General features: G+C 40.3%; 1 long non-coding RNA gene across 2 annotated transcripts; it reads right to left on the minus strand.

Annotated features, from left to right (window-relative positions):
* Positions 1 to 260: 260 nt before the first annotated feature.
* Positions 261 to 95,821, minus strand: LOC140905889 (uncharacterized). 2 transcript variants are annotated; one of them, XR_012156973.1, is made up of 4 exons: positions 95,739 to 95,821; positions 76,961 to 77,012; positions 1,051 to 1,138; positions 261 to 514 (listed from the first exon to the last, which is right to left on the minus strand). It is a non-coding gene; the product is annotated as an uncharacterized lncRNA (long non-coding RNA). The 2 variants fall into 2 exon arrangements; XR_012156974.1 differs by lacking the exons at positions 261 to 514; positions 1,051 to 1,138 and adding an exon at positions 9,031 to 9,552.
* Positions 95,822 to 144,179: the final 48,358 nt, after the last annotated feature.

Here is a 144,179-nt window from a genome sequence, read left to right on the forward strand (position 1 = left end):
ACTCAATGAGCTAAAGCTCCTCAGATGTTTCTACTACCTTTTGAATAGTCCTCTGGATTCCACATCCTGCTACAGCTGCTGGGTTTGTCTGGGTTTTCATTTAATTTCATTTAACTTCATTCATCCCTATGTTAGAAACACTCCCCCTCAAACTTTGAGTTCATAAACATTCTGATACCATAACTAACAAATGTGGCAGATGTAGGTCAGGTAGGAGCACAAAGTGGGTCCATAGCAATGGCAGACAACATCATATTTTATTAAAAGACAGCAAGTTAGTGAACTCATTGGCAAAATGTCCTATAGGGACACATGTAATGCTGGCTAAACCTCAATAAGTTTAGAGGTTCAAATTCTGACAAGCACCCACAACTTCTCTGAGGCTCTTGGGGTCATCAAATGTTTTAAAAACATGCTCTCTTGTGAAATTTCTGCTCTTTTTGCTTCGAGTCAGTCCAGAAATGCCACAAGAGGTGCTGTCTCTCTCATCAGAACATCTGCTTCTGTCTGTAACCTGGAAGTGGAGAGGGGAATAGAAACACAATAATGAAAATAATAACGGGGGGATTTAACTATACATTTTTGAATCTGCAGAAAAGATCTGTTTCATGTTTCAGGTGAGGATGTAGACTGACTCTTACTATATTTAAACACATTTGCACCTACCTAATTAAAATCTTAGTATTCCAAAACATTAATAAGTATTGTAGCTAATCTGGGCCCAGTTCCTACTCCCACTAAAGTCAACGACAAAACTCTTATTGGTTGTATGGGGGGCAGGATAAATTCTTTTTTTCTGTGTGGAGGAACCTGAACTTGTCACATTGAATGCACTTACAAATTGTTTGCAGGCATATATTTCAACACATCAGCTATTGGTTTTTATAACCCAATCCTGAGGAATAAATCAAGGCGATTTGGGGCCTAATAAATCAAGGCGATTTGGGGCCTAATAAAAAATATTGGAGAATATGAGAATGTAGGATGTGATTTTTAATGTAGCCAAAGGGGGTTAGGCACCCAACTCCCATTGCAATTCAATGTACTCACCTAACTTCCTTAAATCTCTGCTGTAAGGTATCAATATCCATATTTCAAAAGCCTTCGGAGACCATAATGGTGAGTGTGGTCTGAAAGTCTAGACAGAGAGAGACGCAGTTAATAGGAATAGAAATAACTGAAGCTATTAAATAAACCTGTTTTCTAGGAATTTCAGTGTTACAGTCAGGATGGTAGAAATATAAGGCACCATTAAAATATGTTCACAGTCACAGAAAAGCTATGAAAACACTATCAAATGGTAAATAATGTTAGTGAAAAGAAATTGCTGAGCTGTATTTCTCACAATAAGCACTAGATGGCCATATGGGCTTTTTCTTGCCTTTGTCATCTTTTAGAAGATAATGATTAGCAAGTCTTCAGGACGACCATAAATAATATTGTATTAGGAAATTCCTCTCAGGACATGTAATCCCTGTTGTGCTGATTGGTGATATAGCAGGAATTATACAATTGTATACTGGAGCTGAGTATTACATACTGTGTCCCACATGAAATCGAGCAGAAATCATTCTTACGAATATCCTAATATGGAGGGAAAAAAAAAGTTTAAAGAAATATCTATAATTAACCTTCCAAGGTACATCTTGTGCTGAGACATGACTGAGAGATAGTTTTATGGCATGAACAAATGTCCATAGCATATTGGTAATCTCTCTCCTGAAAGGCATCTTAGAACATTAACTCCATATCAGGAGCATGGATGCACTATGGTCATTGTAGTTCAAAATTAAGGGCATTCTTAACTGGTTTCATTATGCTTTATCACATTAAGCAGCCTGTATAATAAAACCAGCTTGCCCAACAACTGACAATACAAATTGGTTTTATTTTGAACGTCTCTTTTTTTTTTGTTTTTTCACAAAGACTGAATTCAATTATTTTAAATATTTCAAATGTCTCGCGTGATTATGTACTATGATCTTAAATATAGTTTTTAAAGTTAATTATTTTAAGATTAATTTAACATAACAAGCTGAAATCAAACAATGTCCTACTACTGTATCTAGAATTTCTCATAATGTTCAGTAAAAAGAAAACTGTTCCCTTGAGCACAAGGAAAAAGGTATCTAATCTGACATTTGACCTACTGTTATTTAACTCATAAAAACCAAATGCAAATAAACACCAAATAAAAACTGATTTAAAAATAAGGATGTATATCTATGAGAAGAGGAAATTAATGAAACGTGTTTTTTAAAATTTCTAACACACTGAGGGATAACAGGGAGAAAACCACCATGAGCTAACCTCCTGCTCCACAGAGTTTAAACAAGTCCTCAAGACATTAAGAAAGCACACTCGGTGTTACAGTTGATGGTTTATTTTTTCATGGGGTAACTGAGCTGTAGGGAATACTCAGGGGATGAAATTGGTTCTGCTGCACTTTTTTGTTTCTTTTATAATCAGGAAAAGAAGCATCATAAAATGCCATAACTTTGACCTTAGACTGGTCAGAAGCCTGGCTGCTCTAATTAAAAAGTGAATGTTCCCAATGTTTTACCGAATAAAGCCCTTTTATAACAAATAACCTTTTGATGGGGAAACCACACTGTTTGTACACCAAAAAGTAATTTCAAGGCTTATGTTGAGTCAGGGCCATGGTAAACACATGCTGGAGCTTCTTGCCCTTCCCCTCTCTTTACCAAAGAATCAAAACAGATGTATTTCAACAGCTTGTACAAATATTCTACTGTACATTTAACTATCGTTTGGAGAGACAACATCTCTTCTAATGATACATTTTTAGAAGTACTACACATGCTTACATTCTGGTGCAGTAGTTAAGAACTCCATAAGTAAGGTTGTGACACATTTACCACTATTAACCCAATTTTTTCACCCCTTTGTGTTTAAATTTCACAGAAAATCTCCCTTAGGCCTAAAATGTCTCATACTTATTCTTAAATCAGAGAGAAGCAATTTTTTAAAAGTTTGAGGTTCCTCAGTGGAGTTATTTTTGAGTTAAGAAACTCAAAAAATACATGGCTATAATCTTTTTTGAAGAAACAAACACACAAACAACTAATGCTAGTAATGGCTCTGGTCCTGCTCCAAAAGAAGCTAATGGAAATATCCAAACAGTATCAGTTCCTAGGTGCTGCTGTATTTATCCCAGTAACCAGGACAGTGCCAGTGCATTGTAACAAAGATTTCAATCCTCTGTACCATAGAAACTGCAGCATAGCAACTTGCAAGCCTTAGTAATGTAATATATATTATATTGCATATATTAATATAATGAACAAGCAAACCTATTTGAAATGGCTAGCCATGACTCTAGGTATTTTATACCATTAAAACATATTAATTTTTTTTAAATATATAAAGTTCTGTCTATAGTTTATTGTAATGGATATGTAACCCACACCCCTTCTGGGTGTGGTGTTCTGTCCCATCTAGTGGCACCAAGACCACTTAGAGATTAATGAGTGTGCTCTATACTACAGCCTTAGCTAAAGGCAATATAGCATTTAGCTCATGCAGTAGACAATAGAGGCACATGTATTTAACTGAAAAGTTCCCAGGGTTGATGCCGACAACTGGGGGTCTGTTGGTGTTACAAGTGCGGGCTGGTCCTTGTTATATTCAGCCCTGGGTTACACCAGAAAGAGCAAATACACCTCTCCATACCAGCACAGCTCCATCAGCTGATTTGGAAGAGCTCTATTTCTTTGTACCACATTTGAGGAGATGCTGGGATCTCCTGGAACTTGTGCTCTGGGAGGGCAATAACCAAGGACTGGGATTATAGTTAACCTCTGTGCAGAGGTGCCAGGGAACTAAAGGGTAATGCTGCATGTGTTCTTTCTCTACTCGTGCTCCTTTGCAGTGCATGGCAAAGTATGACATTTCAAGCCCCGTTCCACAGACATTCACCCATTTGAATTGAATGAGACTACACTTGTGTGTAAAGTTATGGACAACTTATAGGTAAGCATTTGCAGAACAGAACTTACAGGCAAGGAACTATCACTATACATGGAATGTTATCTGTGCTCCTAAACTCCACTCAGTGGTGGGACGTCAGCCTTTCAGCTTGTAGTCCTCATTCATTGTAAATGTTGATATAATACATTGGGGATGCATGCAGACTTGTACTTTCACTGGGATCAGAAAGACCCAGAAAAAAATGATCCAGAAAATAACTAAAGAACAAGAAGGATTGTCACTGAAATTATTTTTTTTTCTTTTACGATAAAGTTCTCATCCCCTAGCAAAGGAAATTGAACACAAACTAAATTGTTAAAATAACAGTAAGGACCTTACTTAAACATACACACATATGCATAAAAATCAGAGTTAAGAAATTTGAGACCCTGTTGTTTGACCTTACATGCTATGTTATATGTAATCTTATTTTAATACTTGGAACAATAGTGTTAATTAGGGGCAGCTTGGGAAAATGTAACTACATTTCCTGGCTTATGGGAGACTTAAAATCAAATTCAATATACTTTCAGCTTTGTTTGCCTCTGCATATACTTGAGCTTAATTGATAGAAATGGTACTTTATGAGTTTTGTATATGAAAAGTTTGTACAAAGTAATGTAGTGGATCGCTGAAATACAAATATTTTAGTTACAGGCATTTACTAATGAGTATAGACATACTGTATAAACAGACACACAGATTGCAACTACAGAGACTTAACATAAGTAATTATTCACTAAATAGACTTTTATTATAATTTTAGGGCTCAATTCTGCTCACTTTATGTACACTGAATAGTCTCATTGACCAGATTTCTAAAGGTATTTAGGCACCTAAATATGGAGATAAGAGCCTAGTGGGGTTTTCAGGTGTTAGAGACTAACTCCCACTGAAATTAATGTTGCACCAATGCCCTTCTAGGCGGTTTTCAAAAGCCTAATAGGCACCTATCTACACCAGGTGCCTAAGTACCTTTCAAAATCTGGCCCTTAAACTTCAATAATTTCAATGAAACTTGTGCTCATAAGTATTTTGGGCCAATTTTTTAGACGTATTTAGGTGGATAGGAACCTAGTGGAATTTTCAAAAGTGCATCGGCACCTAACTCCCATCAAAATTGATAGAACTTATATGCTTAGGTGTTTTGTTTTTTTTTTAATCTATTTAGGTCTAGCCGCATCATTAGGTACCTAAACACTTTTAAAAATCTAGCCCTTCGGAACTTATGATAATTTCACCTGTAGACACCTAAATATGGATTTAGGAGCCTAAATTTATGCTCCTATTTTTGAAAAATTTGGCCAGTATCAGGAAATACCTCCTGAGAGTGAGATCAATAAGACAGTGGAATAGTTTCCCAGCTGAAGTTATGCAATATTTAAAATTATATTGGGCAAAGCACTGTTTTGTAAGGAACAAACCTTTATCGTTAGGGGAATGGACTAACTCTAGAATTTAGAGATGGAAAAGACTGATGAGAGTGGGATAGGAAGATGTCATGGCCAACATTTCTCTTGAATGTTTACATTTGATATCTTCAATATTCTATGTCTCAGTTAGCTGGATATTATATTCTTTGTCCTTACAAGTTAGCAAAAGTGTAAGGGTCCAGTCAAGGTACTGACAGCCTCCTTGAGGTCCATGGAAGTCATCATCTTTTAAGAGGCACTCCGCACCTTGCAAGACTGAACTCTAGGTTAATTAAGGAGAGCAATGGTCATACCACTAAAACAGACTATTGCTAAGGTCAAGTGTACATCATTTCTAATTTGGTATGTTGGGGATACACTGCGAAGGTTTGGGTAGACCCAGACTTAGAGGTAGCCCACAACTCATAATATTTATATACTTCTCACCTTTCTGAAGAAGAGGTCCATTTCTCTTACAGAGCTGTAATGTAATTCCCAGAAACAAAAATGCAGTAGGCAATAGCGCCAGTGATGTTGATTTGGCAGCCTGGTGAGTACATGGGTATAAGGGAAGAGGTTGCAGCAGCAAGTATTTTAATATCCACACATCTTTATATGCTATTGGATTTCACAGGCTATACTGCACATTAAACTTCTGATGTCTTATTATCATGACAAGACAAAAATTGAAAATAGCACAGAACTGCAGGTAATCCATTTTCATGACAAGTTTGCAATGTGAATGAGGAATAGCAAACATGAGCCATTCTCATTACTGTCCCAAGTCTGTAATCTCGTTGTCCTCCATAGATGTCATACCTGGGGCAATCAGCTTAGTTATTTTTTTAAAAGGATCATATTTCATATTTCTAGATGTTCTTGAGCAGTCCAGTTATCAGTTCCAGCTACTTCAAAAGTGAATGTAAACTATTCTTGCCCAGACTGTTCAAGAAATGCTTGTCAACAGTGAATAACAGTTATGAATATTTATGATACATCTAAATACACCAGAAAAATTAAAGCTATTCTGTAAAAGTTAGATTATTCAGATCACATTTTGATGTACATGCAAATAAGTATATATCGATGCTATTGTAAAGGTTTTTTTAATGAATTGCAGAATATACATATAAGCCATAATTAGAACTCTTGGGAGCTTCAATACCTAAATCTAATTTGCTGACATGCCAACCATAAGGTCAAATGAGTCTTTAAAAAAAATCCTCAAGTAACTTGAGGTCAGAGACTTGAATATTTTTTTTCAATTTTATACAATTACATATTCAATGAGACTTTGAGAAAGAAACTTATCACTTTTTTAAAATGACAAAGGTGGCTGCAAACACAAGTAAAACCACTGGCTGATGAGGGGTTTCTCATAAATTAATAGATATTTTAAATGTGGTCTTGGAGTTATTTTTGTCAAAACCCTAAAGAAAAATCAATTTCAGGATAAGAGAGAGAAACCTATAAATTGCTAGCTAGGCCCTGCTTCCGATCACTCTTCTGCACTGACAGTTATGAAGTAAATAATTCTCAAGGACATTTCTCATGCAGCTCTATTCAGTTCATAAAAAATTACTCATTTCCTTCTTGTGGTTGCTGTTTATACAGGTTTGTGTTGATAGTGATAACAACTATGGCTATTGAGTATGTAGATGCCTATGGCTATACTGTACAGTGACCACTTTTTGGCAGAGTTGCTTTTTCTTCTGATTGTGGGATCTCTTACTTCAGAAAACAAAACTTTGCAATGTAATTTTCCTTGATTTCCTGTGTGTTTTGCCTAACAAGTCTCTAGGTAAAGTCTGGAAAATTCTCTTTAGGAAAACATTAAGGAATCTAGGTCAAAAGTCTTTAAAAAAATGGTATTTTCCACAAACAATACCACAGAGGGTTGTAGTTCAATTTAGCAGCTGAAAAGGGAGCTCTGAGGTAAAGCATAGAATGCAATTACACAGAAATACTGCATGTTAACATTCCAATTGCACAACCAATAATTATGCTGAGAAATGCTGAGCTGGCTAAAGTCTAAAAAGATGTCAATAATACAAGTTTAAGATTTGGGATTAACAATAGTTCCAGATAGTGGTAGTGAATAAAAATAATGGACCCTTATGTTGTGTTGTTGAGGTATTCACAGCAGAAGATGTTCTTGATAACACATGGAATCAATTGGGTTTACCATTAATTTATTTATCTGGAATATACCGTGTAAATATCTGACATTCAGAATTCATTCACAGCCCTTTTGAATTTGGCAATTGTCACCAGTTTAGAACTTTAGTTTAATAGTTTTCTTTTTAGCATTTTATTTGTTTTACAAGAGTGCCTGTAGGGTCCAGCCAAGATCAAGTTCCCATTATGTAGGGACTGTACAAACACATAGTAAGAGAGAATCCCTGTCTCAAAGAGCTTACAATTTAAATTGGCAAGACAGACAATAGGTGGACGGAAGGAAGATAGTACTACCCCATTTTACAGGTGGGTAACTGAAGCCAAGAGAGATTAGGTGACTTACCTAAGACCACATAAGAAACTTGTGGCAGAGGGGGAGGCTGAAATGTGGAGACTAGCTCAGAGGTTCGAGCAGCCAGCAAAGCACCCCACAGAGAACACAAACAGTCTGGTAAGTTCTGTAAGGGATGTCTATTGTTTGTATTTTAAGTTTCATGGCTGAACATGTTAGCCAGTTGGGATAAAGACATTGCGAGCACTGTGATCTTCCCCATGTGGTCTTGCAAAATCCATGTATTATTTCATCTTTATTTAAAGGATTTTCTGTACTGTGAATGGTTTTTATTATGAATAAACCCCAATAAAAAGCCAATGATAAAGTTTTAATGAAACCAATTAAAAATAATTATCTTTATATTTGGAAATACATTTAACTAACCAATTGTGGTGGATAATCCTGCCCCACACTAGGCTGGAAAGGGTTAATCCCATACTAAGGACTGAGCAGGTCACACCCTTCTCCCCTGTGGGCATACTCCAAATGGAATCCAGTATAAAAGGGAGCAGCTCAGCTCAGTCCGCCGACTAGAGAGGAGAGAGAATGTATGTTGCAGGCTCCTGTCCAGGAGCTGTCAGAGCCCTAGACCACAGAGACCAGACACGCTGAGACCCAGGTGAATACCCAACTGTCCATGGAAACCCACGAAGGGAAGGAGTCGTCAGGAACTTTGCCTTGCGACTACCCCAGAGAACTAGAGGACCTGCAGACTACAGAGCAGGAAAGTAGGGTAGGAAGTTGCCCAGGGGAACCAGACATTGATCCAGTTGCGGTTCTGCGTACAGAGTCAGTGCGTTTCGGAGGGATCCCCACTGACCCAGTGGCAGCCCACCCCCTTTTTGGCCACTAGGCCATACTGCCCAGTGCTGAAGGGCTGGCCTACTGAATCTGGCCAGTAGGCCATACTGCCCGATGCTAAAGGGCCACCATACAGATGTAGGCCATTAAGCCTTGTTGCCCTGACTCTAAGGACAGACCCTCTGTCTCTGACCATTAGGTCATACCACGTTGAGGAGAAGAGCAGTTATTTGGAGTTGGCCGCAGAGCAATAATGACCCACAGGGGTGTTGGGGTATACCTAGGGCACAACACCAATCTATAAAATAACCAACTATATACAAACTTTTAATGAACACAGCAGTGCAAACAGAACTCCAAGTACAACAGTAAGAACATTTCAAATACACCATTTTGGGTGGGGGGAGAGTGGGGCATAAAGTTACAGGTGAGTTTACACCCTGCCTTTTCTTGTCCACATGGGTTCTGGGATAGAGTGCCATGGCTCAAAATTGTCAGGCGCACTGCAGAGCTCAAAGGAGCTGGACTCCCACATGCAAGTGTCCTCAGTGCCCAGAGGTTGGATCTGAGAGGTGAATGGGAGCCACTGATAGCACTGCTGGGTGTATGTGGCAGTTAGGGGTTGTTGCTGGTTCCAGTAGCTAGCATTGTCCAGGGGCTGAAAGACAAGTCTGGGCCCCAAATTACAGGGCCTGCTGGCCTTGCAGGAGCATGTTTTGCAGGACGGCATTCTGACTGAGGGTGGCATCCATGAGCTGCCTCAGCATCTCTCTCCTTTTCCATGCGCTCCTTCACCATGATGATGTTCTTAGTCACTGCCATGCTTTCCCTGTCCATCTAAAATTTTGGATACAGACCAATAAAGGATCACTGTAATAAACAGAGCATGCTGAAGAATTCTCTACCCTCCCTAAAATTAATCACATTACAATATCACTCAATCATTTCACATTTTGCAAGCTTGGCTGACTTTTACTTTGCTACCCCTGTAGCTATAGATCTAAGGGCAAAGTATTTCAATGGTTAAGGCCCTGACCCAAAGCAGACTGGAATGAATGGGAGACTTTCCATTGCCATCAGTGAGCTTCAGGAAGGCCCATGTTATAACTGTCCTGCCTACTATTTCAGTGTTTCATTTAACACGCTCACAACTTCTTGAGTGAAGCGCAGTTCCTTACTCTAATGTGTAGAAATATCTTTTCAAATCATGGAAATATATATAAGATGAGACACAACTTAGCAGTCTAAAAAGTTTTGACGATCAAGAAGAAATTGTTTTTAGATGGAAATGCTATCCCAAAAACAGTGTGGCTGCCTAATGAGTTCCTTAAGAGTAATTTTGACGGATTCAATTTGATTAAAACCAGCATTGTGAAACTAGCCGCATTGCTGAGATAATCACAGTGGTTGAAAGCTGCAGGCTTCCTGTTAAATTACTGTTCATTATTGTTACATAAAATATTTAGAAAAGGAATGCTGCTGAGCCACAGCATGGACCTGGGAATTCTCTGCAAAGCAAAGGTAAAATTCACCTCACCAACCCACAAATCTCCACCACGGTACTCCTCATTTCTTTATTCCAAAAGTATTTACATTAGCTGCACTGTATTTACTGGACTTGGGTACAATTAGGTATTTTTAAAATGGGTAGGCTGATGTGCTGTTTCGTTGAGCTGGTGTGTGCTGTCAGTATGTGGCTCCAAATAGTACCGAGGCTATTCAGCTAAAGGAAAAACTGACAAAACTCCCAGCAAGACAATTGGGACACTTTTCCATTTCTCTCCTCCTCCCACTGCCATCAGCATAACTGCTTTTTACACATGGTTTCAGGAGCACTGGAAAATTCTCCTCGCATAACTCCTGGCAATTGGATTCTCTGGTTGGTAGCATGGATAATTCTATTTGGATTGTGAACTCTGAGGCACTCAAGAAGATTCTTGTGAGGTGCTGTCAGAAGAATCTAAGGGAGATCTTGTTCTCAAAGAGAAAGTGGGGCAAATGCGACGTAGTACCTGTGATAGGACTAATATGGAAATCTATGTCTCTCAACAAAATATGGTGGGAGGAATAGTTCTCTGGGTGTATTTCAGAGAGTCCTTGTAGCATTGCTATAAATTTGGTTTATGCTTTACAGCAAGGGTGGTGGAGGTGGGAAATAAACTTTCTGGAGTTCTTTTTTTGTAAAAACTTACTGAAAAGAGAATTAGTGGGGGGCAAGTAGAACTTTGAAACGTTACTATGGACCATAAAATAAAGCACCATTCTAGGCCCCAATCCTGTGAATACTTACATATGTACTTGCCTACTGCGAACAGTCCCTTTACCCATGTAATCTGTGGGAGTAGAGAGTGTGCATTAAGAGGGAAGAATCTGACCTTTAGTAAGTATTATTTTAATGACATAATTGAAAAATGGCTATATCTTTAACACCGACATCTCTGACTTTTGTTTATGTCATTTTTTTTTATGGCCCAATCCCATCTCAAGGTTGCAGCAGCAACCCATGCATGACTTTCCTGGAAAACAGAACAAAAGTCCCAGATTTGCAGTCCTGTAGGCCAGCTATCTGAGGTGACAGTCAGGTTAAGTGTATTGTTTTAACAGCTTTAGTCGGAGAGAGAATTGTTTTATTAATAAACACAAAAATAGAAGTTTTTAGCAATTTAAAATGAGAATATTTCTGAAAAACAATCCTTATTCAGGGGGAAAAAGTACACTATCTGTTATACATGGCATATAACCTTAGAAAGGATGCTGTCAGATCAGGCCTGATAAAATATAGTTTATTATTCTTATTTGTTAGATGCCAACACTGTGCTTTTGATAGAACAAACGAAAAGGACACATAAAGATCTTACAGTTTAAACATGCAGACAAGATCAATCAATCCCAAAATGCACTCGGATATCCACAACAAAGATCTATCAAAGTATGCTAGTTATTATTTGAGTGGATGACAGGATTTTTACTGACATGGATTAGCATTAATGGACTTCCTGACGTGAGTTTTAAGAAGGTCACTGAATGAAGAGAAGCAAAATGGCACACAGGGCTAGTTCTAACGGCAGATGGCTGCATGGAGGGTGCAAAGAAGATTATACAAGCCACTGCCTTGCACAGAGATATTAAGTCAAGTCTTCAATTGTACCCTTGCATGCAAAATGGCACCCTCTGTACAGTGTGACTTTGTGTGCACCATATATGCGAGAACATGCTGTGTGGAGAACACCATTTTATTTGTGCAGTTAGGGACCAAACAGCATCATTGCATGTGCACAGCTAGTCCTGGGGCATGAATGCATGCCTTGCATATGATGACGGCATGCCACTGATGCAAGGGTGGTGAGGATTCACAGGTGAAACAAAGGAGCTGATATGAGTTACAAGGGAACAACAATGGAGAATAGGGTTGATGTTGAGGCTGAGAAGGTTGAGCTTGATGTGAAAGGCAAGAGGAAGCCAGTGAAGGGAATCCAAGGGGAGAGTGACAAGGGCCTAGATTCACAAAGGTACTTAGGATTGTGACACTCAGGAACATACTGCGATTCACAAAGCCTGAGTTGGGCACCTAAAATGAATGTGGAGAGACAGACATCTTAAATTGTGATTCATAAATACCAACATGCTTAGGGAGCCACCTAAGCTAGCTAGTGGGAAGAGTATTACCTAAGCCCCACTCCTGTCAGAGCTAGGTGTCTAAATCTGGGCTGCAGAGAGGCACCTATCTCTGCTAGCAATTCTCAACTGCAAACCCTCTTTGGAATGGGCACTGAAAGTATATTTTGCAAGAAGTCAGTGGGGAGGAGGAACTCCATCATCACTTTTATCCCAGTGGCCAAGGTACTCACCTGGGAGGTGGGAGCCCCTCCGGTTCAAGTCACCCCTCCACCTGATGAGAAGGGTGCTCTGCCACCTCTCAGATAAGAGCCCTCGCCATCAGGCTATGGGATATTCTGATGTGGGATTTCCTCAGTCTCTCCTGCTGAAACTGTTCCACTGTGGATAAATCATTGTAATGTTATTGGGGCAGGGAGACTGGATCCTGGTCCCAGGTGAGTGCTCAAACCATCAGGCTACAGAGTCATTCTCATACTTGTTCTCTCTCTGACCCAAAGGGCCAGTGTTTGTCCACAGAGGAACAGCTTCAACACGAGAGAGTGATGGGAGCCCCACATCAAAATATCCCATAGCTCAGTAGCTAGTGCACTCAATAGCGAGGTGGCAGAACTCTGTTCAAATCCCTTCTATCCCCTCAAGAGGAGGGGGGAGTTGAGCCAGAGGCCTCGCACATCCCCAGTGAGTACCCAAATGTTTGGGATAAAAGTTCTGATGGAGGGCCTTCCCACTCCCCTCAGCTGTTTCGTGTGACCCGAGGGGCCTGATACAGTGGATGGTCTCTGAGCACACCTTCTGGATTTCTCCCCTCTCCCGCCACCAGTTAGATATCCAAACACCTATCCTTCTCTGGTTCCTCTGGTTTGTGTTAGGCAGGTGTTAGGTGTTTAGATACCTGGAGTGAGGCAGCAGTGCACATGTCCAGAGGCAGAAACATAAGCACCTACAAAAATTTAGGCGCAAGTTTAGGCACCTACAGTGTTCAGCAGAGAGGAGCAGTGGCTCTGTTTGGGGTTCTTGCTCTGTGTTCCCTGATTTTCAACCTTTGACCTCACTCTCATTCCTATTTTTCTCCTCTGTTGTGCCCACTAATCAATAGTAGCCTGGGATTAGTGGTTCCTTTCTTTTAACTGAGGGGGCAGGTCTTTAGTCTTGGGTAGGCCTCGATCCACCTGACCCAGTGCTTCAAATAGTAGAGAGTGCAGCAGGAGTTCTGTGAATCACAAGGTAACCTAAAACTGGGGCTTAGCCACCCAAGTCTGGGGTTTATGTGAATCCAGGCCATAGTCTTTGTGCTGGATGAGAGATCTGATTTTAGTCACTGGATTCTGGATAGACTCGAGGGGAAGTTTATGGGGGAAAGAGAAGAAAGAAAGAGTAATCCTTGTAGATATTACCAAAATTCTCTGTAGATTTTGATAGTCTCTGGTAACGATCAAGTTATTTGAAGAATCGTGACAGTATAATATAGTTATAGGATGGTTAGCAGATGGTTTCTGTGTCAACAAGGAAGTAAAGTATTTGTTTTGTGTACCCTGTAAAATAAAATAATGCCAAGACATCTAACCTACGGCCACAACATTACTTAGGTAATGTTAGAAAAATGGCAGGGGGTTGTTTTTATTGGCTGCCATCATGGAGTGGTTCATGAAGTTATAATAAATTCTATCCCCAAATGCCTTGAAAAACTGAACTGTGGCTTAATCTAGTTTAAGGCCATTTTTCACTCCTGGTACATGAATTAAAACATTCTTCCAATTAGATAAATCTATTCCTTTTACTTTTCTTATGGAACCATAAGTTATAAACCTCCACTGGTTTTAATAATTAATATTATCTTTGAAAAGCTGCAGGTGAGCAGTCAAATAAAGCCAGTTTTATTAAGAAGAGAATTAATGATCAGTGATTACCACTGTTATAAACTATATGCCTGGGTCTATGCCATAACAACTATCATGTATTAAGTTTCTGTGGTATGACTAAGGCACCTAGTTTAGAAAACAGATTGTTCCCTAGCTATTAATAAACCTGGGGCCACTCTAATTGTTTTTGACTGTCATTACTGTAGTACTGAATGCCTGCTGTGTTACAGTCAATTTCATTTTAAGAACAAAACTACAATTGCTTAACTGAAACCCCAAAAGAAAACAGCAGTTTCAGGCTGAATCTTTGTTCTTAAAAAGTGGATTAAAAGGAAATAGCATGACATTGTACCACAATGGTGTAACAACATAGTGGGTTTACATCTATGTTGTCATGACAGATGAAGAGGATTTTCCCTGTCCAAATTAATGGGGCCAAACGAACTAACCCTTGCTCAGCTGAGTAGTCTAACTGAAGTCAATAAAGCTCCTTGTGTAAAGATTAAATCATGTGAGTAACTGTTGGATTAGGTTCTAAATTTGGGATTTAACAGTTTGCAAGCTTCAGTCTAGGAGAGTGAAGACAGACCAAAGTGTTGTAGCAGGCACTTAGTAGTGCCTGTTATATTTCAGGTTTCAGAGTAACAGCCGTGTTAGTCTGTATTCGCAAAAAGAAAAGGAGTACTTGTGGCACCTTAGAGACGAACCAATTTATTTGAGCATAAGCTTTCATGAGCTACAGCTCACTTCATCGGATGCATACTGTGGAAAGTTTAGAAGATCTTATTATATTATCATACACAATGTAAGGAGAGTGGTCACTTTGGATAACCTATTACCAGCAGGCGAGTGAGTTTGTGTGTGGGGGGGGGGGGGTGAGAAAACCTGGATTTGTGCTGGAAATGGCCCAACTTGATTATCATACACATTGTAAGGAGAGTGGTCACTTTAGATAAGCTATTACCAGCAGGAGAGTGGGGTGGGAGGAGGTATTTTTTCATGCTTTGTGTGTATATAATAAGATCTTCTAAACTTTCCACAGTATGCATCCGATGAAGTGAGCTGTAGCTCACGAAAGCTTATGCTCAAATAAATTGGTTAGTCTCTAAGGTGCCACAAGTACTCCTTTTCTTTTTGTTATATTTCAGATTACAGAACAGTTTTTCATTGTAGTTCCCTATATGAAACTTTCATATTAGGGGCCAGATTCTGATTTCACTTACACGGGTGTAAATCTGGGATGACTCAAATCAACACAGCTGCTTCAGATTTGTGGTCATGTAACTGAGATCACAATCTAGCTTTGCTCTCTGGTGGAAGGGAACATCTGTAGAGATGTTTAAGTTTCAGGAGGCCAGGCTGAACTATTTTTGAATGCATATTTGTATAGTGTTTATCATTGATTTCATTGCTGTCTTCTCTAGATTGTCAAATAAGATTTGGTTTATTAAGGTGCTTTTGGACCATTCCCCCTCCCTGGAGTGGAAGACACACTTTTGAGGACGCCACCAGCAGCCTACTTCTCCACTTCCTGTGGTGTGGGATGTCAGTGGCAAACATCTTTCCTGCTGGAAACCAGGTTTCTTCCTGCAAGATGCTCCCTGTAAATATTCCAATTAGAATGCTGCATTTGATTTCATTTTGTAACAGGACATTTTTAGTGTGATTTAATATTTATTAATTTTATCATCCTACATTGCAACTGCTGGTATTGGTTTAATTAGTTCTCTGAATGTCTGTATGTGAAATATACTTAAGCAAATCATCAAGTCCTGTGTATATTCTGGATTCAAAGGGGAGGATACTAAATGTATGAGTTTTTTGATAGAATGTAAGTCCTGAACTTATATCAAAGTATAAAATAATAAATTATAGAGTCAAAAAAGACTACTCGGATCAACTGTGTTCATCACTTGCATTTAGAAGGATTAAGTCCCTTTATAATTCCTTCTAATGTCTTCTAGATCATGTATACTAAGGCAAAATATCTCTTATGTCTTTGAAGTCCAGGGAGGACTTTTATGCTAGTTTGACTATCAAACTTCATTTTGTATTTGTTGCTATAGCTATATTTTCAACTAACGCTAAAAGCTTGCTTTGTCCACCTGATGCTTAAGGGTTGTGTTACCCTTAAGTGTGTGACCATTGCCCTACATAGTTTCTTTAAAAGGGTTTTTACATATGGTGCACATCTGAATCATCTGTTTACAGAGGTTTCACAGTTTAACCTGCTTAAACCCAAGAGAAACAGAGAGGCATTGTGGTGATGTGTGGCACAGTGTTATCAACTGAAATTTTAATCAAATCAAAGGTCATAGAGTTTCATTCCCTTATACGTATTAATTTATTTGGAAAGGGTGATGTCAGTGCTACGGAGCATGACTGCAGTGTTGAAAAGAAATGTAGATTGAGTGAAATATAATAAACCAACTATGTAACTTAAATATTTACAAATTAAGGGTGAATTTTCAAAGGCATATGATGTTGACTTAACTCTGGTCTCATTGATGGCAATGGTCAAACTCTGCTTGATTTCGATGAGAGCACAGTTAGGATCAATGCTGAGTACTTTTGAAATCCCTATGCTTAGGAATAATTACTACAGTTACTTTATAAATTCAAGCTTTCTGCTTTCCTAATTATTACATTTTTAGTTATTTAGTGCCTCATTGCCCACAATGTAGTTGGTTACTCATTTTCCATCTTCACTCTCATTTAACTAAGGGATAAGTCTGCAAATAGCAATCCATTATTTTCAGTTTTTTAATCTGGGGCTGAAATTTCCCATGCTTGAACTCAACCCAAAAGTGATATTTTGTCAAAAAAATGGTAGTATATTTTGAGGAAATATTAAATCATGCTGTTAAAGATCACACTGTAATGCACACATGCAGGGGGCAAGTGTAAAGACTGAACAAATGTTCATCCTGAAATCTGTGTTTGACTTTTGTACGTTCAACTGTACAACCTTAATTTTATGTTGTCATTGGGTTCTGATCTTGCTGCTGTTAAAGCCAATGGAAACCTTATAATTGATTTCCATGAGAGTCGGTGGATTTAACTGAAGGCAAGATTTGGCCTAATGGGTTAGGAGTGGAATAAGTGTTGGCAACAGTAATCAAATGAATTAGTACTATGCAAAGTGCAAGTAGATAGAATCATCATGCCTAGCATTTTCAGTGCTGTGTATAGACGGTATTAGACAGCAAAAGTGTGTTTATATTTCAACACCCAAATATTAAACATACATAAAAAGATTGCTGCTTTTCTTAGAAGATGACATGTCATTTATTTTCAAAGTTGGTGCATACACACTTTTATGAGGCACTATTTGGGACAATTCACATTTTATTTTTTAGCTATACTCATTTAGTAGAACCATTCTTGGTGTCCAATAGAACACAGAATTATAGGGTTTCCAAACTAATATTTACTTTTCTCCAACATAGATTTAAAAAAAAAATCCTCACAATATTATTGTACAACCTATGATTTAATTGGGGATTGGTCCTGCTTTGAGCAGGGGGTTGGACTAGATGACCTCCTGAGGTCCCTTCCAACCCTGATATTCTACGATTCTATGATTCTATCTCATGTAAAATAAATATTAGGTAATGAGCTACACTGTGGGGTACACCTAACCAAGTTTTATACTAAGAATATATATCTTGGGTCAAGAACTTCATTATAAGGACACCATATGTCAGTAGAGGATTTATTATCGCTTTCATGTTAGGAAAGGTTACAAATCAAGGTCCATCCCCAAAATTTGTTCTCACTTGCTCATAATTTTCTTCAAAATTTTCCTTTTAGAAAAAAGTTTCCATGGTTGATGTAAGCCCAAAGATGAACATTATTTGAAAGTTTGAGCAAAACTGAGTTAGTTTTAGTTAGCTGGAAGAGTACATTTTTCCAAATACATTTTTTCCTCCCACAAGACTTAAAATTAGTCCACATAAATAACACTAAAACAGCTGAATTTAACATCTCAAACTTTGTATGTGGCCTGCCATCAGTGAAGAATAATCATATGAAAACTTTGAAAAAAATCCATCCATCGATTCCCATAGGGCCTGATCCTGCATCACCCAGTGGAAGATGATGAGATTTTTGCCATTGTTTTCAGGTGAAGCAGTCACTCTGTTGTATGTCATTACTCCCAGATAAGGCCTGATCCTGATCCTGCTAAGTTTTAAACAAGCGCTTAACTTTAAGCATGTGTATTCTCACTGAAGTCAACTTTAAGTATTCTAAAAGTCCTATTGACTTCAGTGGGACAACTCATGTGCTTAAAGTTAAGTACCTATGTAAGTGCTCACAGTATTGGAGCCTACATTTGCACATAAGAGCTCTCTTTGTTGTCAAAAAGGAGGCTATGACACACAATAAAGTGGAATGAATGTTTTGAAATGCTTCAATGCCAGAGTCTCTAAATACCACAGACCTTGTAAGTGCAGGTATATCTGGGGGATGTGGTTCAAGTACTTTGTTCCCAACATTGTGCTGCCAGCAGATATCAACTTTTTTTGTCCTTTAGCTTATATAAAAATTCATGTACCATCTTCACATTAACAGAAAAGTGGAGTACTAGACTAGTCAGTCAATCTATCAATTTGCTTTCCTGTTAAACGAGAAGCACTCTCATAACTCTGATCCGGGAAGAAGGTTCCTTAAAAATATAGAGTTTATTGATAGGACAGCACAAGGGTCAGCTTGTATAATTTGAAATGGGGAGTGGAAGTGTAGATCTTTTAGGGGATCAGACTGTACTCTCCCCCAAGTTATTTTTGATAATATCATTCAGTACAATCTGGTGCATTCCAAAGGCAAAAAAAAAAAATTTTTTTTAGAAGAGTTTTTATGAGTATCAGGGACCAACTGCTGGTAAGAATAGTTTTTACTATCAAGGGAGTATAAATTCTACTGAAGCCAGTAAAATTGTCCCTATTTTTCTCTTCAATTTAGTGGCAGCATTTTAACAAGTTGCTTCCAGGAACCCCTGCGAGCTCCCTTCAGTCCACCATTCTGTTAAAGCCTTGGATGTATCCAAGCATGGACCACTGAATTTAAAAGAAAGTTATAAGCAATTTAAAATTATCCTTGGTGCATCCTCAGTGTACAATTTCTATTAGTTTTTGAGTTATGTAATTGCCCTATAGCACCATGGAGTTGCTTAATAATAAATTTGCCATTCTACAGTGCTCAGGGAGGGGATAAGGCTGAGAATAGTAATATATGATAAAACTATATTCAATTGCTTGTTACTTTCTTAGAAAGTTTCCTTTTTGGCCTGTGTTGTTTTTCACATTAAGAGCAAACAGTGCTTGTATTCAATAGTCTTTTTAGTCAAACATCATATAACTTTAACCCCATGGAAACCAGAGCTACCTGGGAGTTGCAGCTCTCTACTCTGCCTCTGCTGCATGCAGCTCCCTCTTCTAATATGGAGGGTGACCTTTCTGTCTTCATGTTCAAGGCCCTTCATGGCTATCCCCATGCTACCTGTTATCTCTCACTGTGGAGATGCTGACATGTGCCTCTGATTTGTCAATTATGCCAGCTTTCGTTCTCCACTTATTACATTTTCCCACAAGCACCTTTGTGCTTTCTCTCATGCATGGTAGAAGTTCCAGTAAATTTACAAAGGGCCACCTCACTGTCCTCGTATAAATCCCTCCTTAAAACTTTCCACTGCTGTGATGCCTATAAAAGGGTTTGACAATGGTTAGGCAATTGATATCCTGAGACCACTGCAGATCATTCTGACCAACATTGTCTCATTGTGCTCTGCTACCTGTCTGTATCCTCCTGGTGTCTTGTCCCAAACTTAGATTGTAAACTGAGCTGTGCAGAAAAAGGGAACGTTGTTTCAGATTTTGATATTTTTGAAATTTGGTTTTGTTCAGCATCTGAATGAAAACCAAAAATTTCAAGTTTTCCAGGAAACAGAATGGAGCCCTGGCTCCAGAATGGTCCACTTAGTGAGCTACCCACAGTCACAGCCTTTGGAAGCTCTGGAATTCCTAACTCTGGGGCAATCCAAATACTGGACTGTGTAAGAGCTATGGATCCTGGAAGCCCTGGGGTCTCTGAATCCAAGGCAGTATGAGGGCTTCCGTGAGCTGGCAGGAAATGAGTCAGGTTTCCAATGATAATCTGGGTTCCAGAGGAACTTTGTTGAAAATGAATCACCTCGGCAAAAACCTTAGATTTTAAACAGATCAGCACATTTTGACAATGTTTAGTCAGAATTTCTCAGACCAGCTCTTGTAGTAGGAACTGTGTTTTATGTTTGTGCAGTGTGTTGCAAAGTAGAGTGGTTCTTTGTTCATGACTGAGGCTTACAGCGATTACCTGTCATATCTCAAATAAATAATTTTAACCTCTGCAGCCATGCCCCACATCCTTACATAATAATAGCTGCTCCCAACACAACCTAAAAGTGACATTTCCTGGGAAGGTTGAGAAGAATTTGTTGTATACTTTTTGCATGTTGCAGTGATACATCATGTTTGCGCATGCACAAGTAAGAGAAAACACAAGGGAGTAACTGGCAGGTATTGAATGGGAGCTGACGTTATGCTGCCCAATTCTGAGGCACTTTAAATTATGAATCTTAATGTCTGCCTTATTTATAAGCAGCGGATAAGAGGTATCTCATAGGCATGTTGAGGAACTTGACTTATTAATGTCTAAGATGCTTTGAAGCCTTTGGAGGAAAGTTGCTAGAGAGGACAGATGACTATCATCATGCCTAGCTATGTAGATAAAATGTTCTCTTTGCTAAGATAAGAAGGATTACTTATAAAGGGAAATACCTCTTACCTACCAAGTAAAATATAAAAGAAAACGTTGGGAGCAGATTGGCAGTTGGGAAGGAGGCATATACTGACTCTGTAACGGGATTCCTCTAGGCTGGGGAACCCCCAGCAGGGGCTTGTGGATGGCTTTCATTTCAAGTGGAGAGAAATGAGGCAGAGAATCTTCCTCATCAGCTATTCCCACTGGACAGTCATGAAGACATTATGAATAGCCAGGGTATATAGCCCTTCAGATGTATTGTAGTGGTCTAACGTTCTCGAGTTGTGGACGTCTTACTGTTTCTTAATCTTTCACTGGTCTGAGTAATAGTAAGAGCACACATAACTTTTTAGTTTAAGAGTTGAATTAGTGTCAGGATCAGAACTGCATTCCTTGTGCAGTTAAAACTTACATTTAATTTGTGGTACTTTGGTGCTGAAGGAATACCATATTAGCTCCAATGATGATAAAATTTGGACAGCTGGCAGATAAGGTTGAGGGCATAGAATTACATACTGATAGGTTAGAGAAATGAACTGAGGGAGGGGCAAGGAGAGGAATTACAGGCCAAGGAGGCAAAAATTGAGAAGGCCTTTACAAATGTTAAATGCATACTAAAAGAAAAGAAAAATCCTCAAGTCAGACTGGAATTCCTGGAAAAAAATCAGATTCAGGCTTATGTGTTGGTAGAGTGGTCCTTCTGCAGGGTGAAGAAGTTGCAAATCCATACAATTGGTGAGGTCAAGGCAAGAAAGAATGGCTTCCAAAGCTGGTGCATTCCAGTGTTATTATAGATACACAATTTGTAGAGTAGATAAAGAATTGGTTATTTGAAAGGATCTAAAAGGAGCTAGCAGAGCTATTATGTTTTGACTGTCAGATCTGAAGGGTACAGACAGTTCTTTCTAAAGCTCAGAAGAAAAAAGGAAGTCAAGTGTAAGAGGAAATCAGATATTTTTTTCCTGCAGTCTGGCCAAACATCCAGTTGAAGGGGCAGAACTTTATTCCAGTAAAGATTTTTTTCCTGCCAAAACTGGAGGTGGCTACCTAGCTCCCAGCCAAACTGAGGATGAATTATGAAAATAAAAAGACAGTATATCTACTGGGACTCTATGAGTCATTTGAAGATCTGTTGCAACATGTTGAAAGCAACTGAATTCAGGAAGATCTGGTTTCTAGCTCATGCTTAGAAGGAACCTGAGGACTTTATGGTTTCCTTTTCCCTGACTCCCAATCAAGTTTTATAGCCCCTATTCCTAGTAAAACAATGTTTTTTTAAGTTTGTATGTTTCATGGGAGTGTTGCCTTTAAGAAGCTATTTTAGTTAAATGGCAGCAGACAGAGTGTTCAGTTTGTGACAGGACTCCATTGTTTAGTTTGAAATTATGTTCTTCATTTGATGGCTTCATGGTATCAACAACTATTCAGCAGGCATATCTTCTTGTGCTCCCCCTCAAAAAAAAAAAAAAAAAAGAAAAAGAAAAAAAGCAGGCAAAATGCATCTTGAATTGATTTTACAATTTACTAATATTAGATATCAACAGGAAGAGTTTCTTCAACCTGATGTTTATTATTATAGACAAGAGTATGACTTTGGCCCCTAACTGTGAAAACATTGGCTGGCTGGGTCCTTTTGACTATGTCACAGCCATGCACAAACTTCAAAGATGCAGGGGTAGAACCTCATCACAAAAAAAGGCTACATTTTATGAAATACTTAGTGTAACAGTTTGGGACACCTTTTAGTTTATGAATTCTTTTGTGTTTTATGAAATATAATTTATGATTATAACCTTTGTTTTTATTAATATTTCCATTATGTAGCAGAAACAGACTATGGCTGAAGATGACATGGGGCCATCTTCATTGAATAGTTCTACCTTGGAGAGACAGCCAGGGTTCTATCAGCAGAACTATTGACTTAACAACTCTCTGCTCAACAGCTGATGGGGGGTTGGAGCATGGAAAATCTGTTATGGAAGAAGAGAAACAGAAAAAGGTGTTAGACTGCTTTTAAAAGTAATATGCTCTAAACGGAAGAGGCAGTCAATCATCAGAAGTATAAGACACAGCTGAAGGAGTTTGTTTTGTATATTTTTGTAACTTGCTTGTGCTCTCGAAAAATAAAGTATGTGTTTAAGAAGTTCCTTTGCAAAGTCGTGTGACATAAGGGTGACCATACTGGGTCAGACCAATGGTCCATTTAGTCCAGGATCTTGCTTTGACAGTGGCCAATGCCAGACGCTTTAGAGGGAATGAACAGAATAGGACAATTATCTAATAATCTACTCCTTGTCAACCAGTCCCAGCAACTGGCAGAGAGAGGCTTAGGGATGCCCAGAGCATGGGGCTACCTTCCTTACCATTTTGGCTAATAGTCATTGATGGGCCTAACCTCCATGAACATATCAAGTTCTTTTTTGAACACAGTTATCATTTTGGGTTTCACAACATCCCCTGACAATTTGTTCCACAGGTTGACTTTATCACATGAAGAAGTACTTCCTTGTTTGTTTAATTTCATTAGGTGACCCGTGGTTCTTGTGGTATATAAAGGGGTAAATTACACTTCCTTATTCACTTTCTCCACACTATTCATTATTTTATAGACTTCTATCATATTTCCTTTAGTCTTCTCTTTTCTAAGATGAACATTATCGATTTAATCTCTTCTCATATGGAGGATGTCCCAGATCCCTAATCATTTTTGTTGCCCTTCAATATACCCTTTTGAAGTCTGATATATCTTTTTTGAGGTGAGGCAACCAGAACTGCACGCAGTATTCCAAGTGTGGGAATACCATGGATTTATATAGTGGCATTATAATATTTTCTCTTATTTTCTACCCATCTCCTCATGGTTCCTAGTATTCAGATATTAATTTTGATTGCAGCTGCACACGGAGCAGACGTTTTCAGAGAACTATCCACGATGACTCTAAGATCTTTCTTGAGTGGTAACGGGTAGTTTAGGCCCCACCATTTTGTATGTATAGTTGGAATTATGCTTTCCAATGTGCACTAATCAACATTGAATGTTATCTGCCATTTTGTTGCCCAGTCACCCATTTTTGTAATTTTTCACAGTCTGCTTTAGAAAGACAGCTAAAGCAAGGCACATAGGTCCCTGAGGCGCTAAACTGATTAATTAGAGAAGCTATCATCAGGTGTGACTTGGGGAGGGTGCACAAAAGCAGCTGGAGAGGCTTGGGAGGTCTCAGCAGTAGCTTTGGGGCCTACAGCAGATAGAATGGCAAATCTTTCATTCCAGAAGGAGTGCTAGACAAGACCCTAGGACAGTGCCTTAGGAGTCCCACAACTGGAAGCAGTATCTGGACTCTGTCAAGACCGAGCTGGCTGGGATACATGTGGGAACACAGAGGTTGGGTCTGTTCAACACAGTTTGATGACTGTCCACTAGGGGGACTCAGGCAGGGCTTTGACACCTTTACTTCAGACTAGAGCCCTGCAGCAGGACTGAGATCCCATGGCTCCTGCAGGAGTCCGTCCCTGCCATAATAACGGGAGCGGGTAAAATATACTTTGTTGTGGGCAGGATTGGGTGGGCAAAAAAACCAGACTGGTAATTTGTGGGAAAACACTAAATCTTTTTTTTTTAAATAAAGGTATTCATACTTAAATTTAAGTGAGAGATAGAAAGATCTGATGTCTATTATAATAGGAGTTAAAGTATTTTTACGTGGTTTAAGCAAGATTTATTTTATTATTTTAGTGGTAAAAATTGTGTCTGATTTCCGTTACTATATATAATATATTAACCGACTGGTTTTTTTTTGTTTGTTTGTTTTTGTAGCATGGGGGAATCTGTCTCTCTTGTGGGATTTGTGGGATCTAAGGTTTTTGCAAGTGGGAGCAGGATACAAATGCAAGCAAAAATGGAGGACTGGTGGGAGCGGGTATTGCAGGGTGGGATGGGAGCAGAGGGCTCTATGTCAGAATGCTTTTCCAATATAAAGCAATCCTCACAAATCCCACTCTGCTGTACAGAACTATTATTAACCCTATTTTACAAACAGAGAAGATGAAGAATAATGGTTAAGTTATTTACATGTCCAAAGTCACAGAGACAGGATTGGAATTTAGGAGACCTTGTCTTCCAGTTCCAGAAGTGCTTCACTTAAACAAATGAGGTTGAAAAGCTAATAGATTCTCCCCCACCCACCCTCATTGATTTCAGTAGGAGTTAGACACTTAAATATCCTTGATGATCTGGGTCTTTTACCTTGCAATGTTGAGCAGAGCAATGCCTAAATGCCTTTAAAAAATCTGGGCCTAAGCCCTTTACGTCAATTTGAAAGTTCTACCTCGAAGCATTTGGGGCTTTTTTGAACAAAAACTAAAATTTTGTTTTGCAAGCAGAAACAAATTTGGCACAAGAAGCACTCTGAACCAAGTAAGCCACTGCATTCTGCAATAGTTTAGCTCAAGTTTCCAAGTCGTTTTCAAATGTGGCCCAATGTAGAGAGCAGTATTTATATGAATGTGTGACCGAGTTGCAGAAGTAGTTAACTTGTTTCTCTTCAGCTGTCTCCTTCTTGTCTCCAGGACCCTGTTTACATGTAAATTGAGGTAAACACACATTCCTTTGTTAGAGAGACCTGCCTAATCAGGGCTAAGTGGGTTTGAGCATGTGCTAGCAACATGATAAGGGGGAATTCATAACTTTACATATAATGTTGCTACATACATCTTACTATGATATTATTGGCCAAGTTATTAGTTGTCAAATGATACTTCATAAGGCATGTTTTGCTCAAAGATAGTTACAATAGTGTGTAGGGTGTAAATACACAAGTTCATTGGGTCACAATATCCTGTCTTTTTACAGGTATCCCTTAGCAAACCTACAAGAATCCTTACTGCAATGAAACATCATGGGAAGGATCTCCATGGGAAAACTGCACAGTCTGCATAATATTCTAGACCAGTAATTCTCAAAAGTTCTCTGGGTGGAGCACATTTTTATTGTGAGATTGTGCAGTCATGAATGGGAGAGGGAGGCTTGCCCTGTCATTCACTCTCACGTAGTATCCCTGTGATAACTACAGCAACTGCTCACAGGAGCATTGGAAAGTAGGTTTCGGAAAGTATTTCGAATATTTTAAACTATGGTTAAATGCAATATAATGGCTGGAAACAAAGAAGGAGCCACTACCATGTGACAACCTGCTGTGACCACAAGGAAGTGCTCCATGAATCACCAGTGGTCCAGAGACCACAGTTTGAAAACCATTGTATTAAATCAAGTCAAAGTTTTTCCAGCTACCTTTGAGGTAGCCCTTTCTGTTCAGATAGGAACATCAACTTATTAATGATTTATTTTTCAAGTTTAGGAATTTTTTAACCAATCTTTATTACTCCTGTTTGCTTTATTCTCGGCCATTCACCCGCATTGCATTCTGTCGTCTTCTGGTCCTGGAACTATGCACTGATCCTGTACTGCTTTCAACATTTTCTGGGTTAGGTCCTGACAGCCTTCCTTGGCTATCAGATTCTGGGAGTGTCTTTTCACCATGAGGTGGTACTGAGCCTTTCTAAGATGTTCTTTAAAGTCAGGCCCATTATAGTATTACATCAGCATCTACATGATAGCCATATACTGTACTATATAGGTAAATGAAAACAGTGGAACTAGAACAAATAGCACTGCTTATTTTATGTATTTATTGTTTACCATTCCCTCTTTTAATATCTCAGCTGTTTTTCCTCTTTCTTGCAACATAAGTAATCACCTTTCCCCATCTGAAACAAATTAACTCCTGGGGAGGAGATGTTCTGAGAGCTTTCTTATGGTCCCTGTTACCAGGGAAACTACTTCTTTTGTCAGTATGTGTTCTGTAGCTCACAGACAATGTAGATTGCTTTGTAACATCAGATGACAAGAGACAGCAAGGGCCAAATAGTTTGCATGTGGTTTTTGAGTGAAAAAAATAATTAAAGGATCCCACAACACAGGACATTACATATCCCAGATAGCTCTTCAAAACAAAGAGGTGTACAAAACAGTGTGATTTGTCTATGTATTCTGCTTACTGTAGGTTGGGGAAATAAATGTTTTCCTAATAGTATGCTGTGCAAAACATTGCCCAGTGCTGTGGGACCTCAGCTGGAGGATCATGTGTCATGAAAGTCCTGGGCACAACAGGGTGGAACTAAGGGTAATTTGGCAGCCCTCCTTTCCGCCCCAACAGGAGTAGTATGAAAGCAGCATGCCCAGATCCTGGGGGAAGATGGAGTGCCTCATCTCATTCATTTGAGCATAAGCTTTCGTGAGCTACAGCTCACTTCATCGGATGCATACTGTGGAAAGTGTAGAAGATCTTATTATATACACACAAAAAGCATGAAAAAATACCTCCTCCCACCCCACTCTCCTGCTGGTAATAGCTTATCTAAAGTGATCACTCTCCTTACAATGTGTATGATAATCAAGTTGGGCCTTTCCAGCACAAATGGCCCACCTTGATTATCATGCACATTGTAAGGAGAGTGGTCACTTTAGATAAGCTATTACCAGCAGGAGAGTGAGTTTGTGTGTGTGGGGGGGGGGGGGTGAGAAAACCTGGATTTGTGCTGGAAATGGCCCAACTTGATTATCATACACATTGTAAGGAGAGTGATCACTTTAGATAAGCTATTACCAGCAGGAGAGTGGGGTGGGAGGAGGTATTTTTTCATGCTTTGTGTGTATATAATAAGATCTTCTACACTTTCCACAGTATGCATCCGATGAAGTGAGCTGTAGCTCACGAAAGCTTATGCTCAAATAAATTGGTTAGTCTCTAAGGTGCCACAAGTACTCCTTTATTTTTGCGAATACAGACTAACACGGCTGTTACTCTGAAACCTGTCATCTCATTCAGTAGCAGCTTCCCTTGTCAGTTAAGGGATATCATTTACTGCTAGATAGGAGAGTTCTGTCAAGCCCTGGCAGTAAGGTGTCTTAAGGGTGGTGCAGATTAAAAAGATTGGGCAGTGGGGGAGGTGTGTGAAGAAAAAAAGACAGATGTTAGTGTATGAACTTGATGTATTGATTCACTCAAGAACTTCTGCCTTGATGTGTTTAATTTCAGAATTCTTTGCTGTTGTCATCACGATTAAACCCCACTCTTATTCATCTGTACACCAGTTTTCATAAAGAAAAAGTTGCCATATTGGGCTGGTAGAACCAGCCAGATTTTCTGATCTGAGCTTCAGTTTAAATCCAAGAAGACCATTAGATCATCTAGTCTGACCTCCTGTGTAACACAGGCCATTATATAGGGGTATCTAGATGAAATATTAGTCTAACAAAAGTCTTTGATCTTAAGGCATTTCAGTCCTCATGAGACTGAACTGTGTGCCGCAGGCAGAGAACAGGAGAGAGCAAGGTGTAACAATGGCCATTGAGTGGCAAGGAATTAGATGTCTTGTTTATATGAAATATACAAAATATTGCTTTTTAAAGTTCTGAACTATCCAGCAGAAACTACATAGTCAAGATCAGGTTGTTGAAGCCCAGTACTAGAGATTAGGAAATCTGGATTTTGTTTCCATGACACAGACAGCAGTGTTGCTATTGACTTGAATGCAGTCAGGATTTTTCCCTTGCTGTGCAACTTGGGGCTAGTCACTTTCACTTCACAGGGCCCTGGTGTACACTACAGAATTAAGTCAATGCAAGGCAGCTTATGTCGCTCTAACTCTGTAAGTGACTACACTAAAATGTTGCTCCTGACGATGTAACTGGCCTGCTTCGCTGACTTAATAACTCCATCTCCATGAGAGGCCTTAGCACTTAGGTCGATGTAGTTAGGTTACCGCAGTATCAGTGTAGACACTGCGTTGATTACATCGGCTGTTGCTGGCTTTCAGGAGCCTTCCCACAATGCCCCACACTGACAGTTAAATTGCTGCAAGTGCTCCTGGGGAGGACACGCACTGCTGACACAAGAAGTGTAGTGTGGACATGCAAAAGCAATTTAACTAGTGCGGTGGCTGTATGTTGATGTAACTTAGCTCAACATAATTTTGTAATGTAGACATACCCTAAGTGTTGCATTAGGCCAGATGTCTCCAGAATCATTCCACTCATGTGGTGGAACAAGAGAGTCAACAACAAAAAATAGGTTAAAAAAAGAAATAAAAATCAGTCAAAGCAGACCTAGCAAAGTAGGAAGTGGATAGCCATGCTGCATGGTACAAAGCTATCCTACTAATAGCAATATTCCTATGTTTTGCTGCTGCTGAGGCTTTTGAAGCATAAGGACAGCAAGATGGCTCCTGAATGTCCGGGAGGCATTAAATTGAGAAGAGGGAAGCTGTTAGAGACAGTCAGCTTTCCTAATCTGTGCCCGCCACCCCAGTTAATGGGAAGCAGAGAAGTCCTTTGCCCAGGCACATTCCCATGTGGTTTTTGAGACACAAATAGGGTCTAGCATGTCTGAGCATGAACTCTCCCCTCCCCCCACCCGAGAGCTGACCCACTTCCTGCTGGTCGGGCTAAACTTCTCCCCACACTGAAGTAGGGAGAGACATTTAGAGGGCTTTGTATCTGGATTTACACCACATGAAATTAGCTAGGTGAAAATGTCAATGAATTTGCAGTGCAAGCTTCAGACTCTCTATTTTACTTCCTAACCAAAAGATGGTGCCTCCACTAGAAAAATAACCCCTAACATCATACCAGGGTATTGGGTCAGAACTGAGTGAATGCAGAGTGCCTTCCAGTCAGTTATCAAAGTCACTGCCTGAAGTAACTATAGGTTCTTTAGAACACCTGCCCAATGCCCTTGTAACAGCAAGAGGGTCCCATCCCTCCTTAGCTTGTGAGAGCTGTGGGGAATCATCAGAGCACCGGGTGGCATGACCTGTCTGTGCACAAGTCTATGAAATAGCCATGCCAGGTGGGTCTGCTTTGGTGATTTCTCACTGAAAATTCAATAGGAGCCATTCCACTGCCATTCAGTAGGTGCTGGATTAATATTGTATATAAAAGAACATAACCTATTTTACTCTTTTGGCCTTCTAAATGTTTTCTCCAAAGAGTTACTTAAAGAAAATGGAAGAAAAAAGTAAGTGCCAACATCATATGAGAATTAATACAAAAGAGAATCAAAAAGTTGTTAACAGTGACTAATTGTGCACTATTACCTCTTCATCAAAATATGGCATGGAAATCAGTGCAGAGAAAACCAAGCTGATGATAAACAAATGTGATGGCATCAGCTCACATATCACTGTCAGTGGACAAGAGCTGGAACTGGTGAAACAGTTCAATTATTTGGGAGCAATCATCACTGATGAAGGATCCAAGGCAGAAATTCGGGCAAGAACTACACAAACAACAGCAGCGGTGGCAAAGCTAAAGCCAATTTGGAGGAATAAGAATATCCCCCTGGAATCCAAACTGAAACTGCTGCACGCATTGGTCATCTCCATTTTTCTGTATGCGTGCGAGACATGGACCATTATGGCAGAACTTGAAAGGAAAATACAGATAGTAGAGACGAGATGCTTCTGTAAAATCCTGGGCATCTCCTACTTCAACCATGTAACTAATGAAGAGGTCCACAACATCATCACGCAATGCGCTGGGTCATATGAAGACCTCCTGACGACCGTGAAAAAGTGCAAGCTGAAGTGGTATGGCCATGTAACAAGATCATCGTCCAAGGGACAGTACAGGGGAAGAGAAGAAGAGGCTGAGAGAAGAAGAGATGGATTGACAACATAAAAGAGAGGACAGGAATGGACATCATGGAGACTCAAGCACTGATACACAATCATCAGAGGTGGAGACAACTGGTTGATTGCTCATCACTGATGGTGCGCCAACAACCAGTGTGGTTGTGGGAGTGATGATGATGATGATGACTTCTTCATCAACATTAACTTTGTCTTGAAAGAAACAGGAAAAAAAAGCAAACATGTTGCTCCAAGCCATACTTTAACAAATAAAGTGACACTGAACTAAATAAAATTAATTCTAAGAAGTCTTCTGAATCCCCGCCCCCCACATACTTTACCTTTTTGGTTTTTGAAAGTATGAACATGTAAAATTTTAACCTTCTCAAGACAGAAAAAAAAGATATTTTTCCCCTATACTTTTTGTTTTGCAACTGGATGACAATTGTGCATCAAACTCATGTATAATATAAGGGGGATGTATGTTTTACTTCCTGATATAATTTAGAAATGGTTCTTACATTTCATTAAAGTCTTCCATTTTATCCCCTATGTAATTGTGAAAGTGAGCCACCAACCAGGGTCTCCCCTGGTGGCTGGGCTTGGCATTGAGGGTCTTCTTGTCTGGCATCCTCTGCCTACAACTGCTCAAGCACAGAAGTGGTCGACTACTTCTCATGACTCGGCCCTCCAGCCAGGTCATGTGCACTGCTTCCGTGGTAACAGAGTCCCACAAAACAATATGATCCAATGCCATGGATGTGATCCAATGCCATGTCCACAGCCCAGTTCTGGGATAAATGGTCCTTATGCTCATACTTTCATGGCACCTTCCTTGGTGGCAGTTAAGGGAACCTACCACAAGGGACCCCTATAACAAGTAATTAAGGTCTGCTCCCTCATACTCCTTGCTATCTCCCTGGACTACTTCCTATCTCAGCCTGTCTCAAGGCCCTTTTCTCCAGCTGCTTCCTAGGCTTACTCCTTCTCAGACTCTTTAACCCTTCCTAGACTCTACAGAGTTTCTTTCTGCTCTTGAACTGAGCAACTCCTCCCAGGGCTTTCTCCCTGGAAACCCAGTTCCTACCTGCCTCTCCCCAGGCTCTCTGCATGTCTCTTTCCTCCAGAAACCCAACCCTGAGCTGCCTCACTGAGGTCTTACCCTGTTATCAAGGGTGCTTAATCCACTCCTTTGCTCAGTCAATCACAGGTACTCAATCCACTACTGTGGCTTCCCAGTGTCTCTCCAAGGCCTTTGCCAACACTCCCTTTGTGAGAGAAGACCCTCCCACATCATACAATTCTCCTGAGCATCCTTCCTCCCTTCCAAACCCCTGAAGTCACCCCTCTTCTCTCATGTGAAATCCATCCTTAACTCAAACATTCGTCTTCTCCTCAACTGGGTCTAATCCAGTCTCAACTGGGCCTGGCACACCCTCCAAAAGTACTGGATGAACTAATTGTTCTCCAGCTCCAGGTAATTCTTTCTTTGCCTGTGTGGAGTACACACGCCATCACAGCTATGTATTATTTTTTGCGTGATGCAACATTTGTTAGATCGGAAATGTACTCATTCTCTGTTATTTCGTTTATGTCCTTCCAGCATTCAAGGAAAATTCTTTTTGCCATCTTTAATGCTAGAAGTGATTCTTTTTTCTAACAAGGCTCTGCAATTTTCTGTTTAACAAGAAAAAGTAACACCCTGTAAGCCCTTACTAAAAATACAAACTTGCCTTATTTCTAAAATATTTCCTCTTCATAGCACTGTACTTTTGTCACTTTAAACTGCAAACATTCTCGCACATTTGAACAATTTTCAGAGGCTGTATCTGCAACAAAGAATAACTTCAGTGAATTAATGTAAATGCCCATTTATTGTATAAGCTATTTCACCACTGGTTCTTATACACCTTGCTAAATATTTTCAAATGCTTTCAAGAGCCCTGTTTAAGGGCTTGATCCTGCATTGTAAATATGGGAGTTTAAAATTAATTTCAGTGGGAGTAGGACATGCCCTTTAATGCTTCCATACAACCTTAAGCCCCTTTTCTGCCTTGTGACCCATACAAATTGACAGCTTCATCCCCCCACAGATTCATGGACTGCAGGGAGGCTCTATTCTGGTGCAACAGTACACCTATATGGACCACAGTACTGATCAAGACCTTATTTTTGGAGTCCCAAAAATCTGACTCCTTTGTTAAAAGCAATCAAAAAAAATCTCCCCCAAAACAGCACAATCTCCATGCCATATAAAGATGTTGCTAAAGGAGGACAACTCAATATTTTCCCTTATTTCAGCCTGGATGGTAACGACACAATGAGTATATGTAGTATTTCTGAATAGCACATATGGGTTACAGGAAATAAACCTATTCTAATTGTACAGTAGCTTGTCCAAAGATATACCTCTATAGTTATGTGATAAGCAAAAAATGATCTACTTCTGATCTGGTCTTCGATTTTCTTGCTCACAAATCAGTTAGCTTCAAGTGACTCTCTTGCAAATAAAACAGTGGTCCTGACTTTGATCTCACTCCCACCAGTGTAAATCAGTGGATTTAGACTTACAAAAAGGAGAACAGAATCCGGCACTTAAATAAATTTAGTGGGAAATCTTGGCTCCATTGAAGTCCATGGCAAAACTCCATACAATGGGGCCTGGATTTCACCCAGGATCTAGATGTGTAGATCTCATTAAACTCCACTATGTTTTATCAGCATTTGGTAAAAAAATGGCAAGTACTATCTGTGACATTCTGTTCCTTGGGGGAGCACCTGTAACCCCCACATTACTCATTTATATACAATTGTGATATTGCATATAAAGCGTGCCATGTGAGGTATCAGGGGAAAGGTCATGATCTGCTGAAAGTCACTGTTCTATCTAAATATGTATATCATTAATGTATATGAAATTATAAGAATGTGTTGTGTGGTTGCCACTAAAATATGTTGTGAGTTTGGGAAGCCCCCAGATACTAGGTCTCCAGAGAAAATGACAAGGGAGGGCACCAATGCCTGGGTGGGTGCTGAACAGACATCACCAGCTGTTATCCAGGAGAGGAGTTACAATTCAGTGATTCACTCACAGGAGACACGCTGAAGTATTGTATCAGGGGATAGCTGTGTTAGTCTGTATCCACAAAAACAACAAGGAGTCTGGTGGCACCTTAAAGACTAACAGATTTATTTGGGCATAAGCTTTCGTGGGTAAAAAAACACTTCTTCAGATGCAACTGGAGTATTGCTTCACCTTGTGACTCAGCAATGCCCACCAGACATGCCTGGACTTGTGTTCTCCAAGCACATTGACTAAAGGTATAAAACAGAACACTGTGGCCCCACGCTTGGCCTTTCACCCTTCCCCACCTTTGCTGCAAGCAACAAGGATGCTCAGAAGACTGAAGACTCCAACAGAGGAGACTGGCCCAGGTTTCAAGGGTGAAACCTGTGTACTCTGAACTGCAATATACAGTGGGATGAGAAAAGCCGCTTAATCTAGATGTTGCCCAGTCTAATAGGGTTGAGAGTTTAGACTGAGTACTTATATTTTATTTTGGTAACTAACTCTAACTTTTTGCCTATCACTTACAATCACTTTAAAATCTTTTGTAGTCAACAAACTTGTCTTACTGTTTATCTTTACCAGTGAGTTTGCCTGAAGTGTTTGGTAAATCTTCTCAGGTTTACAAAGGCTGGTGTATATCCACTTTCCATTGATGAAGTGGTGAACCAATTAATAAACTTGCATTGCTCGCCTTGAGCAGTGAAAGATGGTATATTCCTGAGGTACAGTGCTGGAAGTTGGGGGAATTCAGCTGGTGCCTTTCTCTGTGTAATTCATGAGTGGCTCTGATAGCATTCATGCAATCTAGCTGGGTGTGGCGCTCCACTTGCTATTGTGCTGAGTGGAGGGGTTTGCTGCTGTCACTAGCAACGCATTGTGAGAGACAGCTCAGGCTGGAGAGTTAAGGTAGCACAGTGGTCCCAAGGTCCAGGCTGCACCCTCGGGATCCCGTCACACTGTCATAAGGAATGAGTACCTACTCTTTGTATTTTTGGTGCTCTAGGAAAGACTTATTGGAAAGAGAAAAAAGGGTATTTTTTAAAATATTCAACGCTGGACCTATCCTTGCAACAAAGCCCGTTGCCAACTGTGTCCACATATCTATTCAGAGGACACCATCATAGGGCCTAATCACATCAGCCACACTATCAGAGACTTGTTCACCTGCTCATCTACCAATGTGATATATGCCATCATGTGCCAGCAATGCCCCTCTGCCATGTACATTGGTCAAACTGGACAGTCTCTACGCAAAAGACTAAATGGACACAAATCAGACGTCAAGAATTATAACATTCAAAAACCAGTTGGAGAACACTTCAATCTCTTTGGTCACTCGATTACAGACCTAAAAGTGGCAATTCTTCAACAAAAAAACTTCAAAAACAGACTCCAGCGAGAGACTGCTGAATTGGAATTAACTTGCAAACAACTTAGGCTTGAATAGAGACTGGGAGTGGATGTGTCATTACACAAAGTAAACTATTTCCCCATGTTTATTTCCCCACTCCCCTCCCGACTGTTCCTCAGACGTTCTTTCAACTGCTGGAAATGGCCCACCTTGATTATCACTACAAAAGGTGTCCCCCTCCCCCCCCCAGCTCTCCTGCTGGTAATAGCTCACCTTAAGTGATCACTCTCGTTACAGTGTGTATGGTAACACCCATTGTTTCATGTTCTCTATGTATATAAATCTCCCCACCGCATTTTCCACTGAATGTATCCGATGAAGTGAGCTGTAGCTCACGAAAGCTTATACTCAAATAAATTTGTTAGTCTCTAAGGTGCCACAAGTACTCCTTTTCTTTTTGCGAATACAGACTAACATGGCTGCTACTCTGAAACCTGGTTTAAGATTGACATTGTCAAACTTCTGCTGTATTGAAAAACAAATTGCAATCCAGTTATGAGCTAAAGGAGTTTGGATACCTTTAAATGCTTACTGTACTGAAGAGAGGCTGATCACCAATAGTTACCACATAGTGGTATATGAGATATTTCAGTATTCCCCTAATTTAAAAAATGATATAACTGTGGTGTCTCAGTGTTTTGCTGTTGATTTCACTGGGTGCAGGATCAGGCTTCTGTGTAGTAACTATGGGTAAATGTTGACTTCTTTATGGTGACTACTCTAGGTTGAGTCAGATTATGTTCTGCATGAGAGAGAGAGTGAAAGCGAGAGAGGGAGAGCTCATGCTTTGCTGAATTTTAAACAGGTTCCTAGCCTATTTGTACAGTCCATACTATATTTACAATTTTTGTGAGCTTTGTCATTCTACCTCCCAGCCCTTTGTGAACTTTCCACAATATGACCGTTGGTTTCACTTACTCACTGTGGGTCAGACATCCCAAAGATATTTTGTTGATGTTTTCTTAGGTATGTGGTCTAAAATTTCACTACCTGCCCATCTTTACTGTACCACTGCAGTCTAACCACTAACACTAGGTGTCAGTATAGGGCCATGCATCGCAATTATATCCAGTGTGATAATGCAGTAATTAGGCAAATGTTTTTTAAATTGTTTTTCTTTTCCTTTTTAATGCCTTTGCACCATTTTCTTATTGTTCTCCTGCCAACCCCAGTCTTCTTTATTTTCAGTATTCAGTACTGATGCAAAGTGGCACCCATTGTGTTTTTCTATGTCCCATATGTTGTCAGAGGCAAAAGCCAAGTTGCCAGTGATCAGACTTTCCTTTCACTTGAACTGTATTTTATTACATAAAACTTTCAGCAGTAGGACATGAAAAGGAGACGAGTTAAGTAGACACAAAGAATCCCACTGAAACATATTTCCTGGAAAATATAGGTATACATTCTTCTTTTTTGATTTGGTGTAATAATCTGTTATCTTTTGCCATTCATGTTAAAATGATTTTATGCATGAAAGACTAGATGATTTATTAAGGGAGCTCAATTCATCTTGCAGAGTAGGCTTTGGTTTGAAATTGACATGTTTTTTAAAGAAATACAAATATTTTAGATCACAGTTGTGAAAATATCTGCCAGGTTGCAGCTTTATTAATGGTACTCTTTTAAGAAAACTACAAAAGACCACTTAGTGCTGCTTTATTCACATACTACATAAAAGATTACACTAATGAATGATTCAACCAGGATCATTTTCTGTAGCTCCTGTTCCAGCCTTTGTATTGATTTCCATTATTCAACTGTAATTATGGTACAGAGCATTATTAAACAAGATTTGATTTTGAAACATTGCCTGAAACTGTCTACCCTTCAAAGTTTGAAAAAGTGAGAGTCAATTTAACTACATCAACCTGTCATCAAACTTTTATGTAGATATTTTTGTAGAATTTTTAAACTCATTAAAATATTACTATATTGTGACACCTATGGTTCTGCTCTAATTAACTCCCTTTGCAGTAATGATAAATCACCATTCAGTGCAGTGGTGAGGATATTTCTAAATTGTTAGCCCTGAGTAATTTGAATGCTGCTGCCAAGATACAGCCACACATATTAATGGAAAGCTGATTAATGATGCTTGCTCTGAATAGAAATGGTGAGAGTAGTGGCACAAACCTCTGTGAGTTAATGAGATGGCCTATCTTATTTCATAAAAGTCTTACAATGCCAAAGTCAGAGGTTTTCTCAAGGAACTGGTTAAGATGAAAATAGTGTGTTCCTCTTAAAGAATAGGTCACTGTAAGACGCTAAAACTTAATCCAGCTGCTTTTCTTTTCCTTTTTTAATATTGGGTAGATTTCAGAACAACATGAGTATGAATTGGAAGCTCAAGTGGAAAGGTTGGGTAGTTGTTATGACTCACCCAACCTATACACTTAATTTGTCTCCGTGGGTGGTTGGAAATCCTCAGTCCTCACCTCTACTGCGGTGAAATACAACAGCTGAACTAAGGAAAAGAAACTGCTTTTCATTATTCTATATATTGGACATAGGATGATATTATTTCAAACCCATTTTTGCAAAAAACCAAAACAAAGACTGTTTTTTTCCCTTTCAGTGCATCTAAATTAATCCACAAAGATTTCAACATTTTAAAAATGGCAGGTTTTTGAAAAAAGGATATTTAAGCCAAAGGGAAAAAAAACAAAAATTCTAGGGTTCTAGAGTATGAGCTTTCTAGGATTCCAAAACCCACCCATGAGAGCTCTGAGTGAACAAAGTGGAATAACTGTAAATAACAATAATGGTAATGAATGTAGTGTCTAACAAGTTTTATGAAAGATCACTTTATATAACTGAATTCTTTTTCTAACTTGACTGTTCAGATGTAAGAAATGTTTAATTTATATTTATTCACTGGATAACTGGAATCTGATGAAAATCCAGCTGTCTGGAGTCCATCCCAGCAGGCCAAATTCATCCTTGGTGTAGGCCCATACAAGCTTTAATTTACTTGCACCAGAGATAAATTTTATGGCACCAACATGACTTTTACAGCATCAGCATGCCTTTCATTATTAAATATGATCAGTTCTAAAATAGAAAAATATAAGCCTTTAATCTTAAAGGCTTTATAACTCCACCTCATCTTATACACACACAGACCTATTATCCTACCAATTTAATTGATCTACAAGACATTCAAAAGCCTTTCCAAGGAAATACACCTGGAGCATGCCAAGTGTGAGTCCTGGAAGACTGCTGGAGGGAGCAGAGGCATGGGTCCTGTTCCACTGAGAATATCCTGCCATCAGCCCTAGAGAAGTCCACCTGAACTGGCAGCGAGAGTGATCCAGTGGTTCCTAACTCCTGAAATGGGACAGAGTCAGAGATGAACTTTTACATAACTGGCAATCAGGCAACTGATGTTTTTAATAACCAGCATCTTGAATTGCGGTTGGACATGAACAGGTGCCAAGAGTACACCACAGAACATTTGTGTTTTACACTTATAGTGAATTGCCCCAGTGAAGAGAAGGGTCACTACATTCTGCGCTAGTGGAAGCTTTTAGATACTTTTCATGAGTAGTCTGCAAATAGGGTGTTTGCAGTCCTCTGGCCTGGAGGATATAAAATCCTGGATCCAAGTGAGGTTAGCATCGGAAAGGTATGGTTGAAGTCCCTACACCAATGATATATTAAAAAAGAGACACTGTGCCACAAGCTGATACTTGAAGTTTCACTCTGACCTCAAGGTGGCACGCTGAACTGACAAAGGCTGAATATACACTATAACACAAGGTGTATGCACCCCTGAATGCAGGTATAAAGGGTGTAGCTGCTCCCAACCACCTTCAGTTCCTTCTTATTGGATAGACTCCAGCAGAGAGGGGAAGGAGGGAGGGCCACGGAATGGACATGTGCAACACTCCTCGAAGAACAACAGTTACAGAAAGGTCGGTAAGCATTTCTTCTTCTTCAAGTGATCATACATGTCCATGCCACTGTAGGTGACTCAGAAGCAGATTGATCTGGTGGTGGTCCCTTTGTCTATTTGAACAACACGCCCGAATCTGGCATCATCCCTCGATTAATGGGCTATAGTTTAAAGAGAAGCAAACATGTGCACTGACAACCCAAATGGGTGCTTTGTAAATGTCCAGAACAGGAATTTGAGCCAGGAAAGCTGCAGATGATGAATGTACATGAATGGACACAAATCAGATGTCAAGAATTATAACATTCATAAACCAGTCGGAGAACACTTCAATCTCTCTGGTCACGCAATCACAGACATGAAGGTCGCTATCTTAAAACAAAAAAACTTCAAATCCAGACTCCAGCGAGAAACTGCTGAATTGGAATTCATTTGCAAATTGAATACTATTAATTTAGGCTTAAATAGAGACTGGGAGTGGCTAAGTCATTATGCAAGGTAGCCTATTTCCCCTTGTTTTTTCCTACTTCCCCCCCCCCCCCCGACGTTCTGGTTAAACTTGGATTTAAACTTGGAGAGTGGTCAGTTTGGATGAGCTATTGCCAGCAGGAGAGTGAGTTTGTATGTGTGTGTGTGTCCCCGAAAAAAAAAAGGGGGGGGGTGAGAAAGCCTGGATTTGTGCTGGAAATGGCCCAACTTGATGATCACTTTTGATAAGCTATTACCAGCAGGAGAGTGAGTTTGTGTGTGTATGGGGGGGGGGTGAGAAAACCTGGATTTGTGCTGGAAATGGCCCACCTTGATTACCATGCACATTGTAGGGAGAGTGGTCACTTTGGATGGGCTATTACCAGTAGGAGAGTGAGTTTGTGTGTGTGGGGGGGGAGGGTGAGAAAACCTGGATTTGTGCTGGAAATGGCCCAACTTGATGATCACTTTAGATAAGCTATTACCAGCAGGACAGTGGGGTGTGAGGAGGTATTATTTCATGGTCTCTGTGTGTATATAATGTCTTCTGCAGTTTCCACGGTATGCATCCGATGAAGTAAGCTGTAGCTCACGAAAACTCATGCTCAAATAAATTGGTTAGTCTCTAAGGTGCCACAAGTACTCCTTTTCTTATTTGAATGGGCTAGCCCTCTAGCTGATGGAGTGATATTACCCAAATGGTAACACAAACTAATACACGAAGAAATCCAGGAGGTATACCAGGTGACCTTTCATTCTCTCTGCCACCACAACGAACAATTATGATGATGACCTAAATTATTTAGTCTCATTCAGATAAAAGGCTAAACCTCTTCTGACATCTAAAGAGTGGAGCTTTTCTTCATGTCTTTGAGCATGAGGTTTCGTGATGAAAGTCAGCAAATAGATTGTCTAATTGATATGAAAGTTGGAAACCACTTTTCTCATGAACTTTGGCTGAGGGCAAACGTAAACCTTGTCCTCATAGAAAACCATATATGGAGCCTCTCTTACCAGAGTTCTCAACTCACCCATTCTCCTCACCAGAGTAATTGTGATAAAAAGTGCCACCTTCGCAGAGAGGTGGAGTAAAGAACAAGTCATGAGTGGTTTGGAGGGTGGCCCCATTAACTTTGCTAATACCAAGTTGAGATCCCACAGGTTCTTATACTTCTGAGTATATTCTGTCCAGCCCCTTCAAAAACCTGATAGCGATGAGGTTGCAAAAAGGAGATCTGTTATTCACTGATGAATGGAAAACTGAGAGAGCTGCCAAATGAACCTTGTTACAGCTCACTGCTATACCTTCATGCTTTTTCAGTACAGGAGATAGTCCAACATGTGAAGGATGGGGGCTTGCTCTGGATGAACACCTTTCTGGCAGAACCAGGTGGGGAAAAGCTTCCATTTAGCCAGGTATATACTTCTAGTTGAAAAGGCTTCCATTTAGCCAGGTATATACTCTCTACTATTTAGAAATACTTCTTGCTTGTCCTATTAGCCAGGATGGGCAGGGATGGTGTCCGTAGCCTTGGTTTTGCCAGAAGCTGGGAATGAGCAACAAAGAATGGATCACTTGATGATTACCTGTACTGTTCATTCCCTCTGAAGCACGTGGCATTTGCCACTGTTGGAAGGTAGGATACTGGGCTAGATGGACCTTTCGTATGACCCAGTATGGCCATTATAATATCATTATGTTCCTATGTTCCTTGAAGCAAGCCTTTTCTAATAGTGTTAGCCAAGAGGCATCCATGCTGTCAATGGTGGGACTACAGGCTCAGGTGGAGGAGGCGGCCATGGTCCTGGGATGGACCCATCTGGATCCAGTGGGAGAGAGTGGAGATCTTACTGACAGGCGAGGAGGGTTGAGATCCAGTGCTGCTTAGGTCACACAGATGTTATAAGTATAAGGTGAGCATGGTTTTGATTGATCTTAGATAAGACTCTGGAGAGCAACAGGATCAGAAGGAAAGCTTAGAGTAGGGTGTTCTTCCAGGGAAGCAGGAATGCTTTTTTCAGTGAACCTGGGCTGACTTTCTGTTCATCCTTGTTGTAAACAGGTCCACTTGGGGAATCCCCCACAGTCGGAAAATGAATCTGGTCATATCCGGATGTAGTGACCATTCATGGTGATTGGTGAAGGACCTGCTCAACTGAGATTCTGCATACTTTGTGCCCCTGAAAGGCAAGCAGCTCTGAGGTGAATGGAGTTGACTATGCAGAACTCCCACAGGAGAATTGTCTCCTGGCACAACTGGGTGGAACACACTCCTCCGTGTCTGTTTACATAAAAAATAGTTGCTGTGATGTCTGTTAACACTAGCAGATTTTTTTTTACTCGATATGTGGAAGGAAGGCTGAACACACAAGATGGACAGTTCTCAGTTCGCCGACATTTATATGAGCCTTCAGATACTGGGAAGACCAAAGACCCGGAGTCTGCAGTGACCTCATGTCTGCACCCAACCAAGGGAAGGAGGATACACCTGTGACTAAAATGAGCATTGGTTGCAGGGGAGTGAAATGAACCCCCATACAATCTTTCAGAGGGTCTGTTCACCAGTCAAGGGAGGACAATACTAGCATTGGTAATTGAACCACCATGTCTAGGCGATGTCAGCCTGGGGAATACACCTAAACTAACCATCCTAGTAGCCTTTTGAGGTGCAGTCTGGCATGCTACATTACATAGGAGCATGTTCCCATGTGCCCTAGGTGCTTGAGGCAGCTACATTCTGTGATGACAGGATGTGTTTTTTGTTCCCAAATTAAGCCCCACAGCATTTTGAACCTTGATTGTGGCAGAAATGCTATAACCTTTGTAGATGCCAGGACTGCTCCAATAAATTATATTCTCTGTACTGGTTTCAGAATTGATTTGTACACATTCACTACGACAGGGGCAGTCAATAGGCAGACCAGGGCCAAATCCAGACCACCAGACACTTTTGAATGGACCATGAAATCTTTTTATTTACGTATTATTATTATTATTACTGTTATTGTGGTGTGAAAAATGTTTCTCTGGATTCTGGACCCTTTACTATACCTTGACAAAGAAATCAAGACTTGAGAAAAAATAATTGACTACACCTAGAATAGAAGCCCCAGATTGTAGAAGGTAGACTGGATCATGGCTACACTGGACAGTACCTGAGACTTGGACCAGCCGCTCACCAGCAAGTCTTCAGGTAAGGAAATACTTCAGGTAAGGGCCTGTCAGCAGCTCCTTATATTTTCACCAAGTGCAGGGATGCTGGACATTTGAAGGAACACTGTGACTACCACCATGCACTTGGTGAAAATATAAGGAGCTGCTGACAGGCCCAAAGGAAGCACTGTAAATTGGTTGCAGATCCCCATTGACCATGAACCTGAGAAACTTCCAGTGGTTCTGGTGGATTGCCATGTGAAAGTAAGCATCTTTTAAGCTGAGGGCAGCATACCATTCCTCTTGCTCCGGGAAATGAATAATAGAATCTAGGATAACCATAAGGAGTTCTATTTTCTTCAGGAATTTGTTTCACTCTTTTAGATTGAAGATAGACTTGAGATTGCCTTTTGCTTTCAGAATAAAGATTCCCCTCCCCTAGAGGAACTTCCTCTATGTCCCCCACTTGAAGGAGAGATTGGCTCTCCCAATGATGGATGGTCTTATGAGATTGGTCCCTGAGGAGGGATGGGAAAGAGGAAAAGAAACAAACGACTCCGTATCCCAAATCCACCATACTTAAGACCCACTAATCTGACGTGATGTGGGACCAAGCACTTAGAAACTGGGATGAATAGGGGGGTAGGAACAGATAGTAATCTGTGGACTGGTAGATTGGATTTGATCTATGCATCAAAACTCTTGTTTGGATGAAGTCACTGGATGGGAGGAATCTGCGGTTACAGAAGAGGAGGGAGGTGGTGGTGACCTCCTATAATTTCTGCCCCTTTTCTCAACAGATCTTAGGATCGAGGTCTAAAACCAGATATCAGTGGGTCTACTGTGGCTGGAGCTTCTTGCATTTTGTCAATGGTGTATAGATTCCAAGCATTTCAGCATTTCCATGGAATCCTTTAGACTATGGTGACTATCAATTGTCTTGTCTGAAATAAGAGAAACATTTTCAAATGGGAGGTCTTGGACGATCTGCAGGCCTTTGGAGGTAGGCTGGACAACTGCAGCTGTGAACTTCTTCTCATAGTTATGGCTTGAGCTGCTGACTCAGCTGCATCCAAGCTGGCTGGAAGAGCTGTTCTGGCCACTAGCTTGCCCTCTTCCACCATCGTAGTGAATTCCGGTCTGCAATCATTCAGTAATCTGTCCCTGAACTTCAATACGTTATTGCACAAAGGGAAGTCATAGTGACCAACGAGTTCCTACTAATTTGCAATCGGAAAATGCAATCCCCATGTAGAACAAAGTTTTCTACCAAAAAGGTCCAGATTCTTTGAGTCCTGTTCTCTTGGTGCCAATGCCTGGTGCCCCTGCCTTTCCTGCTCATTAGCTGTGGCAACTGCTCAAGAGCCCGGAGGGGGATGTGTATATATGTGCTCAAATCCCTTAGAGGAGACATAGTATCTCCTCTCGCCCTTTGTGCTGTGGTGGGGAGGGAAGATGGGGTCCCAGTACTGAATCTTATAACTACTATTACCTTAACTATAGACTATCTAAAACTCTACCTATGAGACTACTCTAAATAAAACTGGGTATATTTTACAAGAAATGAGGAAAGACCTTGCAGTAACAAGGCTGTAATTACTCCAACAACTGTTCCAGGCTGTAAGAATGAACTGAGGGAGAGCAGCAGGGAGTGGCTCCACCCTTTATACCTGCACACAATGGGACACGGAAGCAGATGGCACTCAAACCATCCTGATGGGTACCTCTGAGGGAAAAAATCTCTGACAACCATCCACTGGACATGCACTCACTTGCAGTGGAATGGACATGTGCAATCACTCAACGAAGAATTTGATATTCACTGGAAAGCCACGGCAGTGTGTGGAGCACTGTGCTGATGTGCTCACCTAGACAGGTGTTGCTTTCAAGGAAGACCACAATCCTGTCTGAAACCTCTTCAGGGACATCACATTCATTCCAAGATACACATTAAGCCTGAAGATCACAGAAGTGTTAGACTCTGTGACCAGGTCAGAGTCTGTTAGGATGAGGTGCTGTCTTTTAGCTAGCCTTAAGTAGAAGGCAGCATTTTTGACAGCTTTTGCCAGATGGTACAGTGAAGAGTTCAGAAGAACCCTAACTGCACCCTATCTTGAAAATGGAGGGAGTCTGTCCCTTAATCAAGGTTGACATCATAGTGTTTTCCTTTGCCTACCAACATCACCTTCGTTCTCACCATGTTTAGTTCAGCCAGCTGTTCCGAGTCCTAGTGTGAATCTCTCTTAGGCTCTCAGACAGATGAAATGATACTATATTATTGTATGAAAAGTAGATGTAGAGCTGAGTGGCATCATGTCTTGCTAGCATTTCACAATTTCCCACAGCAGTTTCCCATAAATGTTGAATATAACAAGAGGGAAGACAGAGCCTTGCAGATTTCCACATGTGAAAGCTCTAGAGATGCTTCTGTATTTCCACTCCACCATCTTGGAACTGATGGGCAGTTGCGGCTATACTTTTGGCAGACAGTGATGACTAATAGATTGGCAAGATTTTTGGCATCTTCCTCGTCTGGTCCCAGAGAAGTTTCATATGCTGTAGCATTATTTAATTAATTATCCTTCAGTTTTTGTATTTACATTGATAACTAGAACGTATAATATAATTACAATAAAATAGGCTTCTTAAATTTCCCTGTATAAACACAACTTAATGAAAGAACATTCTCTAGATGGCACATCAAGTCGATAGAGGTTAAGTGCCAGGGAGGTTTAGCATCATCACTAAGAAGAGATTTCTGCTTTCTTCATCCACAGACGCAATAAATTCAGAATTAACAGGAGATGAATTGCAATTCCTTCACATGCCATCTAAATTACATCATCAGCTTAGGTTTGTCCTCTCCTGGCTCAGGATGAGGTCTGAACCCAAGCAGAGTAATCTTTAAACATGACAGAGCCAAGAATTGCCCCCACTGTGTAAGATTCAGTAGCATTCTCATAATACCCTGGATCTGAAACTGCCTTAAAGATAGGTTGCAATTATCTTGCTATGAAGCCTGATTTCTGTGAAGGAATTTGGTGCTATGACAAAACAGTATAATACACCTCTGCCAACTCCCTGGTATTGAAACCTTTTACCTAGTTGTTAAATTGTATTGCCTGTGCAAGTGTATGGACTGAACCATGTCACTGACTTACACTGATTAGCAAATGAAAACACTCCACGGAGTTGCTGCTTCTTTTATTAGCGAACGCTTTAAGTCACTGTGCATTCTTTGTTTAGCTTTGTTCTTCTCTTCAAATTACGCATGAAATGTAAAGCTGCTATGCAACCAGATATATTCTGCAAGACAGTGTCCTGCTTATAGCTCTGTGCAACCCAGCGGGATGATGTAATGTTGTTGGATTGTCTCGTTTCACTAGAGTGAGACAGGCTGGAACTGCCCCAGCTTTCAAAGATTTTTGGCCCTTTGAAATGCACAGACAGGACAGACTCATTTGGAGACCAATGGCCAGTGCCTCAGTATTGTCTGGAACAATTTGTTTCAGTTGTTTGACGAGCAAAAATTAATAGCTACCCAAATTCTAAGTGTAACCAATGCCTCAAAACTATATGATAGTCTATACTAGCAGAAAAAAATACTGGATAAGGGGCAGTGCACATCTGCACAGCCCCAAGAGTGGACTAAGGTGAGAAAGCAATTGTGGCTCTGAAAGTGGAGGAAGTAATTTGCCACCGATCTTTACCAGTAACGGATTCCTTCCCCCCTCTGGTGCTGGCTCAGCACTCTCTAGTCCCTGTAGATGCCCACTCCAAATCCACTTCTGGGGGTCAGGGATTAGTGGCCCCACAGAGGCTGCTCTCCCTTTCTGCCTGTCCTATGACCTATAGTGAAACTTTTGCCCCCTTACTTCCCTCCACAGGTGAATAGGCCATCAACAACTTTGCCCTTAGACACTGAATATATGAAACCACTATACACTTCTCATCTCCAAGGGGAACAAGGCATGTGGATGGGAATTCTATCAAATGGTATTTTCAGAGAAGCAGGTAAGTAACTATTCCTCTCAAAGATGCCGTATCAACTGGATTCAGATTGTTGGAGGCAAGAAGCTAAAGGGGAGATTCCACAAACCCACTGGTAATCTCCAGTCATGGAGGGAGACAAAGTTACTGCAGAAATCTGAAGTTTATTCTAAAAAGACTTTACACGAACAAATGATTAGGATCTTCAAGAAAAAACTATAAGAGCCATGGGCTGTGTTCCATTCTCCAGTCCTGAGTGTTCCATTTCCAGGTGTCCAAAGTCAGCCTGCCAAATATCAGGAGACATAAGAGACTGAGAGACGCCGTATCAGAGATTTGAAAGGACTGAGACACAACATCAACAGCATACTCAGAAGAATTTGCTTGTCTGGCAAATGTAAAGGGAAGCTTCTAGCCTTCTCTCTGGATCCCAACAATAATGTTCTTAATAATACACTGTGAGTGTATGTTAACTTTCTCAGTCAGTCTCTCGAAGAATGGAGGCAGAGGCTTGTGTCAGCAACAAATACGAACTGAATTTGCTGGAATAAGCACATTTTTAATAATCGAAAGAAAGGCTGTGTAGAACAGTTTATGCCATTGTTTTGAAACTCAATAGCATCTTATCTATGTTTACATTTAGGGAGCATAATGGCTACCTGCTAGTCAGCTGGAAAATCAGTCCATGAGCATAGCCTACTGGATTTTAGAGAAATTGCACTGAAAGAAATTGATTTTTAAAAGATTTTTGGTCTATAGACACTGATATGAAGTGTTATTTTTTTCCCTCTTGATTCATTTTTCACGTTATCCTAATATAAAATAAAAAATGAGCTGCCGAACACCCAATTAGCAAGCCAGCTCCATCAATAATTACTATACCTTAAATAAAAAAAAAAGTAAGTGTGGTTTAAATGAAATTTGCTTGTTTTATTAGAACAAATAACAGCATGATTTGAGTAATGCATCTATACCAAAGCATCTTCCAATGACCCTATGAGCTCAAAGATCAACTCAACTGTTCTGTCACAGTGCCTATTAAAATAAACTAAGAATGGTAGAGTGATCCACAAACCAAGATTCAGGATGAGAGCAGTAAAAGTCAGACCAATATAATCTAAATAAATTCATTATTAAAGGGAAGTGAAATTGTTAACGGAACCCTAATTCTATTATGTGGCCAAGACTGTAACTAAATTCACTGTCTATGATACTTAAATACAAACACAGAGTATGGAATATAGTGATGTTAGTTCAGAAGTTAGGGATCTGCCAGGATCAGCCTTTGATTTAGAAAGACCCCTTTCTTCTGTGCATGTTTTCTGGGATCCTTCAACTTTGGACATTTCTTAATTCATCCCCTGGGTGAAGCTTGCACTCAGGTAGAGCAAGCTTAGAAATTAGCAAGAAAAGAAACTTCCTCTGCTTTTGAGATGCAGTTTGACCCATCTTGCCTTTGTGATCACGGGTCCTTGTGTTACCCACTATTATCTCTCAGTAACTCCTTGTTTCTGTCTTAACAAACACAATTTAAGGGCCCTATTACCTGTAAGAGATTCCATTGTCTGTTTTAACACTTCTGGAAATTTCTCAGGTGCATCTCAGCTACTGTTTAATGAATATATTGTCTGCTGAGGTGGACATCGTGTACTGTGGGAAGCACAGCCTCAGAAGGCATGCAAATAAAAAGGCAATGGAGGCAGGGGCGATGTGGGCCTCACTGCACCAAACACTAAGAAGACAAAAGAACAGGAGTACTTGTGGCACCTTAGAGACTAACAATTTTATTTCAGTATAAGCTTTCGTGGGCTACAGCCCACTTCATCGGATTTATAGAATGGAACATATAATAAGAAGAAATATATATACATACAAATAAGTTGGAAGTTGCCATACAAACTGTTTTAGAGTAGCAGCCATGTTAGTCTGTATCCGCAAAAAGAAAAGGAGTATTTGTGGCACCTTAGAGACTAACAAATTTATCTGAGCATAAGCTTTCATGAGCTACAGCTCACTTCATTGGATGTATTCAATGGAAAATACAATGGGGAGATTTATATACACAGAGAACATAAAACAATGGGTGTTACCATAGGCACTGTAACGAGAGTGATCAGGTAAGGTGAGCTATTACCAGCAGGAGAGTGGGGTGGAGGAGGGAAACCTTTTATAGTGATAATCAGGGTGGGCCATTTCCAGCAGTTGACAAGAATGTGTGAGGAACAGTAGAGGGGGAAATAAACATGGGGAAACAGTTTTACTTTGTGTAATTACACATCCACTCCCAGTCTTTATTCAAGCCTAAGCTAATTGTTCATATGAACTGTGAGACGCTAATTAGTTAAGATGAGCTATTATCAGCAGGAGAAAAAAACTTTTGTAGTGATAATCCAGATGGCCCATTTAGACAGTTGACAAGAAGGTGTGAGGATACTTAACTTTAGGGAAATAGATTCAATATGTGTAATGACCCAGCCACTCCCTGTCTCTATTCAAACCCAAGTTAATGGTATCTAGTTTGCATATTAATTCAAGCTCAGCAGTTTCTCATTGGAGTCTGTATTTGAAGCTTTTCTGTTGCAAAATTGCCACCCTTAAATCTTTTACCGAGTGGCCAGAGAGGTTGAAGTGTTCTCCTACCGGTTTTTGAATGTTATGATTCCTGATGTCAGATTTGTGTCCATTTATTCTTTTGCAATAGAGACTGGGAGTGGTTGGCAACTTCCAACTTATCTGTATGTATATATATTTCTTCTTACTATATGTTCCATTCTATGCAGCCGATGAAGTGGGCTGTAGCCCACAAAAGCTCATGCTCAAATAAATTTGTTAGTCTCTAAGGTGCCACAAGTACTCCTTTTCTTTTTGCGGATACAGACTAACTCGGCTGCTACTCTGAAAACTAAGAAGACAGTGTAGGCTGAGGGAGCCAGACATATCAGGGAGAGGAGGTATGTGTGAAAAGGGAGACCCATCCTATGTGTGGGAGTTATCAAAAGGTTTGAATAGCTCATCTAAACAGCTAGATGTTTGGGGTGGTTGTCTGAATTGAGCTAGTTTAACATATGACATTTTGTAGAGTTACTAATGCTTAAGCCTAAGAGAGCTATAGTGAATTTTATTTCATTCACAGAGTACTTACTTGAACCTTAAAGTTGTTCATATACTATAGAAGTAAGGACATATGCTTATAAAAATAAACCGTCTCTAGATGTTAAGGGACAGAATTACATACTAACTAAAGGACATTCACAGCTTATCAAAACTCTCAGATTGGATGGGAGGCTGATAACATGCTGGTTGTCTCTGGCTTGTTTTATTTTCCTTAGTTTCAATCTTGTCGCTGATCTCCAGCAGCTTCTCTGCTTGCAATTCTTATTTGACCTTTTTGTTGCGAAGTTATTGTGGAGGCTTTAAATAGTTCTTTATGAGATCTCAGTGGGCATTTCAATCTGAAATTCAGGAAGAGTTCTTGTTATAATCCTAAGAATCAGCATATACAAGCTGACCTGCAGTTTAGTGTTCATTTCAGTCCCAAATGTCTATTGTCTCTCACAGCAGGTACAGAAGAGCACAGTATAAGGAAAAATACTGTTTATTAAAACTGCTGTGAAACAAGAATTAGGGGTTTAGCATGAAACTTCAAATTCTTAAACCAAGATGTCCTTGCCATCATTTTAAACTTTTCAGCTAGTACTAATGCTGTAAAGATGAGGATTCTTTCTTTCAAACCTTTTGCCTATCTCAATTAATACGATATATTTTAAATCTTTTATGCAATTGTTTCTAAATCCTTGCAATTTTGGTAACTGAAAAACATGAATGGATCCTGATTTTGCTTATAGAATAGGGATTATTCTGTATATTGAAAATGAATTTGTGCTAAGTGGTAAACTAAACATATCCACAAATATCCAATAAGAATCCTGCTTTTATTTTATTTTGCTCACAGTGGGCCAGATTCTGTCCCTCGTACTCCCATTGAGTAGTAATTTACTGGGCTTGATTCTGAGATTTTTACTCATGTTCAGTAACACCTTACTCTGTCCTCACTATGAACAAGGTTATTAGAATCTGGTCCATCGATTTCAGTGGGCCTACTCATAGAGAAAGGTATTACTCAGCCTGAGTAAAGGTGGAGGAAGAATATAATCATAAATAACAATATCAAATATTAGTCAAAGAAAAAGAAAAGACACAAGAAGACCCAGATATTGGTCTACATTTTCAATGGAGACTGCTAAAATTAGCATATATTGTGAGAGTTTGTTCTTTTAGCAAAAAGATTCTGAAAACCCATATTTCTGCACAGCAAGGTAGATGAGCTCTGTTATACAAATAATTGTTGTTGTTGTCACTCTCACCATGTTCCCACTTTTATTTTTATTTTTAAATTGACACCTTTGCTTTTATGTTTCATTCTGTTTCATCTACAGCTCATAATTGCTTCCAATTTAACAGAAAGAGAGAGAAAAAAAATTGTTGTCCATAACAAAAAGTTAAGCTACAGGGATTTGTACTTCTGTTTTGCTCAGTATCGCTTAGACAGAGGCTCAAAGAAATAAAACACAATTTGTATAGAAACATGTATTAGCTCAATATCAGGATGGGATGCAGTAAATATGCTTTCTTAAAGAGCCTTTAGTTCCAGTAGCAACAATGTGAGGATTTCCTTTGCTTTAAAGACCTTCTGCTCTAAGTTTTTCTTTTAGAATTTCTCCCACATATTAACTTAGAAGAGTAAAAACCTTTATTTAACGATTTGCAATGACACAGTGGCAGTGACCCAGGTGCATTGCCCATCAGCTGTGAAATCTCAAATGATTTCAGGGACGATGATGTAATAGGTTGTATTAGCAATGGTCCTTTTTTCCCTGATAATTCATGCTATCACACTTTAAATAGCATTGGGTTATCCAGTGGCAACCACACCCTTAATCGCCATTGTTTTAGCTGCTACAAGTAGGGGTTCTATAACTTTACCAACCATTTCACTTTGTGTTCAAAGAACTCACAGCACTCATCTCATAGTTAAGACCCTCTGATCTATAACCTGGTGCCAAGAAGTTTGAAACTGAAATGCATGCTGCACCCCTTCCCACACATTGTCTTCCTTTCTCCAAATGAGATTGAAAGCACCACCTTTGTGACTTTCTCATTTCTAGCTCCAGACCTGAATTTCCTGAATGGCAGTGCATAATATTATCTGATAGACTTACAGGACAGATTTTATATAGTCTTTAAAATCACTGTACTTTGCAGTTCATTTCTACAGTGATGACCAAAGGGCTCAAAACAGTCTTTGTATACTATAAATTAGCACAAGCTGCCCAAATTTTGGTGCAGAAATGTATGACTAGCAGTAGTGTTTAAACTGAATGACATAAATCACTGGGGATGAGCTTATCAAAACAGGACCATGTGTTCTGCATTATTAACTAAGGGCTGTTTACTCTGATAAGTCAATAGGTAGAAAAAATTCTAAAAACATTTTGTGACATGAAAAGACTTGAACTGAAAATATATTCAAGCTTTAGCTTTCATATTGGTCAACCTTTTGTTTTCATCTTGCATATCAGCAGGGTGGTGGAAATCCCATTTCCCAGATAGCACAAGCTGGCTGAGAGAAATCATTTTCTTCATTTCATTTAATTTCTTGTGCAGAGTGGGCTAAGGATATAGCCTGGAGGCACCCTAGGGTTCAATGTACTAAGATGCCAAAATTGAACAGGAAATTCAGAATGAAAACAAATAGCCACAAAAAAACTATGTGAAATGCACAGACAGTAATTCAGGTATCTTGGAGTACTCAATATTATCTTCTTTCTACCTGATAATAATGTACAAAAAGAAAACATTTCAGCAGCATGAAGGTGGTGAGTTACACCAATCAAAATAATTAAAGATAGTCAAAGGTTATGCTGACACTCACTACTTGTTCTGTTAGATCTACATATTCACCTATATATCAAATAAAATCTCCTATGCTTGGAGATCTCTGCAATCATAGAATCATAAAAATATGGGGATGGAAGGGACCTTGAGAGATCTAGTCCAGTCCCCTATGCTAAGTTGGGACCGAGTATACTTAGATCATTCCTGACAGGTGTTTGTCTAACCTGTTCTTTAAAACCTCCTGTCATGGGGATTCCACAGCCTCCCCTGGGAGTCTATTCCAGTGCTTATAGTTTGAAAGTTTTTTTCCTAATATCAAACCTAAATCTCCCTTGCTGCAGATTATTTCTTGTCCTACCTTCAGTGGCCATGGAGAACAATTGATCACAGTCCTCTTTATAACACCCTGTAAAATATTTGAAGATTGTTATCAAGTCCCTCCTTTTCTCAGGACTAAACATACTCTTTTTTAATCTTTCCTCATAAGTCAGGTTTTCAAAATCTTTTATAATTTTTGTTGCTCTCATCTTGACTCTCCAATTTTTCGTACAATGTAGCACCCAGAAATTGACATAGTACTCCAGATGAGGCCACACCCTGGGTGGAGAAGGTGGTAAGAAGGCACCTTACTCACACTGCTACCCAGGCACTCACTCATCAGCTCCTTTCCACCAACTGTCCTATCACCACACCCCACTCCTCTCCACCAGTCACCCTGCTGACCAATTGCCAGGATGTCTTCAGGTTCCACCACTTAAAACAGCTCTCAGTGACTTCAGCTGTTAGTGGGGAGCCTCACTGCTGTGCACACTAGGCAGTCTCTTGCATCAGAGACACTGTCCCAAAGCAGGTCCAACACTTAGACCTAGATATCAGTGATTTCAGCTCTGCAATGTCTCAGGATGAATCATAGAATATCAAGGTTGGAAGGGACCTCAGGAGATCATCTAGTCCAACCCCCTGCTCAAAGCAGGACCAGTCCCCAATGTTTGCCCCAGATCCCTAAATGGCCCCCTTGAGGACTGAACTGTGTAACAAGACTCTCAATTGAGTCTAAATTAGCTCTTATATTATATAGTGGAGATTGAAATGGTCAAATAGTATCTAGGGCCCAAACATACAAGTACTTATCCCGACCCTCTCTCAACTCACTGGGCTTTAGAAGCAATGTCCCCTGACTAGCGAGTGCTGTTTACTTGAGGGTGAGTCCCTCAATAAGGGTATGCCAAGTACAGTTTGGTTATTAATGAAGATATTGAATAGTATCAGACCCAGGACAGAGTCCTCCCAGATCCCGCTTGATATGTCTCCCCAGTTTGACAGGAAACCATCAATAACTACTCTTTGAGTATTGTCTTCCAACCAGTTTTGTATCCACCCTATAGTAACTTCATCTAGACTGTATTTCCCTAGATGCTTACACAAATATCATGTGGGACCATATCAAAATCATTTCAAAAATCTATATCACATCTACAGCTTCCCCCTATCCACTTGGCATGATTTGTTCTTGACCAACCCATGTTGGCTATTACTTATAACCCTGTTATGATTTAGATGCTTTCAAACTGATTGTTTCCAGTATCTTTCCAGGTATCCAAGTTAGGCTAACTAGCCTATAATTCCCTGGGTCCTCTTTGTTCCCCTTTTTAAACACATGTACTATATTTGCCCTTCTCCAGTCAGCTGGGACCTCACCCGTCCTCTATAAGTTTTCAAAGATAATTGCTAATATTTCCAAGATTGTTTCAGCTAGTTCCTTAAGTACCCTAGGATGAATTTCATCAGGACTTGCCAACTTGAATACAATCTGAATTTTTAAAAATATTTTAACTTGTTCTTTCCCTAATCTAGCTTCTGTTCCTCCCCCTTTTTGGAATATTAATTGCGCTAAGCATCTGGTCACAGTTAAATTTTTAGAGAAGACTGAAATCTCCCTGATGTCATCCATTACTAGCTCTCCTTCCCTGCTAAGTAGAGAACAATGAGAACATTTTGGCAGAACAGGGATGGAGTGTCACCTTTAACTGAGGGCCTGATTCTCTAACTCTTTCCACCTGTGCAAAATGAGTGTAAAATACTACCAGATTAGACCAGTAATGTTTTACACATACTTTGAATTCATTTTTCACAATATAAATGATGACACGAAGTGTATGGCAGTGGAGAAGCAGGCTGTGAGTGTTCTTGCTTCCATCAACTGGTGTCATATAAACTTGTACTATGATGTAGTTGTGCATTTAACAGTAGCCCTTGCAACACTACCATTTTCTAGGTAGATGACATTTGGAAACAGTGTATTCTGAGGCCAGTCAGTGTATTGGATGAGGGCTCACATCATGGATCTATTGGATGGTTTTGGAAGCTAGGAGGAAAATATTAATCAGGGCACATGTCCAAAGTAGGGGAATAGAAGATGGTTTTGGCAGCTGTGTGGTGGGTGAGATATACATGCTTGGGAAGACAGTGCAGGGACTGGGAAGTTCTGAAGTGGTTTGGGTGCATGGACATTGGAAATCTTTAGCACAGACCAGTCAGGTTACAGCCAAGGGATAAATGAAGATTCCAGGATCTGGAAGTCAGGCAAAATAGGAGTGTATATTTGGGCTGGTAGAAGGAGAATTCTAGCAGCTGAGATGACACCTGGGCCAGGCCAGAATGCAAGTCTATAAAATAGGCATGCTCCAGCAGGAATACACTTGCTGTTTATTGGCATGAATTCAGACAGCTAGGAATGGTCTCACTCACCTATTGGAAGTAGAAGTAATTGGAAATAGGAGAAACTGGAAGATCAGACAACTGAGAGGGAGTGCTCTATGTAAATTTATGATTCTCCTAAGGTGGGAATCCTTAGCTTCTTTCTCATGGTAGCTTCAGAAAGAGGTCTTGAATGGGTAGAAAAAGATAATTTAAAATTGTTTTTTCCAATGTAAAATGATTCGCTCATCAAAATGAAAATGTATGTGGAAAGTCAATCTTCAACTCTATTTTTGGGTTTTCATCAAAAACTTTTGGACCTGGGCTTTTCTGACACAAACCCCCAAAACATTTGAAGACATATTTTGATGAAAGCAAAATCTTCTTTGTTTTCTTTAAAACATTGCACAGGAACAAATCATTTTTTTCCACATGGCTTGATGTAGGCCCCAGTCTAGCAAAGCACTTAAACAAATGCATCATTTTAAGTGTGTAAGGATTCCCATAGACTTCAAGGGGATTTTTGACATGCCTAAAGTGACGCAAATGCTTTAAGTGCTTTGCTGGATCAGGGCCTTAGCATAGACTAGCTTCTGGCCTCATAGTCCACAGGGGATCCAATATTAGTTGAGAACGGATTTCTGATGTATTTAATCTATGTTGTCATTCAATAATATAATGTACTGACAATTAGAATATTATCTATGATTTATTAAAAATATGTGCAATTCCTTCAACAAATCTGTTACAAATATATTGAAAATACATGGTTTTTCATATGGAGGCTAAACCAAAATGTTCTGACAATGTGTTTTTGTTTAAAGGTTTAGCAAAGTTAGGGTTTGTGATAGTAAGTACATCCAGGTACTTTTCAGACAACCATTGCACAAGCTTCATCACACAGCTGTACCAATGTACATCTACCCTCAACACCACCCCTGTTTTACTTCTACACTGGTGAGCAGTTTCTCACGGGAGTAAATGGAACTATGCTTCTGAGTAACTGCTCACCAAGCCGATAAATGTCCTAGTGCTGTGGTGGTGACAAGAGCCACCTTAATTCTGAATTCTCTGCTGCAATACTCAAAGTTGTTTCATAAAATTTTCTTCAAAGTTTGCTTTTCTTTTTCTTGGAATAATTTTAAATAATTTTTGTGGCACTTTGTTTGGTGATTTTTTCCTGTTATTACAGACAAATTTTTGAAACAAAATTTTGTTGTTTTATCAATGCGAAAGGGAGCAAATCTAATGGCAAAATGAAATCAAGAGGTTTTCATCACCCTTCTTGTTTATTTTCTATTCAATGTCTCAGCATTATTCTAGTAATAAACACTCCCCTAGTCCCTCTTCTATGTGGAATATACGTTTCAACAAATAGTGGATATGAATGTCTCTCTTTGTTTCTGTGAAGTTTTTGTTTCTTGATGTTTACTTTTCCAGTAAGTTATAATTTATTACCATGGTCACGACTGTACAAACCATTCATCAACTAAGAAAGTCCTATTTATCATAGCAAGAATGAATGTTGAGGTAGTTATGAATGGTAAAGATGAGAAGAATTTTTAGAAAGCATGGAAAATAACTTATTATATCTTATACACATGAATACTCTAAGGGTATTCGATGAGGAAAGCAAAAATCGAGAGACGACAGGGATTTGCATGGGGTTGTAAAGGAAGAAATGATTAACTAGTTCCACTCTGTAAGGAGACTATGGAATATGACACTTGCTTACTCATCAGATCTGTTGCCTGTGTGTATGCAAAGTTGCACCTGCTATCTTTAGGGATAATTATCCATTTTTTGCTCCTCCTAGCCCTGTAGACCCAACGCAGCCATGACAGTGTGAACGGGACACAGAAACAATTCACTAAGTAGTTATTTGCTGTTCACTGAATGCACTGGGAAGCCTTTTCAGGATGCAAAGTCCTATATAATTGACAAACAATGCTTTCAAAACTTAAAAGGTGTGCATTAGTAACAGTATTCATTTAATTACTAATGACCCTGTGATGTGATTTCATATAACCTAGCTGTGTCCCCAGCCATCTATACTCAGTGTAAGGAAGTTAAATTAGAAAGAGCTGACACTGGGGCAGACTAGTGTTGTTTTCCCCCTGCTGATTTGCTATGCTTATCTGAGCTAAGGGCAATAGGGCTCAAATAGCAGATGTAGCCAAGAATGGCTTTATTCAATGCACTCTCAGTTCTCATAGCCGCATGAACCATTCAGGGAGAAGAATTAAATCATGGGCAATAACAAGTGTGCTGCGCTGCTTTGAAGTCTTAGGGAAACAGAGGACTTTTTACCTTTACGTTTCCTTGTTTGATTTTTTTTTATTCCTCCCCATCCCTACAGAAAGGCTTCATAAAGCACACAGCATTTGAAACGTTTCTGTGCTTTACAGCCTAAATCAATGCTAACATTAACTGTAAAGTATTATGTCAAGCAAATTCTTTCTAACACCCTTTAAAATTTCTAGAACTCCGGAGCTGTGCTGTCCCCATCCCAGCCCACCCATCCCCACCCTCTTAGAGAGGGAGGTTGGGAAATAAGTACAAGGTAACTGCCCCATGACAGCTTGACTCCTGAAGAAGGACAAGGGAGGGCAGAGAAAGAGTGCAGAAGGGCCAGCCTCTCTTGGGGCAGAGTGTTCCTTTCCCTGGAGGCCTCCCCAGATGCCAGTCAGAGAACACATATTGTGCCACCTTTATGTCTGTACAGCATAATGGAGTCCTGACCTGTTTGGAACTTCAAGGTCCTACAGTAATACAAGTAACTATAGTGAGGCATGCACACTCATTACACTCCCTGGAACTAGCTGAAGGATTGTGACTTGGAAGCACAAATCCTTCCACTGGGGAGGGCCTATCACATGCTGGTACATCTGCACTGGCATAATTCCTTCTGCACTGACTGTATGAAGTAAAATGTATATTGCACACACAATACTGATAACAGAGAAATAGATTCACACAATGAAAAGACTTACTGGATTGCAATTACTATGTGAGGGTTTAGCTCTTTGCTGCTTCTGACTCAGATTATGTTGTGATTTACCTTAAATGATAGAGGAGAAACAGCTGTCCAGTGTGTGCCCACACATGTCATAGAAAGGGAGGATTCGAACCAAGACTGATTTTTTTCATATTTGCAATTTAATACCTTCCTTGTAAAAATAAAATGACCTTTGGTATAATTGTAAAGGATATAAAGGAACTCACTCGTGGATACTTTTTCTTGGATGTGAGAACATTTCAGAAGTAGGAAGATTTCTTGATAGCCATACCCATGGTACTTGTATTCATTATAGCTGCAGAGATTCAAACTGTGGTGAACAAGGTTTCCATCATTTTCCATCTTTTTCCTTGATTTTTTTCCCATTTCCTTTTAAACCCCACCATGCTCAGGGAAGACACTGTCCTCCAAAAACCAAACAACAACAACAAAAACCCCACCCTCTTTTCTGGTACAAAGGGTAAAAAGAATATTCTGTCTCTGTGTAAAATATATGTGAGAAGATTCTGCCCTGCCATGCACTTACCACCATTAAAAATAAGTCAGTGTTTGATGAGAGAAACCACATCATCCTAAAGAGAATAACATGGTTATATCAGATATCACTTGGTGGTTAGCTGTTAGAAAGTGCTCACTTTTTTTTTTTTTTAATTAAAGTAACTACACTGCAGATTCTGCCACTGGAAAAGTAGCACAACACCATTTACTCTATGCTACCTCTGAGGGGAGCAAAGAGGATCAGACTTAAAACAAAGCTACTGCTGAAAGGCAGTGACTTTGGGCTCAGTGCCTTGGACTTACAGGCAAGGGGTGAGGAAGAATATTTTCTCTGAACCCCTCTCCAGTGCAACAAAGTAGGCATGTCGCTCCAGGGCCCTTTGCTTCAGGGCCTATAAGTGCCATCCAACTTCTGACCTCCTTCACTGGGAGAAATGCAAAGAAGTAGCAGTGGCCCAGTGACTTGGAGTGTGGGAGTGCTGACAGCTTCTCCCTGTAGGTACGTGTGGGAGTTAAATCAGTCATATAATCATTGCCAAGGAGCATACAAAGGGTTTTAAGTTTATATTAAAGTTTTGTTTTAATAAAAGATATTTTCAAGCTATAGGTGCACTGAAAAAAAGATGGGATCCTGTTAACATTTTTAATCTAGGCTATATTTACTTATCTCTACCACAAACATTTTTAACCAATTTCCTTCAAACTGAAGGGAAAAAAAATCTCCTTGAGCTCAAGAATGATCTTGCCAATTTTCAGTCCAAAAAGAAGAATTCTAGCCAAAGTTATACTGTATGGCTGATGTAGGCCTTATAAATAGGACCTGAGCTGTCACCTTAATTATGTTGCTGTAACTGGAGTCTCTATTACTTTGGTCTAGATTGTGCTTATAGCTTTTATGTACAGCCCAGAGCAGGAGGTGGTGTCTAAGATGACCCCCCACCAAGGAGATAGCCCTCTGAGACTTTGTGACTCAGAGACAATTCCTCTTCCCCCTCCTTTCTTGCCTTGTCTGCAGATTTTATCCCCATCCACTTTCTCAACCTCAGCTCTGGGAAATATTCAGTAGAAATGTAACCCATCATCCAAGCTCTCCTTTGTGCCAGTTTTTATTTTCCATAGATACCAACTTGTAAAAACAATGAGCAGGGGGTATAACCACTAGAGCTGGCAGAAGGATGTGACAATTCAGTTTCACAGCAACTTTCACAGCTTCAAATTGGTTTTAGTTACACATGGTACCAAAACCAATGCCTTTGAATGTTGTGACAAAAACAGAATTGTGTTGAAATACCCATTTTTGGACCTACGTGTGTGTGTGCGCACACCTGGGATATGGGAGATCCAGGTTCAAATCCCTGCTCTGCCTCATTCAAAGCCAAATTTAGCATGTGATACAATTTTTTCCTCTCTTCCTCTCTTTTTTCCTGACTAAAACGTTGTTGAAGCTGATGTGTTTCAGCAAAACACTGTGGCTTCAGTGAAACAGTATATTTCAAACCAGGTCCAAGAACTACAGACATACCCTAACTTTTGTTGAGCTGCAATGAACTATTTAAGCCTTTTGTGAATCAACATTTTGACTTAAAAATAGGGAACATGCCCCCTGGTTGGTATACATCTGCTGTACCTTCAGAGTAGGATTAGACCAGATCGGTCAGTGCTTAAGCAGTGTCGCTGCTGTCACACTTCCGTTAAAATGATAAGATAAATGTAGCTAAAAAGTCCAAAAATGAGCCTTGCTTATCATGAAGTCTTCCAAGGGCTTCTTCAGTAGAGGTCAAAAATCTAGTCTTGCTTTTTTTTTTTTTTTTGCTACTTGTGATCTACCTAGTCTAATCTATGTATTTATACCTTGCTTATTTCAGTGGCATGTGGAGTGGACTACTAATATAGTAATATTTATCACCTTTACCACTTATTTATCACTTTCATCCAGGAATCTCAGCTTTTTGATAAACATAAATTAAGGCTCACCTGTTATTTTTGGTTATATATCTAACAGATGCATAAGTTGAGGAACAGAAAAGTTTGCAGGGTTGAGATTTATAAAGCCAAATACAAGAGGATCAGAGTTGTATAGAAAAATCCCTATATCAGCTTTGAAAATCTCAGCCTGGATCACTTGCCCAACAAACAACTGGTATACAACCGGAGCCAGGAATAGACCCTACCCCAAATCCACTATTCTACCCCCCAGAAAAAATTAACTTCTCATACAAAGTAGAGGTTCAGATTTCATAGTTTACACTTTACTGCCTTCTATAGAGTTGCAAAGGGTGTAATTCAGCATGGAATTTTACTGAATCACAGAGTTCAAGTTTAAGGCCAGAAGGGCCACCGGATCATCTAGTCTGACCTCCTGTATATTACAGGCCACCAACACTACCCAGCACCCACACAATAAAGCCAACAACCAAAACTGGACCAAAGTATTACAGCCCACAGGATGGAAGGATAGCACACACGCATAATTCATATTGTACGAGGCTAGTGAGGCCAATGCACAAAATAGGAGGATATTTTTTCTACTAAAAGCAGGCAGAGTAGATAATTGTCTGTGAAATATTTTTACACTCCTCAGAGGTTGCTGCTATCACTTATCACTAATTAGGCTATAATGACCAATGAACTAGCAACAGACACATAATAGAGTGGCATATGAGCATGTTTGTTGAGTTTCTTAGCAATCACATTGAAATAGAAATTATGAAGTGACATATGGATGAGATTCAAAATACATAACTTATTGGTTAAATTAGCATATGCTTACTTGACAGGTTTACTTGACTATGTTTACTTGACAGGTTAGCACACACGGTTATATAAGAAAATATATCAAACCCAAGTTGGCAGTATGGAGTCTAATTTGTTTTGACTAAGCAGTAATGCATAATGCTATCAGGGAAACCTTCCAAAACTTGACCAAAATACCACTACTAATACAAGTCACCAGTTTTGTTTCAGGAGAAGTTGAATGAATACAAATGAGAGATATAAGATTCCTTTTTTGTTTAGTTTCTAGTAGCCAAGATATATTTTTCCTCAACCTATCTTAAAATATTGTGTTTATTATTCAGAGGAAGTGGCTTTGAATCTTTGTGTCCAGGCAAGATTCCAGATGAATTTCAGCCTTTTAATATAGTCAGTCAGTTTTACAAACCAAAAAGTTTACGTACTGAATTGTTTTTGTGCCCAGATTTATTTGATAAATATGCCTTGTAACTATAGATTATACTGTCACATTTCTAAGCATTATTTGTTAGTTACAGAGAAGAGTCCTATAGTAATTAAGATGTAGTTATGCAGTTTTAAGAAAAATGAATTGGTCATATAATATAGGGCCTTTTGTATGCAGAGGAGCCGATTCAGTATCTTTATTTATAAGCCACATATAACAGTGTACTATCTTTTAGACTATAAGCTCTTTGGCCCGTGTCTTTCATTTACTATATGTTTAAAGAACATTTAACAGAATGGGGCCCAAGACCTGGCTGGCCACTAGGTACTACTGCAATATAAATATTAAAGAACAAAAACAGTAAGAAAATACATATTGCTTTGTGAATATTTTCCTTCATTTGTAATGAATTTCAGTTCTGGTGCTGTTTGGCCTTGACGCTGCAGTCCTTCTACAGACTGACTGGAATGTGAGTCCCACATTCAGAACAAATGCACAACTGGGCCCTAGTGAATTCTGGAGAGAGATGGATCTAGCTGCCCGAAGGAGCAAAGGGTACCGGGGACAGAGCAGTGCTGGGGAAGGGGCAGGCTGAGCTGGGGAGCTCAGGCCTGGTGACTTCCAGGCTGTGGCCTGACAGGAAGGCCTTGAGAGGAACTGGGTTGCAGGGAAAGGCAGCAGGTCCAAACACTCTTTGCTAGTGATGAGTGGTTTATAGATTGCAGTCTGCCCCCGTGAGCGGGGGCTAGATGATGACTAGCAGTAGCCCCTGAGGCAAGGTGGGTTTAGAGGGTTGGGGGCTCCCCTGGGAGGGGAGACCCAGAGTGTGGGGCTACTGCTGGGGCAGAACCCCAGGGCAAAGGGCACTGGGGTCTGGGAGGGACATGGGGCCAGCAGCAGGCAAGACACAGGCCAGTAGGAGGTGCTCTGTATGCTGGAGAGCTAATTCCTGAGACGACCAGCAGGAAGCGCTGTACCGGTGAGTCTTCGCGTCACTACCTGAGACATGATGGAATATATAAGCATTGGACACAGACCTCTGATTTTTTTTCTATTGTATGTAGTGAAAATGTATACATGGAAATGATGCTTCCATTTCAAACTGATAATTGAAAACATTTTGCAATATTGTGACAGTCTGTACCACCAGGTTTACCCCTTGGTTAAATTTTGTGCAAAGCATACACAATTTGAAAACTCATGATTTGCTACGTAGGGCTGGTATAGATTGGGTATGCCGTGACTCAGGAGCAGCAGCACAGTTTTATTTTGATGCTCTTTATTTTAGGGGATAATATTGTTCAGTGTTTTTAGGGTTATCAGTCTTTAAAATCAACAAGTTGACTATTTAATTAAGGGGTTTAGATCAGTTCAAAGCTAGTCTGGGATTGTCTCCAATTTTGGACCATTCAATATTTAATCTTTATATCCTTTAAACTACTGATATGATTTTCTTCAAATTTGGACTATTTTATAGAACTTCATCATTCTGAAACTCACGTCTTATCTTTTGGTCTTTAGACTTTTTTGTGTACTCTGGGCTGACTAATGCCATAGCATCTATATCACCTTACGTAGGGAGCTTGAGCCTGAGCCCAAACATCTACACTACAGTTTTTTAGCTTCACAGCCAGAACCCTGCAAGACTGTCACCTGATACACATCAGCCATGGGTGTTTTATTGCAGTGTAGACATACCCTATATTATATGCCACTGTAATCCCCAGGTCCTTTTCTGTAGAACTGCCGCTTAGCCAGTTGGTCCCCAGCCTGTAGTAGTGCATGGGATTCTTCCTTGAGGACCTGCTCCATGATTTTTCTGGGGACAGAGGTGATGCTGACTAGTCTGTAGTTCCCCGGATTCTCCTTTTTCCCCTTTTTAAAGATGGGCACTATATTTGCCTTTTTTTCAGTCGTCCAGGACCTCCCCCAATTGCCATGAGTTTTCAAAGATAATGGCCAATGGCTCTGCAATCACATCAGCCAGCTCCCTCAGCACCCTCAGATGCAGTGCATCCAGCCCCATGGACTTGTGCATTTAGCTTTTCTAAATAGTCCTTAACCTTTTTCACCACTGAGGACTGCTACCTCCTCCCCATACTGTGCTGCCCAGTGCAGCAGTTTGGGAGCTGACCTTGTCTGTGAAGACTGAGCCAAAAAAAGCATTGAGTACTTGAGCTTTTTCCACATCATCTGTCACTGGGTTGCCTACCACATTCAGTAAGGATCCCACACTTTCCCTGACCTCCTTCTTGTCACTAACATACCTGTAGAAACCCTTCTTTTTACCCTTCACATCCCTTGCTAGCTGCAACTCCAATTGTGCTTTGGCCTTCCTGATTACGTCCCTGCATGCTCGAGAAATAATTTCATACTCCTCCTTAGTCATCTGTCCAAGTTTCCACTTCTTGTAAGCTTCTTTTTTGTGTTTAAGCTCACCGAAGATTTCACTGTTAAGTCAAGCTGGTCGCCTGCCATATTTGCTATTCTGCACATTGGGATGATTTGTTCATGTGCCCACAATAATGCTTCTTTAAAATACAGCCAGCTTTCCTGGACTCCTTCCCCCCTCATATTAGCCTCCCAGGGGATCCTGAGGGAGTCAAAGTCTGCTTTCCTGAAGTCCAGGGTCCGTATTCTGCTGCTCTCCTTTCTTCCTTTTGTCAGGACCCTGAACTTGACTATTTCATGGTCACTGCTGCCCAGGTTGCCACCCACTTCTACTTCCCCTACCAATTCTTCCCTGCTTGTGAGCAGCAGGTCAAGAGGAGCATGGCCCCTAGTTGGTTCCTCCAGCACTTGCACCAAGTTGTCCCTAATACTCTCCAAAAACTTCCTGGATTGTCTGTGCACTGCTGTATTGCTCTCCCTGTAGATATCAGGGTGATTGAAGACGCCATGAGAACCAGGGCCCATGGTCTGGCAACTTCTGTTAGTTGTCTGAAGAAAGCCTTGTCTACCTCATCCTCCTGGTCTGGTGGTCTAAAGCAGATGCCCATCACGACATCCCTTGTTTCTCTTGCCTCTAAACTTAACCCAAAGACACTCAACAGGCTTTTCTCCAGTTTCATACAGGAGCTCTGATGCTCACTTCTCTATAGTTCTGTGCCTGTCATTTTCTCTCTGCATCTATCCCTGACGTCTCACATCAGCCCCTTGCATCAGGTTCCCTTTTCCATTGGAGGCTGCTCAGGCTATGTCTACACTACAGCCAGATCGACACTCTGGTGATCAATGCACTGGGGGTCGATTTAGCAGGTCCAATTTAGTGCCAAATTGACTACAGATTGCTCTCAGGTTGACCCCAGTTCTTCACCCCGAATGAGAAGAGTAAGAAAAGTTGACAGGAGAGTGTCTCCTGTCGACCCAGCGTGGTGTAGACATTGCAGTAAATCAACCTAAGCTACATCGAGTCCAGCTACTTTATCCACGTAGCTGGAGTAGCGTAACTTGGGTTGATTTACTGTGATATAATCTCAGTTACTCCTCCAGGTTCTTTTTATGTGATCAGGTATCAACTTGTTCATAAAAGCAGGAAAGCTATGGTTAGCATTATTGTATGAAGAATAATGTTTATGCAGGAGTACTATTTTGGGTAGTGGACTAATCTATGTTCCTATCCTGGCACAATTGCAACTTGAGATCTACTAGAATGATAGGCTACCTTCCAAATTTTACTAGCCTGTAAAACTTCCCTGTAGTCTTGTTGTATGTGGTTGGCTGCCTTCCCCACAGAATGGTTTCTTGCCTGCTGGGTCTGCTTTAATAAATATTATTTAACCTAGATGGAAGTTTGTTTCTGTTTCTTTTCCCATCCCTCCCAAGGTGACTGCCTTCCTGCTTTGTTAAGGGACCTTTCAAATGCTAATTAGGTGTTCTCTGTCCTGGCTTAAGTGTTAAACAAGATACAATTGTTCAGTATCTCTCTCTCTGTGGGTCATAGTTTTATAAAGGACTGTACTTACTTAACAATTCTAGGTTTCAGAGTAACAGCCGTGTTAGTCTGTCTTCGCAAAAAGAAAAGGAGTACTTGTGGCACCTTAGAGACTAACCAATTTATTTGAGCATGAGCTTTCGTGAGCTACAGCTCACTTCATCGGATGCATACCGTGGAAACTGCAAAAGACATTATATACACAGAGAGACCATGAAACAATACCTCCTCCCACCCCACTGTCCTGCTGGTAATAGCTTATCTAAAAAGAAAAGGAGTACTTGTGGCACCTTAGAGACTAACCAATTTATTTGAGCATGAGCTTTCGTGAGCTACAGCTCACTTCATCGGATGCATACCGTGGAAACTGCAGCAGACTTTATATACACACAATAAAGTCTGCTGCAGTTTCCACGGTATGCATCCGATGAAGTGAGCTGTAGCTCACGAAAGCTCATGCTCAAATAAATTGGTTAGTCTCTAAGGTGCCACAAGTACTCTTTTTCTTTTTGCGAATACAGACTAACACGGCTGTTACTCTGAAGCTTATCTAAAGTGATCATCAAGTTGGGCCATTTCCAGCACAAATCCAGGTTTTCTCACCCTCCGCCCCCCCCCCCCACACACACACAAACTCACTCTCCTGATGGTAATAGCCCATCCAAAGTGACCACTCTCTTCACAATGTGTATGATAATCAAGGTGGGCCATTTCCTGCACAAATCCAGGTTCTCTCACCCCCTCACCCCCCTCCAAAAAACACACACACAAACTCACTCTCCTGCTGGTAATAGCTCATCCAAAGTGACCACTCTCCCTACAATGTGCATGATAATCAAGGTGGGCCATTTCCAGTACAAATCCAGGTTTTCTCACCCCCCCCCACCCCCATACACACACAAACTCACTCTCCTGCTGGTAATAGCTCATCCAAAGTGACCACTCTCCCTACAATGTGTATGGTAATCAAGGTGGGCCATTTCCAGCATAAATCCAGGTTTTCTCACCCCCCCCCACCCCCATACACACTCAAACTCACTCTCCTGCTGGTAATAGCTCATCCAAAGTGCCACTCTCCCTACAATGTGCATGGTAATCAAGGTGGGCCATTTCCAGCACAAATCCAGGTTTTCTCACCCCCCACCCCCATACACACACAAGCTCACTCTCTTGCTGGTAATAGTTCATCCAAAGTGACCACTCTCCCTACAATGTGCATGGTGATCAAGGTGGGCCATTTCCAGTACAAATCCAGGCTTTCTCACACACCCCCCGCGGGAACACACACACACAAACTCACTCTCCTGCTGGCAATAGCTCATCCAAACTGACCACTCTCCAAGTTTAACCAGAACGTCGGGGGGGGGGGGTAGGAAAAAACAAGGGGAAATAGGCTACCTTGCATAATGGCTTAGCCACTCCCAGTCTCTATTTAAGCCTAAATTAATAGTATCCAATTTGCAAATGAATTCCAATTCAGCAGTTTCTCGCTGGAGTCTGGATTTGAAGTTTTTTTGTTGTAAGATAGCGACCTTCATGTCTGTGATTGCGTGACCAGAGAGCTTGAAATGTTCTCCGACTGGTTTATGAATGTTATAATTCTTGACATCTGATTTGTGTCCATTTATTCTTTTACGTAGAGACTGTCCAGTTTGACCAATGTAAATGGCAGAGGAGCATTGCTGGCACATGATGGCATATATCACATTGGTGGATGTGCAATTCTAGTCTATCAATTTTCCAAGCCAGGGTGAACTATGATTCCTGGGTGGATGACATTCTATCCATTCCCTTACTGTGACTTAAAAATCAAGCCAAAGTCTGAAAAGTGTATTATGTTGTAATAACTGGGCCTAAAAATTTACCCTAACTGTAAATTCAACTGTAAAAAGTATGTATAAATTCATAAAATGCCCCAATAACTAATAATAAATGTTAATGGAAAAAAGTACAAAAAAATCCCCCAAAAAGCAAACCCCCCAAATTAAATTAGTTTAAACAAAAAAGCATACTAATAACTCAATGTTAAAATCATGCTTAGTGATTTTTGGTTTTAATCTTTTGTTTACTAAACCAAAATTAGCATGCCAGAAACTAAGCCTAATTTATGAACAAAATAATAAGGTGGATGGGCTATTCCAGTGGTTCTCAAGCAGTGGTACGAGTAGGGTTGCCAACTCTCCAGGATTGTCCTGGAATCTCCAGGAAATTAAAGATCAATCTCTAATTAAAGATTATGTCAGGTGATGAAACCTCCAGGAACACGTCCAACCAAAATTGGCAATCCTAGGTATGAGTACCTGGGGGCATGCAGCGGGTCTTCCAGGGGATACATCAACTCATCTAGATAAGTGTTTCTCAACCTGGGGGGTCACAAGATGGGTTTAGGGGGGATCACAAGTGCAGGGGTGGCATTAGGGGGTGGCAAGCAGGGCTACTGCCTGGGGCCCCACATACAGGGGGCCCCATGAAATTAAGTTATATGCTTCAGCCCTGGGCGGCAGGGCTTGAGCTTCAGAATTCTGAAAGAGGTACAGTAGTCTGGAAAGGTTGAGAACCAATGGGCTATTCCACCCACCATTGCCCTTGAAGAAAGAGACTTCAGGGAGAAAAACTGGCTCCTGGAGCTAGTTTCAGCATTATGGCTGCCACCCTCACCATCTTGGGTGTCTTGGGTCTTTGTCATCCTGAGCAGACTAGGCCAGAGAGGGACCCAAATGACATCAACTAATGTCTGTTTTCCCCCGAAAGGACAGTTATTACCATCTTTAGTACGGTCTAAAAAGACTACCAGAGGACGGAGTTTTTCCTTTTTTAAAAACTCTCTCTAACTAAAGAGAAACAAACAAGGGAACAAATACCTTATTTAATATTTTAAATTTCAAATTATTTAACTGTTTTTCCTCGTTAAGCAGGGTGAGATCTCTGCTTGTTTAATGCTGAACAGTAACAAAATCATGTCAATACCTTTGGCCCATTTACTCCATCTAAATCACATACTATTTCTGGTGCCCAATGAAAAAGGAGCAGTCCTGTACTGTGACTTACTGTATGCAAAGCTAATGAAAGAAATTCTAGTTTGGATTATAATATATATGTATTAGATGTCAAATAATTTATGATATAAAGAGAAACTATATTTTAAGGCATAATCACAAGAGGGTAGTCTGAAGGTTAAAAGCTCACCTTAATGATATTTGAGTACTTGATTTCTCAATCGTTGTTATTTCTAGGGGTTTTTTGTATGATCAATTTTTTGTGTTGACAGTAATTAGAAAAGGAATGAGATTTTGGCTAGTCTCATCTTCTCACTCATCTGTGTTATGTATGCTGTTCCTAATTTGGATGTATTTTGTTAATGGTATTCTTAGTTTATTATTGTGGTTCACTTTATTATTTAGTCAAAAAATAAAAACTTATTTATTATTTGCAGGGCTCCTATCTTCCCATGCCACAATCTGTTTTGTTGGGCTATATTTCCATTTACACATGAGCCAATGGAAAGTTCATTAACCAGTTTTAAAAAATGTATGTATACAATGAAACCATCAAGATTTGTATTTCACCATATTGGGAAACTCTATTGTCTTATTACACTTAACCCTTTTCTTTTTTCTTCTTTTACCAGCCCCTCTCCTTTATTTGTTCCTCTCTCATCAAACCCACAATTGCCTTGTAATCTGTTAGGGACAAATACTTTGGATCTGTTTGCCCTGTACACCAGTTTTGCATAAGTGCAACTCCATTGACCTGAGTGTATACTTTGTTTACATCATTATATGTGATATCAGAATGAAACAGCTGGTCTTTTAGTCATACTGTAAATTGACTAACACTGTTGGCTGCTGTAAAAAAGAATAATATCATCATTACTCGTAATACTTTGAAGGACAAGCATTGGGCACATCTGAAATAACTCCAAGGTTCATACTGGACAACTATTCAAATTTCTTAAATTGCAAACTGGCTGAACATTTCACAAGAACAGGCTCTGTCATGAGATTTCTGGTATTTCCTGATTACATTTGGGCAGCCTTTCTCAGCATGTTCTATGAACAAAAGAGTTCTGGGATCATGATTTACAAATATTACAAAGAGAGCCACCTATCCATTGTTGTGCTACTGCTGGAGATATAATGAAGACCCCTATGATTGCTGAAAAAGACACCTACAAATTAGTCCTTTCTTATTCCATAGATCTAAAGAATTTCAGCAGCAAAATAATTATTCAACGTGTGAGCTACACCGAATCACGCCCTTTTTCTTAAGATGAATTCAGTTACAATTAACATCTGTATTAAAAATACACAGTACATTGTAATGATTTAGTTCACCCACAAAAAAGTGCAGGCTTCCACACTGAATAAGTCAGTGGAAGAAACTTTATTTGGCTTCTGCAATCTCTGTGGTGCAGAGATTAGGGATTTTTCCCCTCAACTCAGTTCCTAAGAAATTAAATAGCCCTCAAAAATTTAGACTCACTTAGCTTGTTACTATAAAATTTTGACATAAAATGCCACCTGAATTACTCTCCTATTGCAGAGCATTCAGCAAAATCAGCAACATTTTCCTCATAAACGTTACTGAGTATTTTTATAAAGGAGCACATTTGCTTTTTACGTGAATTCTTAAACCAGAATGATAGGTTTTTTTCAGAACCAGTGATTTACCTCAAGTATAAGCAAAGAACATAGAAACTTGACATGATCATTTAGAAAGTTTGCCCTGAGAAACTTAAACCAGTCCAGAAGGTATGGGCTTGATGCAAGAATCATTGGGTGAAATTCTATGGCTTGTGCTATGCATGGATAACACATAATGGATCATCATAATGACATTGTAACATCTGGATTATCATAAAGACATTGTAACATCTGGCTATAACATCTTAAAATCTATGAATCTATACACTTTCAGAAGTGCTGGGTGACAAGGTTGGTGAAAGGGGTATTGAGATAGATATTTTACATGGTGCTTGATGAGGAAGGGGTTAAAACCCTCTCCTGAAATAAGGGCTTGATCCTGCAACATCCTGACCCTGATCCAGCAAAGACCTTAAGCATATGAGCAGCCACACTGAAGTCAGTGTTTTTTAATGGTTTCAGCACATGTGCCCTTCTAACCTAGAGATCAGCCGAAAGCTACTCTTTGCTCCTGCCAGGCAAAGAGAAGAAAACTAGTTGCTCATTTGACTGAAGACTTGCCATTCCCATCCTATATTAAAGTCAAACCAAGAAGTAGAGAAGCCTCCCACTCTCCCCTTGACTTTGCAGTTATGTGGGGGAGAGGCCCATATCTAGATACAAAGAGGTTCTGAAGCACATGCTGAAATTTTAGGTATATTAACTGTCCCACTGGCTTCAGTTTAGTCATAAGTGCCTTATGGAGTCAGGGCTCTAGCGATCAAGGCAAGGAACTCACCTTTCGATTAGCCTCTGCTCTTTCAAGTATTACACAAACCAAATACTTTTGAATTAACCTGCCAATGGTTCAGGCTTGAAATGTTTCTTTTTTACCTTTTTAAGACTTGCCATTGGAATTACTTCCACCTTTGGGCTGTACAAACACACATAGGCTACAGAGTCCTTATAGACGGATATTGACTGAACCGGAATAGGGGTCTGAGGGTCACCATGACATAAAGCAGAGACAAGAGTTCTTCTTTCCAAGAACAACTCTGCGACTCCCAGCCATAAGCATTCTTTCTTTCTCCCCCTCCCATTCTCCTTGGCACACTCTGCAGCCAGCATCCATGGCGTTCCAGGGTTTAAATGACATCGAAGGCCACAGATATTTTTTGTTGGACTGGGCCCAACATTTTGAAATTTATTTTAACAAGGGTATTGATCATATAATTCAATAGAGAGCAAATACCTTGGAACTTTTTTCATTTAATTGAAATAATATGTTTTCTAAATTTGCTAAAGCCCTCATTCCAACATCCAGTACCATGCTACAGTATTAAGGCCATCTGTATTTGTTTATATTCCATATGAAGGAATGTCAAGTTCACAGAGTTAACAGTCAACAGTCAGGAAATGCCAAGTTAAGTTCCATGCATAAACCAAGATGTCTATTCATTATGTTTGTCTTTAATTTCATGATCACACACTATTTTTCAAATAATACAGTATCATATTTTATCTATATCCTTAGATAAACATGTATAGTGAGGTGAAACTTTTTTCATTGTTTTATGTTTACACTAATTTCATTGTCATAAATACTGGATATATCTTTACTGACTTAGGTCAAGATTTTCAAAGTTGGGTGCCTCAAGTTAGACACCTAAATCCATGTTAAGGAACCTACATGAAAGTGCCTGATTTCCAAAGCTCTGAGCATTCACAGCTCATACTGGCATGCCACTTCAATGGTCTTAGTGGACTAGGCTGTGCACATATACATTTAAAATTCATGAATACTTGTGTATGCAGTTTTGAAATTTGCAAAATCAATAGGGCCATGAGCACAGCTGAAGCAAGTTCATTTAAAACTTCACAAGGATATTCAGTTAAAATTGTGAAAAGTCATCCAGTTCTGGTTATTATGCAGCTGTTTTAAATCATACTTTTATCCTATGTGGCTACATGCATTAGTATCAAAGCAAAAGTCTGTACAGAAAGGCTGCAGTGGTAGTTTACCTATTTATGCCTGCCTGTGCTTCATAGTTAGAAGTGTTTAGTGTTTTATGTCTCCAGTTGAAAGGGCCCTCTCATACATTTGCATATTGCATCATTCTGTCTAATTACAAGTTAAGGAAGGTCAATTGTCCTTAGCAATAAAATATGTGGGAAAGAAAGAAAAATATCACACACAAGCAAAATTCTTTCTTCATAAGATTTTACATGAGTCATCAGAAACTCTTTAAAATTCATTCCAGATTAAAACTCGTAAAGTTCCCTTAAAATGTTCAAAAGAAGGGCAATCCCTCTGTCAGGGTAGAAATTACACACTCAGATATATAATTCACTTATCTCCACCCAAATTCCAGTAGCTAGAGGCTTATTGGAAATTTTCTTTTTTGTTAAATATTGTGTTGTCAATGCACTCATCCAGCTATAAAGAAAAATTATCTGTCAGTGGCAAGATGTTCACAAAAGTCAAATAGTTGTGAGGCAAATCCTAACCCCACACTCCGCTCTATGGCATGGAGCTGTCTGGAGTTCCGTAACCCAGTTGAACTCTCTGTTCTTGGCCTGTGTCACATAACAGTCTAGTCTCCTGAGGGCTGTAATACTTTGGTCTAATTCTGCCTGGTGGGCTGGCTGTAGGGGTAGCTGGATGATTTTAGTGGCCTGTGATACACGGGAGGTCAGTCTAGATGATCTGGTGGTCCCTTCTGGCCACGCTTCTATGACTCTAACTCTGCATTTAAGGCCCTGTCTATACAACAAACTGGTATCATGTTTCTGACAGGGCTAGGGGACAACTATACAACGCCATATTGCCCATGTGCAGTAATTTGCTAATTTATGAGAGATGCACATGCAAATTATTTGGACAAACATGTATCCGGTAATATTTTAGATAAGTGGTTCCAACCTTTCTAAAATGCCATCAGGCAGATCATAGATTGTATTAATCTCACACTGGTATGAAAGAGTGTTTGTATTTCTTGATTTACTTTTCCTCATTTATTAGCTGTGTCTAAATTAGAAGAGTTTCTAAAATGGACTCTATGGGCTGATCCAAAGCCCATCAGAGTCACCTGGAGTCTCTCTATTGACTCCAATGGGCCTCGAATCAGGCTCTAAGTGAATTAAGTTTGATTTTAGTAGAATGTGGCCCCTTTAAAAATTCTTTTTTTTATAAAATAGATTAAATAGTTAATAGTAATTAGTAAATAATGGTAAAACATGAGGTTACTCCATTTCTTTCCCCTCGCCTTCAGGCATAATTACTTTAAATCAATGTTCAAATCTAGGATGGCAACTCAAGTCTACTGGCATGTACCTCTTAAATCTCACTTAAAATAGGGTATAAGTGGGATTTACTTGCTGGCCCTCTGCCCAAGGATGAATTTAATCTCTCACAGTTAAGATATTGTAATATATCTTCATAAGAAAACAACCACCTCCGCCCTCAAAGAACTGAGAGAAAACTCCTAAAACCTCTCTCACTCCAGTTTAAGTTATTGGAATTTTTAAAGCAGAACATTTTTCAAGAGACATATTAATTTATCACGATTTGAAAAAAAATCACAATCTTAGTTCAAAATCTCTTCCATTCTAGGAAAAGTCATTCCTTTTAGAACATTTCTTGTAAGCATGATGGGAAAACTGAAAGGCAACTGGCAGCTTGATATAGTTCCTTATATGTGGAAATATTTCTGAATCAGCTTTTCTTTTTAAACTTTGAAACTGAAAAGCAAGCCTTTTGAGCTATATTTTAACACTGCACAAACAAGAGATAACAAAAGTTAACTTTGAAAAAACAGCTGCAAATAAATTTAAAATATTTAAAAGAAACATGATCATATATGGAAAAAGATTATATGCTAAGACTTTTTTCAAATCTAAGGGCCTGATGCTCTTCTGACTTATACCAGGCTGAATAGGAGCAGTCAATGGAGGTATCAGTGTAGAACTGGTGTAAATAAGAGGAGAATCAAGCTCAAAATGTGGTACATTTGCCAACTTCTGATGTACTACGATGTTAGCAACAAAAGCAACATGCTTTTAAACTGTTAAAGACTCAGTTTCCTTTATCTACTTTATGCTTTCCCGAGGATGAAGTAGTCCTAAGAATCCCAAAACCGGAGTCTTTTTCTTTTGATCTTCTGAGAGAGGTAGAATAGGTTTGTTGTAGGCTTTTCTATTGCAGAGCTCGAACAACAAGCCAAAATACTCTCCAGTCTCTGTTTCTTCAGTTAAAGAACTCTAGAAGCTAGGCAAACAAGGTATCATTTTGGAGGTAAATGATTTCCTCATTAAGAAGAAAGCCCCCATGCCAGCAGTACTGAGGTGAGAAATTCTTCTTGGAATGATGTTCTGATTCTGCTGGCACTCAGACTATGAACCCCAGGAGAGAATCACAAGCCTGGCAGTTTTTTATAGGAACAAAAAAAGATGCTTGTCCAACTCTCACATATATTAATAAACAGTCTGTTTGAGAAGCAGGAAGAAGAAGGGAAGTAAAAGAGAAAGCCCCATCCTGGATGCAAAGGTTGCCATGAGAATGGATACATTTTCCAGCCTTTTCTGTATTGGCAACTTTTTTCACAAGAATGAAATCAGGTTTTGGATACATATTAAGTTGACAGAGTGCACAATGCAATCTTTCTCCTTTTCATAGTTAGTGTTTGCATTGGCTGGTGTTTCTCCACCTCTGTGTTACAAGTTCTTGACACTGTACTGCAGTTTTGAGTGGAAAGGTCAATCAAATGCAGAGTATTGTAAGGCTAACATAACATTGCACATTATAGTGATACAATGGGGATTTGGCAGGGAATTCAATTCCTGCATCCCATTCTTAGTTCTTTTAGTACAAATCCTAAGGACAAATTGGAAAATCTGCAGACTTAACTGACTCCCGTAAGAAATTTCTGAATTGAGAGCCTTATCCTCCTCCCATGGAAGTCTTTGGAAAAAACAACAACTGACTTCAATGGTTTAAAACTAAACCCTCAATGTTACTGTTCTTTCTTTCTTAGATGACCATCTCCTGGGTTAAGTTCTTTATGCAAACAGGAGATGTCCTGTTACAAGAATATGGCAAATGAATTGTTTTGATTACAGATAGGTTCAAACTTTTCCATCACAGAGTTTGGGATAGAAGCAGGACTGGTGGTCACATCAATGGGTTTTGACTTGACCCAATTACAGATGGGGGCCAGATCAAGATCCAACATTTTCCTAAGTTTGGGCAATTTAGACTGGGGGCTTCGGTTGGACCCTCTCTCTAAATCCTCATGATCAAGGGGAAAATTAAGGAATACTTTAACCTAACTATTGGCCCCCTCACTCTTCCTATCTTAACCTGGGCAACCTGCAGTTTTCCAGATCTGCGGTCTCATACTCACATGCTTAATTTTAAGCACTTATCTTATAGTAGGATGGGGCTTAGAACAGAAGCTAGCATTGTGGCATTCTCAGAAGCTGTTCTGTATGCAGATCCATTGCTTTTGAAGTTCTAGATACAATATATTTAGGAATAAAAGGTTTGGGAAACAAACAAGCAAGAAAGAACAGGGAGGATGTTCTGAATGTTTTCCTGGTTCTATAGATTGCTTTGTGCATTCAGTTACAGCACAGAAGTTACAGTTTCTTATGCTACTGTAAAGAATAACGGTTGTAACTATTTAGAGTAGACCCAAAAATATACATTGACAGACTGGAACTGTTTCCAGTGAAGGAAAAATGGCAATTTATGCCGCAGTTACTACACCTACTGTAGGCTATTACTGGAAAAAAGTAACTTCTACCCTATTTTCCTTCACTTCTTGTTAATTTTCTATTTTTTAAAAAAATCTATTTGGAAGCAAGTAAAATAAACAAGTTGATCAGCCAAGCGAGGTTCAGTGTTCCTGCTGACACTGGCATATGGAGGAAAAATGATGGAAAAACTAAAAAGGCTAAATGCTGTCTAAAGCAGCACAGGGAAAATAATATGGACAACTGATGTACTTCAAGTAGTTATTTAACATGTGCACCAGTGGTAAGTGTATCGGTGTCAATTAATACTACAAAGAGAGAAGTGTTCAGATCCTATTGATTTTATGTGGAGGGCACTCACATATTACAGTGATGGGTGGCAGTGTAAAACCAATAGATAACACCTAGAGCTTTTCATCAGAGGATCTCAAAGTGCTTTAGAAAAGGAGGTCAGTATCATTACCCCCAACTTGCAGATGGGGAAACTGAGATACAGAGAGAGGAAGGTCAGGCTGCAGGCCAGCCTGCAGGCCAGTGGCAGAATCCCAGTCCTAAGACCCAGTTCAGTGCTTTAGCCAGTTGCCACAGTGTCTAGATTTATCAACACATAGATAGTTAATTTTGGTGATATCATTCATAATGAAGGCAATGGCTTCACTCATAGCAAAAAGTTCAACAAGAATAGCCATTCTTACCTTTTAGAAAAGTGAACCATGACAGTTGTGTCTACCGTGGAGCTATTTCTGTCTGAAAAGGAAAATGTTATTAATATACCATTTGATATTTTCATTAGTTACTTTGAGAATGCAGTGTAGCATATGCTTACAAAATTTGCAGATGACATCATGGTGGAAGGAGTGTCAAGCACTTTGGAAAGCAGGAATAGAATTCAAAATGACCTTGACAAATTGGAGAATTGGTCTGGAATCAACAAGATGAAATTCAATCAAGACAAGTGTAAAGTACTATATTTAGGAAGGAAAAATCAAATGTATAACTAAAAAATGGGGAATAACTGGCTAGGAAGTAGTAGTCCTGAAAAGAATCTAGGAGCCATAGTAGATCACAAATTGAACATGAGTCAACAATGTGATGCAGTTGCTGAAAAGGCCAATATCATGCTGGGGTGTATTAACAGAAGCATCCTCTGTAAGATACACTTTATTCAGCACTGGTGAGGTTTCAGCTAGAGTACTGTGTCCAGTTGTGGATGCCACACTTGAAGAAGATGTGGACAAATTGGAGAGCGCCCAGAGGAGAGCGACAAAAATGATAAAAGATTTAGAAAACCTGACCTATGTGGAAATGTTTAAAAAAAACTTCTCAAGACTAAACATGCCAAGAAGACTGAGGAGGCAATCTCATAACACTCTTTAAATATGTTAATAGCTGTTATAAAGAGGACTGTAGTCAATTGTTCTCCATGTCCACTGAAAGTAGAAGAAGTAATTGGCTTGGTTTGATATCAGAAAACTCTTTCTAACTAAGGATAGTTTAGCTCTGGAATTAGGCTTCCAGGGGAGGCTGTGGAATCCACCATCACTGGAAGTTTTTAAGAACAGGCTAGACAAACACTTATCAGGGATGGTCTAGGTTTACTTAGTCCCACCTCAGCATAGGGTCTGAACTAGACACCTCTCATGGTCTTGACCAGCCCCATCATTCTATAGGTTTTATATGTTTGTTTGAATTTGGCCTTCAGCCATACCACTTTGAGCTCAGGTTGCATCCATTCTCAAAAGCTGAATAGGATGGTTCTTATGTTTGGACTGAAGATCTCCAAGGAAAATACAGGTGCTGATGGTGATTCAGTAGGTGGCACCTTTCTTTTGAGCCAGTACTGAATCAATACCCCAGCAGGGCATTATAGACACAGTTCTTGCTACCAAACCCTACATTTTAAAGGCTAACTTTGCAAGAAAATGAGCTAGCAACTCCCCGCCCCGCCAAAAAAAAAAAAAGAGTGTACTAAGATTAGGACTGAAGGGGGCAAAAGGGGTCAGGTGCAAGTTTTCAAAATTGGCCTTTAAGTCTATTTTATTTTTTGGGTGCCCAAAGCCTGATTCCCTAAGTATCCACACGTGGCCTTGATTTCACTGGAATGGTAAATGCTCTGCACCTCTGAAAATTAGGCCATAGAAGTCAAAAGTTGGACACCCAAACACTGACCCACCCCACTGGCTAGTTTTTAGTGAAATCTTTCCCCGCCAGAGCTGCTCATATTGAGCGAGTGATTTCACAAGAAAATCTTTAAATACCTTCTAATTTTTAGGGCAGTCAGCAGACTATGTTTTTTGAGACAGGGACTGTGCTCATTTCATGCTTTGTGCAGGCACAAGCATATTGTCAGCACTTAATAATGAAATAATAATACTATGGTTTTGTTCAAAACAAGCCTACATGCTATTTTTATTTTATTTATTTATTTATTAGGAAAGTTTATATGTACTTGAGAAGACTTAACTCAGAAAACTAACCTATCTTTTAAGGTATAGAACCTCCCCCCAAAAAGTTAGACCTATTTGCAGAAGTCAGCAATAGGTTACATTTTCACTGCCCTGTAATTCAAAAACATCTGGGCAGATTTGCTTGTGGAAATAAATCCAAGTATACACATTCACACGGAGATAACATATGTTTTTTTTATTAGCAGAATTCCAGCAATTTGCTCCACATTCCAACAGCTGTTTTCTAGAATCATTTTCCATAGTTCTGGGGTTCTCAGGTTACAATGTTCAGATAGCCTTACATGGACATATCAGTACATTCCTCCTGGAACGCTTTACAAGTCCATCAAAGGCTAACAAACAAACCACTCCAGTCTCATCGTCATAAAAAAAATAATCATCATCAGGTTTTACAGTCTTGTAAACCTTCCTCACTGGTCGTCTTCTTACTGCAATTACATATCCTCTTTTATCTTAAATGAAGTTAAGGAAGCCTGCTTTTTGAAAGTTTCTAATGGACTGCTACGACTTGAGAACATTTTTAATATCAGCACTGTCCCTGGAATTTTGGTGTATCTATATTAAAATATCTAGAAGGCAAGATATATTGGTCTTTTCTCCTTTGTTATACTGTCAAAATGCATCCGGAGTTCCTCTGACAAGTTTAATTTCTTCTTTGCCTGTGTTTGCCACCAAAATTCCACTTGCTATTTGAGTTTCACCATTTTTACTCCTTCCTTCTGTAAATCCATCAGTTCGTTCCTGTGCCTTTTTTAAACTTCTTTCAGTCATTCCTTTTCAGTCTCAACTGCTTGAAGTCTTGACTCTGCTTTTGCAGCATGTGTTCCAGCTTCCTCACTTTGGCTGTTAGCTACCTCCTCCCAGCATCACATTTTGTACAATATTGCACAATTTTCAGGTTGATTTTATGATCCAAGTCATCCAACTCAGATCTGAGTGCCAGCTGGGATAATCTTGCATTACAGCTGGTCAGTGTTTCAGCTACTTCCTGCACCAGTTTTCTGAAGACAAACGTTTCATTTATCACATTTTTTAAAAACAAAAAAAGTCAGAACAAAAAGGGATTTTTCAAATGGATCTACGTCTCTGCTGGGTTATTTTTAGGGGGCAGAAGCAGTGAATCAGAAGCATAATTTACTTCCTCACCCACATAGTGTAGCTGAACAGCAACTTGTCATTTTAAGTTTCCAGTTTCAAATACAGCCAAAAGATTTCTGACTCTCCTTGACCATTTTTGCCCCTATTAAACACCTTATCCATCCTCATGGATACTCCCTCACTGGGCATACGTGTAATGCAAACACCCTTTGCACTTGCACATGTGTGCTCTTTTTTCGCTTTGTCTTTTTAAATTATTGTATTTTTTTTTACTAGCTGTTCCTGTACATTCTTTTCTTTCAGCTTTTTATCTAAGTTATGGCTGCTTTTTCCCCCCCTCTCTTTCTCTATGTACCTTTATTCCAGCAGATTTTATGATCTATTCTCCTTTAACTGTTTCCAGTAACTTTAGTATATGCACTATTATCTACAAAGATGGCTGCCTCATATTTCCTGTTAGTTTCTCTTATTCTCAGTAAAGACGGCCACTGCACTTTCAGCTCTGCCATTGGAGACATACAGCAGGAAGCTTTTCTTTGGTATTGCAAATATAACAAGCTCTGTGTAGCTCAAAAGCTTCTCTCTCTCTCTCACCAACAGAAGTTGATCCAATAAAAGATATTAGCTCACCCACCTTGTCTCTCTAGAAAATGTACATATTGCACAGAACAGCTAGGAGCAATCAGTGCAGTTCAACCAATGCTGAGCACTGCATAGTTGGAAATCCGGGCAAGGCCAAAATGCATTCAATGATGGTTTCAGAAAAAGTGCTTGTTTCCTCTCAGATTTTTATTTAAGTAATGGATGCTTTTCTCGTTTTAGTTCCAGGAGCCTGTGTCACTACAGTTTTATAGACTATCGGTTTTGAAATGGTGCTGAACATGATTTGTCCTGGGCTATGCATGTGGTGCTTCACCCAAAACACTTCTAATTTCCCTGCTCAAGGCACTCACTCATCACCCACACTCACCTAACAATTGCCCAAGGCAACCTCTTTCCCAGTCCTGCTAGTTCTCCAGTTCAGCAATCTCGGATACTCATTCCTTCACACAGCTGTGCCAGGCACCCTGTTTCTACCACCCTTCCTAGAGATAACTTCTCTATGGGCATGGCAGCCCTCCCACTGGAGGGAATAGGCTGCTGTGTCTCACTGTCATCCATACTTGCTTCCAGTGTTCTGGGGAGAAAGGGGTGTAAAGCCCTCTCCCTGTCAGCTGCACAAAATCTCATCTATAGACAGTTCCCCCTCTGAGGTAGGTAAATATTATTAAGGACTTAAATATTATGTTATTTATGTAATAGTCAGACACAAGAAAAAACTCCTTTTCACTTATTTATGTAATAGTCAGACACAAGAAAAAACTCCTTTTCACTTTAATGAGCATTTTGTTTGAGAAAGGGCTAAGAAATATTACCATTGATTTCAATGAGCCCAGGATTTCACCCTGAGTGAGTATATCAGGATTCAGCCTGTAATGCCTTTGATCCAAAGCACTGATTATGCTTGACCCAAAGTGATGAGTATGTGAAGAACACAATCAAACCGATCATGAAAAATAACCAATCAATAATTCAAAAATGAGTGGTCCCAAATAAGAACAAAAGCTGACATGTCAAAAAAGAAGCATCGTATTATTATAAGAACAGGAGGAATCCGGGAGAAAATAACATGCTACAATATACTTATTGAAAGCGAAGTTCATTGGGGGAGCAACAACTCTAGGGATATATATATATTTAATGGGTATTCTCACTTTGTCATAATTCTGATACTCAAAGGTCTGATCTCAGAAGTGCACAACTGGCCAACGAATTACACAAGTGTAAGCAAGAGGGAGATCCTGGACCAGTGGCTATAATTATTTAAGAATGATAAAGAAAGAGCAGTTTTATTAAGCTCAGTTATTCCTTGGAAGTTGTATTATCATCATTTCACATTGGATTCTTTAGTTTTGTTTTTCAGTCAAACCTGAAGTCCTAAGGTAGGTCATTTTTGTTTGGCCAAAACTTTGCAATCTTTGCAGATTTATTGTTCCAATGCATGTGGCAATGCACCAAAACAAAACTATTTTTGATTAGATATTTAATTAAACAGCAAGTCCTCATCAACAATGTGAACTACTATATGTGCAGAAAGCCATTTGTTTGCATAAGCAAGAAATAGTCTTTTGAATTCAACACTGCCCAGAGTACAAGTCACCTAATCACACATGAAGCCAACCCCTACAGGTCAGTTTAAATCCTTGCCTTTTTAAAATATGTGAAATGTCTGGCTCTAGTACAAACTTCTAAAACTAAATTTAAAACTGCTGAAAAACAGCATGAAGTTTTGTCTCTTCATTTTATATTTCTTGTCCCAGAGTAATGATTGAGTAGAAGGTCGTGAGGGCTAATGAACACATGGTGGGACTTTATACAGGATATCAAAGCTGAAATGACCCACATACATCTCACTGTAGTACTGTAACTAAGATCAGAAAAGATATTTGATGCTGTCTTGTTCAATAGCTATAAACGTAAAACTCAAAAGCAGTCAGTGAAAGACTCTCTTCTGCTCTCTAACAAAACAGCCTTTCTGTACAGATGACTGTGCATCTGGAAATGTCAGACTATCTGTGGGAGATTCAGATAACTCTAGTCATAGGAAATGTGGAGTATCAATATGATCTTCACACTATTATAATGTGACAACTCTTTCCTCAGTAGGTCACAGTAGGTATGTTAAAAGATTAAAACTTTGTTTCAAAATAATGTAAATTTTACCATCCATTTGACTATCTACTGTATAATTCTGAATTTGGTATTAATGGTTAGCATTCATCTTCCTTAGAAGAATCTTTTGATCCAGCAAGGAGTGCTTCCACTATCTTCAGGTAATGGTGGGTTTCTGCCTATAGAACATGGGCGTGTGTCATGGTAGCTTGCAGAGGACAAAGCCCAGTTTGTTAACACAACACATTAGGGTCTAATTGAACTCCACTGATTGCAATGGGAGTCTCTTCACTGTCTTTAATGGAACTTCCCTGAGGCCCTCAGTTCTTCGGAGCATTCTTATAGTCATCTCAGTGTTTTTCTCTACCACCATTAGCTGATGCAAACTGCGGTATATTTGTATGAGCTTCTCCAAAAGCAGTTGCTGTTGCTAGCTGAAGTTAAGGTAATGAAGAGACAGCTCCTCCATCTTCCAGTAGAAAATGATGTTTCATGGGAGAAAGGTCCAGACTTTGGCTATGTTCAGAGAGAAACTCAGAGAAGGGGGAAATGCATCAGAAATGTAAGGTGGGTTGAGATGTCATCAAGTCCAGCCCCTGGAGCTGAGGCAGGACCAAGTGAGCCTGGACCATCCCTGAAGGGCATTTGTCTAACCTGTTCTTAAAAACCTCCAATGATTGGGATTTCACAGCCTCCCTTGGAAGCTCTCCTCTGGACTCTTCCAATTTGTCCACATCTTTCCTGGAGTGTGGATTCCACAATTGGACACAGAACACACCAGTGTTGAGTAGAGCAGGACAGTTATCTCCTGTGTCTTACATACAACATACTTGTTAGTAATCCTCACAATGCAGTTTTTGCAACTGTATCACATTGTTGACTCATATTTAAGTCTACGAATCTGTCACGGAGGTCATGGGAGCTGTGATTTTACGAGACTTCTGTGACTTCTTGAAAATTCCAATAATTTAGCCTTGGGTAGCAGTGCTTGGGCTTGGGCTTCAGTCCCAGGCAGCAGGGCTCGGCCTTTGGCTTCAATAGATCCATGATTTATTGCTTGTTGCCCGCATCCTGTCTGTAATTTTTAATAAAAATATTCATGGCAAAATCATAGCCTTACTCATGTTCAATTTGTGATCCACTATAGCCCCCAGATCCTTTTCAGCAGTGCTACTGCCATGCCAGTTATTCTCCATTTTGTAGCTGTGCATTTTCCTTCATAAGTGAAGGATTTTGCATTTGTCTTTATTTTAATTTCATCTTGTTGAATTCAGACTAATTCTCCAATTCATCAAGGTCATTTTGAATTCTAATCCTGTCGTCCAAAGTGCTTGCAACCCCTCCCAGCCTGGAGTCATCTGCAAATTTTATATACATACTCTCCACTCCATTATCTGTTTAATTAGTACATTTAAAGAAAAATACTGAATAGTACCAGACCAGGAGTGACTCCTGTGGAAGCCCACAAGATACGCTCTCCCAGTTTGACAACAAACCATTGATAACCACTCTGAGTATGGTCTTTCAACCAGTTGTGCACCCACCTTGTAGTAAAATCATTCAGACTGTATTTCCCTAGTTTGCTTATGAGAATGTCATGTGGGACTTCAAAAGCTTTAATAAAATTAAGATATGTTATGTCTACTGCTTCCCCCATCTGCTAGACCAGTAATATTGTCAAACCTCTCCTCTGAGGGAGGGATCTCAAAGTTTCTTTCAAATTCTTCCATTGTAAGTGTGAGTTAACCATCATGGCTCTCACATGCAGGGATTTGACAACCCAAACTCAGGAGATCTTCAAAGAGACTTGTGGAGGAGCCAGCTGGAGGCTTCCCCTTTGCCCCCCCCCTTACCCCACCCCGCACCCACAAAAAACCCACTAATGAAACAAGACAGAATTTTATGTAAAATGCTATACATTCTCTAAGGACCAGTCCTGACTCTGGAAAGCTTTCATTGGCATTGGGAAGTCTTTCCTTAATATAGGCTGCAGGATTGGATCCTAAGGCACACTCAGAGACTTTAAGATCAGAGGAGACCATAATGATCATCTAGTCTGACCTCCTGCACAGTGTAGGCCACAGAGACTCACTGACCCTTCCTCTATCTGATTTAAAGACTTCAAGCTACAGAGAATCCATTTAACATTAGTTTAAATTTGAAAGTGACCCATGGCCCATGCTACAGAGGAGGGCAAAAAAACCCCAGGGTCTCTGCCAATCTGACATGGGGGAAAATTCCTTCCCAACCCCAAATATGGCAATCAGTTAGACCCTGAGCATGTGGGCAGCACTGACCAGCCCGACACCTGGGAAAGAATCATCTGTAGTAACTCAGAGCCCTCTCCATCTAGTGTCCCATCACCAGCCATTAGAGATGTTTGCTGCTCGCAGCCACAGATCAACTACATGCCATTGTAGGCAGTCTCATCATATGATCCTCTCCATAAACTTATCAAGCTCAGTCTTGAAGCCAGTTAGGTTTTTTGCTCCCACAACTCACCTTGGAAGTCTGCTCCAGAACTTAACTCCTCTAATGGTTAGAAACTTTTGTCTAATTTCAAGCCTAAACTTGTTGATGGCCAATTTATATCCACATTTTGTGTTCGCTTTGGCACTTAATTTAAATAACTCCTCTCCCTCCCTGGTATTTATCTCTCTGATGTCTTTTTAGAGAGGAATCATATCACCCCTCAGCCTTCTTTTGGTTACATAGGTGCCAACTCCAAGGGTGCTCTGGGGATAGAACTCCCACGGAAAAAAAATTGTGAGTGCTCAGCACCCACCAGCCACAGCAGTTCGGTGGCTGGGGGAAGTGCTTGGGGGAGGGCAGAAAGCAGGGAGTGGTGAGTGGGCAGGGCCATGTGGGAGGGGGTTGGAGCAGGGCAGGAAGAGACAGATTGAGGGTGGGGCCCCAGGGTGGAGCAGGGGTGAGCACCCCTGGGGAAAATAAAACTCAGCACCTATGTTTGGCTAGGCTGAATAGGCCAAGCTTTTGAGTTTCCTCTCCTAAGGTAAGCTTTCCATTCCTTGGATCATCCTAGTAGCCCTTCTCTGCAGCTGTTCCAGTTTGAATTCATCTTTCTTACACACAAGGCGAGAACTGCACACAGTATTCCAGATAAGGTCTCACCAGTGTCTTGTATAATGGTATTAACACTTCCCTGTCTCTATTGGAAATACCTTGCCTGATGCATCCTAGGACTGCAATAGCCTTTTTCATAGCCACATCACATTGGTGGTTCATAGTCATCCTGGGATCAACCAATACACTCAGATCTTTCTCTTTCTCCATCACTTCCAACTGATATGTCCCTAACTTATAGCAAACATTCTTGTTGTTAGTCCCAAATTCATGCATGACCTTGCACTTTGCACTATTAAATTTCATCCCATTTCTATTACTCCAGTTTACAAGGTCATCCAGATCATTTTGTGTGATATTCTGGTCCTCCTCCATATTGGCAATACCTCCCAACTTTGTGTCATCCTCAAATTTTATTAGCACACTCCCACTTTTTGTGCCAAGGTCAGTAATAAAAATGTTAATTGGTCCCAAGATCAATTCCTGAGGAACTCCACTAGTAACCTCCCTCCAGCCTGACCGTTCACCTTTCAGTATGACCTGTTGTAGTCTCTCCTATCCACCTTTCAATTCTCATATTAATCCTCATCTTCTCCAATTTAACTAATAATTTCCCATGTGTACCTGTATCAAATGCTTTACTGAAATGCATGTAGATTAGTTCTACTGCATTTCCTTTGTTTAAAAAGTCAGTTATCTTCCAGGTTACTTTTGGTTTGTTTTTTGTTTCTTGTTTCTTTTCTGCCATCAATAGATGGCTGATTATTGATTTACACTTGTTCCTTCCCATCCCTGTAGTTCTATAACCTCAAATATAAATCTCCCTGCTCTCAAAGCACTAGGGTTCATTTTCTTGAAAAACTGTTAAATTATTATTATGGCCTCACTAATTGTCAACATACTTGTATGTGTAATTGAGATTTTGGTTCCTCTCTTCCTTCTGTTGGCCTAGGCTAATAGAAAGCTGTTGGATAATTCATAACCTAGATCAGTTAAGCTTTGAATTGTGTGCAAGAAAAGCTAAGGTGAGTCTGCAAATACTAACAGGATAGTGTAGAATCAAGTCCCTGTTTTGATCTGAATTGAGGCTAGATCATGGCTGGTCCCTGCACAAGTCCAAAAGGGGAAGTGGGAGCATACAACGAATATCCACACACCTACTTTTGCCTCCCCCCTATAGGCTGGTCACAACTGTGACCCTCTGATCCCCTAATTGTAAGGATGGCTCGAAACTAGGAGCACTAGTTAGGTGAACTATGGTCTTGCCCACCCCACACACACACACACACACACACTATGTTTTCAGTGGTAGAAGAGGTAATTAGTGGATAGAAACCTCAGATGGGATTTAAGAGACTTGCGTTCAGTTCCTGCTTCAACTACAGATGTTTTGTGACCTTAAGCAAATCACAAGCTACACAGTGCCTCAGATCCACATTTGTAAATAAGGATAACTTCCCTACTGCACAGGGATTCATAGATATTAAGGTCAGAAGGGACCATTATGATCATCTAGTCTGACCTCCTGCATAATGCAGGCCACAGAATCTCACCCACCCACTCCTGCGATAAACCTCTCACCTATGTCTGAGCTATTGAAGTCCTCAAATCATGGCTTAAAGACTTCAAGGACCAGAGAATCCTCCAGCAAGTGACCCATGCCCCATGCTACAGAGGAAGGCGAAAAACCTGCAGGGCCTCTTCCAATCTGCCCTGGAGGAAAATTGCTTCCCGACCCCAAATATGGCTAACAGCTGAACCTTGAGCATATGGGCAAGATTCACCAGCCAGATACCCAGGAAAGAATTCTCTGTAGTAACTCAGATCCCACCCCATCTAACATCCCATCACAGGCCATTGGGCCTATTTACCATGAATATTTGAAGATCAATTAATTGCCAAAATCATGTTATCCCATCATACCATCTCCTCCATAAACTTATCGAGTTTAATCTTAAAGCCAGATAGGTCTTTTGCCCCCACTGTTTCCCTTGGAAGGCTATTCCAGAACTTCACTCATCTGATGGTTAGAAACCTTCATCTAATTTCAAGTCTAAACTTCCCAATGACCAGTTTATATCCATTTGTTCTTGTGTCCACATTGGTACTGAGCTTAAATAATTCCTCTCCCTCTCCGGTATTTATCCTTCTGATATATTTATAGAGAGCAATCATATCTCCCCTCAATCTTCTTTTGGTTAGGCTAAACAAGCTAAGCTCCTTGAGTCTCCTTTCATAAGACAGGTTTTCCATTCTTCGAATCATCCTAGGATCTTTAGTTAAAATCCATTATGGTTTTGAGGTGTTCAGATACTATTTTGATGAGGGTCAGAGGATAGCTAGAGAGGTAGATGACTAGCTGTCGAGCACATATTCATATTCATGGATTGCAAGGACAGAAGGGACCATTGTTACAATCTCATCTGACCTCATGTATAACACAGGCCATTGACCTTCCTCAAAATCTGAATCTTCTTAGAGGGTGGTGCTGTCATAATGTTTGCTTGTGTACCTCTCTACTGTCCCAAATGCACTGCGGTTACTTAACTGCACTCTTTAGACATACATAAGGCAATGAAAGGCACATGTTTGTAACCTAATAATTTCACTCCTTTCCTGAGTTATGGTGCTGCACTAGTTTGTTTGTTTTTCCAGCTAGGAGAAATATAACAGAGTTACATGCAAACCCCTATATAAATGTAACATGATGGCTGAAACTTTAAATGCACAAGAGTTAAGAAACAGAGTTGCTGTGAGAACATAAATTCAACACTTCTCTTATTCATATGTACAGTATATTGTATTACTACATGTTGTGATAACTTTTATTCCTCAGTATAAAGTGTACGTATAGTATTGGCCAAGTTATAGCTACTGTGAAAGTGAATAGCATTGAATTTCCTGACTTTTGTGGGTACAAAACATCAGATATAACACTGCTTGTCTTTAACATAGCTTTTGGATTTCATTTCCTTAGCAGAGGAAAAAGAAAAATGTGATTGATTTTTGTGCAACCTTCAATTAAGATAGGCACATGGGCCTTTTTGTTTGAATATTAGTGTATTGAAATACAAGTTAATATAAAAAACCTACTGTTATGAAGAGCAAGATTGAGTTAAGCTCACTGAGCAATAATGTTTATGCTTTGACATATGTAAGATCTGTCATTTAAACTAAGGCAGTGTTTCCTAATGGATAGAGCACTAGACAGCCTGAAGACCTGGGTTCTGTTCCTGGCTCTACCACTAGCCTGCTGGGTGATCTTTGACAAGCCCTGTCACATCTCTGTGCCTCAGTTTCTCCATCTGTGAAATGTGGCTAGCAATACTGACTTCCTTTGTCAAGCATTTGAGAGCTACTGATGAAAAACATTATATAAAAGCTTGTTTTTTTCACAATAATACCTATCTGAATATTATTTATTTCTGAAGTAAGTACTTGAAATTGAAAGTACGTGTTTTGCTCTGTGTATATAGGAAAACATAACAAAAATGCCTTCATATTCCTAACTCTAGTAATGTTAAATTAATGATCAAATGATCTGCGTGCAGGGAGTTCCACAAGTTACTTATTCCTTTCCTTCAGAGTGCCAGATCCTACCCGCTGTTCTACGTGGGCAAGTGCTTGTATCCACACAGAGCCCTCTTGATGTCAGTGGGTTTCCACACAAGGGCAGGTGTTTGCCCACATGAAAAAACAAGATCGGGACCCATGCAAGATCGGGACCCGAATCATCATCCTTCTCTATCAACTAATACCCCTCCTCTGATTCTCCTGTCACTCATTTTCACGCTTTCTATCTCTTACCTTAACCCTTCTCCCTCATTCTATTGATATATGTATACCAGAGCACTATTGGACTGGCCTACTCCCACAGAGCTGATTGGACACTTTAAGAAAGCCCTGATCCTAACAGATAAGGTTTCCTTCAGCGATAGGTGGGCTCAAGAGAAAAGAAAAGGCCAACAATTGAGCCTAAGACACAACTTCAAATTACATAAATGTGAAACTGCTAACGTGATGGTTGAGTGGAAGAGTATATACAGAATTAGAGTGCAATTTGCCATTGAGCTCTCTCCATAGCATGAAGTACTTACAAGGGACAGTATGATGCCAAAAAAATAAAAGGAATGACAGAAAACAACTCTGTTTTTAAAAAGTTATTTAAAACTCTTTCAGGGAAAATCTTAATATTTTTCTCTTGAATAAATAATGCAATATGGCAAAGGAACCTCAAAACAGAAGTAAAACTATAACCAACCAGAAAACACATCCTGCCCCATCAAAGATACCCATCCACAGACAGCAATAGTAACAACCTGTAAAACAAAACTTGGGCTCATAAAACACATAATTTCAGTCACAGTTAGTTATAGAAGTTGAAACAGAAAAAATGCTTGAATCAGGGCAGCGAGAACTTCCATTCCCTCTCAACATATGTGTTATAAAAGGCTCCCACATACTAATTAAATGCAGTATTTCTATGGTTATTTTCCATACAGGAGAGGCTCATTTCTTTTGTAAGCTGTATTTGGTCCCTTTGGTTCAGCAATCTTATGAATGAGCCAATTTACCAGGTACCCCTTCACTGCCACAGTAGTCCAGCATATTGTTTATTATTTTATATTTTCATCTAGAAACATGGTGTGGGTGGCATGATACAGAGGGAATAAAGACTCAGAGCTAGTTTCAGATGCAAGTCTAAGGAACACTAAAGCTGATGTAATTTACAACTTCCCCAGCCCTTACGTGTGCCACACATTATAACTTTGTTTTCTTCCCTTAGGCTTAGACTCACACTCACTTACCCACAGCCACTTACAAACCACCTGAGAGTGCAACTGAGGCTAACGGAGCCTAAAATGTGATTATTCTCATGTCAAGGTGACAGAATAGAGGAGTGCTGTAAGAAAAGGAACTAAGAGGAGGGTGTAAGAATGTGAAAGTAGCTTCACTTCCTACTTTACTCCTCCTTACCCCATTTTCAGGCTCTTCATGTGTGACTCACACCAGAGCCAGATCATGACCCTGGCTGTACATTCATGCAGGACACTAATAAGGAGCTCCCTTACTCTTCTGTGTTTGTTACCTGCATATAGCAGCACAGGGGGTTGGACGAGATCAACCACCACAGGGTTGATACTCACCCTCCTGCATAGTTTTGACTTCTCCCTAAATGCATTGGTCAGTACAGCTAAGCTAGCACTAATAGTGAGGGGGAAAGTAAGTTGCACCAGGAAAAGGGCTAGCACAGCTCAATCCTCCATCAAGCAATGGGGAACCAAAAATCAAACTGTGACTCTACATCAGAGTTTGGTCCTTGCTTAACTACACATTGCCCCTTACTCAGGGAAGACTGTAAGTTTCCATTGCCTTGCACACTATACCATCTCTGAATTCAGGGCATGGTTCCTGCCTCTGACCGTCCAGGAGCTCATGGGAGTTGTCCCTAGTGTGCTATATGGATGAAAGCCCACTTCGTATCTTAAAATAGGGGTACACCACTTTAAATTTTCCATCAGGAGTTATAGCATTTTGTTATTAAAATGCATGCCATTGTTCCATTCAGCATTGAAAATAAGATCCCTATTAGCACAGTAGGTGGAATATTCCAAAGTAAACTTTTTTTAAAAAATTGAGACCTGCAGTATATTTTGTAAAGTTTGCTTATCCTGGCTTTCACTAAATGGAGAAAGTGGTTGATGAAGCAGTGGCATGCTATTCATGGTTTGAGCTTGTTACACAACAAGAAGCTTGATTTAAAACCATGCAACTGCCACTAAACCTAACTAGAATCAAAGCTATTAAATATATTATGGCTAACAAATTTACCATGTTGGTTATTATTCCTCCTTTCATGTTGCTTATTCCTCTTTGCCATTCTATATCCCTTACTCCATTTCTAAAGGAAAGCAATCAAGCCTTAGACAATAACTGTGGATTCCTGTATTCTCAAATGTAAAAACCTCTCTGCCTCTTCCAGAGCTAGCATGGTTAAGTGATATGAACATGGAAATGTGAGATAGATTTTACAAATGGAAATATTTTTCATAAAATCAAGAACACTAGAAATTTGCTTGCCTCAATTTTTTTTCACAGTAACATAATGCTATGTCTACCCTTTGAGCTTGGGGTTGATTCCCAGAGCAAGGAGACATACTTGTCCTAGATCTGATCAAGCTAGCACATTATAAAGAAAAAGGGTAGTCATGGCAGCACTAGCAAGGGGTTGGAGTGGGGGACTAGCTGTTCAGACTACCTGCTGTCCCAATGCTAGGCACCTCCTTTGGCAGCTAGCCAGGATGCCATTTCAGATTTTGGTGAGGGGGGGCAACTTTAACCATGATTCCCAGAGCTATTTGCTACTGCGTCAATAGTCCACAGTCACTTAAAAACTAGCCCAAAAGTAGCCCAATCTATTTATTTAAACAATTTTCTTTATTAACACTATGGTCTATACCAGGGTTGGCCAACCTGAGCCTGAGAAGGACCCAGAATTTACCAATGTACATTGCCAAAGAGCCACAGTAATATGTCAACAGTTCCCCCGCATCAGTTTCCCTGCTCCCAGTGCCTCCTGCGCACCAGCAGCCCCACTGATCAGCACCTCCCTCTCCCTCCCAGATCAGCTATTTTGTGGCAGGCAGGAGGCTCTGGGGAGGAGGAGGGAGGAGCGAGGGCACGGCAGGCTCAGGGGCGGGGGTGGGAAGGGGTGGAGTGGGGGCAGCCCTGACCCTGCTCTTCCACCTCGGACCCTTCCCTTTTGTGGCAGGACCCTCCACCAGCACAGGGGGTCCCCCGCTTGCAGTCACCACTCCTGCCCCACGCTGGGCAAGGGACAACCCCATCCCTCACCTCAACCCTCTGCCCTAGCCCTGAGCCCCTCCCACACCACAAACCCCTCATCCCCACCCACACCCCACAGCCCTCACCCCTGCACCTCAACCCTCTGCCTGAGCCCCTCCCACACCCCAAACCCTTCATCCCCAGCCAGAGCCCTCATTCCCCTGAGCCCTAGCCCTGAGCCCCTCCCACACCCCAAACCCCTCATCACCAGCCCCATCCCACAGCCCTCACATTTTTACATTATTTTAAAAAATATAGAAATTGGCTTACAAGGCAGGCGTGGCGGGGGGACAGGACTTGGACCTGTTCTGGGCACCACCAAAAATTATACAAACCCCCCGCCCCTAGGAGCCGCATATTAACTTCTGAAGAGTCGCATGTGGCTCCGGAGCCACAGGTTGGCCACCCCGGTCTATACTTTTTAGAAGAATCACTATTTAGAGTATAATTAAATGACAGATGTTAGCAGCATAGATCTATAACAAACAATTTTTGGCAGCCAAATCATACAAATTGTTCAAATTGGCTTAGGTTTATGTTCACTGAAGGCTTTATACAAATAGTTATGATAAATACAAAGGATTAAGTTGGAAGGAGGTTTCTAGTGTGTTGCTATAAGGATTGGTAGAGTAAACATCACCTCCATGAAATTCACTGATCGTACTCAAGTTTGTGATACTCTGCCACACTAAGAGATGTTAAACAGTAAGTACCATGGGAGATAAGAATATTTACTAGCTGGAAGAGGAAATATAGGAGAAAGCTGCAAAATGGCTGCTTGAGGGCAGCAGTTGAGGGGCAGCAGCTCCTCAAAAGGTATCTGGGAAAGAGGTCCTAAAAAAGTGCAACCCCACTCTGGGGAGATTTGCTAAAAATCCAGGCAGTCACAGAGGAATTGGTGTTTCTGTGTCACAGCCTATGGACCTGACCCAAAGCCCACTGTTGGCAAAGGAAAGACTCCCACAGACAAGTGGGACTAAAAACGGTAGAATAAATGGCCACACTGTGTATTGCCATTCCCTGCAAAGTTAGAGAGTTGGAAAAAAATGTAAAGTTTTAAGTGTAATTTAAACAATATTTGTGGTGGTGGCAGCTCATGCTTGTTTCTTCACAGCAGGGAAAAGATTACAAGTTTTCTATTCTGCAGCACTGCTCTTGCAGCCTGGCTGTGCTTTACTTTCTCCATTTATCTAAGTGTAGACACTGACAAAAAATCAGTTCTACAACTTTTAATTCATTTCAATGTAAATATCCTAGTGCTCCAATGTTTGGCTTTCAAACATTGCCCAGGAATCTTGGTCTAAGAACTATTTTCTATCAGATACATAGCCTTTTTTAAAAGGTTCTGGAACCTTTTTTGTAGTCTATGGTTTTATAACTTAGTTTTTTAAAAAAACTAAGTTATAAATGCTGGAACTAGGGATGCTGGGGGTGCAGCACCCCCTGGCTTGAAGTGGTTTCTACAATATACAGGGACACACAGTGGTTGCATGATCTAGATTATTTTTGGGCAGGATATTTTTGGAGATATTTCTAATTCATCATGAAAGAATTTTTCAGATTATGTGTTGTAACTTGATCTTTCACCACTAACATAAATGAGCTGATGCTCAACTATAGGTGTTAAGATGAATATTTAAAAGTTTGTCAAGGGGGAAAGTAGTATTAGAGACAAAGTATGTGCATAAATTAACAAATGAAGGGGGGATGAAATTAATGATGGCTCAAAAGGAGCTGAGGTACCAAATTTTTTTAAAAATCTCTTAAAAAGTCACTATATAGCATGTAATTAAAGGATGGATGTTAGCAGCATGGATCTATAATAAATTTTGGGTTCCAGATTGTTCAGACTGGTTTGGCTTTATGTGCACTGAAGGGTTTAAACAAATAGTTATGATAAATATGTAACCCTTCTGCCCGTCAGAGTTGGCAGCAACAAGGGCCGGGTTCAGTATCTAGGGGTTCCATTCCAATAACACAATGCAAAACCGGCTCAAGCCCCCACCCAGTGACCTGGGACAAATATATACCATCCCCGCTGGGCGCCTCTAAGAGGCAATACTTTCCCTCTCGCAAGCACAGAGTCTGAGTGTAGGAAAAGCCTTTTAATAACAGAAAGAAACAATGTGGCATTATGTTGGGGAAACACCACCAACAGGATTCATAACACAACCCATGAGCAAAAAAACCACCCCAAGCAATTTGGGGTGTGTCCTTTCCCTTTAGTTCTTGAGTCCAGCAACCCAAAGTCACCCAAAGTCCAACAACACAAAAGTCTCTGTCCCTGGTCAGTGAAGCACCAGAGCTCAACAGTTTATCTGCAGAGTTTTACCTCCCAACCTGGGTGGAGATGGGCAAGGGGGTTAAGGGGCACCTTACGTGGTCCAAAGTCCATTGCCCCACCTCTCCATGGGGCTCCACTCCACCAGCCATCCCACAAATCGCTCCTCTCTGCCAGCCATGCCCCATGACCTGCTCCAGCCATCCCACAAACCACTCTGTTCTGTCAGCTGTCCCACAAACTGCTCCACAATATATCTTCAGGCTCCCCCACTACTTAACAAAACACTCAGTGATTTCAGCTCTTAGTAAGTTTAGCTCTTTTGTGATTTCAGCCTGTAGTAGGGGACCCTCAGTGCTGGTGCACCATTAGCCCAAAGTGAATTCAGCTCAGCAGCCTGTAACTAGACTCCTAATAGAATCAAAACTAGCTCTGAGATTCCACAGTACAAAGAGGAGACAATGCAATTAGCATGTAAAACCCTCCCCAGAAACCCCATACCTGCCCCCAGCCTCTCTCTATTCACTGAGTTTAGGAACCCATGTCCCTTCCCTAGCGAGTGCTCCGTAGTTGATGGTGAGTCCCTCCATCATAACGAAAGGCCAAGTACAGTTCCACTGTCCTTGATTCACATAATCAGGATAATTACAATTTATTCTTCCTGCCCCAATAACAGAGAAACTGGGGATCCCACAGCAGCCAAAGTGACCATTTGGGCAGCTATGGGCTCATGCTAGGTGGGGTGGGTGTGCCTATGCAAATGAGATCAGCCCTGAAGTTCTTTTCCACAACTTGCCACAACTCACCACCAGATGTCAGGGTGGAGCTCATCCTGACTACTTACAAATACAAAGGATTAAGTTGGAAGGATTTGAGAGAGTAAACATCACTTCAGAGAAATTCATGGATGACTCTCAATTGTGTAAGACTCTACCACCCTCAGAAATATTAAAGAGTAAGTAAACAGGAGCTAAGATTACTTACCATTGCGAGGAGAAGGAGATACAGCCCAGCAGAACACAGCTATAAAATGGCTGCTTAAGGGAAGCAGTTGCTTGTATCATTCTGCACATGTAAAGGAGCAGCAGCTCCTCAAAAGGTTTTCTAGGGAAAAGATCCTAGAAAAGTGCCACCCTGAGGAGATTTGGTATAATCAAGGCATTCACAGAGGAATCAGCATTTGTGTGTTACAGCCTATATGGCCCTACCTGGTAACCTGACCCAAAGCCCATTATAGGCAAAGGAAAGACTCACAGACAAGTGGGACTAAATGGTAAAATAAATTGGCATACTGGGGTACTGTCATTCCCCCCAAAACTGGAAAAAATGGGAAAGTTTTAAGTTTAATTTAAACAATATTTGTGGTGTGACAGCATATGGTTGTTTCTTGACAGCAGGGAAAGCTCTCAGGTGGTCATTCTCCAGCACTGCTCTTGCAGCCTGAAACTTCCAAAGCTGGGCTATCCATGGGGATAATTATCCCGAATGTGCCTGAGGCAGCAGCAGCCCCCTCCCCTTCCCAAGCAGTCCTGTGTCTACTGGCGTCACACGGGGCTTGCTCCTGCCTTTGTAACATGTTACCATGTGAAGGTGAATGGCAGATCGTGATGAAATCTTTTTTAAATATGTTTCAGAGTAACAGCCGTGTTAGTCTGTATTCGCAAAAAGAAAAGGAGTACTTGTGGCACCTTAGAGACTAACCAATTTATTTGAGCATGAGCTTTCGTGAGCTACAGCTCACTTCATCGGATGCATACCGTGGAAACTGCAGCAGACTTTATATACACACAGAGATCATGAAACAATACCTCCTCCCACCCCACTGTCCTGCCAAACTTTGGATGGGCTATTACCAGCAGGAGAGTGAGTTTGTGCGTGGGGGGGGGGTGGAGGGTGAGAAAACCTGGATTTGTGCTGAAAATAGCCCAACTTGATGATCACTTTAGATAAGCTATTACCAGCAGGACAGTGGGTGGGAGGAGGTATTGTTTCATGATCTCTGTGTGTATATAAAGTCTGCTGCAGTTTCCACGGTATGCATCCGATGAAGTGAGCTGTAGCTCACGAAAGCTCATGCTCAAATAAATTGGTTAGTCTCTAAGGTGCCACAAGTACTCCTTTTTTTTAAATATGTCTCCAGGAATGTTTAGGGAATATCAGTTAAAATATACCACCTCCCCAGAATACACCATCTCCCCAGTAATAAGAAAAGAAAAGCATAACAGATTCCAAGTAAAAGAGACAAAGATGCAGCCAGTCAATGCAAGTTCCAAAATTGTCGTTTTAGCACCACAGCTGCTTGGCTCTTCTAAATTTAAATGGAAAACCCCAGAAAGGCATGCAGGATGAAAATTTCCTATAAGAGGGAAACCCTGCACTGGGGAGAGCTAGTAGGTACCAGGAATTCACCACATGCTCCTGGGGAAGGAGCTGCTTTAGAGTTGTGTCTATCCTGGTTGTATCACATTTGTATTTCCCTAAGAAGAAAACGTTTCTCAAACTGTTTGTAAAATTGAACTGAAAAAAAAGAAAGGATGTCACACAACTTTCCAGAAAAACTGACTTTAAATTTGAACACCACTTTCTGCTCTCTGAACTATCTTTAGAAAGATATAGAAGAGATGAATCTCTTAAGTTATTTGTAGTTCAGTTTTTTCCTTTCCTACAAACATACCTTTTAAACAAACAATGCCAGAAACATAGACCCAAACATGATCTTTCTTAACCCTATCATGAACTTTTTAAATTTAAAGTGTCTGCTATGGGAAGGGCTCAGGATTTCTGACTAAAGTTTCTGCAACATGAGAAAACAGATATTGTGTTGGAAACATATGGTTAGCTTCACCCATGACTGTGAAATTCTTTGCTTTCATTGTTCTTTGTCGGAACCTTAACATTCTTTTCAAATTGTGTGTGTGTGTGTGTGTGCAGATTTATTTTTTTCTTCCCTTTCTAACTAAAAGGATTCATTTTAAAAAAAGAAAAGAAAGGTCAAACTACAACCTGTCCAAATATTACCTTACTTCTCAGTGTGGACATATATATATATATATATATATATATATATATAATTGAAAAATGGGGTATGGGATGATTCTGAGGGTTATTAATGGATACAGAACTTTTCCCTACTGGCTCAAAAGCTAAAATTCTACTCCAGATTAGCAACCAAGTGTTGTTACCATTTAACAGATGTCAAATGGACCGCCTAAAGTTGGCACCAACTCATTTCTTGGTAGACTAGTGTTCATATCACCATAACTGGCAAGAACTGACAGTTTAGTACAAAACCCAAGGACTGAATAGATGTTAATTGAATTAATTACCCTACAACTCCTAAATATGAGGCTTTCCCCCCATTCTTCCTTCCCAGAAGCACATCCTTGCATCACTGGAAGTCTCAGCTGCTTTATGGCTTTCCTGTTCCTGAGCCTCAGCCATTGTCTTCACTGTCTAGTAACCTAGCAGGCACAGCTGTCAGCAACCCTTTCCAGAATCAATACATCAAGCTTTCTGGACTCTTCCTCCCAGCATAGGAAAAAGATTTAAATCCTTCCTGGTTCAGTCAGACATAGGGGATACACACCATATCACAGGAAGCAAATTGGTTAAGTAACCAGGACCTGAAAGTGGGGGGAGGGGGAAGCATTTTTCAATGAGGCCAATTCTTAACTGAAGCCTAAATCTAACTGAAAAAGGAGAGAAAAATACTTACCAGGCTCTCAAGGAAATCAGAGTTAATTGCAGTTACCAGGGGGTGGAGCACAGCACTAGTTAATTAAAACTAAAGAGTCCTTAAGTTCAACTTCTGTAGAATCTATTGTAACCTGACCTCTAGACATATTTAAAGAAAAAAACACTTAACTATGTTCTGGAATCTTTCTGTGCTTGTACCTCTTGAGACAGAAGTTATTTAAAAAAAAGTGAAGTGGGGATTTAAAATTGAAATCTGATGGGGGCCTCAAGCTTGGTTCTAAGGGCCTGAGTATACTGACATATTCTGACCAAATTGCTGAGGTAAAACTTTTGTTACCTGGTGTGACAGAAAGTGATTGGTATAGATCCAAGTCTATGTAGCATTCAAACTAACAGGCAAAATACCTGATATATTTATCTGACCACTTGAGCCACAACAGCTTTCATTCACTAGACACATTATTTCCAAATAACTTGGCCCATTTGACTAAAATAGTTTTGTGAGATTAAAGTAGTAAATCTTTGGTCTTGAAAGGTCTAGGTGAAGCTGACACGTGCTCTGTACATATGGACCTACATATTGTCCTTTCTAACACAGAAAACTGAGTTTGCAATACTTCAAGAATCAGGAAATAAAAACACCTGGTTACAATTTATCACTGTTTTCTTTGGCTAGGCTAAATTGCTAGTCTTGTGATCTTTTATTACTGTTGAATTCCCTCATTAACTCTTTCAAATATACTTTTTATTGCATTTTTTGAAACCATGACAATATACGTCTGATATTATACGTCTGATATTATCACTGATTTATAAGAGCAATGTTTATTATGGGGGACCAGACACCCCAGTTTTTCCATAACAATATTCTAACCAAAAACAATATTCCAAGTAAATTAGGCCCAGGCTGTGCATTGTCCAGTGTTGTTTCTTACTGGGAGGTCATATACAATGGGATTGTGTTTTTTGAATACCAGGGGCAAAGAGAGCATAGTCCAAGTGACCTCTCTTTTTCCCAGGGCCTATAGGAAACTTTGAGAAACAAAGCGTAAGTTAAAGCAGACCTGAAGCTACTAAAATTTACATTGGGTATTAGGCAGACCCCTGGCTGCTCCAGAATATCGGGAAATGTGAAGGTGGCTTACCATTACCTTGCCCTCCTCCCCCCCCCCCCCCCCCGCTTGTTCCTGCACTAGTCGCAGAATTGGACCATTGGCATACTGGACGGACAGTCAGTCTAACCTAGTTCAGAATCAGCTGCTTTCAGATGAACGTGCAAGATAACCCAAAATGGACAAACCTGGAATTGTAGTATCTTATGGATGCAGACTGGTTTCATGATAAGCCTTGGCTGAGAATGGAAGCTACGTACAGAAGTAAGGTAACAGAACTTCCTACTGTTCTCTAGCTGTAGCCTGTGACCATCCTGTTTCTATCCCAGGATGCACCACCCCCCAGGAAACAAATAACTACATTAAAAGAAAAGGAGTACTTGTGTCACCTTAGAGACTAGCAAATATATTTGAGCATAAGCTTTTGTGAGCTACATGCATCCGATGAAGTGAGCTGTAGCTCACGAAAAGCTTATGCTCAAATAAATTTGTTAGTCTCTAAGGTGCCACAAGTACTCCTTTTCTTTTTGCAAATACAGACTAACACGGCTGCTACTCTGAAACCTACATAAAAAGAGTACAGGAAATGTGGCATCTCTACACTTCCTGAAGAACTTACTCTTAGTAAACGGAATGACCGGCCCATAGGAGTACTTTCTTCCTAACCTCATCATTTAGCAGTTGCATTATGTTCTGAGGTCTAAAGATTCATAATCTTATCTGGTCTAATGTAACTGTAGATCCTCTCATTATCTATATACCACATATACTTGTTCATAAGCCGAATTTTTTTGGTAAAAAAGTGAAGCATCAAAGAGTGAGGGTCGGCTGATCAACAGGTCTACACCAAAATTTGATGATTTTAAGCTCTATTGAATTGAATATCTAATACATTGTCATTGTAGATCAGGGGTCAGCAAACTTTGGCTCCCAGCCCACCAGGGTAAGCTGCTAGCAGGCCGGGACGTTTTGTTTACCTGGAGTGTTTGCAGGCATGGAGCCCTCAGCTCTGAGTGGCCGCAGTTTGCCGTTCCCAGCCAAGGGGAGCTGCAGGAAATGGTGCAGACTGAGGGATGTGCTGGCCGCCACTTCCCGCAGCTCCCCCTGAAATATAGGGTCAGTTTATGAAAAGGTCATACAGTTTTTGCCATTTTTACCTATCCATCTTCGGGGGTTGGCTTATAAACGAATGAGCTAATGAACGAGTATATACAGTAAATATCACGTCCTTTTATGAATCTTACTAAGGTCTCAGCCTCAATGTAAATCATATGACAGTGAGTTCCACGGGTTAAATATGTGTTGTATAAAAACTATTTCCAAATTTTTCCCTACATATTTCACTGAATATGTCTTCCTTCTTGCATTATGAGAGAGTAAATATGGAAGCAACTATTTATCTTTCCTATGCTATTCATTATTGTGTATAACTGTTATGTTCCGTGTCATTAATTTCCTGTGTACACTAACCAGTTCCAACCTTTTCAGTTTTTCCATTATTCTTATCGTCAATCTCTGGACTCCTATTTTTCCTATATTCTTTAGAGACAAGAATATCAGAACTGAACATAGCAGTCCAGGTGAAAGCACACCATTTATTATAGAATGGCATAAAATATTTTCAGCATTTTCTACCTGATTTTTCATATGTATATAGAGCTGCCCACAATATCGCCTTGTTCTTTTCCCTGAAAGGTTATATATAATTTAGAATCCAGCAGTGTGGAGGCTAATTCAAATTATTCTTCTCAATATGCACAATCTTGCATTTCTCAGCAATGACACTGAATTCCATCTGCCTTTATGTTATCTGTTCACCTAACTTTGTCCCTCCGCAGTTCCTCACAATTAGTGCTGTCTTTTATAATGTAAATACTTTTGGGTCATTGACAAGAGTTGCCAACTGGCTGCTCTCCTTGTTTTCCAGATCATAAATATATTAAACAACCTCAGTCCGAGTACAGAATCTTGTGGCACTGCACTGTTAACGTTTTGCCATATTGAAATTTGACTATTTATTCCTCCCCTTTGTCTTCTCTCCCTTAGTTTCTAATCTTAGATGTTACTTTGCCTGTCACCCCATGACCCTGGTTTCATTAACAGCCATTTATGAGGATTTTATAACACCACCCTCCATCTCCAAAAAGACTAAGTAAATTACATCAACCAGTTTACCATTATCAACTCTTTTGTTTAACTCCTGAAAGGATTCTAATAGATTACAGAAACTGTGATGGTTTGTCCCTATCATATCATGTTCACATTGGTGTTTTACAGCTATAATATTAGTATATACATATAGCTAGTATATTATTGCACCAAGAGGGTGCAATGCACATTATAGCATTTTAACTCCTTAAAATATCTAAGCTTATATCAAATAATATTTTTCCTCATGAGTAACACAAAAATAATGCACCTTGCAATGAAGTTAGTCTGTATACAATAGTCTGACATATTCCTTACAATTATATTTTCCCTTACATATGACATGCACTGAAGCCAGCTGGCAATGCACTTATTTGCTATTGGGACCTCTGAAGTTCAAAGTTAGCTTTGTATGTTTCTCCACAATGGAAGTTCTCTCCCACTTCTGTCTAGATCTTATAATTACCACTGTATCATTTCAAAACCTATAGGCTCCTTATTAAGGAGATGGAGAGTTCTCCTACCAATAATGATCCTTGGAGTGAGTTATCTATCACATGATGAATGGGGAAAAAGTGGCCTTATTTTACAGAAATAATTGGAAGTAAATATAATGCTGTTTGGCCACTTATGGTAAAGTTGCATTCCATAAATATTTTGCTGCACATGATCTATTCCGTTTGTTTCCAATTATGTTCCTGAGGCCCGGCTTACCTATATTTTATGGAGGTTGCTTCAGAGAGTCCCTAAATAATGCTTAATAAATTATTTTCAATAAACCTAATTTGTTTTTGTCAGTGGGAAGCCAATTTGATATTGAGAAACTCTGTTTAATGCTCACTTGATTTTCACATGCAGAATGGTTTCTGGTGTAACCCTTCTGCCAGGGCCGGGTTCAATATCTAGAGGTTCCTTTTCAACAAAACAACACAGAACCGGCTCAAGTACCCACCCAGTAACCTTGGAAAATTACACACCACCCCTGTGTGCCTCTGAGAGGCAATACTTCCCCTCTCGCCAGCAGAGTCTGAGTGTAGAAAAGAAACTTTTAATGAAAGAAGGGAAGTCAACCAACATAAATTAGAGAAAACGCCACAAGTAGGATTCATAAATATAAAACTGTGAGCAGGGCACCCACCTCAGAGTGCCTGGGACGGAGTCTTCTACCTCATGTTCTTAAGTTCTACAACCCAAAGTTCCTTTACTGTGTCCCACTCTGCTCCCTCACCACACCCCACTCACAGTGGTGGTCCTCAGTCAGTAAGGATCCGAGGTTCCAAGATGCATATGTGTGAGTTCACCTCCCACCTGGGGAAGAATGCACCTTGCTTGCTCTGCCATCTGAGCACTTGCTCTGTTCCTTGCTGCCTGTCCGCCCCACCAGCTGCTGTTCTTTGCTGCCTGTCCGCTCTGCCAGCTGCTGTTCTTCGCCTCCTGGCCGCTCCACCAGCCGACTGCTTGCCAGTTTCGCCACCTGCCACTCTGCTGTGACCTCTGTAGGTCAGTCTCTTAGTGATTTTTTTGACAGGTTTCAGAGTAGCAGCCGTGTTAGTCTGTATCTGCAAAAAGAACAGGAGTACTTGTGGCACCTTAGAGACTAACCAATTTATTAGAGCATAAGCTTTCATGGGCTACAGTGATTTTTAGCTCTCAGCAGGCTGGGCAGAAACACGGCCCTCACCACAAGAGAAATCACTTACTGAGTGCTTGAAATAACAAAGGGCTCCTAATAAAGCCCCTTTATCTCTATCTTTGAACAGTGGGGAGGAACAGGTTAAACCCGACCAGGGACTCTTAGGGAGAGTCCACACCTCCTGGCTGGGACATCTGTCCCTGTCCCTGTCCCGCCCTTACTTTCACAGGAGTCTGGCATTCGAGCCCCTGGTTTAACAAGGTCCTTTCAGCTGAGGGTGACCCGCTCATTTGGCACAGATTAAGCACAGTTCTGCTCTCCTTTATTCATACAATAAAGACAACAACACTGATAACAACATTTCACTACCCCTGCATTCAGTAATTTGTAACCCAACAGCAGCCAAAGTTGATCAATTTGAGCAACACCGCTCTATCTGCTGGATATCCTGGCAGAGTAGGTGTGTTTGCTCCTGATGTCTCTCCCCCGCCCCAGCTAGCTGTCAGAGGAGAGTTCATTCAGGCCCTGCTTACACTGGTTTGGTAGCAAAGGTTACAGTTCAAAGGCATAGCTCTCCCCCGCTAAGAAGCTCAGCAAAAGCATCTGAGCTTGAACACTGTCAGCCACCCAAGCAGAAGTTTTTTTCACTCTGTTGTTTCTCTCAAGACACTGTTGTCAAAATTGCCGTGTATCCCTGTCTCTTACCATCACCCACAAATGTCAGACTCTTCATGTTAAAGCTGTCACTCAGTCACTTTGCTTATCACAGGCCCTGGGGGGCTCAAAACCATCTCAGTGCAGGGCCTGATTCTGTGTTGCCTTGCACCCGGTATAGATGTTTGCACAAGTGCAAAGTGGAAACAAAACCTGTGTAACAACTATGGTGGGAATGCCCTAAGATAACAGCATTTTGGAGGAAAATAATAAACAGAATAATAAAGGTTATTGTCTTGGGAAAGGAACCATTGATATCACAATTCCTAATCTCACCCCTCCTGACTTCCTGTCTCAGTTTCCTCCCACCTCCAGTCTCTTTGCCCAGCTAGTCCCAGTTCCCCTCTTCCCAGCTCATGATTTTATTTTTCTATATCCCCCAACCTGGCTTCTAGCCTCTTCCTCTCCCATCTATGTTTCCCATCCCCACTGGGTCCTAGTCCCAATCTCAATGTCCCTTCAAGATCTTTGTCCCTGTCTCAACTCTTTGCTTGTACTCCGACTTCTCATCAAATGTATCTCCCCTTCTTTCTACCCTCCCCCTTCCTCACTAGTCCTCAGTCCTAGTCTCTGCCCAGCTAGTCTAGGCTCTCCCTCCTCAGCTTCTCATCCAATCTCAGACTCCCTCCCCCCTCACCAATTGGCTCCCAATCTACCCCAATTCCCTTAACTTTCAGTCCCACTTTCCCCCACCCTCATCTCCTTGCCCCAGTCTGCTCTCCTATAGGTCCATAAGTTTCTTTACCTTTTTTCTCAGAAAGGGCTGAACTCTTTTGGCTAAAATTTTTCAAGGAAGCAACCAAAAAATTCAGCCTGTGTCAGACCATCCAGCATGGAAAGTTTCAGCCCAAACAATTAAAGGTTGGCAGAGTTATATGCAACTGAAAACAGGGCCTTACCATGGGAAGAGTCAGGCAACATTTATAATAGGCCGTGCTATTAGCCCCAACTATAATAACCTATGAGAACACCTACTGGACCAGATACTCGCTTATATAAATCAGTGTTGCAACATTGACTTCATTAGCGCTCCTCTGATTTATACCAGTTAGGAATCTGACCCTTTAAATCTAAATAAAATTATTCTTTGAGACCTTTATTTGAAAGTATATCCTGTAAAATTTATTCTTGTACTTTTTGAGAGTGCCAGTGGGCTTACTAAAGATAATACTCATAGCAATTCTCCTTGGACTGTAAAGCAAGTCTCACAAAAGGCATCATAATCCATGTCGTTATTGTACTTCTCAGTCCTACCATGGTGTAGCCATTAAAATATAAAATAGTGAAATACAATTTTATATACTACATCCTGCAAATGGAGAATGTTTTTTTAAAAAAGACTAAAGAAATTCTCCAGAATGAGCTTCTTAAATCTATGTATGGCTATTTTTATGAAAATTAGACCTGTAAGGTCAAGAGTACAAAAGCTGAACTGAAAATATTCAATTTTTAAAATCTAAGCAAGAGAGTACAACAGACTTCTCTTGCTGGGGGCATATAGTCTTTTATAAATTATACGGAAAAACATCCCAAACAAAAAGATTTAAAAAAAAATATTCACACATTTTGATCTAGTAACTTTTGTACAAAAGATGGTCAAAGGGTTCAATCTATGGACACAGTCCTACAAGTATTCATACCGAAATGGAGCGCTCACTTGCTACCTTCATTAGTCCCAGTGAAGTCACTGGGCTCAGGAGCTGAAACAATAAAATCACAAGTGAATGAGTTGGGGCCCCAAACTCTTAAGCAGACCAACCATCCATTACTAATGTAGTAATTACTTATTATTCACATTGCTAAGGTAATAGCAAGATGCAGTAAGGGAGCTGAGGGGACAGTATTTAGTTAGGGGTCAGGAATGGGAGCTCCATACTAAATATCACAATTTAATGTGTTCTTAGAACTTTTTTCTATCTCATTATTCAGTTATACTCCCTAAGCAATTCCCATCCCTCTTTATTGTTTACAACTTTCAAATAACTGTAAACAGATTCTGACATACCTATACTGGTAACTCCCCATTGTGCTAAGCACTGTACAAACAAAGTGATGGTCCCTGCCTTGAACTGCTTGCAGTCGAAGTATAAGACAAGATATCTAACCAAGATTTACCCATTGTATACAATTTGATTTATCATTTCCTGTTTTAACATAAATGACTATTTTTGAGGGAGAAGCCAGAGTTTTTCATGACACTGGACTATCTCTGAAAATTCTAAACAAAGTGCAAAACTTGTTTGCACACTTCAACTATCCCCTTAGTGTTGGTAGCGAGGAACTGGTTGCTTGTGAGCTTCCCTCCTCCATTTGGATTGAGGCCGAGGTGCTATCTGCAGAACTAGATGATTACTGCCAAAATTATTCAAAGCATATTTTAAATGATTTCACTTCAGATATGATAACACTTCTTTGGTCTTTGGCTTCTCTGAGCATTTGTGCAATCGAAGTTGACAAACCATGAAGACTGAATTTTAAGTGTGTGCTCAAATACTCCTGTTTTCCATGAATATTCACAGCAACAGTCTTGTTAGAATGATGCTCATCCAGTCAGAGAACAAAAAAAATGCCATACGAGTTATGTAACTGTCCCCTAAACCCACCATCAGCTCTCAATTCTTTCTGGTCATGTTGGCATCTGTCCAGGTGTTTGCCCTTTTGTAACACATCTCATTGAGCATGCATCCCTTTACCCATATCTTATTGACTGAGATGAGCTAGGGTGTCTAGGTCCAGAACTCTTTGCCCTTTAGGTCTCTCTTTGAGGTCATCTGGGTGCTTTTCAGTTCTGAGATGCGACTAAACAAAACGTCTACATTCACAGCCAGTCTTACAATAAAAGAAGTGTAATTAAAAAGTAGAGAAAAAATATTTAACACAAAATAAATGGTTGTTTCAACACACTTGGTAAAAACTAAACTGGGTAAGATACAGAAAAGAAAACTTACATTTTCTTAAACACAAATTCCCTCTTTCACACTAGTCCCAGTTCTGAGCAGCCCAAGTTGTCTAGGAAGTTAGGCCTTGTCTACACACAAAAGATGTACCACAACCCCACTAATGTAGATGCAATTATACTGATATAAAGGTGCTTATACACTAGAGCTTTTCCAAACAGGAAAGGAAATAAGCTATACCAGTATAAGCATATTTATGCTGGTATACCTACAGCTAGGCGTTGTACCAGTATAACTGCATCTGTAAAATATCATATCCCCAACCAAAATAGCTATAGTAATACAAAAACTGTGTGTAAACTACAGTTGAGTGATATTAGGAATAGCCATTCCATGGGAAATTCTGATACTTCAACATTTTTTGTCCTAAATTAGGATGAAAAGTTGAAGTATTAACATTTTTCATGGATTGAAATTGTCACCAGGCAGGGCTTCTCCACAGCCTCTAAATGCTCGCTGCCACACGCAGTCTCCTTTAAGGAGGTTTATTCTCTTAAAAACAGCCAGGTAAACAAAGAGAAGAGAGTCTTTGAACTCACCCTTTTTCTCCCAGGCTTCATGGCCACTACTCCCTAGGGTCTTTGGCGCTCTTGCTTCTGGCAGCTTCCTATTTCTATTCAGCTCTGCTTTCTTCCTGAAGCAGTAGACCCAGGACTGCTTCCCTGAGCACCTGCTCTCTTGCTCCAGGGAACCATCAGAGGAGTTAGCCTCACTGCACCCCGGCTTCTCTTCCCCAGGCACAGCCTGTCCCAATCACTTCCTTCCATCTCCCATTTCCTACCCTCTGGCAGTCCTTTATAGGCCCAGGAATACCCCAGGCCCTTCAGTTGGCTAGATTAACTAACTTGCTCTGACACAGGGGAGATGGGCTCTGTTCTACTCACAAGAATCAGCTCTCCTTAAGGTTGCCAACTTTCTAATTGCACAAAACCGAACACCCTTGCCCAGCCCCCCTTCCCTGAGGCCCCACCCCTGACCCCACTCCTTCTCTGAGACTCTGACCCCCGCTCACTCCATCCCCTCCTTCACTCACTCTCCCTCACCGTCACTCACTTTCACCGAATTGGTGCAGGAGAGTGTGAGGGCTCCACCTGGGGGGTGCAGGCTCCAGGGTGTGCCACAAATGAGGGGTTCGGGAAGGGTTCCGGGCTGGGGCAGGGGGTTGGGATGTGGGCTCCAGCCAGGCGGCGCTTACCTCAGGCAGCTCCCGGAAGTGGTTGACATGTCCGACTCCTAGGCAGAGGGGTCATGAGGCTCTGTGCACTGCCTGCACCCACAGGCACTGCACTCACAGCTCCCATTGGCCGCAGTTCCTGGCCAATGGGAGCTGTGGAGCTGGCGTTCAGAGTGGGCTTAGCGCGGAGCCCCCTGGTTGCCCCTGCACCTCAGAGCCGGACATACCGGTCCCACTGCACCGCTGACCAGACCTTTAGTGAAGCCACCAGGGTCCCTTTTCAACCGGGCGTTCCTGTCGAAAACTGGATGCCTGGCAACCCTTGCTCCCCATGTGACAGAAATATTCCAAAAAAATTCACTTTGGACTGTCAAAACTTTTCAACATTTCAAAATAGATAAGTTTTGTTTCGGTTTGTTGAATTTACCTGTAACATTTTGTTTTGAGTCAGTTTGCCATTAAACTGCATTTCCTTATGGTGATGCATTGTCTCTTAGGAACTGTAGTTTGGGAGCCCAATGCTCCCTTCTCTACTATGGGCTGGGTTCCCTGGACAGATTCCCGTGATGCACCACAGAGTGTGGTTTTGGTCAGTGGGGAGCCTGCACTACATTACATCAGACATAGTCCTCCAGGAAGCCCAGTACATAGGAGAGAATGGAGGTAAGAACTACCACTCCCATGAGGTAATGCATCACAATTGGATATGCAGTGTAATGTTGAACTGATACAAAATAACCATTTCAGATTAGTTCAACAAAATGAAATATTCTGACTGAAGTTGAACTGATCCTAAATGAATATTTCATTTCAGTATGCTTAATGGAAAAATGAAATTCTAGCAAAATCCAACTTTTTTCATGGAAAATTTTGATTTTCTGGAAACTGCATTTTCTGTCAGAAAATCATTCCAATGGAAAATTCCCAACCAGTTCTAGTATAGCCCAGGCCTCAGTCTGACCTCTCTCCAAACTGTCTTAACCCTTGTCTTGGGATTCATTTTCCCATTCTGAAATATTGTTCACCACCCTTCATGAAACCATTTCCCACCAGCTTGGTAAATTCCATCTCAGCCATCAAAGTGTAATGGTATCAATGATGGCTAATCCATTGGGTTTGATGGCTCTATTCAGAGTTCTGATGGTTTCCCTCTGTCTCCATAATATCTGTGTGGAACTGGTAATTCTAGTGTTTGAATCTTTAGTTTATGCACAGGTCAAGCTGGACTTCCTTGGCTTGCTGAATTTCAGGTTCATTCACTGGCATGATTATGCATATGTAAACTGATGTTTAGGGAGATCAAAATTTAATTCATGTGACACCTGAATGTTATGGATTACAAAGCATTTTACAGAATCGCACTGAATGAGGTGACATGCAACTTTTTGTCCTAACACTTAAAACTCAGAATGAGAGAGAATGATGACATGTAATTATAGCTAGTCAATGTGTTCTTTACTTAGAAAGTTCAGCCTTATTGTAGAACCAGATTTTTTCCCCTCAGGTGTATACATAAGCAGATGTTTAGAGGAATAGGTGTAAACAGTATTCATGAAGATGGAAAGTATCAAGGCATTTAATCTTCCTTGCCTAAGCTACCAGAACTGCAGCAGTGATTTTTTACATTGAAGTTCACAAGCAGTGTGGTGTTACCTTAGCTTCTACAATGTGAGTGTGAAAGCATAAACTTAACAAATAGAATCAGTTTAGAATATCATTTTACTGGCTCATTTGTTTGACACGTCCAATACTTTCCTTTGGAGATTACAATATACTTTACAAAAACAGTGCTCAGAGGATAAGGTGAATGAAAAGATAGAAGGAAAAGTGACACCATGATGTTCAGCATAGAGTAGAGCATTATCTATTCAGTGCTAATTAAATAGGGCTAATAAGACACTCTCCTCAATAAGTCGGTATGAAGAGGAACACTGTCAGAAAGCAGTATTCTCTACCATATCCTGTGCACTATGGGAGGCTTCCATTTCATAATTACTTTCCTGATTAAAATTCAGAGTACAATGTATGCTTTTAAGCCTTTTTTGTGTGAGCCTTTCAGTCTCTTTTGCACATATTAAGCTTCCTTTTTCGGCTGTGTGAAGATAACTCAGCTTGAGATATTGCAAATAGCGCAGATGTCGAAACTTAAACAATAATAGAAGTCACATATACGGTCATCAGGAGGAAAAGAAATAATTTGGACCAAATTATCTGCTCAGTTATAGCAGTGCAGCCCATACAGCCTACTGTCTTTGAAGAGCGTGAATATACACAAATGGTGTGCACGTGAATTTCAAGCATGCCTTTTTAGAAGACTATTTGAAAATTTGGCCACAATTACACTACTTGGGAAGGAAAAACAAGGCAATTACTATGAAGATAGAACTTTCTTTAACATATTAAATTGATGTTTTTCATGTATTTTAACAGTTGGAATATTTTCTACCCATCTATAAACAGGCTCTCCTTTCCTCTCCAGGAAAGCCCTAGCTGGTAAGCCGTCTTAGTGAATTAAGCAGCATACAGGTCCACCAAGGTATCTTCACAACATGTGGTTATTGTTTGTCTCCTTCTTAAGCTTCAGGTACAACACAATCATATAACAGCAGTTATAACAACCACTTTCCTGCTCCCTGGATCAGCCTTTTACTCCTGAGGAAATTCTGCTTAAAACAAAACAAAACTGTGCACAATATTTTAAAATTCTGCAAAATTCTGCATATTTTATTTGTCAACAAATAAATATGGAGACTCCAGCATGGCAGTAGGGAGCACAGGCCACTGGCTGGATGGAGGTGGGAGATCACCCTTCAGCCTACCCCCCAGGACACAGACTTGGCAGTGAGGCTGCACATGACCCTGACACAGCACAAGGGCCAGGCCTGCCCCAGAAATAACCCGCGGCCCAGCCCCTCCATGCCAGGCACATCAAGATAGGAAGTCAGAGGGACAGAGTCTTGCACACACACCCAGCCCTGGCCCTGATCCAGGTGTGGGGCAAGCAGGCTCAGTTCAGTAGAATCCAAATGTGGAGGGGCTTAGTGTGGGGATTGGCTCAATGTGGGGATTGGGTTTGGGGGGCATCTGGATGCACAGGGGTTCATTGGAGGGTTGTGGGTGTAGGGAAAATGGGACTCTGCAGTGGGGTCCAGGTGAAAGTGGTTGGGACTTATCAGGGGGGTCTGGGTATAGGGGTCTGGGTCTCAGTGGGGAGTGATCTGGGTGCAAGGGTGGGGGACCAGATGAGTGGGAGGGGCTCAGCAGGGAGGTCTGGGTACAGGGGGCACCTGATGCCAGGGGTGAGGCTTGGCAGGGTGGGGTTCTGGGTGCGTATGGGGGTGGTAGGGTTGGGTGGATCAGGGAGCAGCTCCTCACACAGTGAGACCTCCTGCCATGGCTGAGGAGTGATGGGGGCAGAAAGCATTGTTGTGGGGTGGGGTGGAGCTTCCTGCAGCTTGGGGAGGTTTCTGGAGCTGGGTCTGATCTGGCCCTGGCTGCTCCTTGCATGGGAAGAGTAGCTGAGCCCGGCGCAGGGTAGAAGCCACCAGACGGGGCATTCCCAGCAGTGATTTAGTGCTCTGCTGGTTGCTCTGGGTGCCCAAAACTGCTGGGGAGGGGCACATGACTGCTCTTGCAGCTTCTCTTTGCTTTCCCATCAGAAAGTAATTTTCTGGGTGCGGGGGGGGGGGGTGGGGGGTGGGACAAAGAAATCTGCAGGGGACATGAATTCTGCACATGCATAGTGGTGCAGAATTCCCCCAGAAGCAGCCTTTTATACTGCTGGCTTTCTTCTCAGAGTTATCCAGCTTGTCAGCTAATGACCTTATTAGCTCATCAGGCTCTCTACAGGTGCAAGTGATCCCTTCTACCCTTCCAAACCCCAAATACCTATGTCCCTCCTACTCTAACTACATCCAAGGCCATAGGTGTTCTAAGTGATCAGGGTGCTGGCTTCCACAGGGCTCAACTTATAGCTGCTAACAGCACCCTGGCAAAGCATACAACTCTTAAATTGCATAAAAGATAGGGACAGCTGAGCACCAGCAAATTTGACCCGTTTGTCTGATTGTAATTCATTTATTGGCAAAGGCCGCCATTTTAAACCTGAGTACTGTGACCCTGGGAGCCCATCAATGCCCACTGGCAGAGAGCCCACAATTCTATAAATCATATCAGCCCTGACACACTCATTATCCCCAACACACTGTATCTAAAAGGTGTCATGTAAAATATCATAAGTAAACTGATGACACGCTGTCCTGAAAACCATTATGTGATGTATGTACGAGCTGAGTAAAAAGTGTTCCAGACTTTTGCTGGAAATATGTTCTTAAAATGAGTTTGGGAGGTAGTACGTACACCCAGCCTGCTCTAGACAAAGGAATGTGTATTTACCTGTCTGACCAACTTGATTACTGGCAGAGGACCATGGAAGCACATTTACATATACAACAATAAACAATATACACTATAAACAGGGCTATCAAGCTTACAAGCAGCAGCTTAGTGAGCACACCAGGGGACAGATTCTTCATCCCAGGAAGCCTTGAGTTGGAGACAGTGGATTTTGGGTAATAAAAGGGGATCAAAAAGTCATTTTAATTATCCATCACTTAAAGGGAACAGCACCTTTTTGATTCTGTGAACATTGGGTCACCTGGCTGGAGGGCTGAGGATGCTGGTAACTTGATGTGAGTAAGAAAACGGCTTAGACAAAGATTGTAACTTGTTAAAATTAAGTTTTAGTCACTAGAATGTGTGATTTATTTTGATTTGTTTGTACCCATACCTCTTTTTTTCTTGCTTAATATCACATAAATCTCTGTTCTTTGTTAATAAATGTATTTTTGTTTTATTACAAAACCATCTCAGTGCTGTGTATTAAAGTGACGTGAGCCTTCAGTTAAGCTAACAAGCTGGTGTGTGCTCTGTCTCTTTGGAGGCAGCAAACCTAATAATTTCTGAGAGTGTCCAGTGAGAGGGACTGGACACGGCAGGGAGACATCTCTGGGGAACTTGGGAATTGGGGTGCACTGATTGTTACCTGTGAGACAAGGTTTAGACTGGCAGTCTTGAAGAGTTTGCTAGGAAGGCAGACAGGGAGGTGTGTCAGGAAGCTGACACACTGCTCAGCAGCAACAAAGCTCTCGCTCTTGCTAAGTCAGAGGGTAACACAGCGGTTCACAGGTCTGGGTGTTCTGAGCAGGATGTCACAAGTACCTATAATTAGCCTCCTAATATTTCAGCATTTCCCAAAGTCCACTGGGGGAGCTGTGGTTGTCCAGTTCCTATGAAAAATCAGGCCCTCTTTAGGTGCCTAAATATAGATTTAAGAGGCTTTAGATTTTAGGCTTCAGATTTGAAATTTTGAGACAAAGTGTCCACATGCCAAACTAGTCTAAGAACTTTTGGAAAGGTACATGAAATTAGTCTACTTAAAAATGTCATGGTAGACTGTAAAGCAATTGATACAACATATTACTGAAAAGTCAATGCCCAGCTCAGGAAATGGGATTTTTATTTTTCAAAAAAAATTCATGAGATCGAAATAAAAATTTTATTGGATTTCTTTACTCAATTGGTTGTAAAAATATTTGCATTGTACATTGGTATGTTAATATTATCCATATATCCTGATGTGAAGTTTGGGCTATATACCAAATTATTAGTTGAAAGAGTAGAACGCACCGGCTACATTTTAACAAAGAAAAACAAAAACAAAAAATCCCCTGCATTTATTGAATCTATCTTTGAGATTTCACTTTTGGGACAAGTCTTGTGTTCATGAACTTTACATCTTTCCTGCTGCAACATAGCTGGAGCCCATTTGAATGAATTAAAACCACTTTATGAATGCCAGAATTGGGCAACACATTCATTCATTTTCATGCTCTTTTGACACTTTGCAGAAATATTAAAGTAAGGGAAAATAGCCCCGAATCAACCACCAAGGTCCTGTAAAATTAAGTTTGTTTGCATACTTTGGCTTTAAGATGGTAATTTTTAAAAGAAGATTTATAGAACAAAAGCAACATGAGCTACTGTGCAGCAAGATATACCGGGTTGCAGATAGGTTTTCTTCAGCAATAAATTTAATTCTCACTCAAAAGGTGTTGATGATGGATATGTCATAGGTCAGCACTTCTTGGATATTTGAGTGGACAGAGAAATTTAGAAGTATTGAAACTGGAACATTTTGGTGATTTTGATACCAAATCAAGTATTATATTTAGAAGTGTGCAGGGGATGGCTGCATAGGGTTCTGGAAAGGTTTGATATTTAATTAAGGGCCTTGATAGTTAACCCCCTGTGTTGTTCTACGTTTCTGGGATGAATGTAGGAAACCTTGTAACATAAATATTGACCATTTATTTTAATGTAGGAAATCTGTTTGTGAGGAATGACCACAAGCCAAATAATATCAAAGCAGTGGATTTTGGCACTCCGAAGTTGGAAGTATGTCTGATGCATGAATGACAGGTCAAGATTCAAGGGGGGAAATGTACTTTGAAGCAGCACAAAAAATATTGTGTTTCTAGATATTGACGTACATCCCTTTTTTTGTAACAATTTTCAAAGAGGTCTCAGGGTCACTAAATGCTTCTGATTTTATGTGAAAACAGGACAATAAAACAGAATTATCCAATCTGTAACCTTATGATGAAGCTGCATAAATGATAAATGGTACGGCTGATGTAGAACAGTGGTTCTCAACCAGGGATCCAGGGCTTCCTGGGGGGCCGTGAGCAGGTTTCAGGAGGTCTGCCAAGCATGGCGGGCATTAGACTTGCTAGGGCCCAGGGCAGATAGCTGAAGTCCTGCCACATGGGAATGGAGCCCGGGGCCCTGAGCCCCACCACCCGGGGCTGAAGTCGAAGCCTGAGCAACTTAGCTTCACGGTGCCCCCTATGGTGTGGGGCCCCAGGCAGTTGCACTGCTTGCTACTCCCTAACACTGGCCCTGGCTTTTATATGCAGAAAAAGAGTTTTTGTGGCACAGCTGGGCTGTGAGTTTAGGGGATGGGGGGAGTGGGCTCAGAGAGAAAAAGGTTGAGAACCCCTGATGTAGACCACCCCTTTCGTTTTCCTGCTAGAAAAACACAGGGCACCTGCAACTCACACTGGATTCAATGGGAGCAAAAGATGCTTGCTCAGTATCTTGTTGGATCAGGCCTATGAGGTGGTGCATGCAGGAGCACTTTGAAATGACTTTGAAATTTCTCAAGTTCCAGAGACCTTCTTGAATTACTGCGCTAAGACTCAGCATTAAGGTAACTATCCGCTTCATTGAACGCATTAGGGAGCATCTATAGTTTATAGTACCTCCTAAAACTCCCAAAATCCTGTCACAGCCTGCAGTAGTTCTTATCTATAACTGGGATGGAATATTTGGTTGCAAGCCTCTTCTCCACTTGTTCCAAAATCTCAGGCAAGAATCTAGAAGGAAACTTCTCAGAAAACCATCGTCCGTATTTTAAAATGTTGGAAACCACTATTAAACTCTTAAATCCATATTTAGGCATCTAAATAAATGGCCTGATTTTTTCAAAATTGCTATGCACCGCATTTTGAAAATGTTGGCCTAAGTGAATAACCTGAACATTGTAGTGTATGTTGTGGATCAATGGCATATCACTTATGTTAAAATGTCCTTCGCCCAGTCAGAGTATACTTTCCCTTTTTTTCAGATCAGAATCAGATTTGCCAAGCCCCCATTTCTGTCTATTATCAGGCCAACCTAGACGACTGTAGACAATGTCTGTAATAAAACTGCCTGCTATCAGATGATTATTAACAACAGTATTGGGAAGGACTCTCCATAGCTAGTGCGCGGGGGGGTGGGGGGTGGAGGGAAGAGACAAATAGAATGAAAGCTGAAAACCAGAACCTAAAATCAGGAGAGTGAAACTCACCACTCCTATGAATGAACAGCATATACAGACCCCACCATTGTGACACTTACACCTGCTCTGAAATTTTCCATCAATTTATTTATTTACCATGAAATGGCCTACTTTTCCAACAAAATTTTTGCAGAAATATTTCATTTTGTTCAAATTTTCCAGTTTCTCAATGGAAAACCAAAATCCCCCAATTTTATTTATTTTAGATATGTGTGTGTTTGAAATTTTTTGTCTACCAATGATCAGATTTTAAATAATTTTATTTACTTCAAGAAAAATACTGAGGTTTAAATGTCCAGGATTCAGCACCACAGTGACCTTAAATCCAACCCCAGAAGTGAGGTCACAGTATATCCCAGGACTCTAATTATTACCCCCATTTTATACATGAGGAAACTGGGAATGAAAGAAATTAAATAATTTACCCAAGGGACACACAGCAAGTAGGTGATAGATCTGGGATTAGAATTTAAGTGTTCCTGGCTCCCAGTCCCATACTTATTCCACACTGTCTCTCTCAGTGGGCTGTTAGTGTCAGGAGACTGACATTAATATCTTGGCCTTAGTACTCTTCCTGTTCAACTTTTTATTTTCTTAGCATGTAATAGGTAGTTTCTAAGTATAAACCCTGGTAGAATTCCAGAACTTGAACTCACAGAGGACAGCATGTTTTCCTTTTTGTTAATGCTCCTTTCATAATTCATATAACTGAAAATCCAAATGCAGATGATCCTGTGCGACTCTTGCTTCAATAATACAAGCTATCTTCAGTTGCAGTTTGGTTTATGCAAGTGTGGTTTAAAAATAAACTGATTTTAAAGAGAAACGAAAGAATAAATGTTTTGTGGCACAAGTTCAAACCAGAGTGCTCTACACTCTGAACCTTCTGCACGGTTTTTCAGATGCGTCAAAATGGAGCAGGCTTTTTAATTTAAATCCAGGGATTTAGCAACACTTCCTTCTGAATTTTAATGTATGTTAAAAATAATTGTTTTCCATGACCAATATTAAACTGTGAGATTTATAAACAAGAGTTTGTTTAGTGGCTCTTCCTCTTGCTTTGTTAGGGGACTGTAGTTGTGCTATTTCACCTCATTCATCACTAGGGAAATGAGATGCTGTTTATAATTCAGCCTGGGATTTTATTATTATTTTTGGCTCAGTGGCGCCTTTGTTATGCTTTCAGCCATGATCCCTATATAATATGCTATGACTGGCTCAATTATTTTTCTTCCAATCTATACCCCCAAATATATAATACATTAATAAAATATCAGAGGGGTAGCCGTGATAGTCTGGATCTGTAAAAGTGGCAAAGGGTCCTGTAACACCTTATAGACTAACAGACATATTGGAGCATAAGCTTTCATGGATGAAATACCCACTTCGTCGGACGCATGTAGTGGAAATTTCCAGAGGCAGGTATAAATATGCAAGCAAGAATTAGGCTAGGGATAACGAGGTTAGTTCAGTCAGGGAGGATGAGGCCCTCTTCTAGCAGTTGAGGTGTGTACACCAAGGGAGGAGAAACTGCTTTTGTAGTTGGCTAGCCATTCACAGTCTTTGTTTAATCCCGAGCTGGTGGTGTCAAATTTGCAAATGAACTGAAGCTCAGCAGTTTCTCTTTGAAGTCTGGTCATGAAGTTTTTTTGCTGCAGGATGGCTACCTTTAAATCTGCTATTGTGTGTCCAGGGATACTGAAGTGTTCTCTTACAGGTTTTTGTATATTGCCATTCCTAATAACTGATTTCTGTCCATTTATCCTTTTACGTAGGGACTATCCAGTTTGGCCAATATACATAGCAGAGGGGCATTGCTGGCACATGATGATGTATATTATATTGGTGGACGTGCAGGTGAATGAACCAATGATGGTGTGGCCAATCTGGTTAGGTCCTGTGACGGTGTCGCTGGTGTAGATGTGTGGGCAGAATTGGCATCGAGGTTTGTTGCATGGATTGGTTCCTGAGTTAGAGTTACTATGGTGCAGTGTGTAGTTGCTGGTGAGAATATGCTTCAGGTTGGTGGGCTGTCTGTGGGCGAGGACTGGCCTGTCTCCGAAGCCCGTGAAAGTGTGGGATCGTTGTCCAGGATGGGTTGTAGATCACTGAGATGCATTGGAGAGGTTTTAGCTGAGGACTGTATGTGATGGCCAGTGGAGTTCTGTTGGTTTCTTTCTCGGGCTTGTCTTGCAGCAGGAGGCTTCTGGGTACACGTCTGGCTCTGTTGATCTGTTTCCTTATTTCCTCGTATGGGAATCGTAGTTTTGAGAATGCTTGGTGAAGATCTTGTAGATGTTGGTCTCTGTCTGAGGGGTTGGAGCAAATGCGGTTGTACCTCAGCGCTTGGCTGTAGACAATGAATTGTGTGGTGTGTCTGGGATGGAAGCTGGAGGCATGAAGGTAGGCATAGCGGTCAGTGGGTTTTCGGTATAGGGTGATGTTAACGTGATCGTCACTTATTTGCACTGTGGTGTCTAGGAAGTGGACCTCCCTTGTAGATTGGTCCAGGCTGAGGTTGATGGTGCGGGGGAAGCTATTGAAATCATGGTGGAATTCTTTCAAGGTTTCCTTCCCATGGGTCCAGATGATGAAGATGTCATCAATGTAGTGTAGGTAGAGAAGGGGCGTGAGTAGACGGGAGCTGAGGAAGCATTGTTCCAGGTCAGCCATAAAAATGTTGGCATATTGTGAGGCCATGCGGGTGCCCATAGTGGTGCCATTGGTCTGGAGGTATATATTGTCACCAAATTTGAAATAATTGTGTGTGAGGATAAAGTCACAGAGCTCAGCAACCAGTTGTGCTATGGCATCATCAGGGATACTGTTCCTGACAGCTTGTATTCCATCTGTGTGTGGGATGTTTGTGTAGAGAGCCTCTACATCCATGGTGGCTAGGATGGTGTTTTCTGGAAGATCACCAATGCATTGTAGTTTTCTCAGGAAATCAGTGGTGTCACGGAGATAGCTGGGAGTGCTGGTGGCGTAGGGTCTGAGTAGAGAGTGCACATATCCAGACAGTCCTTCAGTGAGAGTGCCAATGCCCGAGATGATGGGGTGTCCAGGATTTCCGGGTTTGTGGATCTTGGGTAATAGATAGAATAACCCCGATCGGGGCTCTAAGGGTATGTTGATTTGTTCCTGTGTTAGTGTAGGGAGTGTCCTGAGCAGATGGTGCAGTTTCTTAGTGTATGCCTCCGTGGGATCTGAGGAAAGTGGCCTGTAACATTTGGTATTGGAGAGTTATCTGGCAGACTCCTTTTGGTAGTCAGACCTGTTCATGAACAGCATCACATTTGACAGAGGACACTAAGAGTTTGCTGTATTTTGATATTAATTTTTATCAATTGTTGGATAACGTAGTGAAATGTAGATTTACTATTTGCCCCAATAAAGCTTGACATATCCATTGTTCTCTATTAATGTTAACTGCTAGTACAATACAAGCTTGTGGTATAATTATAGCACCAAATAAATAAAAATTCCAAGAAGCTATTCAAACAATAAACCAAAAAAACAAAAAAATCGATTAAAGAAGTAGTACTGAATCAATGCAATTATAAATGTACGCATCAATCACACTCCACATAACAGAGAAGAATAGCATTTTCTTAATCACAAAAGATGGCTACAGAAAATAGGAATAAGCCATCCAGCAATCCTGCTATTGAGACAATTAGTGGTGAAAAGTCTGTGCTATTCCTGCTGGTAATCCCGCTGCTACGGAAAGCAGTGATGGAAACGGAGTTTGTGGGGGTCTCAGCAAAAATTGATAATTCCTCTGCAGGATGACTAGTTCTAATATTACCTCTTCAAATCGAAAACCTAAGAGTAAAAGGAATATGTGCAACACAATACTGTACAGGCAGTAAGGCTACTGGCATTCAGGACTGCATCAATATCTCATGCGACATATGCCTCAAATACAAATCAAAACATATGGGGTTAGATCCTCAGCTGATGTCAACTGGTTTAGGTCTATTAATGTCAATGGAGCTATATCAGTTGACACCAGCTGAGGATCTGGCCCTTATTCTCTTCTTAGAAATTAGGATCTATGGGGGAAAAGTGTATGCAAGCCCCTGAAGCATGACAGCCAATGCTACTTTCTACATGAGGTGTTGTATTTGCTTTAGGCCCAAGTGATTGCCAAGTCTCCGAAATATGAGACCTCAGAGTACCCATCAAGAGTGTGGAAAAGAAAAACTTTTGCCAGAAGCATACAGTGTATCGTGTCTGGAGTACAGTGTCCAGTTTAGAGACACTTCAATATAGGGCAGCAAAATAAAAGGAAAAAAGAACAAAATTAGTCTTTAAGGAGGAATCGCACTGATCTAAATGACAGCAAAATCTGACTCAGTGTTTGGAATTGGATCTTTGAGAAAAATGTCCATAGATATAACCATCATATATCTCGTCTCTTAGAATTGGGGCATCTGCCACAAAGCTCTTGTGGGGAAAGCAGAAGAAATAGCTTGCTGTGTTGCAGCAATCAATCCTGGATAGGTTTTAACAGTCAATTCAGGTCCTAGGCAACTTTAATTATGTTGATTTATGTTGCCCTCTAACCAGAAGGGAGCGATGGGAGGAATATACAGACAGAGAAACAGGTAAAAAGCTGAACATAATTGTATTGCAATAAGACTAAGACACCTATAGTAACTTCTCCTGGTTCGTCCTTAACATCTCTGGCTCTGCTTGACTCTCCTGGATGTCTAGAGCACTTCCAAACTCTGATTTGCAGACTCCAAAGCATACTCCCCACTCACCATCTTGTGTCCCAGTGTGGTGCTTCTGATTGGCCAGACAGCAGCCAGAATGAGTATCCTCCCACAATGGTCTAGCCTGGAACTATATCACCATTTTAATTTTCCTTCTAGGATATGAATATTCCAAACCTCTGTGTATACAAACACCAGTATTGAACAGATGGTCTCATTCTTCCTCAGCAGTTACAGTTACCTTCCAGCAGCTGGTTACGTAAGGACACAATTACAGAGGAAAGACTAAGGTGACATAGCTCGCTCCAGACTTTGAGGACCGCATTTTTAAAATGTCAAGGTGATTTGTACCTGCCAATAACTTAAACCAAAAATAAAAGAATGATTTGACAAAAGCATGGTCATGAAAGCAAATGGAGAGAATGGGGCAGGCACAAATGAAATAAAATACTGAAATAACTTAGTGGACCTCAACTGTAAAGAAACTATATGGATTTTATGTGCTAAAAGTTACAGTACATATTAGTGTTGTTACTGGAAAGGTCCAATGGTTTATTTGTCATGAAACAAATTCTATACTGATCTTTCTCTCCTCTAGCATTTTTGGTCATTCTGCATTGTTATGCTTTATTGCAACTTTAATTTAAACATTGCTTCCTTAATTAAAATGTCAAAGCATATTTTCCAGCCCCTAAAATGGTCCTCATTACCCCCACCCCCCCACCCCCCGAGATGTAGACTTTATTTGGAAAGTTAGCAGGTGTTCTTCAGCTGCACAGTGTATTTCATTTTGTTTTATTTCTAAACTATATTTTTGGGTTGACAAAAACAAATAAGCAATTTAGTCTCTTGAATTCTTTTGCTTAGCTTTTCCTTCATATTATTATTGCTCTTTCATCAATGAATATGCCATCTAAAATACAGTGTAGACAATCATGACCCATTCACTACAGGAGACATGATTAGCCAAATTTCATTGCCAAATCTATTTACTAAGAGCTTGATCCAAAGCCACTGAAGTCAATAGAAAGACCCCTATTTGACTTCAATGGTTTGTACAGTGCTACTGTAATTCGAACAATGAAGACATCATTACGTCTATTATTTAGTATGACAACTGTGTTGATAGTTGTACATTTACTACTTTAAAGTATTTTATTCAACTAAACCATTCACTTTTTCAGATGGCATACATATGTCAACACTGGCTTGCCATGGTTTCTCATTTAAAATGGCAATTACATATCTCCTAAATTCATGGTTTTGATGGAAGATTAAAGTTTATCCACTGAGCAGGCAGATGACAACTATTTTCCTTGCTTTAATTGTTCTGTAAATAAAAGCTTTAAGTAAGTAGATAGAAAGACAAGTCAGTTGTAAGACACTCTTATGGGTGGTGTTGGGATGATATAAAATTCTTGCCAGTTGCCCAGCTTAAGTTTCCTATTAGAAATTGTGAAGCTTGCTATGTTCCAGTCACAATGTTTATACTACATACATAAATTTCACATAGTGCTACTAAACTTAATTTTAGAAGCAACATAATCTACCAGCATATTTAGAATGACAAAGGAAACATTGTGTATAACTGCTACTGCAATAGCCACTCTATAAATAAATAAATGTTCTAGGAAAATAATATCTCTTGCAGTTTCCTTGGTAGGGTAACTGAATTTATACAAATTAAGGTTCTGAAATAAATAAATACATGTAGGTGCAAATATGCCCCTTCCTTTGAAGTTGCTGATAATCTCTTGGGAATAGAAACCAGCATGATTCCACTGCACTGGGAAAGGAAGGATTTCAGAAAGCCATGCAAGCGATGTTTACCTCCTACGAATACCAGAACTCAGCTCCATGTCTGATTGCTATATGCAGATCCTAGAAGACGGCTGGAGGCAGAGCCTGGGTTCTGTGCAGGATGAGACTGGAATCCTCCTACTTTTCTTCAGTAGGACTTCTTCTGGGATATGCACCTCCTTCCTGGTGTCACTGAGTTTTATTCTTGAAAAGTAGTGCCCACTGAGTTCTTCTGAACATCACTTCACAGCACTGAACATTTCAGACCATGTGGTTCCAACCACCTTTTTTACTGGACTGGCTGGGAACTGAAGGCACTCAGCATCTACCAGGAACAGGTCCTTAGAAAGGATGGCTTTTGGCAGAAGTTGTTCTGTATGTGTGTTGAAAAACTGACTCTGTGTTCATACTACTTAACATATTAATCAATTAATGAAAAAGCATGCAAATATCTTACAATTTTCTGCTGAATTTTTTTTGCCAGAATATAAGGATATGATACTGATATTCCTGAATATAATCTTAGTTATCAATGAATACGAGATTGTCCAGTTGCTTTAAGAATAAGTGGATCATGTTATTACTGATTTTTAATCTTGTTGACTTCAAGTGGAAGGAAGGTTGAGGTTTTCCATTATCCGAACTTTATCCTTAAGCTTTCTTCCACATATGAGAACTTGTAGAGTTAGAAGAGTGAATGCTTTCAATATTCATTAGTAAAAGTAATTTGTTAATTTTGCTTAAGAAACAAAAAGGACAAAATGTATCCTGTGTGTAACTCCACTGAAGCCAACAGCATTACATCCAGAATGGATGTATCTTTTTGATTACAATAGGCTTACTACCAAGGATCAATTTACCCAAAGTCTTTACAGACATTATTAAACAAGTATATGTGTATTAATCTTGCATTTTCTTCAGATAAATGAATTGAGTTTAAAGCAGTTTCCATGACACCGTTATTAATCATCCAGCTAGCAACCCGCTGTTCCACTGAGATTGATGTGTAAAGTCAGGAACATTAATTTGAATGAGAGAATGAAGCCTTCCTGACTGCAGATGATTGGGAGTATAGTGGGACTTTAAACTTTGTGCCTGCCTAGGATTATTTGGGGTAACAGCCATTATAGCAGACCATATTGCATTTGGGATTTTATGATTATTTAACAATTTGTTATTTCTGCTACTTCTACAGAGCGAAAGGACACAAACATGGAGATCCCAGCTCTGTCCCAGCTGCTCTTCTATTCTACTTGCAACCCAGTGATGCAGGACTGCAGTACTCTAGCAGAGATCAGCACAAGTGAAAAACTTGCTGGGCCACAAGTAGAATAAAATTCTGATCTCATGAACTGGAACTTGCAATACTGGCAAAGGGTATCTAACAACTGGAAATAGAGGAATGGGCACTGCTGAGGGAGTAACAGGACCACCTTCATATTTGTTTTCTTCAGATTACTCACCTATGGGTGGAGAGACAAAATTACTAGGAAAACTTACAAACCTAGTCATGAGAATGAATGGACCAAATTCTGCTCCTACATACACCCCGAGCAACCCATTGATGTCAAATGGGAAACTATCTGAATTTAAATTGGTATGTTGGAGAGAAACTTAAATTCACATAGTTTTTGAATAGTACTTAAATGGAACAAGCTTAGTTATTTACATCTAGAACACCAGGGGTAACTCCAGGTTGTTCTACTTCCCTAATTTTCCATGACATGATGAAACAATAATCCAAAAATATATAAGAAAGACAGTTTTATATGCATTATTTTTGGCACATTGGTTTAAAATCACACCATACAAAATGTTACATGAAGGAATCTGACAAATTATGGTCTTCCACTTTGAAAAAAATAATTTTGCTAACTAAAGTACTGTACAATGGATAGCATTACAAAATAGATATGCTGCACTATGAAATTTTCACCTACTCTGGTATTTATGATATTCTTTATACTCAGAATGGGAAACATCAAAGTATATTTAGCAGTTAAACGTTGCAAATATGTGGCTTTTTAATAGTGTCCACTCTGCATTTTCAGAGTCAACTGTGGTACTCCATAGCTTAAGCTAATTTCTATGCTTACTTCTGGGTCCCTATCAAATGGTTTACAGTAGGTATATCAGCATAGAAACTGTAAGACTACAACGCCTGCAATAAAATTCTGCAAAATAGGGTAGCTTCAGTTTTCAGTAGTTTCTTTGGTTTTGATTCACATGGACCCATATCTGCTGGGGTTTTACTTTGAGTTTTAAGTGGGAACACACTCCAACTCATTCAAATCCACTTCTTCCACCTAGTTTCTTTGTGAAATTGCAGATCACTCCAGGTTTGCTCAGGCCCACTTTCACTTGAAAAGATTTTGCAAAGTTTAGTGAACCTGGGTAAGCTGTCAAGTATGTAATGAAGCCAGGGAAGTTTCCAGTATCTTGGGGTTTCTCTCATTATGACATCATTCTGAGCCTGGAGGAGCTGGGAAGACTAGACAAGGGGCAACTTGCTGTTCTTTTGGATTTTTCTGGACCCTCTAGAATTTTATTTTTGAGTTTTCAATGGCGCAAACTTTGACAGTTTGCAAAATATTTCCCACCCTTAATCTGAAGGATTGTTTTTTCAAAGGAAATTTTCATCATCATCTTCTATGGACCTCCGTAGCATATTTTATCCAATATAGGTGTCAAAGTACTTTATAAGCATTACTGTAAGTGTCATTAGAAAACTAAGAGCAGATTTTCCATTGCAATGCACTGCATGTAGTCATTTATACAAGGGTAAATTGGATGCAAGGTAAAAACCCAGATTAAGTTTCTTCAAAATTTAACTAAAGCAGTGTTGCATAGTTGTGAATGATTACATTAAGTCACATGATATTCTCCTTCCTAGTTACCTCATTCCCCTGTCTTTGATACAGTCTAGCTCATTCTGTAAGTCTAGCTCATTCATATCATTGATACAGTCTAGCTCATTCATATCTTGCTCTTTTCAATCTCTATTTCACTTTGATATCAACAAATATAATCCAAGTCCTTTCCATGTTAAACCTGCTGTATGACATGATGGAATACTTCTGGAGCAGAAGATACTTCAAACATCAGGCATTTGCACCTGTACAAGCGCTTAGGGAACACAAAAGTAGGGATCCCCTTGGATGGGGATGTTGGGTCAATCTGGTGAAAATGCCATTTTAAATTAAATCTACTAAAACAATTATTGCATTCACATTTGGAAGGAAGTCTTAAAATGTAGGAATCAGGTGTCACTCCCAGATTATTGCTTTATTAGCCTAATGTACAAGTGCTCATCTCTGACCCTTCTAGGACTAGCTAGTATTTTAATCTCTTTATTGGTTCCAGGGATACTCTCTCCTCAAGTCAGTCAATTTATTTCCTACTGTTTCTTTATCCTGCAAGGAATCCTGCATACACTCTGTGGTACTAGTTTTATACTGGAACCTGCATGGATTTCAAAAGGAAAGTCTTGTAGTGTTGTTAATCCCGCAAATAACTCATTTAAATTCCTCTATTATAGCACTTGAGTTTCCTCTTTGAAGGAACTTTCCCTACTTTGAAGAACTCTCTTTTGCACTGCTGTTTCCTGTCCCAGAAAAGCTATTATTTTCCTTTGTAGTACAAGTAAATGTGTCTCACATGGAATATCTTTGTTTCCAAAGCCTGTAATTTGCTTAAAATTCCCCTAGCATAGGCTTTTTATGTACTGTTGTCAGCATGTGTTGTCAGCAGTGACAAGGACCAGGTTCAAGTAGATAGGAGTCCCTCTGAAAATGAAAAAGCATCATTGGATTGAGCCCCTACCCAGAATTTCTGGGACCTCCAATAGGGAAATGTTCCTTTACCACATCACTTCCCCCTTCCCCATTCACGAAACGCCACTCTCATTTCGGTGTCAGTGGGTAGCACAGTCTCTAAGTCCTTTGTTTCTTGACTTTAGCAAAGCTTTTGACACGGTCTCCCATAGTATTCTTGTCACCAAGTTAAGGAAGTATGGGCTGGATGAATGCACTATAAGGTGGGTAGAAAGCTGGCTAAATTGTCGGGCTCAACGGGTAGTGATCAATGGCTCCATGTCTAGTTGGCAGCCGGTATCAAGTGGAGTGCCCCAAGGGTTGGTCCTGGGGCCGGTTTTATTCAATATCTTCATAAATGATCTGGAGGATGGTGTGGATTGCACTCTCAGCAAATTTGCGGATGATACTAAACTGGGAGGAGTGGTAGATAGGCTGGAGGGGAGGGATAGGATACAGAAGGACCTAGACCAATTGGAAGATTGGGCCAAAAGGAATCTGATGAGGTTCAATAAGGATAAGTGCAGGGTCCTGCACTTAGGACGGAAGAACCCAATGCACAGCTACAGACTAGGGACCGAATGGCTAGGCAGCAGTTCTGCAGAAAAGGACCTAGGGGTGACAGTGGACGAGAAGCTGGATATGAGTCAGCAGTGTGCCCTTGTTGCCAAGAAGGCCAATGGCATTTTGGGATGTATAAGTAGGGGCATAGCGAGCAGATCGAGGGACGTGATCGTTCCCCTCTATTCGACATTGGTGAGGCCTCATCTGGAGTACTGTGTCCAGTTTTGGGCCCCACACTTCAAGAAGGATGTGGATAAATTGGAGAGAGTCCAGCGAAGGGCAACAAAAATGATTAGGGGACTGGAACACATGAGTTATGAGGAGAGGCTGAGGGAACTGGGATTGTTTAGCCTGCAGAAGAGAAGAATGAGGGGGGATTTGATAGCTGCTTTCAACTACCTGAAAGGGGGTTCCAAAGAGGATGGCTCTAGACTGTTCTCAATGGTAGCAGATGACAGAACGAGGAGTAATGGTCTCAAGTTGCAGTGGGGGAGGTTTAGATTGGATATTAGGAAAAACTTTTTCACTAAGAGGGTGGTGAAACACTGGAATGCGTTACCTAGGGAGGTGGTAGAATCTCCTTCCTTAGAGGTTTTTAAGGTCAGGCTTGACAAAGCCCTGGCTGGGATGATTTAACTGGGAATTGGTCCTGCTTTGAGCAGGGGGTTGGACTAGATGACCTTCTGGGGTCCCTTCCAACCCTGATATTCTATGATTCTATGATTCTATGATTCCTGAGGTGCAATCAGGCAGGCTTGTGTCCAGTTCTTGGGAAGTGGTACCTGGTTCTGTCTTGATGCTCCACTACCTAGTCTAGCTATACTGATTTCAGTTTTATTTAGGAGATTTGGTAAGAGGGGCCTCACTAGACCACCCTCAGCATCTTTAGGAAAAGCCTTCTCTGCTTTGCATCCCATCAAAGAGTCTTCTAAATGCCATAGGCTCCTCAGTGGAAGGGAAACAGTAGGATACAGAACCTTTGAGCAAAGTCTTTACCACAAAGTGCTTCTAGTTCTCCTGCCCCTTTTCAGTTTAGTTGCACTATCAAACCAATTCTGAGTTCGTAAAACAGTTATGGTGACTCCCAAAATGTCACTGAGGGAATTCTGGATACAAATTTATGCAAATGAAGCACCCTCTGTGGCTGTACTTTCTCCTGTTCACCAAAAGATGGAGGCAGAGGGCTCCTTCCTCTCTAGAGCTTGTCCATCTGTAGTTCTGGGGAAACAGCTTAGGTAGATGAAGCAGCTGTTTGGCTATTCTTCCCCCCATCTACCAACAGATGAAAGCCAAGAGCGTCTTATGCTCTAGAGCTTCAGGCTGTAAGGCTCCATGTGTACACATTTCTTCTCTGCTAGATCTCAGCTGCAATTTTTTGGCACCTTTATGGTATCCTGTGATTGCTTGTCTATATTACAGCCTCTTTGATCTGTAAGACACAATGTTCTCAAAATATTTTATACCAGAGCATCCCCCTAATATGAATGGGGTTTTTATCATTTGACTCCACTATCACATCATATTGATTTTCTTTTCCTCTTCCTTTTCCAATTCTCTGGCTCTGAATTTTCTTTTGCCTTTTACCGTTTTTTTTGCAAACCATTGCAAACTGCAGTCTTTCCAACGGCATTACAATATTGCCTTTGTGCAATTTTGACTTGTGTGCCTTTTAAGCCATATTTGTAACAATTCTGTCATTGTGGGATAGACGGATCATGCTGAACCTTATTATACTCTTGAGCTCTTGACTGCTGACCCACATTCCTTTTTAAAGCATTCACTGAGATCACCTTCTTTTCTATGAGCACCAAGCCTCACGAATCGAACTCTAACCCTTGCAATCTGGAAAAAGTGAAGTTGTTCTGCTAGTAATCATTGTCTTAACTGGGATGAGCTACAATTACCCATTATTTCATTTGCAATTATATCTTCTGTAAGTGTCCCATAATCACATTTTTAATCTTTTAATTTTGTCTCAAAGGAATCTAGGGACTTTTCCTCTCCATGAATTGCCTTTCTAAAGGGTATGCTTTTCAAATGCAACCTTCCTTTATGCCAATCACGCTCCTCCCTAAGTCTCTTCTACTGTTTGAAAAAAAAAATCTGCACTTCTGAACCAAACACAATAAGTTATGGGCCAGTTTCTCTTCAGATTCTACTCTCCAGTAGCTGTAATATAAAAAAGAAAGACCTGTCTCAATTTTACCAGTGCTTGGCTGATACTAGTTTGATTTCTAGAAACAAGGGGTCCAGTAGAAGATAAATCCAGGAGTTTGGCTACCCTTACCACCAATGCAGGATTTATAGCTCAGAAATGACTGCACACACATGCACAAAAAATTGTCCCTAGCATCTGCTTTAGACTAAGCTTGGCGTGGCCAGGATCAGGTTGCAAACGAGTGGTAGAGCACTGAAGTATTCAGTATCTAGTACTCTACAGGAGTCCTGTGGCTCTTCCAGCAGCACCAGAAGAACAACCCTGCTGTATGCAGAACTTGCCCTGCCGGAAGTATGGCAATGCAATCATGCAATTTAGGAGGAACTCTACCGTAGCTCTACAACAGGGGTGGAATTAAGAGCAGAATTTGACCCAGAGTCTTCTTGTGAAGAGTCTATAAATCATGCAAAAGCTAAAACTTTTCCTAGGGGGTGTTTTATTTTGTTTGTTTGTTTTGGCATACGTATGTCAACGATTGTGGAATATCATGCAGACACCAAGCTACCAGCCTCCATATATCAGTTAGGCAGAGCAGACACAAATGGGTAAAACCAACTTAATCCAAAGGCCATTTCTTTGAGAAAAAACCATGCCGTGTGTATTTTCCTTGACTTAGTCAGCAATAGGTATTGCTGTCAATAGTGTGCGAGCCAGTTTTGCATAAGTTGCTTTCAAAAGAGTACCGTCCATTAAAAGGGCTATTTGTTTCCATTTTGGAGGTAGCTATATAAGCATTCTTTTAATAGTATTTACTTATTAATGAAAAGATACAGTCATCTTAAAACTGACTTTTATATATATAAGTAAAATGTTGCTGGGCAAAGCTAATTTTCAAACATAGAGAAGGCCAAGGTCCAAAACACCTTAGATCCTGGACTTGGAAAATTTGTGTTAACTTATTATTAGCTGCCATAAAATTAGCAACCTGTATTTTCCAGTCTGGCTTCCGAGAAATAGAAATGCTGCCTTGTAGCTGAACAAGTCACCCGCAAACATATATATATATATATGCCAATGAAAGTTAGGGGGGATGTTGTTGATCTCCACAATAGCATTGGGATTTACTGAGGATGTGATTAGTTCTTTATATCATGATCCAAAATGTCCAGATCCAGTGCTGGAAGATTTCAGATTTTGATCCGGGTTTTCTTATTTTTAAATTCAAGCTTTTGAGCCTTAAAAAAAAAAAAAAAGAATTGGAACATGGTTGGGGAAACAGAATCTGGCTAGCGCTAAAAAAGGTGTCCTAAGTGCCAATTGAAACAGGGAAAGTTTTTGAAACTTATGTTAAAAACATTTCCTTCCTCATTAAAATTTTTACATTTGTACCAAAGCAAAACACTACTTCTAGAATGGGTTAAAAATTAAATTAGTATCTGTTATTACAGATTGCAGCTTTGTTCCCCAAAACAGTTTTCAGATTAGCTTCAATCAAAGGCCCTACACATTCCAAAGACAATATTTTCACTTGCACATTTCTTTAGCAGTTTGCAAAAATGTCTAGACTTATATTTCAAATATACTACTTGCGTTCCAGCTACATGAACAAGCAGAATTTTTTGCTTGTACTAAACATTTTCCAACAAATTAGGCATGTAGGAATGTACAGTGTTCCACATTGACAATAAATATCCCATTCATAACTTCCTAATACAGTAATTACACTAATAATGTATTGCAATCCTTGCTTAATATCAAATTATAAACACTGACCCAGAAATAAACACTTAAAATAATTGAAAACAGGCAGAAGAGAAAGCCCCCAAAAGGAATGTGTACTTTTTACACCAACATTAATGTATGTACACAAGCCATTAGAACGGACACCATTAGCAGGTGAAGCCTTATTCACCACCCTAGATACTTGCAGTATCCCCCTATGCTTAGTTAGGGAAACACCTGCAGAAATACTGCAGAGTGGTGAGCACAGGTACAGCACAAATGGAACAATGACCTCAGAACCACCAGGATGAAATTCTAGCTCCTACACCATACTGGTAGCTCATTAAGATAGGTCCCTGAAAAGAGAGACAAGGTACTCCTGATATGTTGCATTCTTCACAACCTAGCTTTCCCTTACAACCAAGGGGAAGGATGGGGGAGGAGTGGTATGAAGAGCAGCAGGAAGGATTAATCAGACCAAGGGAGCTAACCCAATAGTTATGTAACCTGAGCCCCAGGACTGTCAGGGAGTAGCTTTGCAGATGGGCTGTATAGAATGTTCTTTGCAGAAAGTGCAGCAGTAATGCGAAGGTGCAAACCCATGGACGCTGTGAGTACTGTGCATGTCTATTAAAGAAATTAAACATTGATCTAAAGCTGATCATCCTGAGTGTCTGTGAAAAGTGAATGGCTTTGGGTTGGTAGGTCAGGATAGCTCTACCCTGATTGGTAGTGTCATTGCATCAGAGCTGGGTGAATAATTGATGTTTTGGGGGCACTGGCAAATGCAATTAAAAAAAAAGTTCATGTCAAACCAAATCCAAAAATTGTGAAAAAAAATGGTGAATGCCAAAAATCCATTGCAGGTCAAATAAAACATGGTTCATTTGACTGAAAATGGATTTTTCCAGGTAGAAGTAGAGGATGATGACTCCCTCTTGTAACCTTTAGCTTAAGGCACACACTTGGGATGTGGGAGCCCTGGATTTAGGTACCTCCCCCTGCCTGATGTGGAGAAGGGATTTGAACTTGAATCTTCCACATTGTAGGAGAGTGAGTGCCATGGGGTATTTGGAATAGGTCTCTTCTGTTGATGCTGTTCTACTTTAATTAATTAAGTAGTAATTGGAGCAGGGACTTGAACTAGGTGAACACCCTAACTACCAAGCTATAAAGTTACCCAATGCCTTTCATCATCATTATGTATTGCCACTGTGAAAAATTCTCATGACCACAAGCTACTGGAAAGCATGTCCTTACCTACAACTCCATTCATTTATTCTTACTGACTCCTTTGTTTCCTGTGTTCTTTCCAAACCTTTCATTTTACAGTTCCTTGTCTCCCACTTGCAGCCTCCCTCCTTCTGTCTATCATTAAGGCATCATATGAGTGCTACCTTCTCACATAATAAATCATACAAACACCAGAACAATCCTCAACTCCTTATTCAAACCACCTCTCTCTCTTCCTTCAGATCCTTCCTTAAACGAGTAGCAATTCTTCTAGTCAATCTCCTTACCCTCCCCTCCTCACTGAGAGTCTTCACACTGTGTTGTGTATGAACTGTTGTCCTATGTCTTGTCTTAGTCTTGTCTCTCTTAGTCCCTGCTCAGGCAAAACTCGCACTGCTATCAATGGGAGTTATACCTCAGTAAAGTTAGAGTAAGGACTGCAGGCCTTGGTGTAATGATAACCAATAAGTGATTGGTTTCAGAGTAACAGCCGTGTTAGTCTGTATTCACAAAAAGAAAAGGAGTACTTGTGGCACCTTAGAGACTAACCAATTTATTTGAGCATAAGCTTTTGTAAGCTACAGCTCACTTCATTGGATGCATACTGTGGAAAGTGTAGAAGATCTTTTTATACACATAAAGCATGAAAAAATACCTCCCCCCACCCCACTCTCCTGCTGGTAATAGCTTATCTAAAGTGACCACTCTCCTTACAATGTGTATGATAATCAAGGTGGGCCATTTCCAGCACAAATCCAGGGTTTAACAAGAACGTCTTGGGGGGGGGGGGGTTGTAGGAAAAAACAAGGGGAAATAGGTTACCTTGCATAATGACTTAGCCACTCCCAGTCTCTATTCAAGCCTAAGTTAATTGTATCCAATTTGCAAATGAATTCCAATTCAACAGTCTGTCGCTGGAGTCTGGTGAACCATTTGATGGTTTGTTAATAGACAAAATCCAAAAATCAGTCCTGCAAAGCTCAGAAATGGACAGCAGTTTATACAGTATTCATTTAAGCTGAAACATGGTAATGGCAGGAAATTATTCTCTACACATAGAACTGTGTATATTGCTACAATAGGTCAAAATAATATACAATATACTCCTCAGCTGGAATTTAAAACTCTTGGGAATGCATCAGGTAGCACAGGTTTCACTGTATAAGGGAGATATCAGTTTTCACAAGGAGGGTGAATATGGAATGTTTACTGTGTACCAATATGGAGAGGGAATATATATATCTCCTAGTAGAAAGAATTTTAACACCACAAAGTACCCTGCCCCTACCCACCCACCATTTCTTTCCAAAGCTTATTAACTTGTTTTGACTTGCTATTTATTTTCTGACATTTATGTGGTTATTGGTGGCTGAAGCACCTCTACAGTAGTGAACAGAAGGAACACACCCAACACATTTTCTGAGTGCGGTTCTAAAAAATTCAAGACTTGTGCAGATTTTTAAAGTATTAGTTACTCTATAATTTCCTTCCTTCCCCCCCATTCCAACCCTTTGTCTAGAATGTATCCATGCCAGACCTAATTTTCAGTAAAGAAAGCATAGAATTTGCTATGGGAATAACTGCACAAGAATATAATATATATTGCATGTAATTGGCCAAATATTTAGCGAGTAGCTGAGGATCACTTGCAAACATATTGGTCAGTTACTCATGTAAGTAAATACTGTGCAGAAAATTATTCAGTTTGCACATGCAATGAGAGTTCACATACATTTGCTACATACAAAGCTTTACCTCTACATTTACAAAGTGCAGTCCTATAATAACCAGTAATACAGATACGAGTTCTTTACCTGGAAAGCGCTCACCTTTTTAAAGAAATGTGCTGAGCATGCTCATTTCCCACTGACACATTCAATACCTTGCAGGATTGGTCTCTGGTCAACAGGGACTAATGAGGGCTAAGTCCCACCAGTAATGTGTCAGATAGGTGGTGTAAGAAGAGGCAGCACAACTTACTACCAAAGGGGATTTTTGGTGAGGATGGGAGTGGTCCAACCCCTGAAAGTTAATAAATTCATATAGTTTAAGGCCAGAAGGAATCATTAGAGCATCTCATCTGGCCTGTGTATCACAGGCCATTACATTTCACCCACTTACAGAAGGGTCTGGGCCCAATATAGAGGTCTGACTAAAGCATATCTTCCAGAAAGGCATCCAGTTTTGGTTTGAGGACATCAAGAAATGGGGAATCCACCACTTCCTTTGGTAGTTTGTTCCAATGGTTAGTCACCCTCATTGTTACAAATCAGCCCTTACTTCTAATTTTAATTTGTCTGGGTTCAGCCCTCTGCTGCTGGTTGTCATTAGGCCTTTCTCCACAAGATTAAAGAGACCTTTAGTACCTGGCATTTCTCCCCATTGAGGCACAAATCAAAGTCACCTCCCAATTTTCTTTCTGATCAGCTCAGCAGATTGAGCTCTTTCAGTCTGTCACAGGGAGGTATTTTCTCCAGCCTTCAAATAATTGTGGCTCTTTTCTGCACCCTCTTCAGTTTTTCAACGTCCTTTCTAAAATGTGGACATCAGAACCATATACGAATTCCAGTAAAGTTCTCACCACCAATGCCACATACAGGGTAAAAATCACCTCCCTACAACTACTTGTTGCGCCCCTGTTTATACATCCAAGGGTCACATTAGCCCTTTTTGCCACAGCATCATAGTGGAAGCTCATGTTAAGTTGCTTGTCCCTAAATTCTTTTCAGAGTCACTGCTTCCCAGGTACAGTCCCCCATTTTTAGGTATGTCCTGCATTCGTTGCTCCTAGATGTATAACTTCACATTTGGCTGTATTAAAACACATTTAGTTTGAATGGGCCCAGCTTAGCCAAGTGATCCAGGTATATCCAGAGCTAGGGTATGACTGCTCTGTCCTTATTATTTACCTCTCCACCAATCTTTGTTTCAGCTGAACATTTTTATCAGCAGTGATCTTACATTTACTTCAAAATCATTGAGGAAAATGTTGAATGAACATGATGGAAATGTTTAATAGAACTGAAGGTATGTGAGTGCCGTTGAGTCAAATCAAGTGAGAGCAGTATGAAGCAGATGTGACTGGTTCTGATATACTGGCCTCCATCCTGCTAATGAGAGGGACACCTCAGTGTGAATTAATTTATTAAGAATATTCTGATTATCGTCCACAATATTTATGTTTACTTTTGAAATACCATTTTTTTAAAAAATGAAACATCCTTGTTATAGTGGATTGTTCTATCACCTCACTGTTTCAGATTCCCTGGTCTTTTCATATATATTGGTACATAGCAGGTCACACTTAGCAAAACTGGAGTCGTTCTGAACTCTGGGGATGCTTGATGGCCAAAGAATGGGTGAGAAATGTATAACTAGGACTTTACCACACTTCTGAATTGCTTTCAATGAAATAACACAATGAACCTGAAACAGGATGTTTTTTTAATACTGACTCTACTGTACCAAGTTATCAGAGACTGCAAAGAAAATACAGTTTCATGTGTGGGATTAAAGATCATTTTAAAACTGAATGGCAAAGGACAGAATTATTTTTGGTTTGTTTCAAGTGACTGGCCTGGGATTAGTGTTTGGAAAAAACTTAATTGGACCAGAAAGTTTTTGGTGATCCATGACAGCTTTTATTTTTAGTTCTGGAAGGTCCAATGCTACTTTTTCTTACAAGAAAACCCACATTATTCTGATAAGTAAGCTTTGCTATTTTATAATCAGGGAGGACTAGAAATACAGTTAGTAGCCCTTAGAAGCCAAGAAGCCCAGCTATCAATTGATGTAACACATTCATATAGCCCCTATGATTTGAGGGCCATTAGAGTTCCCCACTCCCCCTTACCTTGATATAGCAGGGGGAAAAACTAGAATGTTTGGCACACTGAAGCCCTCAAATCCTCCTCCCGCACCCTTCCCCAACCTCTCCAGGAATGAGGGGATTAAAACAGTCAGTGGTCCCTTGGTCCTACAGTATTTTCTGGCACTGGTCTAAGGCTGAATGTAGCAAGTCTTTGACAAGTGTAATTTTCACCTCTAATAGAAGTTTAACCTAAACTCAGCATTTTCTATCACGAAGAGGTCTAGTTCACAGGGATTTCTGTGAATGTTTTATTTTGGACTCATGAAAGGATGAGTGCGTCGGAGGAATTACAAAGAATACTCCATGTTACACAACATGGGGATGGGAAGGGTTATTGGAATAAAAAAGTTCATGACTCCCTAGGCGACTGTAAATTATGACCTTTCAAACTGAAATGTGTCCTGTAGGACCCCAAAATTCAACCTATTTCTCCTAATGAGAAGGGGACTGCTGTTGCTACTAGCCAGCAATCATCTGATGTGTGATTCTATCTTTTTCTTTGATGTATGTGCATTAAGTTATATAAATGGAGAATATCCCTGAATAACATGAGAAAAAAAATCCCTTATATTGCTGTTATTTGCCTCTAGTATAGCTAGTTATTTAATAGCACTTTAGAAAGAAAACTATACAATTGATATATTTCTTTCATGTTCCACATTCTTGATGTAAATAGTTCAGAGCGAGGTTATGTCATTATCAGTCACTAAGAGGAAGGATCCAATTTCAATCCAAACCAAAAACAAAACAAACAAAAAACTTAAAATATTTAAAGGGAACAAGAAAGCAGGGGAGAGTGTGTGGAGAGGAACATAAGAACATAAGAATGGGCATACTGGGTCAGACCAAAGGTCCATCCAGCCCAGTATCCTGTCTACTGACAGTGCCAATGCCAGGTGCCCCACAGGGAGTGAACCTAACAGGTGATGATCAGTGATCTCTCTCCTGCCATCCATCTCCACCCTCTGACAAACAGAGGCTAGGGACACCATTCCTTACCCATCCTGGCTAATAGCCATAAATGGACTTAGCCTCCATGAATTTATCCAGTTCTCTTTTAAACCCTGTTATAGTCCTAGCCTTCACAACCTCCTCAGGCAAGGAGTTCCACAGGTTGACTGTTTGCTGTGTGAAGAACTTCCTTTTATTTGTTTTAAACCTGCAGCCCATTAATTTCATTTGGTGGCCCCTAGTTCGTATATTATGGGAACAAGTAAATAACTTTTCCTTATTCACTTTCTCCACACCACTCATGATTTTATATACCTCTATCATATCCCCCCTTAGTCTCCTCTTTTCCAAGCTGAAAAGTCCTAGCCTCTTTAATCTCTCCTCATATGGGACCCGTTCCAAACCCCTAATCATTTTAGTTGCCCTTTTCTGAACCTTTTTTAATGCCAGTATATCTTTTTTGAGATGAGGGGACCACATCTGTACGCAGTATTCAAGATGTGGGCATATCATGGATTCATATAAGGGCAATAAGATGTTCTCCATCATATCCTCTATCCCTTTTTTAATGATTCCTAACATCCCATTTGCTTTTTTGACTGCCGCTGCACAAGGTGTGAACGTCTTCAGAGAACCATCCACGACGACAACAAGATCTTTCTCCTGATTTGTTGTACCTAAATTATCCCCCATCATATTGTAAGTATAGTTGGAGTTATTTTTTCCAATGTGCATTACTTTACATTTATCCACATTAAATTTCACTTGCCATTTTGTTGCCCAGTCACTTAGTTTTGTGAGATCTTTTTGAAGTTCTTCACAGTCTGCTTTGATCTTAACTATCTTGAGCAGTTTAGTATCATCCACAAACTTTGCCACCTCACTGTTTACCCCTTTCTCCAGATCATTTATGAATAAGGTGAATAGGATTGGTCCTAGGACTGACCCTTGGGGAACCCCACTAGTTACCCCTCTCCATTCTGAAAATTTACCATTTATTCCTACCCTTTGTTCCCTGTCTTTTAACCAGTTCTCAATCCATGAAAGGATCTTCCTTCTTATCCCATGACAACTTAACTTATGTAAGAGCCTTTGATGAGGGACCTTGTCAAAGGCTTTCTGGAAATCTAAGTACACTGTGTCCATTGGATCCCCCTTGTCCACATGTTTGTTGACCCCTTCAAAGAACTCTAATAGATTAGTAAGACATGATCTCCCTTTACAGAAACCATGTTGACTTTTGCCCAACAATTTATGTTCTTCTATGTGTCTGACTATTTTATTCTTTACTATTGTTTCAACTAATTTGCCCAATACCGACATTAGACTTACCGGTCTGTAATTGCCAGGATCACCTCTAGAGCCCTTCTTAAATATTGGCATTACACTAGCTATCTTCCAATCATTGGGTACAGAAGCTGATTTAAAGGAAAGGTGACAAACCATAGTTAATAGTTCCTCAATTTCACATTTGAGTTCTTTCAGAACTCTTGGGAGAATGCCATCTGGTCCCAGTGACTTATTACTGTTAAGTTTCTCAATTAATTCCAAAACCTCCTCCAGTGAAACTTCAATCTGTGACAATTCCTCAGATTTGTCACCTACAAAAGATGGCTCAGGTTTGGGAATCTCCCTAACATCCTCATCTGTGAAGACTGAAATAAAGAACTCATTTAGTTTCTCCGCGATGACTTTATCGTCTTTAAGTGTTCCTTTTGTATCTCGATCGTCCAGGGGCCCCACTGGTTGTTCCTGCTTCTGATGTACTTAAAAAATATTTTATTATTACCTTTTGAGTTTTTGGCTAGCTGTTCTTCAAACTCCTTTTTGGCTTTTCTTATTATATTTTTACACTTAATTTGGCAGTGTTTATGCTCCTTTCTATTTACCTCATTAGGATTTGACTTCCACTTTTTAAAAGATGCCTTTTTATCTCTCACTGCTTCTTTTACATGTTTGTTAAGACATGGTGGCTCTTTTTTAGTTCTTTTACTATGTTTTTTAATTTGGGGTATACATTTAAGTTGAGCATCTATTATGCTGTCTTTGAAAAGTGTCCATACAGCTTGCAGGGATTTCACTCTAGTCACTGTACCTTATAATTAGACCCATTCTAGACCCATTATGTCATCTAATCGACACCTATAATAGGGTAGGCTTCTTACTACATTTTCTAGTGCTTTGTTCTAGCCTAGTTTAAAATGCCAAAAACAATAGAGCTTCCACTACTTCCCTTGAGAGACTGTTCCACAGTGTAATACAGATTACTGATAGGAATTTATTCCTTCTTAATTTCATCGAATTACTTATTTCTCCTTGTGCCACCATAAACAATTTCTCTCTATCCTGGGAGTGAAATCCCAGCCCCACTGAAATAATGGGAGTTTTGTCTTTGACTTCAATGGGGCCAGCATTTCATCCTTGGTTTTACATGCTTGAGATACTTTTAAAAAGTTACTATCAGTTATCAGTCAGCTAGGTGCTACCTGTTTATTTTAATCAATTGCTGAAGAACGGATACAAGAGCTATGAGAATTGAAATTTTAAGTCAGAACAACTAATGGGAAAGGCAGAAACATCCATCCAATTCCCTGTCCTGTTGTCACGTGATTAAACAAGTGAGCAAGAAAGGACCGCCTTGCAGGTAAAGGCATAAGAAGGTGCTGGCCCTTCATTAGAAACTCTCTCTCTCACACACAAACACATACACATCTCAGAGCATAAAATTCAACCCTATGCTGAGGGACTGTACAATGCCTGGGTACCACTTATATGCCTCTTAAGCTCTTACAATAGCACAAAGAAAGATGGGTTAAAAAGAAAAAAAAATTAAAAGTGGAATAGAAGAGAAGAGAAGAGAAGAGAAGAGAAGAGAAGAGAAGAGAAGAGAAGAGAAGAGAAGAGAAGGATAAACTAAGTCCCAAACTTTCCTCTTCATGGCCCTAATCCTGCTCCATTAAAGTTAATGGGAGCTTCTCCATTGGCTTCAGGACGCATAGAATCAAGCCCCGGAACAGGAGCAAAGGAAGAAGAAGCAAGTTACAGAAAGGGAAGGCAGGTTTTCTTCCCCTTTTAAGTCCCCAAAGTCTCCTCCACTGTCTTTCTCCTTCCTCTGCTCCTATCCTCAAACATTTGGTTCTAAACATTTATAAAAAATAGAAGCAGAAAAAAAGTGAGAAGTCACTTGTTTTTTAAGGTTTCACTTGTGACACCTGCACTTCCTACTTGCCTACTCCTTATTGGGGTCACACTGAGTACCCTGTATTGCTGATCATATAGGTAGGATTTATACTGAGACCATGTAACATTGTAAGTTGAATTTAGTGTTGGACCTTCACTACCACCACTCACCCAATGCACACACTTCAGTTTACTATGTGAACATTTACAAAACCACCGTAAAATTGTTTACATAGGTGAAATCCTCTTCTGTGTTGAGGCCCTACTCTTGAGGGCCTAAGTGGTTCATAAGTCTTCTTCTAATCATCACCATTAGTCCTTAATGCTTTTCTCACAGTCTGTTCTTTTTCTAGGCTTTCAGACAAGAAGTTCTATCATCAAGAAACATGGATTACGTGAGATAACACAAAGTAGATGGAGATTACCTTAACATCTGCTGATCAAACTCCTTCCTAGATGATGATGATGCCCTAGAAGAGCAGAACATCTATGTCAGAAGAACTTCTTGGTTATATCTTAAAAATAGGCTGCTTTGGAATTGAAATTCAGTAAAACTCAGATCCATGATCATGTTTTCAAATCTTTTGTTAAGACTAAAGACTAATGAGAACTTTTATGTAAACATCTGGATAAACTCAGAAATCACTGAAGACCTACTGTATTCAGCTTTTGTTTTTTCTTTATTACTGCTAAGTCATTCTAAGAGAGCTTCATGTAAAATGAGTATATCTGATCTATTTCCTTGGAGTACTTCCCAATTGCTAGAGCCAAGCAAATCTGGAAATTTAAAATTTGGCAGAAAAAAAAGCTAAATATGCCACCATTCAATATTATGATGCAAACAGATAAAGTTACACAAAACTTGGTAGACCAGCTTGCCAATTTATAACCACTGCCAACCACAATAAGTAAAAACTAACCATATGCCAATATGCCAAGGTATACAGATGAAGGTATTACAAGGTTTCTATTCAATATTTTTATATGAGTCATCTCTACCCTTGTCCCTATATAAACAACTCATTTTTTCAGACCATGAAGAACTTTAAATTCAGGCTATTGAATTGGTCAGGCAGTCATTGGCTTGGGAATGCAATATTTTGTGTTTTGTTTGTAAACCTGTTTATGCTGTGTGACACTTTTGCTGACAGTAGTTATTTTTTCTCTACCCACTTTTTAATTAAGTTGAGTGAAACTGATTGAAAAGTGACATTGTGAAGTTACATATTTGTTATCTCCCTATATCACAATCACTATTTATTTGTACTGCAGTAGTGCCTAGTGGGATCTAAAGGTCCCAACCAAGTTCAGGGCTCCTCTGTACAAACAGAGCGAGAGACATGAAGACAAGACAGCCAAAGGCTGGGAGAGTAAACAGAGGTAGCAACTATCTGAAGATCATACAGCAGGTTAGAGGTAGACTCTAGGATGAGACCCCAGCTCTCCTGACTCCCAGCCCAGTCTGCTACTCTCTACTTCCCAGGTGGGTGCCCTAACCAGTGGGCTACAGAGTCATTCTTACTCTCATTCTCTGGCCCAATGACTGCTCCAGTGTGGGGCAGGGTGGGGTGGGGGGAGAGGAGAGAGAGAGAAAAAATGAGAATGACTCATTTGGAGACGAGGACACAGTATCCTGCAGGAGGAGCTTTACACTTTTCAAAAATGGCCAACTATTTGTTAGTGCTACATTAGCAGCCTGAGACCCCAATCAAGACCCCCCAGTATGCTAGATACTGTACAAGTTTGCAGTAAAGGGACAGACCTTGGCCATAACGTTAGCAGTGACCATTATTTAGAAACAAACAAACAAACAAAAAAACACTAAAGCTTTACTTAAGGAGTTAAATTCTCAGGCTACTCTCATCTTCCAGAATAGTCAGCTCTGTATACAGTTTTAAATCTACCCTTAACAACAAGTTGAATTTCAATTTAACTATGTTCTAAAACACTGAAGCCTTTGGACATTCTTACCTCACAGACCCAACCCAGTGGTCCCCCGAAGAACTTTCTTGACTACCTTTTCCAGCTTTTTAAAAATATTCTAGATATATCAATGGGCAACATTAACAACAATAGAAAAGAATGAAATTAAAACAGAGCATTAATCTTCGAGTTTTTACAGTGCATCCAAGAGGGAATTGCAGCTGTTTCTATATCTTGAAGTCCCTCTGAATATTGGTAGCAGTGAAAACTTCTTTTTTCATCATGCCCCCAACATGAGACTTTAGTCATAGTCTGAAATACTGAATCTTCCCTGGACATAATGGAAGTCAATAGGCAGATTTCAATTGATTTAATGGAAGCTGGATCAGGTCCCCCAAAGAGATTCCAGCCAAGAAGTGTGTATTTCAAGAATTACAATGAAATGCATTTCAGTCTAACAGATTTTCGTCATGGTCTATAAGAGTTCTTTCCAACACTGACATACAAGTATGTTTTTATATGAAGTTAGGATGTAGAGTAAAACCCATGTAACCTTGAATTTTAAATATCTCCAATTAACATTAATTTGTTAAAGCTAAGAATGCAGTAAACCAAACCTAGTTTTCAGGTTCAAGCCTCTAGTCTGGTTACAGACAATTTATTTTACTAGAGGATGTTGGATGACACTTTGCACGATAGAACCAAATTTTAAAGAGAAATTTGATGACTTAAGCAAACAGGCAAACAATTACCATTGACATCAGTACTACAATGATATTCACATGCATAGATGGAATGGGGTTTCAATGAGTGATCAGTCCACTGCCAACAGAATGAAGTCTAGTTTTATTACCCTTTAACCTAACAATACCCTTTTGATGGCAATTCAAACACTCCTGCAATTTATCAAGGCTACTCCTTTTATAGCCTCTTATAATACTCATTAACATTAAATCTATCTATTATTATAGTCACATTTCCACCACCCTCTTTACTGGCTCTTTACATTACCCCTTATATAAATTTACACCCACACCAGTGGACTTCCTATGCTATCAAAAAGATAGCATTTTACCAAAATATTCCAAATACATTAATTTAAAACCTCTGCTAAAAATCAGTTATAATCAAAAGATAGCCTGGGTCATGACCTAGCTACATTCAATTTTCCCATCTTACTGCCTCCAACTTATCGTTAACTTTTGCTCACACTAACTCATTCAATTTCTCCTACTCCTCTGCACTACATAACTGAGGATAAAGCTCAGTTTCTACTTACACTTGAACATAATTCTACATAACATAACTAAACAACCGTCCTATAGGCTACACACATCACCAAGATAAATGATCTTTTGTGTATTTTTTATGAAAACATTCACCCAGTGCCGGCTTTAGGGCAAGGTGATCTGGGCGCCTGCCCGGGGCCTCATAGTCAGTGAGCACCGTGGTGCAGCAGAGGCAAGAGGCTCACGTTTCCCTTTGCTGCCTACAGAGTGCAGCCCGGCGCAGCAGGAGCATCTGCTTGCCTGTTGGGAGAGGAGGCCCCCTGCTTGCTACTCCACATGGTTTCCAAGCCCGGCTCCAAGTCCCACCTCTGCACTCTGTGAGCCTGCAGGCACTTCCCCCGCTCCCTCCCCCAGGACAGTCTGAGCCTGGTCATTCCTTCTTCCATCTGCAGCCTGAATGAAAAGCAATGCCGCCCAATGGAAAACAAGTGTGGGATTTGGTCAGTCTGGGAGCTGGCAGTTGCCATCATCTTCTGGGTTGGGAGGGGAAGGAAACTAAAACTGAAGGACAAAGAGACCAGTAAGTCTGGGGGTCCTGACCCTGTGTTCCAGCTCCTGGGGGGGTGTCTCCCTGTGCCCCGAGCTCCCAGGTTTCCAGTTCCCAAGCCCCCCATTCTCTCTAGTTACCAGGGTGTCCTCCACATCTTCAAGGTCCCCCACCCACAAACCACACTCTGACCCTCCAGTTCCCCACACTCCCCGGCTCTCAGGGGCTCGCTTTTTGTTGCTTATCCCAAAGGGAGGTGTCAGTGCAGGGAGTTGTGGATATTTTGGCAGCGAACCTTCCACCATCACCACCCTCCCTAGATACCTTCAGTGCACTGGAGCGTATACATTTTAACCTCCCACAATAACCCACCTTCC

Source organism: Lepidochelys kempii, chromosome 2 (genome assembly GCF_965140265.1).
Source record: "Lepidochelys kempii isolate rLepKem1 chromosome 2, rLepKem1.hap2, whole genome shotgun sequence".
Taxonomy (NCBI): domain Eukaryota; kingdom Metazoa; phylum Chordata; order Testudines; family Cheloniidae; genus Lepidochelys; species Lepidochelys kempii.